General features: G+C 39.7%; 3 protein-coding genes across 6 annotated transcripts; 1 reads left to right on the plus strand and 2 right to left on the minus strand.

Moving 5' to 3' along the window:
- Positions 1-27,568: 27,568 nt before the first annotated feature.
- NDUFA9 (NADH:ubiquinone oxidoreductase subunit A9) lies at positions 27,569-60,410 on the minus strand. Its single transcript, XM_045554547.1, has 11 exons — positions 60,314-60,410; positions 55,648-55,818; positions 55,211-55,308; positions 51,454-51,545; positions 46,858-46,999; positions 43,025-43,127; positions 39,750-39,817; positions 38,457-38,533; positions 32,074-32,169; positions 29,563-29,629; positions 27,569-27,863 (listed from the first exon to the last, which is right to left on the minus strand). Exons 1-11 carry the CDS (start codon positions 60,360-60,362, stop codon positions 27,693-27,695), a joined length of 1,134 nt encoding a protein of 377 aa, XP_045410503.1. The 5' UTR covers positions 60,363-60,410; the 3' UTR covers positions 27,569-27,692.
- A 507-nt stretch (positions 60,411-60,917) lies between these two features.
- On the plus strand, positions 60,918-87,761 carry AKAP3 (A-kinase anchoring protein 3). Of its 3 annotated transcripts, none has more exons than XM_045554550.1 (5): positions 60,918-61,065; positions 66,263-66,367; positions 72,990-73,085; positions 76,917-79,220; positions 87,383-87,761. In XM_045554550.1, exons 3-5 carry the CDS (start codon positions 72,990-72,992, stop codon positions 87,536-87,538), a joined length of 2,556 nt encoding a protein of 851 aa, XP_045410506.1. In that variant the 5' UTR covers positions 60,918-61,065; positions 66,263-66,367; the 3' UTR covers positions 87,539-87,761. The 3 variants fall into 3 exon arrangements, with proteins under 3 accessions (XP_045410506.1, XP_045410505.1, XP_045410504.1); XM_045554549.1 differs by lacking the exon at positions 60,918-61,065 and adding an exon at positions 65,927-66,108; XM_045554548.1 differs by lacking the exons at positions 60,918-61,065; positions 66,263-66,367 and adding an exon at positions 66,593-66,617.
- Positions 87,762-89,471: 1,710 nt separating this feature from the next.
- DYRK4 (dual specificity tyrosine phosphorylation regulated kinase 4) lies at positions 89,472-109,219 on the minus strand. Of its 2 annotated transcripts, none has more exons than XM_045554552.1 (12): positions 109,182-109,219; positions 108,332-108,470; positions 106,603-106,766; positions 104,445-104,581; positions 103,984-104,124; positions 101,999-102,137; positions 99,704-99,785; positions 97,239-97,411; positions 95,496-95,556; positions 93,198-93,327; positions 90,423-90,598; positions 89,472-89,743 (listed from the first exon to the last, which is right to left on the minus strand). In XM_045554552.1, exons 2-12 carry the CDS (start codon positions 108,447-108,449, stop codon positions 89,529-89,531), a joined length of 1,536 nt encoding a protein of 511 aa, XP_045410508.1. In that variant the 5' UTR covers positions 108,450-108,470; positions 109,182-109,219; the 3' UTR covers positions 89,472-89,528. The 2 variants fall into 2 exon arrangements, with proteins under 2 accessions (XP_045410508.1, XP_045410507.1); XM_045554551.1 differs by having other exon boundaries at positions 89,472-89,746.
- Between the last annotated feature and the right edge of the window lie 1,355 nt (positions 109,220-110,574).

The following is a 110,574-nucleotide window of genomic DNA, read 5'->3' on the forward strand; positions in this document are numbered from 1 at the left end:
CCCCTGTCTACAAAACATAAAAACATTAGCTGGATGTGATGGTGCATGCATATGGTGCCAGCTGCTTGGGAGGATTGCTTCAGCCCAGGAGTTCAAGGCTTCAGTGAACTATGATGGTGCCACGGCACTCCAGCCTGGGCAACAGAGTGAGACTCTGTCTTAAAAAAAAAAAAAAAAAAAACCTTCTTTGCAGAGTTGTTACAAGATATGAGATAACCTTTGTAATGTCTGACATATTCAACAGACATTGGATGATATTAAATATTACTGGTATGGTTTTTGTTAAAAAGATTTTGAAGGCCATTATGGCAACATGGAAAATTGTTTATAATAAAATGCTAAGTGAAAAAAGAAAAAAGAAAGGATAGAAAATTGTTTAGGTTACCTGAGCTTCCTAAATGGGGTATTATAGGAGTCATAAACAGGTCACAATGCCACTAACAGCCCAAATTTATTTGACCCTTACCAAGCCTGCTGTTATAAGACTCCATGCATTTCCAAAATCTCCTTATGCATTTGTAAACGTGCCCAGAGGGATCTCAGAAGTATTCCATCCAGGCTGCATGTAGGATCTTAGAGTTTTACTCCTCTAGCATCCCTGAGCCCCTGCCTGGGTGGCCTCTCCACCAAACACTGTAGCCTTCCACAGCCCACCCTGCTTTGCTCTGTGGAATACATAGGCCCCTACTTTTCAGAGGGTGCACTCATCGGCATCTTAGTGTGCCAAAAATTATGAGACCTTCTGTGCCAAAGTTGGAAAAACGTATCCCTACTTTACATAGTCCATACCGTTGGAGTAGGGAGCAGCAAAGCCAATCTGTCTTGTATTCCACGCCTTAGTGTTTGTAGTGAGTACCCACACACATTTCCCCTAGGACACAAACCCAGTGGGCAATGGGAGAAATGTTGAGTCAGAGATAAATCCAAACGACTCCTTCCCCACCCACCAGGAAGCCCTTCTCCCTCGGCTGACGAGGACTTCATATTTGCCCACATTTGTCTGACTCCTTTCCTTAGCATGAGTTCTTCCCCAGGAGGCTCCAAGTCTCAATAGACTCCCAGGTACCCACCCCACCACTCTGCCAGTTGTGCCCAGAGATGACTAAGCCCAAGTAATGAGCCTGGCTTATACACCAGATGGAAACCTCACTCCCACTCCAATGTAAACATTATTACAGCAGTGTTAGAAGAAAACCCAATGCCTATATTCTCCAATAAAAGGAACCAATGTACTTTGAAGAAATGACTGATTCTCAAACTGAGTCAGGGAAAATGCAAGATGAACCCATAGCATCTTGTAGTACCAGAAAGTAAGGAAATGCTCAAAAAGCTGGTGGTGGGGAAGGATGACAGAAGGAAAGAATACTAAAGCAAGAGAACCAAACAGAAATACAATAATAATAAAAAAAAAAAGACTGAAGGAAATATGCTGAAATGGTAACAATGGTTGTTTTGGGGGTAGGAAAACTATAGATGCTTTTCTTTTTCTATTTTTAATTATTCTCTGATGTGGTCCTATCAGCTTTATGTGGGAAATGTTTATAGGTTAATGATATCTGACAGTAGAATCACCAGTCTTGGTGGCCATCTGAAAATGGAGGCATGGGGGGAAGGACAAGGAGGACCCTGAAACCTCCCACTTCAGCAGTTGGGTGCCCTGGTAGTGCCTGTAGCAGAGGGAGAGAGCAAAGGCGAACGACAGATGTTAGGGGAAATAACTAAGTCATCTGGGCTTGTGTTTCTTTAGAAAGGCCTCTGTAAGATCCGGTATATCCAGTGAGTAAATGGAAATTTGAGTCTCAAGCTCTGTGGAGACCTCAAGGGCAAAAAATTTCCTCAGAGGAAATGAATAGCGTTTTTTGAGAGTAGAAGTGTATTGGAACTAGACATAACAATGGAGCATTCAACAAGTATGGAAAATTTTATGTTTATAGTGTCTCAAATCCTACCAGGGAAAAAAATAGTGATTCAACCTCATCTATCTTTTCTCTTCCTTGCCACAAAAGCCTCTAGCTAGACAGAAGATATTTCAGAATGGAGTGTTTTTGTGGATCATAATGCTGATTTTTTTTCAGGGTGAAACTTCTTTCCCCTGCATATTTCATCACTAAAATTTCTGTACATTCTTTGCTTCTTTGGAGATAATATGTTCTCAAGAGATTAAGCTATATTCTTACTAAATCACTTACAAATATTTGTGCAACTTCAGAAGAGTCATTCATTTTATGAGGAATATGGTTGATGATGGTGGCTTTAAAAAAGCTTATTTATAGCTTGTGAGCATGTGTTAAAGGGAAAAAGAAAAGAGGAAATTAACATTTTGTTTGTACCTTCTAAGGGTCAGCCAGTGTTAGACATTTTATATGTGTGATTTCACTGGGCCTTCACAATTGCCCCATGATGCAGGAATTATTACCCTCTTTCATGGGCAAGGAAACTGCGGATCACAGGAAGCTTAAATAATATTCACTCTAGATCAGGCTGTATTTTTTTCCATTTTAGTGTCTTCATCATAATTCTTCATGCTATAGTTTGGGGGGTTAGTGCAGGCAGCCTGCAGGTAGATTTCCTTTTGCTTATATATCTATTTCCTAGTGTCCTTCCTGGCCACCTGGATTGGTTGCCTATATATTCATCATTGTTCTGGACTCTACATATAACACAGATGCAAGTGCTTCGACCCTAGGGTGCTCAGAAAGGAAGAGGAGCATAAGATTGTATGACCCAGGAAGAAACTGTAAGGTAAGAAAGGTGGTTGAGTAAGAAAATTATCAGGTATTACTCAGTTTAAAGATTATCTTTTCCACAATAATTAAGAGGCTTAGACAAATCTCTCCCACCATAGCAACAGAGGAAAAAGAATCATACTGCAGAATTGGAGAGCATCATAATACCCATTGCATTTGCACATAAAGCACAAATATAAGATAAGCCAATGGCATAGTCAATGTAGTTGATAAATCTTTAACTCTGAGAAATGGCAGAGTAACAGAATTCTTTGCAATTAATTAATAAGCCCTGGGTACCTATAAAAGAAGAGAATGGACTCAAGGAAAAAGATTAGCCTGGAAGATAGACTAATATAGGTTGCAGAAAAAGATAACAAAAGAAGAAGAGAATTGGGACTAGAACCAAAATAAGGGTTTTTTTTTGTTTTGTTTATTTAGGTTTTTGTTTGTTTTTGCTTACCACACCTGGTTGTGAGTTTCATCAGTGACCTAACAAGGAAGACTTGCCCACTACCATCAGAACTACTTAAGGATAGATGAAATTTTCACATAGCCCATATTTGTCCATGTAATTCTCTGTCATAAGCCTTTAGACTCAGTTCTTCACGTGTTATCTGATGGATGGTGATTTGAAGCCCTGTCTTACCTACCAGCTGCTACCTTCCAGCCAACAGCTCAGTTTCCATTTCATTTAGGCATTCTAGTGAGACTATAAATAATTCAAGGTGAAACTATCAGTTTGTACAAAAATTGGAAAAAGCACTTAGGAAAAGATACTCTGGAATTTCAGGCAAGTAAAGGCTAGTTTGATAGGTTTGAGAGAAGAATATTACTGCCTTATATTAAATTGACTGAAGAATCAGCTGATGACAGTTTGAAGAAGCACCACAATATTTTTTTAACAATCTGGAATCAACTTCTGCTTCTAGCCACAAAGAAGCAACTGAGACTGCATTTTCCCTCCTGCCCAAAACAACTATAAAACTGAACAAAATATATGAGACAACTGTTTTCAGAAAATAGGCAATGAAAGACCATGATTCCTGCGAGAAAGGAAACATGGGGAGCTCTACGTTTACTCTTCTGTCAGCCTGGGAACAATTTCACAACCGTGGCATAAGATGGTGAACCCCATGCAGAGCAGGACAGACCTACGTAAGCTGAGGAATCAGAGAGCGGAGTTTGGGACTCGGTAAAGCACCCAGAGTTTGCAGCGGAGGGTACCCAAGTTAAAGGGACTATATAGAAGGAAGGGGCCCAGAAGTCCACTGGGAGATTCTCTCTAGATTCTTGGACAAGTGATAAGCTGCACGGGTCAGGGGGAGAAACTGCACAAGATCTACCTACCCTGGGGCAATTGATAGAAAGTTGAGAGCATAACAGGGCACTAGAGGGCACATAGTTCTGTCTGAGTCCTAATGGAAAAATCTTACTGAACACCTGTGTATTCTGCTCAGCCACCAGGAAGACCTCTATTTAGGAGTACAGACTACATCCTAGGGTAAGGGCCACTCTAAACCTACTCCAACAAAGCCTAAAAACAAGTCTCAATGGCATCAAAATGAATTATCAGTATATTAACAGCCAGAAAAAAACTTCAACCGTCTTTAAAAAAAAACAACATAAAACAAATGCATTTAAAGAATTCATCCATAATGTCCAGAATACAATCAAAAATTACTGTACATGTGAAGAGGTGGGAAAATGTGACCCATTAACAAGAAAAGCAGTCAATACAACCTGACCACAGATGTTGTAATTAAAATCTAAGGGCTCTAAAATGGCTGTTATAAAAATGCCCAAGGATCTAACAAAAAGGTGAACATAATGAATAAACAGATGGAGAAATCTCAAGAAAGAACTAGAAACTCTAAAAGAGAACCAAGTAGAAATTTTTGAACTGAAAATTACAGTATCTAAAATTAAAGATTCACTCAACAGACTTAACAGCAGATTGACAACTGCAGACAAAAAAGTCATGAATTTCAAGACATGTTGATGTAAATCACCCAATCCAAAAAGAGAGAGAGAGAGAGAAACTTTTTAAAGATGAACTCAGTGATATTTGGTACGATATCAAGTGATCTAAGTGTAATTGGAGTCACAGGAGAGAAGAGTAAGAAAAAGACAGAAAAAAATCAAAATGAGAGAGAAAATTTTCCAAATTTAGTGAAAAAGATCAGATAAACCTGCAAATACAAGCAGAATATTTTTTTTTCCTTAGCAGAATAAATTTTTTAAAAACACATATAAGCACACCAGAATCAAACTGCTAGAAAAAAACCTTAAAAGGCACTATGGGAACAATAACAAATGGCATCAGTGCCAACCATAATCCTGAAAGACACACTCCTGATGCCATAATCTCAAATGTTGAAATCCTGAAAGATCAAAATCCCTAAAATCTAAAATCTCAAAAATGACAACCCCAAAAGATTAAAATCCCAAATATTGAAACCCTAAAAGCCAAATTCTAGGGAAGGGATTGGTGCATTTTTGGTTGTACACATGATAGTTCCGTCATGTTATGCAAAATTAGTACCCTGTTATTGTCATTATTTGGAAATTAAATGTGGTTTAAGGAGATGCATATGGGTGCAAAGTTGACAAGGAATGGACTTGTAGATAGAGTTTTAGGTATAAACTTGGCTGAATTAAGGAATACCTAGAAACCTGGCAAAACATTATTTTGTATGTACCTGTAAGGGTGTTTCCAGAGGAAATCAGTGTGTGAGTCTGAATGGACTAGGTGGGGAAGATCTGCCTTCAGTGTTGGCCAGCACGATCCAATTGGCTGGGGGCCCAGAGAGAACAAATACAGAAGGCAATTGGCCTCTCCCTGAGAGTTGGGACAGACTTTTCTTCTGCTGCCTTGGACATCAGAACTCCAGGCTTGCTGGCCTTTGGACTCCAGGACTTACATCAGGGCCCGCCCTGAACCTACACTGATATGTGACTATCATTCAGACTCCATAGTTTACACTAGAGTTCACTCCTGGTGTTATACATTCTATGGATTTTGACAAATGTATAGTGGCATGTGTCATACAAAATAGTTTCACTGCCTTAAAAATTCTCTGTGTTCACTCCCCTTAACCTCTGGCAACCACTGATCTTTTTACTGTCTCCATAGTTTTGCCTTTTCCAGAATGTCATGTGTTTGGAATTGTACAGTATGTAGCTTTTTCCAATTAGCTTCTTTTAGTTAGTAATATGCATTTAAGGTTCTATTATGTCTTTTCATTGCTTAATAGCTCATTTCTTTTTAATACTGAATAATATTCCATTGTCTGGATATGCCAGAGTTTATCCAGTCACCTACTGAAGAACATCTTAGTGACTTTTAAGTTTTGGTAATTATAAATAAACCTGCTATGAAAATCCATATGCAGGTTTTTGTGTGGGCATAAGTTTTTAAATTATTTGGGTAAATATCAAGAAGTGTGATTGCTACAGCATATAGTAAAAGTATGTTTAGTTTTGTAAGAAACTGCTAAATTGTCTTACAAAGTGGCTCTACCATTTTGTATTCCCACCAACAATGAATGGGAGTTTCCAACTGTTTCAAATCCTTGTCAGCATTTGATATTGCCAGTGCTTTGGATTTTTGTCATTCTAATAGGTGTGTAGTGGTATCTCGTTGTTTTAATTTGAAATTCTCTAATGCATATGAGCTTGAGCAACTTTTCATATACCTATTAACCATCTGTATATCTTCTTTAGTTAGGTGTCTGTTCAGATATTTTGCCCATTTTTATAAAGTGAATTGTTCATTTTCTTATTGGTGAGTTTTAAGAGTTCTTTGTATGTTTTGGATAACAGTCCTTTATCAGAGAAGTCATTTGCAAATATTTTCTCCTAGTCTATGGCTTATCTTCTCATTGTCTTCAGAGTGTCTTTTATAAAGAAGAAGTTTTTAATTTTAATGAAGTCTATTTTATCAGTTATTTCTTTCATGGATTTTGTCTTCTGTGTTGTATTTAAAAATTCATCATTAAACCCAAGGACATCTAGACTTTCTCCTAGGAGTTTTATAGTTTTCCATTTTACATGTAGGTCTATGATCCATTTTGAGTTAATTTTTGTGAAAGGTGTAAGATCTGTGTCTAGATTTTTTTTTTTTTTTTTTTTTGCATGTGGATGTCTGGTAGGTTGGGCAACATTAGTTAAAAAGACTATCTTTTCCCCATTGTATTACTTTTGCCCCTTGTCAAAGATCAGTTGACTATATTTATGTGGGTCTATTTCTTGCCTCTCTATTCTGTTCCATTGATCTATTTGACAATTTCTTTGCCAAAAACACCCTATATTCATTACTATAGCTTTATAGTAAGTCTTGAAGTTAGGTAGTGTCAGTCCTCCAACTCTGGTCTTCTCCTTAAGGGTGTGTTGGCTATTCTGAGTCTTTTTCCTTTCCATATTAACATTAGAAATAGTTTGTCAATACCCACAAAATAACTTGTTATAATTTTTATTGGGATTGCATTAAATCTATAGATCACATTGGGAAGAATGCACCTATTAACAATATTGAATCTTCTTATCCATGAACATAGAATATCTCTCCATTTATTTGGTTTTTAAATTTGTTTCATCAGAGTTTTATGGTTTTTCTCATGTAGATCTTGTACATATTTTGTTGTATTTATACAAAGTGTATCTTTTTGGGGGTGTGACAATGTAAATGACATTGTGTTTTTAAGTTCAAATTTTAATTGCTCATTGCTGGCATATAGAAAAGTGGTTGACTTTTGTATATTAATCTTGTATCCTGCAAACTTGCTACAATGCTTCTTAGTTCTGGGAGGTTTTTGGTGATTCTTTGAGATTTTCTACCAAGACTGTCATATCATGTTGGGAAATAGGCTAAGAGACATGTAAAGATTTCAGAAGTTTTGCAGGGCTTTGCCTGGAAGGAATCTATGACATGTTAGTTCACAGAATAGAAGCTGCTTCCAACAAGGGAGGCATTGTCAGAGGACATTTGCAAAGCAACGTTTCTTCTTTGCTGTCATCCATCGCCTTGAGCTTTTTTGCAAGGCAGAAGTTCGGTTTGGGTCCTTGGTGCAGAAGCTGATTAAAATGCCTGCCCAGCAGATAACGCGTAGCTGGAACTATCCTAGACTTCAAGGTTACTCCTGCTTCACTCCTGACTACATGTCTCTGTGCTTAGAAGTAGATTAGAAGTAGAGTAGTACACACTCTCAGTGTTCTCATTTTATACATTTTATCTTTAATTTGTATGCTCAGCTAGATCTGTTTCTAACTTAGAGCTTAACATGCTTATCTTAGAAAAATTGTGTAACCGTCTATTCTTGCAGACAGAATTAGGTAAGGTTCTCCTGGAAACCTCAAAAAATGAACTGTACATGTAATTCTGTAACAAAAGACAACTATGTGCTGTAACAATTAATACTGATGTGGGACATCACTCATGGCCTCACAGTTGACAGGAATGCTGGAGAGGACCCCTAACTCCCCCATCATTTAAACTGCACTTTGTCTCCATCTCAATCATTTTTCTGTCTATATTATTTCTTTCTTTATTTCCTATTGGTTCCAAATCCCTTGTGACAATCCTGCCTTGGGACCTGTTTTGCTGGGAGAGTAGCTAACTCCCAGAAATATCATCTGTGAACAGAGATAGTTCTTTTACTTCTTTTATTTTTCTTATTGCTTTACTTCCAGTACAATGTTAAAAAGAAGTAGTGAGATGAGAGAGAGATCCTTTCTTGTTTTTGACCAGAGTGGAAAACCATCTAGTTTCTCACCATTAGGTATGATGTTAGCTGTATGCTTTTGTGTAGATGTTCTCTCTCAAGCTCAAGAAGTTTCCTTCTATTCTAATTTGCTAAGTGTTTTTTATCATTAATGAGTCTTCGATTTTTTCAAGTGCTTTTTTTTGTATCTATTGGTATGATTATGTGAATTTTCTGCTTTAGCTTGTTTATATGATGGATTATATTACTTATTTTCAAATGTTGAGCCAGCCTTATATATCTGGAATAAATTCTACTTGGTTCTGGTATTTAATTCTTTTTATATGTTATTGGCTTTAATATGCTAATATTTTCTTGAGGATTTTTGCATTTATGTTCATGAAAGATATTGGTCTATTCTTATAATGTCTTTGTCTGGCTTATTTATTAGAATAATGCTTACCTCATATAATGAGTTAGAAAGTATTTCTTTGGCTTCTATCTTCTGTAAGGGACTGTACAAAATTGGTATAACTTCTTCCTTAAATGTTTGGTAGAATTCAGTGAATTCTGGGCCTAATGCTTTCTGGTTTGGAAGGATATTATATTAATTATTGATGCAATTTCTTAGATATAGGCCTATTCAGATTGTATATTTTTTCTTGTATGTTCTGGCAGATTGTGTCTTTCAAAAACTTGGTCAATTTTCTCTAGGTTGTCAAATTTGTGGACATAAAGTTGTTCATAGTATTCATTTATTATCCTTTATTTAAAAGGATCTTACATGGGATCTGTAAGGGATATACCCTTTTTCATTTCTGATGTTAGTAATTTGTGCCTTCTCTCTTTTTTTCTTAGAAGACTTGCTAGAGTATTATTGCCTATATTGACCTTTTCAAAAAAAAAAAGCAGCTTTTGGTTTCATTGTTTTTCTCCATTGATTTCTGAGTTTTGATTTCTTTGATTTCTCCTCTTATTTTTATTATTTATTTTCTTCTGCTTACTTAGGACTTAATTTGCTCTTCCTTTTCTAATTTCCTAAGGTGGAAGCTCAGATTACCAATTTTAGATTTCTCTTCTTCTTCAACATATACATTTTACGCTATATATCTTCCTCTAAGCACTGCTTTCATTGCATCTCACAAGTTTTAATAAGAAGCACTTTTAAATTTCTCTTGAAGTTTCTTCTTTGATCTATATGTTGTTTATAAGTGTGTTGTTCAATCTCCAAGTATTTTTTGATTTTGCATATGTCTTTCTATCTTTATTTTATTATAGTCTGAGAGCATTTATTGTATGATTTCTATTCTTTTAAATTTTTTAAAATGTGTTTTATGCCCCAGACTGTGGTCTATCTTTTTTTTCATTCTTTTTTTGTATTTATTTATTTCAGCATATTGTAGGGGCAGAAATGTTTAGGTCACATATATTGCCTTTGCCCCACCCAAGTCTTGAGCATGTCCATCCCCCAGACAGTGTGCACCACATCCATTAGGTGTGTATTTACCCATCCCTTCCTTGCCCCTCCCATCTGCCCGACACCCAGTAAATATTACTACTATATGTGCAATTAAGTGTTGATCAGTTAATACCAATTTGATGGTGAGTACATGTGGAGCTTGTTTTTCCATTCTTGGGACACTTCACTTAGTAGAATGGGCTCCAGCTCTACCCAAGATAATACAAGAGGTGCTAGATCACCATTGTTTTTTGTGGTTGAGTAGAACTCCGTGGTATACATATACCACATTTTGTTAATCCACTCATGTATTGATGGGCACTTGGGTTGTTTCCACATCTTCGCTATTGTGAATTGTGCTGCCATAAACCTTCTAGTGCAGATGTCTTTTTTATAGAATGTCTTTTGTTCCTTTGGGTAGATGCTCAATAATGGGATTGTTGGATCAAATGGTAGTTCTACCTGTAGCTCTTTGAGGTAGCTCCATATTACTTTCCACAGAGGTTGTACTAGTTTGCAGTCCCACAAACAGTGTATGAGTGTTCCTATCTCTCCACATCCATGCCAACATTTGTGGTTTTGAGACTTTTTGATAAAAGCCATTCTCACTGGAGTTAAGTGATATCTTATTGTGGTTTTGATTTGAATTTCCCTGATGATTAGAGATGTTGAGCATTTGTTCATATGTTTCTTGGCCATTAGTCTATCTTCTTTTGAAAAGTTTCTGTTCATGTCCTTTGCTCACTTTTTTATAGGGTTGTTTGATTTTTTCTCACTGATTTTCTTGAGTTCTACATAGATTCTATTTATCAGCCGTTTATTGGATATGTAGCACGTGAATATTTTCTCCCGTTCTGTAGGTTGTCTGTTTGGTCTCGTGATAGTTCCCTTGGCTGTAATAGGCATAGACAGGACTTACCTAAAAATGATACAAGCCATACATGACAAACTCACAGCCAACACCATACCAAACAGGGAAAAACAGAAAGCATTCCCGCCTGGAACTGGAACCAGACAAGGTTGCCCTCTATCACCACTTCTATTCAACTTAATGCAGAAAGTCCTAACAAGAGCAATCAGACAAGAGAAGAAAATCATGGGTATCCAAACAGAAGAGGTCAAACTATCACTCTTTGCTAATGATATGATCTTATATCTAGAAAACCCCAAAGATTCTGCCATGAGACTACTGGAATTGATAAATGAATTTGGTAAAGTCTCAGGATACAAAATCAATACACACAAATCAGAGGCATTTATATATGCCAGTAGCAGTCAGACTGAGAACCAAATCAAAGACTCAGTACCCTTCACAATAGCAAATTAATTCTTTTTTTATATTTTTTTTTATTTTAGCTCATCATGGGGGTACATAAGTTCAGGTTATATACAATGTCCATGTCCTGACCATCCCCCCAAGTCAGAGCCTCAAGCGTGTCCATTCACCAGACAGTGCGCCTGGCACTCACCATGTAGTCATACCTCCATACCCTCCCCCCACCCCCCACCTCCCCAATTCAGCACCCTCAAGCATGACCATTCCCCAGACGGTGCACAACACACTCATCATGTAGGCATACATCCATCCCCCACCCCCACCCCCCCAACTCAGTCTGCTATCTAATTGGTACCCTTCCCCAATGTGCATTTAGGTGATGATCAGGGAAACCAATTTTCTGGTGAGTACATGTGATGCTTGTTTTTCCATTCTTTGGATACATCACTTAATACAATGGGTTCCAACTCTCTCCAGGAGAACCAAAGAGATGTCGTATCACCGTTATTTCTTATAGCTGAGTAATAGTCCATGGTATACATATACCACAGTTTACTAATTCATTCGTGGATTGATGGGCATTTGGGTTGTTTCCACATCTTTGCAATTGTGAATTGTGCTGCTATAAACATTCGGGTACAGGTGTCTTTGTTGTAGAATGACTTTTGTTCTTCTGGGTAGATGCCCAATAATGGGATTGCTGGATCGAATGGTAGGTCTACCTGAATCTGTTTAAGGTATCTCCATAATGCTTTCCACAGGGGTTGCACTAGTTTGCAGTCCCACCAGCAGTGTATGAGTGTTCCTGTCTCTCCTCATCCACGCCAACATGTGTTGTTTTGGGACTTTTTGATAAAGGCCATTCTCACTGAAGTTAAGTGATATCTCATTGTGGTTTTGATTTGCATTTCCCTGATGATTAGGGACGTTGAGCATTTTTTCATATGTTTGATGGCCTTTCTTATATCTTCTTTTGAAAAATTTCTATTCATGTCCTTTGCCCATTTTTTGATAGGGTTGTTTGATTTTTTCTTGCTGATTTTCCTGAGTTCTAAATAGATTCTTGTTATCAGACCTTTATCTGATGTGTAGTATGCAAAAATTTTTTCCCATTCTGTAGGCTGTCTGTTTATTTTTGTGACTGTTTCTTTGGCTGTGCAGAAGCTTTTTAATTTAATCAGGTCCCATTTGTTTATTTTTGTTGTTGCTGTGATGCCTTAGGGGTTTTCTTCATAAATTCTTTGCCTAGACCAATGTCTGTAAGAGTCTTCCTACATTTTCTTCAGGAATTCTAATAGTTTCCTCTCTAAGATTTAGGTCTGTTAGTCACCGTGATTTGATATTTGTGAGAGGTGAAAGCTGTGGGTCCTGTTTTAGTCTTCTGCATGTGGCTATCCAGTTTTCCCAGCACCATTTATTAAATAAGGAATCTTTTCCCCAGAGTATGTTTTTGTCTGCTTTGGCAAAGATTAGATGAATTCAGTAAAGTCTCGGGATACAAAATCAATACACACAAATCAGAGGCATTCATATATGCCAATAACAGTCAAATGGAGAACCTAATTAAGGACTCAATACCCTTCAAAATCGCAACAAAGAAAATAAAATACCTAGGAATATATTTACCTAGGGAGGTAAAGGACCTCTATAGGGAGAACTATGAAACACTGAGGAAGGAAATTGCAGAACATGTAAATAGGTGGAAAACCATACCATGCTCGTGGATTGGAAGAATCAACATTGTTAAAATGACTATTCTGCCCAAAGTTATCTACAAATTCAATGCAATCCCTATTAAATTACCAACATCATTTTTCACAGATATAGAAAGAATAATTCTACGCTTTGTGTGGAACCAGAGAAGACCTCGTTTAGCAAAAGCAATTTTAAGCAACAAAAACAAAATGAGAGGTATTAATTTACCAGACTTCAAACTATACTACAAAGCTGTGATTATTAAAACTGCTTGGTATTGGCACAAATGCAGGGACACAGCCCAAGGGAACAGAACAGAAAATCCAAACATAAGACCATCCTCATATAGCCAGCAAATTAATTCTTAAACAGACGCCTTACAATTCTAAGTTCAGAAATCCTACTCACAGGAACCATGGAGATGCAAATGGTCAGTACCTGGCGCTGCCTGACTTAGGGTGACAAGGAAGTGGGCCAAAGTGTAGCCCGCGATGTCTGTCCAGAAGACATGTTAGCCCTGTGAGGATGGCTTCAGTAACAGAGCATCAAAATACACGCAAGCAAAAACCGACAGAACTAAAGTTAAATAGACAAATCTACTATTGTGGAGAGAGTAACTGGTAAAACAATTAGAATAAAAAGTAAGCACATCAGTTTCCTATTGCTAAGTAGCAAATTACCACAAAGTTGGTGGCTTAAAACAGCAGTTTTGTAGGTGAGGAATTTGGGCAGCCTCAACTGGATTCTCTGCTAAGTGTGTCAGAGTGTCAGCTGGGCTGGGCTTTTATCTATAGTGTGGGGAAGAATTTTGTTACAAGGTCATTCAGGTTGTTGACAGAATTTAGTTCCTTGCAGCCATAGAACTTAGGTCCCCAGTTTTTTGCTAGCTGTTAGCCAGGGCCACTCTCAACTCCTAGAAGCTACCTGCTCCCCTTGCTGTCTGGCCCCCTCCATCGTCAAAGCCAGTGACAGCACAACACATCCTCCTCATGCGGGAAACCTCTCCGCCTTCCTCTGCAGCTCCTAGTCAGAGAAAATTGTTTGCCTTTAAAAGGCTCACATGAATGGAGCAGGTCCACTCAGACAACCTCCTTATCTTAAGATCAACTGATTAGTAATCTTAATTGAACCTGCAAAATCCTTTTTTTGCCACATAACACAATATAATTACGAGAGTAACGTCAGGGGGTAGAGATCATAGGGCCCATCCTAGAATTCTGCCTCCCACAGTAATGATACAGAAGATATGAACAATATAATCACCAGGTGCTGGGCAGGTGGGGGTGAGGGAGGATGGGTATATTCTGCGCGTCTGGCGGATGGACGCGCTTGAAGCTCTGACTCAGGTGGGGCAAAGACAATATATGTAACCTAAACATTTGTACCCCCGTAATATGCTGAAATAACTAACTAACTAAATAAATAATCAACATGGTCTAACTGGCATTCACAGAACACTCACTTACAAAGTTAAGCATAGACCTACACTATGATCCAGCTGTTCACTCCTAGGTATTGATTGGCTCAAGAGAAATGAAAACTAGTCCATAAAAAGACTTTCACATAGTATTCATAATGTATAATTAAAATAGAAGATTCTAATGATACAGTTAAATCATATGTCTTCTCAGAACGAGAAAAATAAAGGTGACTGGAAACTCTGGGGAAAATTTCTTTCCCTGAAGTCACTTAAGAAATGATAGAGAGTGAGAAAGCTGAGAGGCTGCTGAGTAAATGTGAAAGTGACTTCCTGATGTTCTCTTTCTTTTCCTCCTTCCTTGCGACTGAACTCAGCCGCAGATTTGGGACCAGCAGTAGCCCAGGCAGGACTCCAGCTTCATTCAAGGCTGAGAGGGGGTGCAACATCATCAAGGCAGGAAAAGAGGTTGTGAGAAAAGCATTCATGGGTGACGGAGGGCTCCCCACACGTGCGATGGCATGATGGTGGGGGCGGGTGCAGTAGTGGCATGCATGTCTCTGCGTGCTGGAGCAAATGAAGATTGCTGTTTCCATGAAGGCTTGGAGGCAACCTGCGCTGCGCAATTCTTCTGGGGGAGCTATTACTACTGCTGTGAGTTTTCTCGGCCATTTTTATTTTATTTTATTTTATTGATTTTTTTTTAATTTTATATTTTTTAGAGACACCCAGGCTTGAGTGCAATGGCATGATCACAGAGCATGACTGTAACCTGATTGCTGGGCTCAAGTGATCCTCCTACCTCTTGAGTAGCTGGGACTACTGGTGCACGCCACCACATCCAGCTGATTTTTTCATTTTTTGTAGGGACGGGGGGTCTCACTATGCTGCCCAAGCTGGTCTCGAACTCCTGACATCCTGGTTTCAAGTGATCCGCCCAACTGAGCCTCCCAAAGTATTACAGGCATAAGTCACAGTGCCCGGCCTCAGCCATTTTTCATGTTGCCACAATGAGATTACTTTGGGTGGCAAGGAGAGAAATGTGTTCAAAAAGTTATTTAAAGATTCTGTCATGCTTCCAGCTCTCTGAGGATGGAGTCCTATCCCTCCCTCTGGGGCTTTAACATATAAATTTTCTCTCACCTTTTGATGAAGGCAGCAAAGGAACCAAGGTAGGAGACAGCCCATTCTATATATTTGTTAGGTGCGTGTGTATGTGTGCATGATTGGTATCTTTGCTTGATTCCAAATGTCCCTTATTTATTCAGACAAGTATCGGCATGACTTTCAAACTGGTAGAGTGGCCCTGCTAGGGACTCTGTGCTTCATGGCTGAGGTGTGTCCTGGGAAAGAGCCTGACACTCCTCCCCTGTGTTCCTTCTCCCTCCCCAAGGCAACTGGAGATGAAGATCTGGCGCATCCTTCCCTTTCCTGGGCAGTTTGCCACGAGGACACTCTTCTGTCAGTAATGAAGCCTGGCTCTGCCTTTCCAGCGAGCTTGGCTTTTTATCCCTCGTGCCCTGAGCCAGTGGTTTTCCCCACCACCCAGTGAGAAGCTCCAGGGACTCCACACAGATGCCTCTGGAAATGACGGAGAGGTCAGAAGGCGAACACCAAGCTCGCAGAGCTGTCATTCCATACCACTTCCCACTTCCACTGGAGTGTCTTTTCTAATGTTTGAGATATTATTATTATTTTCTAATATGATAGGTGAGAAATATCTCATTGATTTTTAAGTTTGCATTTCTTTGGTTACTAATTAGGTTGATTTTTTTCGTAGGCTTATGAGTCAAATATCTTTCTGCTTTCTGAATATTTCCTCTTGGATTTTCCACCGGTACCTCCAAAGTTAATTCATCTTCTTCCCCTTGTAAGTCTGTTCCCCTTGTAACGGTCCATGCTTTGGTCAATGGTGCCACCAGCCTGCCAGGTTCCCAAGCCAGACACCTTGGAAACATCCTTAATTTTTCACCTTCATCTTCCACATCCAGGTTATCACCAAGATATGTTGATTTAACTTCCTGAATATCTTTCAAACTTATCCACTTCTCTCTGTTCACTTTTCCAAGCTATCATCATGTCTTGCTTGAATGACTTCTCCAGACCCAGCCGGTCTCCCCACCTCCAGTTCTACCCTTCTCTGATTCCTTTTATACGGTACAACCAGCGAGATCTTTCCGAAACTCAAATCCGTTTTGTTTCAAACTCTTCAGTGGCTGCTATTTCCAGCTGGATGAGGTCCAAACCACTTAATATGCTATATGTGTACATGACTGGCCCCTGCTACTTGCACTTCCTCGTAGCACTGTGTCTTTGTTTCCCCTGCCTAGAGCTCCTTCCCCCTTTCTTTCACTGTGCCATGTCAAACTCCCACCCTGCAAAGTCCAACTCAAAACTCAGCCTCCCTGTAATGCTTTGCCTAACTCCCCACTTAGCCAGGGAAGTGCTCCCTGTGTTCCCACGTTGCTTTGCTTGTATCTCTGAAACAGCACTATCTGGCCATATTTTATCTGTTTATATATGTGTCTTCCCCACTAGACTTTCACTCCTTAAAGACAGAGAAAATATCTCCTTCATCTCTGACTTACATAACCTAGCATAGAGTTGGACATAGTAGTGTCTTAATAAATGTTGAATAAAAGAATTAATAAATGAACAAAACAATACAGTGACCTGGTAATTCTCCAAAATGTTTTCTTGAAGAAAATGTGTTCTTCCTTTCTAAACCCAGTTCTATCGATCCATCAAGTGCCAAGGTGGATTTTAGGTATACTTCACTGGATTTTAAAAATACTATAAAGCTACAATAATTAAAATAGAATCCAACTTGGCACAAAATACATTAATGAAACAGAAGAGCTTCAAAACAGACCCAAAAAGTGACATAACTTGGTATATGATAATAGCCAACACATATGTAGCATTGAATCATGTTTCAGGCATGCTTCTAAGTGCTCTACATAATTAATTCATTTAATACTTACAACCTTCATAGGAGTAGACACTATTATAAGCATTTTACAGATGTGCAAACTGAGGCACAGAGAGGTTAAGAATCTTGCCCAAGATCACCAAGCTAGCAGTTATTGAAGTTGAGATTTGAAAGCAGACAGGCTGGTTCCAGAATGCATGCATCTTTTGACACAGATGGTATCACATATTACTGGCTAAGGAAAAGATTATTTAGTAAATAACAGAAAAGGGACAGGAAGTCACAGATTTATACTATCTCCTGAAATAAAATTCAGATGTTTTAGAGTTAAACATTTTTAAAAATAAGAAAATATAAGTATAAACTTGATATTGGAAAAGATAAGAATAATAGAGGAATCCACAAATGAAAATATTCAACAGATTTGACTAAATAATATAAATATTAAAATCAAGTAATCAACTGGAAAAAAAATATTTGCAATATATGTGTGATATATGGTCTTCTTTTGCTTCCTGACTTCTAAAATCCTTAGACTCTCCAAAGTTACATCTTTTTGTACACTAATGATTGATTGATTGGTGGCTGGCAGCCCCTAGTAGCTTCAGGATGGAGCTGGTCACTGGAAAGACCAAGGCTGCATTAGGCGGTTGGGACTTTCAGCTCTACCCTCCTACCTCTGGGCACTGCACAGGGGCTGAAGGTTAAGTGGATAACCAATGGCCAATGATGTAATCAGTCTTGCCTAAGTAATGAAGCTTCCATAAAAACCCAAAAGGACTAGGTTTGGGGAGATTCCAAATAGCTGAATACATGCAGGTTCCTGGAGGGTGGGATGCCCTGAGAGGTACCTGAAAGTCCTGCGCCCCTTCCTCCATACCTTGCCCTATTCATCTCTTCCTCCATATCCATTGTAATATCCTTTATAATAAACCAGTAAATGTGAGTAAGTGTTTCCTTGAGTTCTATGAGCTGCTCTAGCAAATTATTAATAATTTAACCCAAGGCATGGGGGTTGTGGGAACGCTGATTTATACTCGGTCACCCAAAAGCACAGGAAAAACGACCGGGGGCTTGTGATTGCCACTGGATTGATGGGAGGGCAGTCTTGCCAGACTGCGCTCTCAACCTGTGAGGTCTGATGCTATCGCCAGGAGGATGGTGTCAGAATTGACCTGGAGGACACCCAGCTGGTGTGCACTGCATAATTGATTGCTTGCAACACAGAAGTCTTCTATGTTGATTGTCATCGTGTGAGAGCAGAGGAAAAACAATCTGAGTTTTGTCACATTCAGTATGGTATAGAGTTAACAATTTTGCTATATAAAATGTTGTTACATGTCAGTTAAAAAAAGATGGTTATCTCAATAAGGAAATATGCAAATAACCTTCATAAAAGATGTATAATGACCAATAAACGTAAGAAAGATATTTGAATCACTCATGATCAAAGTGACACACAAGAATAAACAATAAATATACTTTATACCCTAATCAAGTAAACAAAGATTTCAAAAAAAGAAATATATTTAACATTAGCAAGGATGGGCTACAATTGGTGGGTATGTACATTATCCAACCTTTCTTGAGGCCAATTTCTCAGTGGTTATCAAGAACCTTAAAGATGTTCACCTCCTTTAGCTCAGTAATTCCCTTTCCCAAGGAAATAATCAGAAGTGTGGGCAAAGAGTACAGAATGTTCTTTCAGAATTACTTACAGTGTTGAGGCCACTTATGAAACAATAACCTTTGTCACACCTTGCTAGACCCTTGTTATAGCCCAGCCGGGTCTCTCGCCCAGCTCCTAGTGAAGGCCAAGGTACTGGGACAGCAGCTGCTGCCACGGAGAAAGAGTTTTAGTTCACAAGGCGCCAGGCGAGGAGATGGGAGTAACTGCTCAAATCCATCCCCCCAGGAATTTGGGGGCTAAGGTTTCCAAAGGCGGTCTGGCAAACAAAGGGCTAGGGAGTTGGGTCTGCTCTCGGCTGGAGATGAACTCACAAGGTTGGGGAGCAGCAATCGCAGTTGGGAGATTCCCTGGGGAGGGTGCTCAAGGCTTGTTGGATCCATCCGCACACATGTCTACGGGTCCAGTTGACGTCAGTGGGGTGCCAGTGAAGAGTCTGAAAAACACCTCAGAGAGCAGTCCTAGGCTTTACAACAGCAATGCTACCTATAGAAGCAGTTGGGGAAGTCACATATCTTGCACCTGTCAGGGAAAATGTGTGTCATTAAGCAGTGAGCAGTTATAGCAGTAATGGAGTTAGGGACAAATGGCTGGTTGACTTCTGGCTATATCTATACTTTTATAGAAATCAGACTTTTATTACTATTTTTACCTTATGGCTTTACATTATTTTAATATAGGTGGTTTCACCCTCATCTCCAAACTGGGCAAATGTAATCTAAAGATTTATGTCGTGGTAACTTACCTGCTTTCCTGGAACAATTTTTATCCAGGAGTGAGGATAACTTTATCTCAACTTATGTTCAGGTCCTGGGGACCTGGTTGCAATACAAATAGTCTTCGGCTTACAAAAGTTCAGCTCATGATTGTTTGTTCAACTTTACCATGGTGTGAAAGTGGTATGTGTTCAGTAGAAACCGTACTGCAAGATCCCATACGACTATGCTGTTTTTCACTTTCAGTACAGTATTCATTAAATTACATAAGATATTCAATACTCTATTATAAAATAGGCTTTGTATTACATAATTTTGCCCAGCTGTATGCTAATGTAAGTGTTCTGAGCACATTTAAGATAAGCAGTCTAAGCTATGATGCTTGGCAGGTTAGGTGTGTGAAATACATTTTCAACTTACTATATTTTTAATTTGTGATGATGGATTTATCAGGAGATAACACCACTATAAGTCAAGAAGCATCTGCATTAAATTTGCCTTTTCCTTCAAGAGCAAAGGAACCAAGTGGCCTCAGGCAGAAAGGACTCAAGGTGGCCATGCCAAGACTCCAGGGCTCTTGAGCATTTCTAGATTAGTCTTCCAGCATCCTCAGCACATCTCCTAATTCTATCCTGTTTCAAGGGCTCTTCTTTCCCCTGGGCCTCAGCACCGATGGCTCCCAAATCTTTACTTCCAGTATTGATGTTAGCCACAAGGCCAACCATGAACTTGGAGACCCCTCCTGTCTGACTCCCCATCATCACACCAGGGTCCACATGCCTGCAACGACCATCATTATCCTTATCAAAGTTGATTCACTTTCTAACTCTTTCATTCTGGTTCTGGACCGGCTCAGGAGTTTTTACTTTATTATAGAGGGACAATTTAGTGTTTTTAAATAAGGGAATAGAAATCCAAGCTTATATTTTAAGGAGAAAACCCTGACAACTGATGAGATTCAAAATGAGCAGAGATCAACATAAAAAGACCAATTAGGAGGTCTTCTTTGGAGTAGTGTCAAGTTCCTAATTATCTTTGAATCCCCAGCACCTAGCACAATGTCTAAGATGTCATTAGAGTTCATTGAATTGAATAGAAAATTCAGCATGCTTGTCTCTCAATAGACGTCCTTATCTTAGTTTAAACATTGCAAGCCTTTAGACAAAGCTTCATTTCTTTAACCACTTACAAATCAAAGAATCTTCAAACCCACCTATAACCTGTAAGCCCCTGCTTCAGGATGTCCTGCCATAAAGGATTTGTTCTGTAAAATTTGGATTTATTCAAAAGACCACACTCAGGGATCTAGAAGGCCAAATGTGGCCCCAAGGCCACAGGTTCCCCACCCTGCATGATCTTACATGTCATTCCTGTCTCCATGAATGTATAAAACCAAACTGTAACCCAGCTACTACAAGCACATTTTCTCAAGACCTCTTGAGGCCATGTGCTCTGGGCCTGTCACACACATTCAGCTCAGAATAAACTTCTTTAAATTATTTTAAAGTTTGGGGTTTTTTCTGTTAACACTGATTTTGAGCCCCACAGGACTGTAACAGAGTAGTCATCCCTCCTCCCATAGATAAAGAAGGGTAAAATTGACAGTGGGGAATATGTAACAGAGGGAATGGCCTGAAAAGGCTAATAAAAATGTTTTCTGTCCCCTTAAAATCTTCTCCCCCTTTTCAAAGACTAAAACCTGCATCCCTGTCTCAGGCCAGTGGTCAGGAGGGGCAGGGGAACATCCTTTGTTCTTTGTGCAATAGGAGATGGCTCAGCAGAACTACCAGGCTGGTGTGGGTAGGGTGGGCTGAGGTCATGAGATTATCTTCTCAGGAGATGGGATGGAATAGCAATTCCCTGAGGCTGAAAACCTTCCTTTAGAAGGTCTATATTTCTCCTTGTGATTAGGATGATGTCATTTTAGATAGGAGTCTCCATCCCCCTCATTTGCCAGCAAATTAATAAATCTCTCTTTCCTTCTCCTCAAACCACTTGTCCTCATTCTTCTGATGCAGCCTTGGGACAAGGGAAGAAGCTTTCAGTAACAGGACCAATATAATACAGGTTTAGTGCTCTGGACTTAGAAGATGTTTTGTCACATACCAGCTGTGCAACTGTAGGTAAATCTATTAATACCTACTCTCCTTATCTGTAAGATGGAGATATTTATCCCTTGGGGTTGCTGTGAGTCTAACTCAAGGTTTTCCCTGACACATTTATATGAGTAAAACAAGTACAGGCAGAGATAGTCGTATCTGTATTTGATACCCCAGGTAGACTCTAGTGCAGTGTTGGGCATGTTTGGTCAGAGGGCAGTAATTTTTTAGATAAATGAATGAATGAATACGTCATGAAATGTATTAAGGAAACTCAAAAGTATGGAGGCTCTGTTTTTTATTCACCCTCTGATCCCATCAGCTTTCCTAGTAATTTATTTATGGTTTTGTTTTTATTTTGATTTACGATCATTAGATTCAGACTCTCCTTGGGAAAGAATCTAAGTATTAGTGTTAAAGAACCTAGTAATCATTAAAAAGAAAATCATTTGGAGAAGATAGTGGGTTATGAAAGCTTCTTTGTAAATCTACCCATCCCCACCCTGTTAAAGGATCTCTCAATCTACCTTTCTTATGATCTCACAGGGCTCAGACTCGGCTGGCCCCAGGCAGAATTGTAAAGCAAGCCCTTTCATTCCTCCTCCACCTCTCACTGCCCCCTGGGAAAACAGCCCTGGGCAGAAAACCTGGGTCTGGTTCCGGCTGCTGCTATGTACTCTTGACACTTGGCACATTAGTGGCCGTCCTACTAATGAAGTGATGGTATCTACTTCACAGGGTTGCAGTGAGCATGAGGAGACATACGAGGGAGCACCGGTCAACTTCAGGTCAGCATACAGGACTCCTTGGATCCGGGTTTCTCATTTTCCTGACCCAACAAGGTGGCCAATGGAACAGATCTGGCACCAGTCAGTTTTCTTGAGCACACGTTCTTTTCATTCAATTAGTCGTCAGTATTTAAAGAAGTTTCACACGTTCACAAAAATTAAATTTTCAGGTCCACTTGAAAAACTGGAAATCTGTTAACACTGACCAGCATCCCCACCTGGAAACAGTCACCTAGAGCGACAGGCACGGGCTGCCTTGTTCACCAGTCACTTTGTTAAAGGCTAATTTTGGAATAAAGGCAAAAATTGTGACTCTCAAACGTATGAAAATGAACACATGTTAAAGATTTTAATTTTTTATAAGGAAATGGTGAGGTATTACAATCAGTTCCAAGGAGAATTCAAAGATCAGGAATATTGAAATAAATGTGCCAATGGAGGCAAAACTGGGGAAGGACGGACAGCTGAACCAGCACTGGACAGAATTTACAAGTCTACAGACAAGAATTACTGCATATTGCTATTAGTTATCTACTGCTTACAGAGTTGTAAAATAGTTCCCATAGAATCAGCCCAGAAGGGTGCCTTTTAGTCCAGAGTCTAGACTCCAGACAATGCATATCTTTCCATTGGAATAAAAATTTTCCTCTATACTTCCATTTCTTAGTGTCCTATTTATGGACTGACTGGCCCCAGAAAGGATTTGTTTTTCCCCACCCAGATGCTATAAAGCTGTCACTTCTCTTGTTTTTATTCAGTTTCTTCAATTATAAAATGTTGAGGTTGGACTAGATAAATTCCCTTATAGCTCCTTAATTCTAATTCTTACTACTGCTTCCATCCAACTGCCCCTCCCCCACCTCCATAAATCATTCAATTTTAATTAAGCCATTCATGTCCTTATCAGTGAGGTGTAGCTACTTTAATCTGTGCTAAGGTGATAGTGGGCAATGTTTTATTAATATGATATTTTATCCACAACATCTATTTCTATAGCTTCTGTTGCCATCTCAAACCATCATCACTTTCCCAAAGGTACCACCAGATTCAGCTTTAAACATCTGCTGACAAGAAGACCCAGACATCTGCCAATGAATACCCTTGCCCCATAAGACTGCCCTTTTCCCTCAATCCTCTGTTACCCCCGGCCCAGTCTTAAAGAGAGGACAACCTCTGTTTGTAAGCTGAGGATGAAGGTTAAAAACAAACCAACAACAACAAAAAAAAAAACCAGAAAAGTGGATGGGCACATGGTCTTCTTAGACCTCAGCTGGGGACAGAGAAGAGACTTATGGCTACATAGGTGGGGTTTTAATTATTACAAAGACTGGGCACTAAAATAAAATCTTAAGCCCCACCAGCTGACTGCATGGACCCTCCTTGGCCAAGGAGACCACAGAAATACCCTAAAGCTGAGCTGCTGGCCATGAAAAGGGAAGTCAGACATGCCACTTCATGTCCCCTTCCCTTCTTGGAGATGTCCTTTGTAACTTTTTAACAGGCCTCAGGCTATGCAAGACAAAGCTTCAACTGTACCTGCAGGTTATCAACTTACTCAACAGATACCTTGAGTCTATGTCTAGTGGCTTGTCTCTGACAGACTTCCTTAACTTAAAACATCCCAAGCCTTTAGACAAAGCTTCATTTCTTTAACCAATTACAAATCAAAGGATCTTTAAACCTACCTGTACTGCCCTGCTTTGAGATGTCCTGCCTTTTCAGGCCAAACCAACATCGACTTCCACGTATTGATTTATGACATGCAATTCCTTTCTCTGAAATGTATAAAACCAAAATACAACCCAAACACTGTGAGACCACTGCTCAAAGCTTCTTGGGCGTGGCTCTCCGGACCATGGTCATGCATATTCTGCTCAGAATAAACCTCTTTAAATTATTTACAGAGTTTGAGTTGTTTTCCATTGAGAATCCTAATTAACAAATTGAGCCTATTATAACTTAAGATTTAATTGCAGAATTGAAATTGTTATTACCTAAACAAGACCAGAATAATTTGGGATCAAATGGAGTTTCCATCTCAGTGTAAGGAGATTCTCCTCACCCAGTTCATTCACTTATCCAACAGGTGCCTGGCACTGTTCTAGGTGCTGGGGATACGACAGTGAATATGACAGACAGAAAGCCTTGCTCTCATGTGCCTTACTTTCTAGTATAAACATTGTAAAGGAAAGTTGAGTGACAAAAAAATAAAAGTTGCACTTTGAGTACATCGACAGTAGGTTTTGTTTAATATGCTTTCATGTTACTATCAGCCCACACTGCCCTGGTGTTTGAGGCCAACCCCTAACTGTCTCCAGCATCACCATCACATCAAGATACTTAAACCTCTTACACCAAATCAGCTGGTGCCTGGACTTTTCAGCCTCCAGAACTGTGAGAAGTAAATTCCTACTACTCAGTTACCCAATCTAAGATATTTTGTTATAGCAACAGGAATGGACGAAGACAGTTGGTAAAGGTCTTCAACCTCTTGAAAACATAAGTATAATGAATATAGTCATTCAAATTCTTATTAATATCTTGTTAAATTGGAGAATAATCTCTGCATTTTGGCATTTAAAGTGTTTGTAATATTTGAGAATTTAGCATTTTATTTTTAAGTTTTATTTTTAATTGAAACAATTGTACACATGTACAATGTGAGGTTTCAATACATGTATACACTCTGTAATTATCAAATCAGGGTAATTAGCATACTTATCACCTCCAACATTTATCATTTCTTTGTGGTAAAACAATGACTGAGGGCTTTATAGGCATTTAGTGGGTGGGAACCAGGAATAGGACACATGGTGTCAAAACATGAAAATGAAGAATTGAAACACATTTCATATGACTTTCAAAACCTATTTATAGTCATCTGAACTTAGAATCTGTTTTACAGATAAAAAGGTTTTTTGGTATGAGTTTAATATATGCTGTCTTTTCTAAGAATGCAAGTACCATATAAATCAAAGGAGGATTATTTTTTGTTTTGTTTTGAACCTTATAAGGCAAGAAGTTTTCGCTCTTTTGGAAGTTGACATCACAAATAGTAATACTGCTCATAGTATACGAGTGGCCAAAACAAGCTACCCTGCATCAGAACAGTCTGCATTTGCTGCCACTGCAGCCACAGTCTTTGTCCATATGGACACAAGTGATCAACCTTCGTTACCCCTTCAGTGCTGTCAAGCTCACATATCCGTAGGTATGTTATCTTACTGCGCATTACTTTCCTTTAAGTTCTTGCTTATATAAGGCAATTATAATATTTTGCTTATATGTATAGATAGGTTATAGTAACTATGACTTTCATATCAGGATAATAAGAAGTGCATTACAAAATATTTGTTATAAAAGGGGGCATTGGGTATGACAGGAAAGAAAAACTATCCTGGTTGGATTACAGTTTTGGAAAAAATAAGTATGTACCATCCTGAGTTATGATACAAGTTAAAGAGCTGAGAAGCAGCATTGCTAGAAAATGTAGACAATTACAATTAGAGAGAAGAAGTAAGACCTGGTGTCCAACAGATTGGTAGGGTGACTATAGCTAACATTACTCTAATGTACATTTCCAAATAGCTAGAAGAGAATAATTTGAATGTTCCTAGCACAAAGAAAGATAAATATTTAAGGTGGTATATATCCCAATTACCAGATTTGATTATATGAATGTATCAAATTATCACATGTACCCTGAAAATATGTACATCTATTATGTATCAATAAAAATTAAAGAATTTTTAAAAAAGAAAATGTAGATATTATGAGAAGACATTGTACATAATATAATTAATATTTTTCAAATAAAATTCATCCATCTGTCTGCCTACGGCTGGCTTATAGCCAGCAGGGGTATCATCCAAAATAACAGGAGGTAGCTTATCTGAAGAAAAAAACGTGCAGTTGGTGTTGTGATCCTTTCCCTAGTACACTGATTCCCAGACACTAGTGTGCATGGGAGTAAACTGACATGTTTAATAAAAATAAAATTACCAAGGTTCTGATTGAGTAGGTCTAGGGTAGGGCTCAGCAACCTGGAGTAGCAACAGGAAGCACACTGAACTCTGAGGCAGCTCTCTGGACAGCAGAGCTGCTCACACTTCAATGTGCACACAAATCTCCCGGAGACCTTGCTAAGATGCAGACCAATTCAGCAGGCCTGGATGGACGGTGCCTGAGGGTCTGCAGCTCTAACAAGTTCCAAGGTGACGCTGATGCTGATCCAGGAACCACACTCTGAGCAACACACTTTGGCCTGTTTGGGACAAAAAGATTCTGAACATGCAGAGAGGGCAGGTAGAGAACTTACCTTCAACATTTATGTATCTTTCTCTGTAAGGATGAGGTGGCCATTACTATAAGTGATTGAACAAGGTTTTTACGAACATTTGCATTCTACAGATCAGGAGGCTGAAATCTGGTGGAACATAGTGACCAACCTTGGGTCATCTAGGATGCTGATGCGTTGGCTTCACCACAAATTATGGGAGTTTTTACTCATACTCTACTGGGGGATTTGCCAACACTGAACCAATTTATCTGGATCTTGGCTGCAATTTTAACAAACAAAAAGTCCTAATTCCTAAGGATTGGCATCAGTGACATAGAGGCTGCGGCATCTCTTTTCCATGGGAGAGAATCTATCTATATTCACATGTCTGGAATAATCTAGATGTGGTCCCAACAGCATGGGGCTGGAGGCCACAGACAGCTCAGATCCAATAAGGGGTTTGAGAATGCATGTCTACAGGTAATGTTTTTATATATATGTAATACTATTTCTACTGTGTATATGAACATTATCAGAATAAATTTTGATGAAGACTAAATCACATATCACTTGGGCTCTTCATAATATTTTTATATTAAAGAGAGGTCCTTGTCTTCCAGAACATATGCTAGAAGTGACCTGACATGAGAAAATTCAAACTCTCCAGTATTTCACAGAATAAATAATAAATAATATATATTGTCATTAAATATGTATATTTAAAGAAAGTTATACTCAAGTTCTAAATGACTAGATTTCTTATTTTATCTTCATAAAAGAAAATGCACAGAATTTAACCTCAGATGTTTTAATACGGGGAAGACCTTATTCACTATATACAGGATTTGCTAAAGAATGCAGGCTGGCCATCAGCCAGGTGACCCAAATGACACCAAAACCAAGTGCTCAGGGGGCACTAGATGTTGACGGTCTTGGCCGGCTTCACATCCTCAATTTCAGAAGACAGCCAGCGGTAAGTGCGATGACGCCGCAGCACCTCAATGGCCTTGAGTTCCAGCGGTGTTGCCTCAATATGAAGGTCTTCTAAGCCGGGCAGCTGAGGCAGTATCATGTCTGTGATGTGAATCTTTGAACAAACAAAGGACCATAGAGAATGCTGAAAACTGGTCAAGAACACAAAGTGCTATCCTAGCAAACATTTAAACATTCCAGCTGGCCTGAGTGCCATTACTGAGACTTAATTTCTTCCAAAGAATATGTGCTGGTAATTTTTGATTCATACAGCTCAATACAGTGGAACACAGAAAGAGGGCTTAAGAAAAAAGAAAGGCAAGATCACCAAATATCAGATCAAGGTCCCTAGAGGTAGCCACAAGCACAAGACATTGGCACTAGATGAGCCATTCCACATACAGATTGACAGAAATAAATCTATAGCAGGGAAGCGCGAGTCATCGCATTTGCCAGGGGAGGCTTAACAGGAGGGTTCAGGAACAAAACCGAGGCTAGAGCAGAGCTAGTCCCTTCCTCAATTCTCTCTTGTGCCTGTTCTCTGAGCACAGGCGTTCTGACTCAGTTTTAACTTTTGAATTAAGGAGATAATGTAACATTTGTTCCTTGCTCATTAAAAAATAAGCCATTAACTTTTTCTGCTCCAGCTATACTCAACCTGGCTGACTAATGCTCACTATAGAGCTAGAAAATCAAACCCATCTTGTTTGTAGGGAAGAATGAACTGCAAGGCTTCCAGAGATCCGGACTATCCAACAGCACGTAAACGGAATCAATTCGCATCTGGAGCAGCATCAATCCCTCATCCTACCCACCTCAAAGCCTGCAATTCTTTTACCAGAGTGCTGTAAGGCAGTCTCAAAACCAAATCCAAAACCCATTCAGTCCCTTGCATCAACGCTTTCTCAGTTATAAATGTAAGAGGGACATCAGTGTAAGATAAATTGAAGTGTCAGGTTTCCTGCCCAATCTTTCATGAACACAGAAGGGACATCATGGAAATGGCCTCAGTTTTCCAGACACAGCCTGTCTGGTGGGAGGATGAAGCTGCCCATTCACATCCATTCCCTAAGGACTATTTTCTCATCTTCTCTACACTTTAGCTTTTAGGTACTATTTAGAGGACAGTTGGCTGTTTCCCATAAATATATGGTCCATAGGTCTTCAATGGTAGAGATGGTATAGTAATTGGTATAGTATTTTTATTTTATTTATTTTTATTTTATTTTGCATCCTTCCCCAGGAGCATGTGCACATGCACACAAGATGTAGTCTGAGAAGTGACTACTGAATTTGGCAGCACGGAGCTCATGGGTGACCTTGGAAAGAGCAGTTTTAGTGGGAAAATGTTAATAAAAGCATGACAAGAGTGGGTTAAAGAAAGAATGAAGTAAGAAACCATGAATAGCAGGTACAGACAGTTCTTCTGAGGAGTTAGGATATGAAGGGAAACAGACACAAATAGGAAAGAAGCTAAAGAGCTACAGGAAGAAGAGAGGGTGGGACCTTGAAAAGAAGGTGATGGGGAGGGCAGCTTTATGCATGTTCATATGTTGCTAGGAATGATGCAGCCGAGACAGAAACACCCATAATGTCAGAGAGAAGGTAACGGAGGAGCCACTCCCTGGAGCAGGACGAGAGTGGGTGAGTTTCAGTGCTGTAGCAGACAGGCTGACCTCAGACAGCAGGAACTTCCAACAGACAAGAGCATGGACATATCCAAGCAAGCAAACAAAAATACATTTAAACTCCTCCATCTCTGCAGCTCTCTGCCCAGCATCTCCCAGGCAGCTGTTTAGCACACGTACACTCACCCGCTCCACTTTATCCCTTGTTGTCCAGGGCTCGAATGGGCTTATTTCAAAGACTCTTGCTACTAATCTGGAAAAAGGAATATATATGGCACATGTGGTAAGTGTCTCTAGGCCCAATATTTAAAGCAGCCTATAAAAACCACAGGAAGAGAGGCTGCTATAGAAGCAGGAATTCACTGATTTTTTTTTTTTTTTTTTTTTTTTGAGAAAATAACCACCATCTTAGCACCATTACCTATGAGGCTTTTTAGTCCCTGTTTCCTTTCAAGCCAACCCAGCTGACTGCTGTAAGTGCTGGCATACCTGTTATTCTCCAAAGAGACAACAGATCTTGAAACTTAAAATGAAATGAAACCAACAAAAAAACAAAGCAAAAAAAAGATCCAACATTCAATAAAGTCTGTGAAATTCAATCTAATTTAAGCCTTGGATATGCAAATATGCTGTTGTTAAGGTTGCAGGGCAAGCTGTGTGGTGCATGCAACAGAAAACTTAATCCCTAAAAGCAGGGGCTCCTGGAAATTAAAAAATCCAAAAGAAGCATAGATCTATAATTCGACTAAGGTGGAGAATGTAAAACCTATCTTGACTACTGCCATCTCTGCACTGCTAATGAGAACTGAGGGGGCTCACACATGTCATCTGAGCTTCGATCTTAAGTATCCTCAAGGCAGTAGGTTTTTCTTTTTCTTTTTCTTTTTTTATAGAGACAGGGTCTCTCTGCATTGCCCACACTGGTCTCTAATTCCTGGGCTCAAGGGATCCTCTCCCTCGGCCTCCCAAGCAGCTGAGACTCCAGGTGTGCGCCACCACAGCTGGGGGCCGCAGGTTTTAAACTAGCATCTGAGGAACCCTAGGAATTCACTGGGGCCCTACAGGGGCCTAGGGATCAGGGGTTGGGAATATATGCTCTGACTATCACCCATCAGTACAACCAGACCAGCTCTGCTTTTATCTGATTTACCCAGTGGGTCTTTATGTAACAACTCAGGGAATACAGGGTTCCACAGCTTTTTAAAAGCTTAAAAAACATCGTCCCAATGGATGGTATAACTAAATGAGAAAGGGAGCTGGCGGGAATTTCTCCTGTAACATACATAGTCTCAGAATCCAGTCAATGGCACAAAAGGGTAATTTATTGGGCTAACATAGCTTAATAAAAACACCCTTTACAAAACTCCAACTCTCTGTGCTCTGGTTCCACACTAACATACTGTTTCTAGTCTCTATTTTAGTGTCCTCAGCATACCATGCCACAGGCATATGCCAACTCCACCTATAACTCAATTTTATGTACAACCGTGGAAGTGCCCCCCTGCAGCCTGGCTTACACATCCTCCATTGCACTGAAGCCACAGTCACAAATGGTCACTTGCAGATATTTTTTGGTAGTTTATATTATTTGATTTTTCCGTAGTACTTCATTCCACAAATATTCACAGAGTGCCTTTTGTGCCAGGCATTGTTCCATAAGCTACAGACACAAGCTAATGAAACAGCAATGTTCCCCTTCTTAAAACATCCATTCCCTCCATTCCTTCCTTAAAACACTCCCTTCCTTTTGGTATCTAGACTTCCAAACTCTCTTCATTTCTGCCTAATCACTCTCAGTCAGCCTCCTTGGTAAGTTTCTCCTACTCCGTGGGTTCTTTAATGGAGGTATTCCTCACGCTTTCATAGCCCTCTTTTCTACTCACTCTACAAACTCTCCCTACTACTTTATAAATCACTGTATTAAAAAAGACAAAGTAAATAGCTTCAGAAATAAAACACTCTCAATAAATATTGACATCACACTATATTCTAATTGGTTGCCTATTTGTCTGATACCCCAATTAGACCATAAGCTTTTTGAGGGTTTACTGTAACATCCTGAGTACCTAGTACATTGCCTAAGACATAGGAGGCAATCAATAAATATTTGTTGAATGAAGGCATCAAAAACAAATGAAGGAGTGAATTGCCATGTTGGTTCATAAATCAGTCTGTGGCACACTGGATGTGAAACCCTCCCTGACCAGACCACTAGGGTGTAACATGGTCAATCTAAGATTTTAAATCCTCAAAGGGAAGAAGCGAATCAAGACGCAGGGAAGGAAGAGAAAGCAACCACAAAGCCAAGTCTGAATTAGCCTCGCTCCTTTCCCCAGCTACATGATCAGACCGATGGAGTGAGTTCCACTTCTGAGTGAGTGATAGGAAACAGAGGAAACCCGACTGTTCCCTTACACAATCTGCCAAACAAGACACTGCTCCAAAATTAAACTCAGTGGTTTTTAGTTGGAGAATCTGAAGAACTGCAAATTTAATCTTCCAACACACATTGTATTCTTAACCTCACTAATCTACTGATGCTCCCCTAGACACTAGGAGCCCCGCTTAGTTAGAGATTCAGAGACTAGACCCTCACAGTAACAGACATAATCCCTATGATACTAAGGGAGGGCATTAGGAACAAGTGTATAGAGTTTACCCTTTTTAGAAGGCACACAAAAGCAGCACCCTACTTACCGATAGGCAAAACGTGGCAAAGGGTATGGGAGGAAGGGCCTGTGAGCCATGGCAAAGACATACTGCACCAGGTCAAACAGGCGGTACCGATTTGGCCTGCAAAAAGAACATACAAAGTTCTTCAATTTATTTGCTCTTCAGAAATTTTCTTTTTTAATAAAACAACATTTTTCCTACAAAAAGGAAACATACATGCACTGTAGTAAACCCAGATTAGCACAAAGAAAAATCACCCATAATTCATTACCAAAGATAAAGTTAATATATTTGATATATATCCTTCTCGTCCCCTTGCACATACATTTTTTGTTTTTATAAGATTACACAACCCAGCCTATGCTGGAATGTCTTTTTCATTTAACATTACATTATGATCATCTTTCCATGTCACAAAATATTTTATTGCATCTTTACTGCACATACTGCATTGTATGCAACCATAATTATTTTATCAATTCCCAGTTTTGAGATTCTTGAGCTATTAAAAATGCTTTTTTATAAAATAATGCTTTAATGAACATTCTCGTAGTTAATATTTACACTTATCCATGATTATATATTTAGAATATATTTCTAGAAGTGAAACTGTGAAAAGTATATTTTGAAATTTTAAAGCCTTTAATTGAACACTTCTAAACTGCCTTCCAAAATGGTTAGACCAATTTACATAAAATATCAGTAAGAATCCCTCTTCCACCAAAAATTAGTCATAAAAAATTTTTTGCCAATCTGCAAGGTAAAAAAGATGCCTCATGTTTTAATTATCATTTCTTTAATATGAGAGGTTAATTTTTCTTCATATACTTTTGGCCATTTACACATTTATCTTTTCTTTACTCCTGAAGACCCTGTCCACAACAATGATTTGTAAGAGTTTTTTATATTTCAGTGATATAGTTGGAAATATCTTTTGTTTGTATTTTGCCTTTTGATGTTATTTATGATGTTTTGTGCATATAAAAGTTTAAGCATTTTACTTAATCAAAACTACCAATTTCTTTCCTTTATGGCTTAGTTTCATATTTAGAAAATCCCTCTACAGTGACATAAATTTCCACAAATTTTGTCTAATGTTTTTAAGATTTTTTAAACCACAAAATAAGTTCCTTCTGTGACATATTTTTATATATAAAGATGTAATTATATTTTTCCCAAGATATAACCCAATTGCTTCCACACCATTTACTGAATCATTTACTGAATCAACCCTTTTCCCTTATATTAAAATGTCACCCTTATCACATATTATATTGTTACACATAATGGGACTCTTTCTAGACTTTCTGTTCTAATCCATTGATCTGAATAGTTCTGTACCAGTATAACCTGGCTTTAATAATTATCACTGCTTATAATGCATTTTAATATCTCTTCACCTATTTTCTTAATCCCTTTGCCTCAGAAAATCTATGATAGCTAAGAGCTGAATGAAGGTTCAATGAGAACCTTATCATCCTGACATATTTTACCAAAAAAAAAAAAAAAACATGAAAATGTCAGCTAGGGGAAATAACATATAAAGGCCTTAAATAGCTGCCTTCAAATTCCAGAAGGATTTGTAGGATCATTACAGGATATATAATACATGTTATGCCAAGAACAACTTGAATTTTTATAACAAACAAAACTGATACCATGGGTAAACTAATTATATGTAATATATTTCCTCTTCAGCTGTTCTAAAGCACTTTGTGTTCCAGTAAGTGTGACCAGAAGACTAGTTTAAGTGTCTTTGCTCATAGAGAAAGGTACTTTGAAGCCTACGTCTTCCCAGCTTAGATTTCATGGTTTGGCATTACAGGCATTCCTCTGCAAACAAATATCCTCAGCTAAACCTGGTCTCCCAGCCCTCTCTCCACTAAACAGCAAAACCCTTACTTGGTTAACCCAAATATGTGCCTTCTCTGGACCCAAACCTCCAAAAAGATATAGTTGTAGAGAAAATACAACTCAGCTAATTGACTTCGCCTTATATTTTGGACTAGTAATTTCAAATGGAACCCTCACTTCTGCTTGGCATTCCTACTATGCTCCCCTAGGAAATGCTCTTTCCTGTTCTCCAAGGGAACACTTCCTATCTTCTCCTCTGTCCTTAAATTTTCCATATATTAATACTTTTCTGGCCCACTCCATCCTGCCTTTTAGCTGATGATACCCTTACATTCCAATGAGCAAAGATAATCCTTTAAATTCCTATAACCAACCTACCTGCATCTGCATATATCCTTGACTTCTCTTCCCTGTTAAAGTTAATGTTCACTTTTTATAGAAGCCAAATTTTCACTTACGCTCTGTAACCAACTCCTCTCAACTGCTGAAGGACTTTGCTCCTTTTTAATCCCCAATCTCCTGAGTCATCAACTGCTATCTTTCCTGGACCATTCTTACCAACTTATTAACAAGACCTACAATCTTCCTAATCCAGAGTGGGACTTCCAATGACAGTATATTTATCTTCCACTACCATCTCTTTGTCCCTTTCCTCTGCTCCCCTTTACAGCAGAACTTCTCCAAAGAGTTGCCTACCTGTTGCCTCCACTTCCTACCCTGACATTCAAATCTCACTGCAATCCTATCTGTCCTTTGTTCCAGTGAGGTCATTATGTTCATTAAGGTTAAACGAATCTCCATGCTGCCACTCACTCAACCTCTTGGAAGCACCCAATATAGTTGCCAACTCCCTGCTTCTAGTTTTCTTTCCAATTCACTGTACTTTCCTTTTTGGTCATTTATTTTATATTATTTTGCATCATTATTACTTATATGTCTCACCACTAATCTATAAGCTCCATAGAAGCAGAATCTTGTCCATGCTATTTATTATTGTGGTATAATTCACATATGTTAAAATTCACCCACTTTAAGTAAGTAATATAATGATTTTTCATATATTTACCAAGTTGTACAATCACCACCATAATCCAGTTTTAGCTTTTCAAAATAAGAAAAAAAAATGGCCAATACATACATGAAAAAATGTTCAACATCACTAAATCATCAGGGAAGTGCAAATTAAAACCACAATGAGATATCATCTTACCCCAGTTAGAATAGCTTTTATTAAAAAGTCAAGAAACAATAGATGCTGGCATGGATGCAGAGAGATAGGAACGCTTATACACTGTTGGTGCAACTGCAAATTAGTACAACCTCTGCGGGAAACAGTATGGAGATTCCTCAAACAACTAAAAGTAGACCTACCATTCGATTCGGCAATACCCCTTTGGGTATTTACCCAAAGGAAAAGAAGACTTTCCATCAAAAAGACACCTGCACTCAAATGTTTATTGTAGCACAATTCACAATTGCAAAGATGTGGAATCAACCCAAGTACCTATCAATTCATAAGTGGATTAATAAAATGTGGTACATGTATACCATGGAGCACTACTCAGCCAGTTTTGGAATAATTATGGTTAATCCCAGTTCTTACCCCAGCCTCAGACAATAACAAATCTACTTAGATTTGCCTTTTATGGATATTTCATATAAATGGAATCATACAATCTATGTGATCTTCTGTGTCTGGCTTCTTTTACCACAATGTTTCTGAGGTTCAGACATGTAAAATATGTCAGTATTTCGTTCCCTTTTATTGCTGAATAGCATTCTACTACACGGGTATGCCATGTTTTATTTCTCCATTCATCAGTTGATTGATATGTGTGATTTTCCCAATTTTTAGCCATATGATAATGCTGCTATGCACATTCATGTGTAAGTCTTTGAGTGGACATGTTCTCATTTCTCCTGGGTAAATACTTAGGAGTGGAATTGCTGGGCCATACGTTAAATCTACGTTTAACTTTTTAACAAGATGGCAAACTGTTTTCTAAAGTGACTCTATAATTTTACACTCCTACCAACGATGTGAATATTCCCATTTCTCTACATCCTTGTTAAATATTTCTTATGTTCTGTCTGTGAAGTGGTATCCCATTATGGTTTTGATATGCATTTCCCCCAGTGACTAATGATATCAAACATCCTTTCATGTGCTTTTTAGCTATTAGTACATCTTCTGTGACGATATGATTATTCAAATCTTTTGTTCATTTTTTTAAATTGGGTTGTCTTCTCATTATTGAATTCCAAGAGTTCTTTGTATATTCTGGATACTAATCCTTTATTAGATGTGTGCTTAACAAATCTTTTTCCCAAGTCGGTGGCCTGTCTTCCATTTTCTTAATAGTGTCTTTTGAAATACAAAAGTTTTTAATTTTGAGGAAGTCTAATTTATCAGTTTTTCCTTTTATGGATTATACTTTTGATGTCATAGCTAAAACTCCTTGCCTAACCCAAGGGCTAGAAAATCTTCTATTTTTCTTTCAAAATTTTTACAGTTTTAACTCTTACATTTAGGTCTATGAATTATTGAATTATTTTTTTCATGTACAGTGTGAAGTAAGAATCTAAGTTCATCTTTCTTCACGTGGATATCCCAAAATCATCTGTTGAAAAGACTATCCTTTCTCACTGAAGCACTTTTGTCAAAAATCAATTGTCTACAAATGTTTATTTCTGGACTATGAATTCTGGTTAATTCATCCATATGTCTATTATTATGTCAGTACCACACTGTCTGGATAATTATAGCTATAGAGTAAGTTTTTAAGTTGGGAAATTTAATTATTTTGGCTAATGTGGGTCTTTTGTATTACCATTTAAATTTAGAATCCATTTGTCAATTTCTGCAAAAAAAGTCTGGTGGGATTTTGATAGAATTGAGTTGAATTTATAGGTTAATTTGAGGGAAATTATCATTTTAATAATACTGACTCTTCTAATCCATGAACCTGATGTCTTATCATTTATTAGGTATTCTTTAATTTCCCTCAGCAATGTTTTATAATTTTTAGTGTACAGTGTACTGGCCTTACGGATCTGTTAAATTTATACCTAAGTATTCTATTTTTATTAATGCTATTGTGAATAAAATTATTTTCTTAATTTTATTTTCAGATTGTTCATTTGATGGTATTCAGAAACTTATTTTTCTATATTGATCTTACATATTTTGATTTTGCCAAATTTGTTCATTAGTTTTCACAGGTGTGTGTGTGTGTCATATCGGTATTTCATGAATGAATGACAGATAGAATGTACCAACATAATATAATTAATAACTACAAAACTAGGAGCAAAATTAAAGTCTTATACTCCTACTTTAGCCTCAAAATATCAGGGAAATAAGCAAAGTTCTTTCCTTAGGCTGAGGAGACAAAAAGAAAAGTACATATGCCTATCTACAATTTCACAAGGAAAAATGCCTACACTGTCATATCTAATATTACTTTTCCCATCACTGTGCCAGACAAGAATGACTTATTGGGGCCTGAAAGAGACAACAGTGGCTGGGCAATTCCACTGAGTAGCAAGCAAGCAATTTCACAAAGCCATTTCTGATCATTATTCCCTGCAATCTAAGTCTATGTACCTCTTAACTGGAGTCTGATATCTTTTGAGATTAGTATTTTACGAAACCTGTGCTGAATCCATTTTTTTGTAAGTAATTTTCCTAGAGTATATAACTGATTGCATGCTAATGTACCAAACTCAGAACTGAAAGAGAGACATATATTTTGCAGCAGCTAGTGACATGGAACACCAACTTTTTGTCATTGACAAAATTTTACTAAATTAAATTAATAGTAATAGTGAAACAATTGAACGATGTTATGAATTCAGAATTCCGGGAATATATACTATGCCTCTTGGCTTAAAGAGAAAAGTGTCATTTTCTGCTACAGGCAAATATTTCTTAGGAATTAGGCTATAACTGAATTATTGAATCAGATCCTATCTTTCATAGAACATCAGGTATCATCAGTTTGTTTCACAGAATGACAGGGTTCTGAAACATTTATTAGGTGAATTTGATAATTCTCAACTTGGCAGATGAACTCTTAGTTTTTGACTTATAGTTAATTCAGCAAAAACAATCCCAAACCTAGGTATGACATGATTTAATAATTTCAGATAAGTCATATAGCTTAACTGTGCCTACTTTTCCTGAAAGCAAATTTTAACAAAGAGCATACAACAAATGATCAGTCTTGCATAGCACTAGTAATTGTACTCTAAAGAAGCCATTTTCAACCTTTGGGGGCATTGCAATACTCTTAACAAAATTAATTTGATTTTGCAACTATATTGACCTTAAATATTATATGTAATCATCTAGGGCAGTGGTTCCCATACTTTGGTGACAGAAGAATCATTTATTAAAGTAGATTCCCAGGTTCCCTCAAATTCTGGTTTAATGTAAGCATTCAGATTCTGATACTATAAAAATGCAACAAATAAATTTGTTAGTGACTAATTCAGAAGTTAATTCCTTCATCTTAATAGCACAATTTTAATATCAAACTCTAGGCACTTACCCAACAAAAGCAAAGGTTTTTCCTTTGGCATCTGGATCTTTAACTGCATTAATAATTCCTTTCGATACATCTACAACCTGTAAGAATCATAACCATATGCTTAAGTAATTGCTGAAAGTAAGTAATTGCAGAGAGAGAGAAGGAGACAGAGAGAAAGATAGGAAGAAAGGCTAGGAGAGAGTGAGAAAGGAAGGAGAAAGAAAAGCAGGTCACATGAATCATGAAAATGTGACAGAATTAAAATAATAGCATCGTCTATTTGCAAAAAGCTTCCTGAGGAACTCGCCTTCTCCAGAGCTCACATAATCCCTGCATTAGAAGGCTCGGCTGAGTATTTTCCCTTGTCTGATGTACTTACCTGCAGGTGGCTCTGGCCTTTTTGATTTGCCTTTGCTCATTGTCTTGCCAATCTCATTTCTTACCACTTCTCCCAACTCTGACACTAAGGCAGCACAAACTGTCAGGCTGAACCACATGGAATTGCTGATATTCTACCATTTCAATTTTATTTCAAACATAGAAATTTTAGATGGTTTTAGACCCTGTGCTTCTCAACCACAGGTGATTTTGGCCCCCAGGGGACATCTGACAACTGTCTGGAGACATTTTTAGTTGTCCTAACTTGGTAGGAGAGGGGAGCAGCAACTGCCATCTAGTGGCTAGAGGACAGGAATGCTCCCAAACATACTACCACAGCCTCCATAACAAAGAATTACCTGGTCCAAAACATCAATAGTACCACTACTGAGAAAGCCTGGTTCAACCTAACTTGGAATCCAACATGCTCGTTGACCTCTAGGCTCCTATACATACTGTTCCCTCTGCATGTAATATTCTTCCTCAACCCCCTTCATCTGACTTACCTTTAAGTCATCTTTAAGGTCTCACCTTAAATGTTATTTCTCCTGGAGGCCCAAGTCTAGATCAGGTTCCCCTCTGATGTAACTACTTAAAACCCTCTATCATAGCACTCGTCACATTGCGCAGTAATTGCTTTACTTATGAGCCTCTGACTGAGAGCAATTTATGACTGTCTAGTTAATATCTGTATTTCCCCAATGACATGTGACATGTGCTGTGTGCCTAGCACATTAAGAGTTCAATAAATTTTTCTTAAATGAATGAACAAGTGAAGACACTGAGAAGGAATGTACCTCTTAGGTAAATTAAGAAGCAAGTTAACAAAAAAGAAAATGACAGAGTTACTAGATTAAGACAAAACTAGAAACTTGATCATCCAAACCTCAACTTATCTAAAGCCCCTTTCGAAGCCCTTTCATCCAGGGTACTTACATATACTGGTTGTTTCACTGTCTTCCAGCCCAGGGAAATAAGAGGTACACCACCAAACCAACGAATGTCTGGCAAAAGAAAGAATGAGAACTGTCCTGAAAAGGCTTCAGCTCCTATAAGACCCACCAATCTCAGGGTTAACATAATCATTTTGTATAATAGAAATACTGTAATGCTAAATGCACAGCCATGCCCAAGACTTGACTCTACCTGTACCCATTCTAAGGAGGAACATAGGAACCAACGGATGAGTGATGCAGCACAGGTAACTTAGAAAAAGACCCTGGTAAAAGTGGGAATTTGGTATATGATGAATACAGTATTACAAATCTGTGGGAAATGGAAATGTTATTTAATACAACATTAATATGTAATATAACATTAATATGTAATTTAATGGTGCTAGAACAATTGTTCTGCTATTTGGAAAAAAAATTCTAAAGACAATGGCTCACTTCTCACTATAAACTAAAACAAATCCCAAACAGATTAAAATGTAAAGGCAAGAAAAAGGTTTTTAAAAGCATTTAAAAGTAGAAATTATTTACAATAGCATCAAAAAGAATAAAATACTTAGAAATAAACTTAAGGTGACAAAAGACTTGCACACTAAAAACTACAAAATATTGCTGAAAGATATTAAAGAAGACATAATTAAACGAAAAGGTATCTCAAGTTCATGAATTAGAAGACTTAATATTGCTAAGATGTTGCTATGATTTGAATGTGTCCCCTCCAAAATTCAAGTGTTGCCAACATGATAGCATTAACCCCCACGAATGGGATTAAGGCCCTTACAAACGAGGCTACACCCAGCATTCAGCCAGCTGGCTTTTCTGCTTTTCTGCCATATGAGGACATAGGATTTGTCCCTTTTGCCCTTCTGCTTTCCATCACATGAGGACAGAGCAAGAAGGCCCTCACTGGATGCTGGCACCTTGAACTTGAACTTCCCAGTCTACAGAACTGTGAGAAATAAATTTCTCTTCTTTATAAATTACCCAGTCTTAGGTATTTTGTTGTAGCACAAAACAGACTAAAACAGATGTCAATATCACCCAAAGCAATCTGCAGATTTAATGCAATTCCTACCAAAATCCCAACAGCAGTTTTTGCAGAAATATAAAAAGATTCATTTTAAAATTCATACGGAATTTAAAGGGACCCCAAACAGCCAAAACAATCATGAAAAAGAAGAAGAAATTTGGCAGTCTCACACGTCCTGATTTCAAAACAAAACCACAATAATCAAAACAACACACTGTGACCAAAACAATGGCATAAAGACACACATATAGACCAATGGAATACAGAGAAATACCCCTGCATATACAGTCGAATGGCACCAAGACCATTCAACGGCAGAAAGTCTGTCTTTTCAACATTGTTGAGAAAACTGAATATCCACATGCAAAAGAACGAAATTGGACCCTTACCTCATGCTATATACACAACCTAACAAAATGGATCAAACACCTAAACCTAAGAGCTAAAACTAAGAAACTCTTAGACAAAAACATAGGAGAAAAGCTTCATGATATTAGGCTTAGCAATGATTTCTTAGATATGATAACAAAAGCATAGGCAACAAAAGTAAAAACAGATAAATTGGACTACATAAAAGTTAAAACTTCTGCACATCAAAGGACACAACAGAGTGAAAAGACAACATACAGAATGAGAGGAAATATTTGCAAATCATATATATGACAAAGGCTTAATATCCAGAATATATAAAGAACTCAATAACAACAAAAAAGCAAACAACTCAATTAAAAATAGGCAAAGGACATGAATAGACATTTCTTCAAATAAGATACACAAGTGGCCAAAAAGCACATGAAAAGATGCTCAACATAACTGCTCATTAGGGAAATGTAAATCAAAACCCCAATCAGACACTACCTAAATGAACAATTTCATCACTCGAAAGTTCTACCTTCCTCTAGAACACACTGCAGTCAAGTTATCTGCCACTTATAATATGGATCACCTTTCCTCCAGTTTCCAATAACATGTTCCTCATTTCCATCTAAGACCTTAGGAAAACTGCCCTTAATGTCCATATTTCTAACATGCACCTCAAAGCTCTTCTAAGCCTCTACCTGTTACATAGTTCCAAAGGCACTTCTACACTTTTAGGTATTCATTACAGCAGCACACCACTTCTCGGTACCAAAATCTGTCTTAGTCTGCTCAAGCTGCCATAACAAAATACCATAGACTGGGTGGCTTAAATAACAAAAATTTATTTTCTCAGTTTCAGAGGCTGCGAAGTCCAAGATCAAGGTGCCAGCCAACATAGTTCCTGGTGAGGGCCCTCTACCTGTCTTGTGTACAGCCTACTTCTTCCTGTTTCCTCACATGGCCTTTGCTTGTGTGTGCACACAGGGAGAGTAAGAGACCTCTCTGTCTTCCTCTTCTTAAAAGGCCACCAATCCTACTGAATTAGGATCCCACCTTTATGACCTTACTTAACTTTAATTACCTCCCAAAAGTCCTATGTCCAAACAAAGTCTTATTAGTGGTTAAGGCTTCAACATATGAATTTGGGAGGGGGACACAATCTAGTGCATAGCAGATGACAAATTTTATATGATGTATATTTTAACACACGTTTTTTAAAAAAGTAGAAATTAATACAAAATGTAACCAGACACAGGCAACAGGAGGAAAAACAAGACAAAAACACCAAAATGAGATAAACAAACATCCAATACAATGGGATCCATGCAGTGGAATATTACTCAGCTATATAAAGAAATGAGCCATCAAGCCATGAAAAGACACGAAGGAACTTTAAATGCATATTGTGAAAAAAGTTGATCTAAAAAAGCTATCTACTATATGATTCAAATTATATGATATTCTAGAAAAGGCAAAACTATAAAGACAGTAAAAAAAAATCAGTGGTTGCGTCTGTGGGCAGGGGAGTAGGGATAAACAGGTAGAACACAGGGAACTTCAGGGCACTGAAACTATTCTGTATGATATTCTAATATCCTGCTAAGATCACAGAGCTAGTTAGGCCAAGATTTAAACTCAAGCCTCTAACTCCCAATTTCATGCTCTTTCCATTAATCTAAATTGCTTCTTATGATACTGAGTAACAAGACCATATTGATTATGAAAATATAACCTTAAGGAAGAAAAAGGCAACTGGAGGAGAAAAAAAATATAACCTTAGTCTGTGGATCAGAGAATACTGCTAGCTTGTCCTCAACTTAACGTTGGTTAGTCAGTATCCTTCTCTTCTACTGAGAAAGAATACATACTTGCAAAGTGATTGAGGAATCTATCTTCTCTTCCAAAGATGTCCGACGGCTTTATGATAGTGGCTTCTGGAAATGCATCTCTCACTTCCTTTTCTCCAACAGCCTAAACAAATAACCACACAAAACTGTTCTGAACTCTGAGATAAGTGAACAAAGCTTCCCTTCTTTCCACTGTCAGGAAACAACCTGTATTTCAAAGGTCATATTTTCCTCCAGATACAGGTAATGGTATGATTCATAAGACTCAGTTACACAGATTTTTTTTTAAAAAATAACACACAAAAATGCCATGCCCCTTATAGCTTTTATTGTTTTTTTCCCCATTTTTATTTTATGGAAGCTTACAGTGATAAAGAAAGGAGAAAAATCAGAGTAGAATTTTTCCACCCTCCGTTTTCCTTTCTATTTACAGATTCTCTGATTTGTGTCAACAATCTAGCAGGCTGCCAGAGAAAGGAGAGCATGGTGGCAGTGGGCTAAAATGAAGTGGCAGCAGAACATATCTATCTAGATGAGGTCAGAGATAGAGTCATTATCCTTTCTAATCTCAATTGCTGTAACATCCTTACTTGTCAGCATCTCCTAACCTCCTAGAAGCCCTCTTGTTCAATGGAAATAGTTCAGTCTTCCTTTCCACTTACACCACCATTGTGGGTGACATCAATGTCCAAGCGGACTTGGACTCTCAGGTTCCTGAGCTTCTCAACTCCAAAGACCTCCTCCTCATTCCACATCTGCCACTGTCAACTCAGTCACACCACAAACCATATCAACAACTGAAGTGCCCTTCCTCTGAGACACTAAAAGAAGACATCCTACTCTCAGATGACAATCTCCTATAACTTCTAGCCTGCTTCTTTGTTCATCTGCTCCTGGGATACCTGTTCCCCAACCTTCTTAGTAACTCTAGTCCACTGATCCTGCTTTCTCCTGCATCAGCTCCTCCTAATTTTCCTGGCCTCTCCTCTGTATTCCAGATTAGATTCAACAGCTCATCTTTACTAATATTGTAAACTACCTTGTCCCTTTTTCCTCTACTCCATCCTCCAAGCAAAATTCTAAACCTGGAAGAGCCCCATTTGCCTCCTTTGAGCCATGCACTCCTACTCCCTTCATCAGCTGGAGGGAAATAGAGAAATAAACATCATAAATTGGTACCACTTTAAATTTCAATTTTAACTGGGCCCTCAACATTTCCCAGAAATAGTCCTTTCTTCCAATTAATTTACTCTCCCATATGACAATTTCAAACATTTTCTATTCTATTCAAATTTCAGATATCCCTTTCTTTTCTCTTCCTTCCAGTAAATGACTTTACCTTCTAATTCAAAGAGAAAATAAATATGAGACAGCAGAGAAAAACCACCTCAAATTCTCACCACTAAATCTACACATACAGGTGCACGAAGCACCATTATCTCCTCCTCCATTACCAGAAGGGAGGAGCAGTGTCACCTCTAATGCTTTGGAGCTCACCTTCTTTCACTTTCTCTTACTCTCTCTCATATCTTCAGTCTCACTCTCTTTACCACATCTTCCCACCGGCACTTGAACAATGTAGAGCCTCCACCTTTAACAGGAAAAAAAATTCCAACTCCACACCCTCCTCTGGCTTCTACCTTCTCTATCTCATCTTTGCCTTGTCAGCCAAACTACTTGAAGATGTACCTACCCTTACTGTTGCCACTGCCTCAGTTCCAACTCACTCTTCACTCACCTGTACTCTGGATTCCACTCCAACTCTTACACTGAAACGATTCTCAGTAAGATCCCTGACAACCTCCATGTCAACAGATCCAAGGTGACTACTGTACAGTTCCCATCTACTTGACATCTCCGTGGCATTCATATGTAAGTACTCCCTCCTTCTTGAGACACTGCCTTCCCTTGGCTTCCATGACATTGTACTTTCCTGGTTTACCACCTATCTCATCATGTCCCCTCCTGCCCACTCTTTTTTTTTGTCTGGTTTTGGTTTTCACAGGTTCCCCCACCTCTACCAGTTCACTACTCACTTGTATTTCTCCGGGCCCAGTCCAAAGCTCTCTTCTCAAGCTATAATTCCTCACTAGGCGGTCTCATCCCCTCCCATTATTTCAATTAACAACAAATGCTGATGACTACCAAATTTCTGTCTCCAACCCAGAAGTCTCTTCTGAGCTCCAGGATCAGAAACCCCATTTACCACTGTTACTTGGATGACTGACACACACCTGAAACACATTTGAAAAGTAAGTCCAAAACTGGATCATCTTCCATACCCTCAAGTAAAATAATGCTCCTCAATCTTTATTGCGCTTGAAATTTCCCAGAGAGTTAAACAATACTAATGCCCAAGGTCCACAACCCAGAGACTCTGTTTTAACTGGTCTGGGACAGCCTAGGCATCAGGATGTTTAAAAGCCCCCTCAGTGATTCTAATGCGCAACTAGGGCTAAGAACCACTGCCCTAAAGCCTAATCCTTCTCAAGTACTTCCCATCTTAATCAAGAGTACCACGATCTACCCAGTGGCTTAAACCAGACGGCTGAACATCTTTGATTCTTCTGTCTCACCATTTGACACCTCCTACCCCCTTCAAAACAATCATGAACTTAGATGAATTTATGAATGCACAGGCAGAGGCAGACACAAGCGGTCTCACTCTCTCTCATTTTCTTTCTCCAACGTGATATGAAATGTGAGGCCTGGATGTGATGTGAGCCAACTCTTTTGACTATGAGAAACAAAGCTACCCAAAGAGAAAGTCAAGAGGTGAGAGAATCAGAATAACAAAGCTGGAGCCCTAATGAGCCCTGGTACCCATCTGTGCCTGAGGTTCCCTACCGCTGTATTTTTAAGAGATACTTGGGCCTATAAACTCCCTATATGTTTCTGTAAATTTACACTGGATTTTCTGATGCTAGTAATTAAATGCTCCCAACTGATAGGTACCGTCTCTCCCCCATTATATGCCCCTATAGAATAGTCTGCTACTTTGTAACACCTGGTGCATTTAGAATTATTTTCCCTAATGGACTACAAACTTAATATGAGATAGGACCACATCTGTTTTATTTACTACTATATCCTGAGTGCCTAACATAGTATGTGACACATGGAAGGTGCTTAATTTGTTCAACAATGAATGCACAGGGTCAAAAAGTTGGAGCTATTGTCAAGGAACTCTGTTGTCCTTAAAAGTATGACTCAAAACAGGCTTTCATATGGCAGAAACCAAATGTTAAGGGCAGTCTCAAACACTGATAGCTCTTCTGAGTCCCTAATAACAAAGACATTTCAGGTCATAGACTGATTCCAAACTAGAATGATCAATCTCTAGGCATGGGGTTTCTGGGAGTACAAGGAGCCTAAGTACTATGTAAATAGCCATTTTCCCTGGCAAATACTTATCCCTGTCATTCTCAGCCTTCACAATACCCCTTTAAGAGTAGCATAAAACCACTATTCTGCAAGGGGTTTGAGGAAGAAAGATGATCCTATAACCATGGTAGGTGATACAGGTATGAGTTCTTTGGTAGGAATCACACTCTACCTTTTATGATGATTTCTATGTAATTCTATTATGCCCCAAAGAAACGTTAAGCAGTAATTATTATGGCCTATCCAACTTTGAAGTCCCTTAGCATAGTTCCCTGCAAACAGAAGGCACTCAACCAAAACATCACAATACAACACAATACACACACACCCCTAGTTCTGGGTATGGAGAATTAGAAAACCTTTTAATTCTGGATATGTTGATAAAAAACTCTTCTCACTTAAATCATTTTTCAGAGGGGCCAAGAAACTCTAGCTCTGTGAACCACTTCCCAAATCAACTTGTTACTTACCTTATTTCTCAAATATCTAGAAGAGCTTTTAATATTAGCATTCAGATGTGAAACATGAATGAATTTTTCAACTCCAGCTTCCTTGGACACTTGAGCAATTGCTTGGGGAATCTTCACAAAAACATCCTCAAAATCAAAGTTTCTGGAAGAAAAAAAAGGGGAATGGTTAAGAGCTCCAGACTCTGGATTTCAAAGTTTTCTGTGCTAAGCTGCTTTTCACAACAGTATTAGAATTTATAAGACTTAATTTTTTTTTTTTTTTTTTTTGAGACAGGGTCTCACTCTGTCACCCAGGCTGGAGTACAGTGGCGCAATCACAGTTCACTGTGACCTTCAACTCCTGAGCTCAAGCAATCCTCCCACCTCAGCCTCCCAAGCAGCTACAACTATAGGCTCATGCCACCATGCCCAGCTAATTTTTTTAATTTTTTGTAGAGATGCGGCTTCACTATGTTTGCCCAGGCTGGTCTCGAACTTCTGGCCTCAAGCAATCCTCCTGTCTTGGCCTCCCAAAGTGCTGGGATTATAGGTATCAGCCACCATGCCCAGACATAACACCTAAACTTTTAAACAGCAATGATTTAACTTAAAGCCAAAATTAACTTTTAAAACACTGTCATTACTCTACATAAGACTTACTCTAAGTTGTAAATCCAGGATATATAATATTGTATATTCCCAAGGATTCCTGAGGCTGAGGCCCTTTAAAAAAAACCTGTCTATACTGGTTGGTGGGGAGGAGGGAGGTATTGGGGGCTAGAGGGAGAATAACTTCTTAACCCTTGGGCTTTGTTTCCCTGAGAGGAAACAAAAGAAACTAAAAATGTCAGTAACCATTTTGTTTTTTAATTTCAAAATACTAAGGGCTACAAGTGTTTTTGTTACATGGATGAACTGTATAATGGGGAAGTTAGAGCTTTTATTGTGTCCATCACCAGAACAGTGTACACTGGACCTAAGTTTTTTTCCCTCACCCTACTTCTACCCTCCACCATTCTTGGTTTCCAATGTCATTTACATGATTTTATGACCACATGTATCCATCATTTAGCTCCCACTTATTAGTTGGAACGTGTTTGTTTTTCCATTCTTGAGATACTTCACTTAGAATAATGGTCTCCAGTTGCTGGAATAATACACATCCATGTTGCTGCAAATGACATTATGCATTACTTTTTATGGCTGAATACTACTCCATGGCATATATACACACACAGTTTCTTTATCTATCCATCAATTGATAGGCACTTAGGTGGATTCCATATCTTTGCAATTGTGAATTGCACTACAATAAACATTTGAGTACAGCTGTCTTTCTGATATAACGACTTCTTTTCTTTTGGGTGGATACCCAGTAGTTAGATTGCTGGATCGAATGGTAGGTCTATTTTAAGTTCTTTGAGGAATCTGCACACTGTTTTCCACAGACGTTTTACTAATTTACGGGCCTATCAACAATGTATAAGTGTTCCTTTTTCACCACATCCATGCCAACATCTGTTGTTTTTTGACTTTTTAATAATGGTCATTCTGATAGGGGTAAGGTGGTATCTCATTGTGGTTTTAATTTGCATTTCCCTTATAACTAGTGATGTTGAACATTTTTCAGGTTTGTTGGTCATTTGTATATCTTCTTTTGAAAAAATTGTTCATGTCTTTTGCCCACTTTTTAATGGAGTTATTTGGGTTTTTTGCTGATTTTTTGAGTTCTTTGTAGATTTTGGATATTAGCCCTTTGTTGGATGTATAGTTGGTGAATATTTTCTCCCATTCTGTGGGTTGTCTATTTATTCTGTTGATTACTTCTCTTGCTGTGCAGAAACATTTAATTTTAAGGCCCATTTACTTATTTTTGTTGTTGCTGTATTTGCCTTTGGGGGTTTTAGTCACAAATTCTTTGCCTAGGCTGATGCCTACAAGAGTTTTTCCTACAGTTTCTTCCAGAATTTTTTGGGTTTCTGGCCTTACATTTAAGTCTTTTATCCATCTCGAATTAATTTTTATATATGGCAAGAGAGATCCTGTTTTATTCTTCTGCATATGGCTATCCAATTTTCCCAGAACCATTTATTGAATGGAGTGTCCTTTCCCCAGTGTATGTTTTTATCTGCTTTGTCAAAAATCAGTTGGTCACAGCTATATGGTTTTATTTCTGGGTTCTCTATTCTGTTCTATTGGTCTCTGTCTCTACTTTTACACCAGTACCATGCTGTTTATTTGAAGTCAGGTAAGGTGATGCTTCCAGATTTGTTCTTTTTGTTTCAGATTGTTTCGGTTATTTGTGCTCTTTTTTGGTTCCATATGAACTTTAAGATTATATATTCTAGATCTGTGAAAAATGACATTAGTATTTAGATGGGAATTGCATGGAATTTGTAAATCACTTTGGGCAGTATGGACATTTTAACAATGTTGATTCTTACAATCCTTGAGCACAGGATGTTTTCCATTTGTTTAATGTCATTTACGATTTCTTGCATCCATGTTTTGTAATCTCCTTTTAGAGATCTTTCACTTCCTTGGCTAAATATATTCCTAGGTATTTTATTTTCTTTGCAGGTATTATAAATGGCATTGTGCTCTTGATTTGACTCTCAGCTTGACTGTTACCACTATAATAATCAGAAATGCTACTGGTTTGTGTACATTGATTTTATAACCTGAGACTTAGCTAAATTTATTTATCAATTCTAAGAATCTTTTGGTAAAGTCTTTGGGGTTTTCTAGATACAAGATCATATTGCTGGCAAACGGGGACAGTTTCACCTCCTTTTTACCAATTTGGACATCCTCTGTTTCTTTCTTTTGCCTGACTGCTCTGCCTAGGACTTCCAGTATTATGTTGAATAAAAGTGGAGGCAGCAGGCACCCTTGTCTTGTTCCAGTTCTTAGGGGGAATGCTTTCAACTCCCCCCTGCCCCCGCCCCCTGGTTCAGCATGATGTTGGCAGTGGGTTTGTTGTCTATGGCTTTTATAATTTTGAGATATGTTCCTTCTATGCCTAGTTTGTTGAGGGTTTTTATCATGAAGATGTGCTGAATTTTATCAAATACTTTTTCTGCATCTATTGAGATGATCTTATGGTCTTTGTTTTTATTAATATTTCTGTTTATGTGATAAATCACATTTCTTGATTTGCACATAATGAACCATCCTTGCATCCCTAGGATGAAACCCACTTGATCATGGTAGGTTATCTTTTTGATGTGCTATTGAATTTGGTTTGTTAGTATTTGTTGAAGATTTCTGCATCTATGTTCATAAACGATATTACTCTACAGTTTTCCTTTTTGTTGTGTTCTTTGCTGGCTTTGGTCTCAAGGTGATACTTGTGTCATAGAATGAGTTAGGGAGGGTTCCCACCTTCTTAATGTTATGGAACAGTTTCAGTAGAATGGGTGCCAGTTCTCTCTAAGTCTGGCAGAATTCAGCTGTGAATCCATCTGGGCTGGGGATTTATTTTTTTGTTGGGAGAGTTTTTATTTCTGTTTCAATCTTGTTACTCATTATTAGTCTGTTCAGGATTTCTATTTCTTCCTGATTCAAGTTTGGGAGGTTGTGTGTTTCCAAGAATGTATCCATTTCCTCTGGGTTTTTTAGTTTTTGTGTGGAGAGGTTTTCGTAGTAGTCATAGATGATATTTTATATTTCTGTGGTATCAGTTGCAATGTCTCCTTTTTCCTTTCTGATTGAGCTTATTTTAGACCTTTCTCTTATATTTCTAGTTAATCTATCAATTTTGTTTATCTTTTCAAAGAACCAACTTTTTGTTTCATTGATCCTTTGTATTTCTTTTTTCCTTCCTTTTTTGGTTTCCATTTCATTTAGTTCTCCTCTGAGCTTTGTTATTTCTTTCCTTCTGCTAGCCTTGGGTTTGGTTTGTTCTTCTTTTTCTAGTTCCTGAGGTCAGTCACTAATTTAACTCAAGAACATTAACTAAATGCTTATTCTGTACAATGTACTGTGATTAGTCATTACAGAGGATATAAAGGTGAATAAGACTCTCCAAATCACCAAAGAACTTATAGGATATTTGATGAGAAAGACACATATAAATAAATCTAAGTCAAACTTTAATAAATGCTGAAAAAAAGATGTATAAACAAAGTGTTGTAGAACTATAGGATTATAACATTTTTTGTTGATAACACACAAAAGGGCTAAAAAGAACTGTTGAAATCAGTACTTATGCCATCTTCAACTAACAATTTGGAGAAGAGATCTAGAACATTGTTCACACAAGAAAAACCAATGTTCAGCTTACTGAACAGGAAAAATGTTACTTCCTAAACCTGTCCCAGAAAGACAGATCCAAGCACAGTTCCAACACCAGTCATTTTGTTAAGGTGGTAACACCAGCCATGCTAATACATCACACTGCTGACTCACGCCAGACTTATTGTCGAATAAATCTCCCAAGGGGTGTCACTGGGTATGTACTGATTGTTGTAGTATGATAGTGATTGTATGGAGTCAACCCTTATCGACTAATTGAAAATTTCACTATGATGCCTGGCATATAGAATGTGCCCAATAAAGGTCTATTGAGACCTAAGAAAGACTTATATAAAGAAGAAATGAGAGTCAAAGACTTACTTGGTTTCCCAGTCTCGTCCAACAAGATTGATGACCACATTGCTGTGCTCCACTGCTCGTCGGATAGAATCTTTATCTCTCCCATTCCATTCCTATAATAGCAGTAGTCAAGCAGATGAAAACACAGGGGTGCACCTCAGTGTTTAACATTTCTGTACCCCACCACCCCAAGGCAGTTTTAAAATGGGCCATCTGTTGTAGTCATAATATGATATCTTTTCATACAGACTCCATTTATAACAGAAATGATTCTGAGGTCTCAAATTCCCTGCTGATGCTCTGACTCTTCTGGAAACAAATAGGTCAAAGTATACTTTACTCAGGTAATCAAATGACAGAACTAGAAAACAGGCTGTTCATTTTTAATGGGGGATATGTCTTTGTCTACCCAACTATCCCCCACCGAGTTTGTAAAGGAATCCTGCAATCAAGTCTCCTTTCCTGAAATACAGCCAAAGAACCGCAGACCACTTAGAAGGTAAAGAGGCTTTCCCTTTTTGACAGCAACCTCTAATAGGCTGAAGATAGGAAGAGTGTCTTTTTAAAAGCTAGCATTAAATTAGGGGCATTCAAGACTATTTTCTTATTTAACTCTTTTCTCTCTAATAATCCCAGATCTAGTAATTTCTACATTTTTAATTTTTAATTTTTTTTAATCGCTGTCTACAAAGAAGTAATTTCTACTTTAAAGACATGAAAACAAGGGTCAGAGAAAAGTGAATCACCTAAAACTTCAGGGCAAGCCAATGGCAGGTTTTGGTGTAGAAGTATAATTTTAGGCAGTCTACAAATCATTTAGGACTTAAATTAGATTGATAAATTTATCCAAAATAATGACTAGATATTAAGAACCCCTAGACAAAGGTACAAAGTTTTCTGTGTTAAAATAAAAATTTTGTAAGCATTTCAATGGAAGATAGTAAGTAAGAAGAATTTCCTAGGGCCAAATACTAAGTGCATGTGTAAAAGTCAGTGTAATGGGAGGGAAAGGGAATGAGAAGGGAAAAGAGAAAGAAAGCGGGGAAGAGAAGGAGGAAGAGAGAGAGAGAGAGAGAATGAATGCAAATATGCACATGCCTATGCAATTTAGAAAAGAGGGAAAGGACTACAAAATCAGATTCAAGAACAAAACAACGAAGCCCCAGCAGGAAGAATCAATTAGAACTGATGATGGAGAGTGGGGTACAATAGACAGTATAAAATAGTAGCTTTGGAGTCAAACAGACAGGAATGCAAATACCAGTCTGCCATGCACTAACTTGGTACAAATTACCTCTCTACGCCTCATATAAAATTAGAAAATACAGCCTACCTCCCTCCTGGGGGTGATGTGACAATTTAGGGAAATATACACAAAATCTACAATGAGTGATGGCTCTACACATAGAGATCAAAAAGGCTTTTTCAGAAAAGGTGCCAAGGATAGGAGAGGAAGAATCCAAGATGATTCAGAGTAGAAGAGCTTGAAGCATAACTGTATGAATGGCCCAAGAGCCCTGGAGGGAAATCAAAAGGAAATTCAGCTCTCAAAGATAAGGCCTAGGGGGAACAATAAGTGTGATAAACCAGTGGCCATTCAGACAGCAGTTTCAAAGACTAAAGTGGGGAAATCAGCACCCCACACTGAAAACGGCCCATCCTTCTCAAAAATAAACACATAAATGTACATTAAACATGTAAGACTGTGAGTTCCCTGTGGCTTTGCTCATCAAAACATGCTCAGGGGCCGGGCGCAGTGGCTCACGCCTATAATCCTAGCACTCTGGGAGGCCGAGGCGGGTGGATTGCTCGAGGTCAGGAGTTCGAGACCAGCAAGAGCGAGACCTCGTCTCTACTAAAAATAGAAAGAAATTATCTGGCCAACTAAAATATATATAGAAAAAAAATTAGCCGGGCATGGTGGCACATGCCTGTAGTCCCAGCTACTCGGGAGGCTGAGGCAGTAGGATCACTTAAGCCCAGGAGTTTGAGGTTGCTGTGAGCTAGGCTGACGCCACGGCACTCACTCTAGCCTGGGCAACATAGTGAGACTCTGTCTCAAAAAAAAAAAAACATGCTCAGAGCTCAGCTCAGCGCCAGATACTCAGTAAATAAAGCTCTACAGAAAGAATGCAAAAACTGGCAAATGGCTCAATTCCCATGGTTCTACATTTGCAAGTTGGTGAAAGTTTTCACAAATCACTTTTGAAATACTTTAATTTTGAGGCATTGACAAGGTGACCAATAAACTTAAGTCACAAAGAACTAGGAAAAAGCCAAGCTCCTATAACTGTAATACCAAGAAGATATTTGATAATAATATTTCAGAACAGAAAAACATTTTAGAAACAAGAAATTTCCAAATATAAGCATTATACTTGGCTTGTGAACATTTAACAAAGAACAAATGAAAATGCCATTCAAAAAAAGTCAACACCTACTCAGGAGGCTGAGTGGGAAGGATCACTTGAGCCCAGAAGTTTGAGACCAGCCTGGGCAACATAGTAAAATTCTGCCTCAAATAAAAAAAAAAAAAAAAAGTTGAAATTTAAAGGGATTACAAATAATCTATGGGCATATAATGCCAGAGATACTAAGGATGTTTGCCAAACATTTTTTAAAAGGGAAAGTATATAAATGGAAGAGCTCAGTTCCATAGGATGATAAAAGTAGAAAGTTAGCTATAAGAACAGTAGATCTAAGCATCAAGCCTCCGAAAGTGCAATCAGTAGGTTACATGCAAGCATTTTGGGCAGCACAACTCTCTGTGGAAAGGAATTGTCCTGGCCTCTAATAAACCAGTATGGCTCTCCAATCACTTTGACAACCAAAAGAGCCCCACACATAATCACTCCCTTAAATACATTCCCAACCCCTTTCCCCATGCCTTGCCCCACTGGCAACTATCTCTAAAGAAAGAACGTGTAGATTAAAGAATGATAAAGGAGAAAGCTCTTAGAAAGGACTGTTGTAAGTTAAATGCTAAACAAACCAAGTTATAAAACACTCTATTTGTGATTTTTTTTGTCTATAAAAATGCTATCCAATAAAAACATGAGGCACATATGTAATTCTGAATTTTCTACTTTTTGAATATTACACTTTCTGAATTTTCTACGAGCCACATTTAAAAAAGAAGAAACAAGTGAAATTCATTTTAAAATAATATACTTTATTTAACCTAATATATCCAAAATATTATTTCACTATGTAGTAAATATAAGCAATTATTAATGATATATTGTGTATTATTTTCTTCATAGTAAGTCTTTGCAATCTGGTATGCATTTCACACTTACAGCGCATCTCGATTCAGACTAGCCACAATTCAAGGGCTCACTAGCCACATGTGGCTAGTGACTACCATACTGCACAGCATAGGTCTAGAGCAGGGGTTGGCAAACTATATATAGCCATAGGCCAATCTGGCCTGCAGCCTAATTTTGTAAATAAAGTTTTACTGGAACCCAGTCATGCCCATTTGTTTACATTTTGTCTATGGCTGCTTCCAGGCAACAAGGGCAGAGCTAAGTAATTAAGACAAAGATTCTATGACCTGCAAAGCCTAAAATATTTACTATCTGGCCCTCTACAGGAAAAGTTTGCATGCCAAAACATGAGACACAGGGACCTAGCTGAAAGAATGCCCTGTGGATGGAGGATGCCTGTGGTGCAGTTTGGGATCAAATTGCTACTTCTTATATTTCTTCTTACTCCTAAAAATGACCTTAGTAATTTACATTTGTCAACTGCAATAATCAGTCATAAAGGCTCTTACTAGAAAGATAAGCTGGCCCAGGTCACCCATGGGACGAAGGTGCATGGTGTCATATGTATCACACCGATAGGGGATGATCACCTGTGACCCCATACGTCCTAAAAGAAAATGGATTAAAACAAGGATCAACATCAACATAATATGTATAGATATTTGATAAATATTTAAATCTAGTATGATATGTGAATTGATACTATATTTAGCAAAAAGCATATTTTACCATGCTAAAGTTACCATAACTTTTTCAGAGTCCCTTACTCCCATCTTAATGTCCTATAGAGGAAGCAAAGGTATGTTCTTAATGCCATAGCAGGTAAAAATTACATAAATCCAAGATAGGAGTAATTCGTAATAGTGTTAAAATGAAGAGAAACAGCTTTTAGCTTAGCAGGAGAGCAAGCCAAAGGAGCACAATGAACTTAAAGAACTTTACTTACCAAGGTGGTTGACAACATACCGACCCAGGAATCCTGTTGCTCCAAACACAGTGGCCACAATCCCACTGACTGAGGAACGCCCACCTTTCCCATGAGGGATAACGGCATGATGAAGCTGGCGACGGGGTGGGCCATGAAACACGGACGTGGCTACTGCAGCAATGGCAGAACCTTAAACAAAAACCCAGAACATAAAAGTGGCAAATGTTAACATAAAAGTAACTGTGAATACAAATGCTTCTTTCCCTAGAAACTTGTAACATAATTTTGTAACCAGTACTTTAGTAATTTAAGTACCAACAGCAACAATAAACACAAACTACTGCAAAATAGAATCCATAGGACATGAAGAAACATATAAAAATTAGAAAGTAAATTCCCTACCTTATAGGATATAACTTACCTAGGAAGATAAATCACATTAAGAAAAAAATATAAGGCAGTTACAAATTATGATAGTATAAGCCTGTATGGTGAAAGGAACTGAGAATACAAAATAAGTGAGCAATAAGTCACATGATCATGAAGGATTCCTAGATAAAGTGTTTTGAGAAAGGTTTTAAAGAGGAATAACAGAAGGAATAGAATTCCATGAGAAACATGTAACAATGCAGAGGTAGGAATGAATATTCCCAGTACAGGGCAACAGCAAAAGACTTACTTGAAACAGATTCTGAAATTGATGACTAATAGAAAATAAAGTTGATGAAATGGGTTGGAGGCAGAGGACTGTTAGTTCAGAACATTAAAAAAAAAAAAGAGAGTGCAGTTCAGACTTATTATTAAAAAACTGAAAAACATCAAAAATGATGATACAAGGAGTGAAGTACTTAAGAAAAGATTTTCTTTTAGAAAGGTTAATGGCAAGTGATTTGTCAAATCTCCCACCATTTCTTTTTCATAGACTCAGTTTCTGGGTACTAGAAAGAACCCTCAGTGTCTGTGCATCAATGCTTATATCTTCTCTATAGTATGTGCACAGGAGACCATCTGGCCTTAGCCTGAACACCTGTGGGACTGGAAAACTCACTATTTCGTGTAGCAGGCCACTCTGATTTGGGCCATTCTGACAGCTAGAAAGAAGGTTCCACCACTAGGGGAATTAGTGATCGCTTCCCAGAAGTCCAAGTTCTTCCCTATCCAAAGTATAGAATTGGAGAAATAGCCTAGCTCACTGAATGGTGATCACAGTCACAGAGATTAAAAGCAAATATCACAAACCAGACACATAATAAAAATAAAATAATAACATCTTATTTTTAAAATAAATATTAGCCTTTTTTTCTTCAGAATATTATGGGGATACAAACATTTTGGTTACATGAATTACTGTTGTACAGTTTCAGCCAAAGTTATAAGTGTGTCCATAATCCAGATAGTGTGCATTGTACCCATTAGATGTGAATTTATCCATCCCCACCTCTCCCCTCCCATCTGCTTGATTTTCGTTGAATTTTACTACTATATATACCTAGGAAGGTACATATGGTACATGAAGGTACATGAATTATCAACATAAGTGTTGATAATTTAGTAGCTATTTAATGGTGAGTACATGCGGTGTTTGTTTTTCCATTCTTGCGATACTTCACTTAGGAGGATGGTCTCCAGTTCCATCCAGGTTATTATAAAAGGTATTAGCCATTTTTTATGGCTGAATAATACTCCATGGTATATCACATTTTATTAACCCACTCATGTATTGATGGACATTTGGGTTGTTTCCACATCTTTGTGATTGTGAATTGTGCAGCTATAAACATTCAAGTGCCAAAAAAAAAGTCATATCAACAGCTAAATTTACAGAGCTCTTACCAGGTGTTGGGCATTGTTCTAAGTACTTAATAGGTACTATCTTATTTAATGATATCTTTGTAACCACTTTACAAATGAAGAACTAAAGCTCAGAGAGGTTAGTGACTTGCCCAAAGAGCCAGTAAGAGGTCAAAAAGCAGCCCAGTAAGGTAGGAGAAAAAACAAAGAAATGGTATCCAGACACCAAATAAAGTGTTTTGAGGAGAAAAGAGTTAGTGCCATCAAATGCTGTTGAAAAGTGAAGTAGGAAGAGGACAGAGGACCTAGAACCTGGACGATGTTGGTTGCAGATGGCCTTACCAAGAGCTATTTTATTGGATTAGTGGGACTGCAAGCCAGATTGGGGCAGGTAAAAGAAAAACTGTGGTGAGGAAGTAGTAGGAGGAGCATAGATAATCCTTTTGAGGAGGATACGACATTAAGAGGCAAAGAGAAATCGAACTAGAGGAACACGAGGACAGGGAGGGGCTTTTGAAATGAAGAATAATTGTCAGATCTGGGAATGTTTAACCTGGAGAAAAGAGTACTTAGTGGGGATATAACTGCTATACTTAAATGTAGAAGAGATATTAGACTTGTTCTTTGTCATTCCTGAGGAACATAAGGATAAAAACTAAATAAGTGTTATTATTACAGAAAATGTTTTTTACAAGTTCTAATATAATATTTTCATATCCTATTGGGTCCTCTTACAGAACCCCCTTTGGAGACCACTGGTCTAAACTCTGCTTGGCTTTTAAAGGCCTCCATTATCTGATCCCATCAGATACATTCAACCTCCTCCTTCTCTCCTACTATCCCTGATATATAGTTAGTCATTTCACTGCCTCCTGAGTACCTCATGACTCCATTCTCACTCCCCTTGTCTCTGCCAGTGGAAAATGCCTAACCTTTCCAACTTTCCACATGGTAACAACCCTAAGGAGATCAGTGGGAGTGCTACAATTCTCCATTGCCCTTCCAATCTTCCCTCACTATCTCAAATGACACTAATCTTTCCCTTTTCTGATTTCCTATGATACTTAATAGTCTTGCCACACTTAACTATATAGAATTGTTTCACAAAGTTCTGTTCTATGGTGTTTCGATTATGTTACACACTAGACTTACCTCTCCAGAGCTTACTCAAAAGCTTACTTTGCCAGACAATAAAGCAGACTGGTTAAGAGCACAAACTAGACCGGGCGCGGTGGCTCACACCTGCAATCCTAGCACTCTGGGAGGCCGAGGCAGGACGATGCTTTGAGCTCAGGAGTTCGAGACCAGCCTCAACAAGAGTGAGATCCCGTCTCTACTAAAATAGAAAGTAGCCAGACAACTAAAAATATAAAAAATTGGTCAGGCATGATGGCAACAGGCCTGTAGCCCCAGCTACTTGGGAGGCTGAGGCAGGAGGATCACTTGAGCCCAGGAGTTTGAGGTTGCTGTGAGCTAGGCTGATGCCACCACACTCTAGCCCAGGCAACAGAGTAAGACTCTGTCTCAAAAAAAAAAAAAAAAAAAAAAGTGCACAAACTATGGTGTCAGTTAAAGAAAAATAAGTTAAAGGAGACAGTTGATGAAAATATCTAGAACTGTGGTTAACAGAGAACAAGTACTCAGGAAATAGCAGTTAATAGTATTCACAATCTAATTATGTCACACCAATTTAACAGTTTAACAAGAAACAGAGAATTTCTTTGCAAAGAAGTCATGGCTACAAAACCATCCACTATAAATGATGTGCAACACCAGCTTCCCAGTGGTATGTAGGGAGTTGTACACAAGACGAAAAACAAAAAAGGATCCCCTAAACACTACTAATTCTTGCCTCAAGCTGAACATCAGAACTACCTATGGTGCTTTTAAAAACTTAAGGTACAAAGAGCTAATCTCAAAAATTCTGATCCTATGGCTCTACAACGGTAAGTTCACACTTCGTTTTTTTAAAAAAAGCTCTAACAATGATTCTGACATGAGTCAATATCGAAAACAAAAGATATTCTGTAATGACTAAAATACACTATAGAAAAATACAACTTTTAGGACATGTTTGTGGAGGAGTAGAGGTGAAAGAATAATGAAGTGTAACTGTATTCCTAATTTCTTTGTTTTTCTACCCTCTAATTTTGGGTAGAGCAGCAAATGTGTGTTTTTGATTTGAGGACTGAGACTAGATCGATCAGAATAGAAGGGAAAATGAATAACGCTAACAAATTCTAAGATACCCTTCACTCTTCATTTTCCTTTCCACTAAGCTCCTCTTTTCTCCACAAACATCCCTCTTGCCCCCATATTCCAGCGCCTCAACTCAACACATTCTACAACTGTAGAGGCACTTTTGGTTAAAAAGGTGCTTTTATAAATATTACTTCATTTAATCTTCTCAGAGACTTCCTGACATCGAGGTGTTATCATTACCATTGTGTCATGACGAGTCTGAAGCTGAGACCCCTTAAAGGTTTGCACAAAGTCATAAAGTCAATCCATGAAAAACCTTCTCGCCACTATCCTTTTTTCCTCTCTTTCAGACTTCTCTCTCCGCCCCATACAAATATTTTTCATAACCGCAAACCTTTACAACCATATGAGAACTCTTATTCTCTCGATCTTTTACGTGTTCCCCACTTTCTCCTCTTTGCTTCCCTCTGCTCAAGTTCTACAGTTCCCTTCCAAAGTGAGCAATTTAACATGTGAGCCGGGGAGACAGAAAGGCAAAGAACGGAAAAACTTGACAAAGGCAGCTCCGACCCTAGAAAAACCAGGATGCCTAGGGAGTCGGGGTGACCGCTGCGGCATGACGCTGCTCCCAAAACCCTAGATGCCCGTCTCGGAATCCCGCTCAGGGGCCGCTGTTCCCGCTGACACTTACGTGACATTGGCAGGGCCCGAACAATCCGAGGGTGAACGGCGGCCGCCATCTTCTCCCACAATCCCCCACGGCCGGCGCGCCGGCCGACTACGGCAACCAAGCTGGGTCAAAAGTTGTCTCCCACGCTGTGTGCGCAGGCGCTAACCCGGAAAGGAAGGGACGGGTTGGAGTTTGGGGTAGCGTTGGTAAAGGGAGTTGGGAGAAGAGACGAGGAGACGGGAAAGGAGAGAAAGCGAAGGAGAGGAGGAGGAAAGGAAACGGAAAGAATTTTGGGGTCGGAATCTCAGATCTGGAATGGGTCGTAAAGATAATCTCATATTGCCGAGAATGTGAAATGCGAGTTAACCAGTGAGGGACGACTCAGACATAGAAAATGGCAGAGCCCGACGTAGAGGAGCTCAGCTTTCCTCACTCTCATTCTCTGTTCCCGGAAAACGTCAGTCAGAGCAGCCTGGTGAGGCTGGGGACGGAGGAGGCGTGGCCCCTGCGCTCTGGGTGTCCAGGGCCCGGGGGAGACGGGGCGTAAAAGAAGGGTGGGGCGGGGACAAGGAGGGGACAAGTGGGGAAGAGAAATAGAAATGAGGATGTGCCCCAAATAGATAAATGCGCGTCGAGCCTGCCAGGCGCATTCTCTCCTCCGGACCTTTGCGCTTGCGGTTGGCTTTTCCTGGAATGCCACTCAGTTGTCAAGTCTCTGCTCATAGGAAGGAAACCTCTTCGGAGAAGATTCTCTGACCATCCTATCCAAGGGGGTGATTATTCCACCTATCCTGCTTTTTGTTTTTAATTTACTTATGGAAGCACTTACCGTCTAATATATGAATCCAGGCGTTCTTAACCAGGAGTGCAATTCATGAGTGGGCTTCAGGAAATCTGTGAACCTCTGTAAAATTTAGTGGCCATGTGTGCCATCTCAACATTTGTCTAAGGAGAAACTGCAGATGGCTCTCTCTAGAGCAATGTTTTGTAATTTGTTTTTTCTTTTAACTATAGACCCCTTTGAGAATCTGACTTGTTCTACAAAGAGCCATCTGGAGCCTAAGGAAACTCCAGAAAGTTTAGTCTAAGCACTTGAATTTTAAAATACCTTATTCTGGGCAACCTTTCAAGATTCTTGAATAAGAGACAGCAATCAGTGATCCTGCGAAACATACTTTGGGCTTATCAGAAAACCACCGAGTTTGGGCGGTCTTTCTAGATTTAGTAATCCTTTCAGTGCTTTGTTTTCTCACGAAGAAAGAGTATGTGTTGCTGGGATAAACAAAAGGGCTGTAGTGAATAGGGGTTGCTTATTACTAGGCTTGTAAGATTGGCTGTTCCCACTCTATCCTACCCTTACTGTTCACTGAAGTGTCACCTACCAAATTGAATTGAAGAGGAAAGAAACCCTTGAATTTTATCAGAGAAGCTTAGTAACCCTACACTGTCATATTTCTTTGCCTCATCCTGTGTTCACTTGGAACTTACAATTTGCTAATACTTGATTCTAGGGTCATCCTGATTCTTTTAAACTGACAGTCCTCCAGTAATCATCAGCAACCTCCTAACCCCTGTATAACAGTGCCAATTATATTATTTAACACCTCTAAGTCGAACACTGCCACATAGTCTCAATTCTAGTTTCGAGGTGTTGTTGAAAGAGCACTGATTTTAACATTCAGAATATTGGATCTCGCTCCCAGTTCCACTAGTTATTAGTTGTGAACTGGGCAAGCTTCTACACCTAACAGGGAAAATAATACCTGCCCTGTCACCTCAACAGGTTATTGTGAGGATCAGGTGACATAATGGATATGAGGACACTTTGTCTACTGCAAGGTGCTATATGCAGGTACATGCAATCCTATTCAAATACCCACTGAAGTATTAAAATCATAGAATGTTAGAGCTGGAAGGGATCCTAACAGATCAACAAGCCTAATTTCTTTGCTTTAAAAATGAGGAAACAGACCTAATATAAAAGGTCATCAACAGATAAATAACTTTGTTGAAGAAAGCCTGTAATAAACCAGTCACTTTTGAATCTATTACAATTTTAATCTTTATCTTGTCGGCTTTGATGGAAGTTATTTTTGCTTCCTGGAAACTATATATTAGTCCTATATGTCATCATTAAATACAGAGTACCTAAGGCAACATTTCCCAAGAAAATGTACTAATAAATAAAGTCCTCCTCTAACCTAGAAGGACTCACCAACCAAATGCCTCTTAGTCTGATTTATCCCAGTAAAGTTTCTCAGGTCAGGCATTGCAAAGGATGGATTAGTGCTACTGTATCTTTGACCATCTAAGACAAATTATAACCCAGAGATGGTCAGTTTAGGCAAAATATCCCAAAAGTAATTTTTTTTACAAGAGATAAGATGCTTATAAATGAGAGCCCAGGTTGGATCCCACAAAATGAAGTGATTTCATAGGCTTTGCATAAAAAATTTAGTAGGCACTCAATTCTTTTATTTTTTATTCTCTGTAGTCATCTGGATTTGTTAATACATAATACTTACTCTGCTGTTTTAAGTGGAATCCATTGGCAAAATTTCCTCCTCATATATTCCCTCACCTAAATTAAACACTCAGAAGAGAGAATTAATCAGGAGGAAGCAAGCCTAGTTCCTCCAAACTAAACCCCAGAGCCTCAGAGTGTATCTTCACTCTTCCTCTTGTCTTTTTGACTACTCAATTTCTGATAGCCTCACCACTGTTGCTATAGAGACAGTGATATCATCAGTTGTGATTCTGATGTCACTCTCCAGTCCCAACAGAGGGAGGTGCATGGAAGGCTGGGGGAGGAAACAAGATCTTAAGCTGAGCAAGAACATCCCAGCATCTTCATTGACTTTAAAAGTATATTCTGGAGTCTTCTCCAGTGCTACAGAGGTAGGAAATCCCACTGGACTGATAAAACAGCCCATTTCTGATCCTCTGTGGTTAGAAGGGAGACTTCAGTGACAAGTGATGGGCAACTTTCTCTATTCAACCCAGCCTTGTTCTTCTGCCCAGCCAATTTTAATTTTACCTGAGTCCTCTGGAAATAAATGGGCCTTTCTTTCAGCAGTATTAATACCCAACCTACCACCTTTGCTGCTGAAGTTTTCTTTTTGTTACTGATTTGACCAGATGACCTTGGCCATGCTTTTGGGGATGTGAGGGGTCTTACTTCCTGCTTCCCGATTTGATAGAGTGGAGCATGACTATCTACTGACTTTTTCTCTTTATTGCAAAAGTTCTTTTCTTTCCAGTGCTCCAAGAACAAAACAGAACTGGAATAGCTCTGAGTCCAATTCCTACCCACTTTCATCCTCTCACTGTTATTTCTGAAGGCTTTGTTAGACAACAGAGAACTGGGGAAGGGCAGGATATTTATATATATGGGAGGACATGTAGAGAAAGTATCTGTTCTCAGTCTAGAGAAAGAACCTGTTAGTAAGGGAAAGTGTAAATAAAGGAGATTCACAGGAAAACTTAACAAAGAATGGTCCACTGAGAGAAAAGTACACAGATACACAGACACACACACACATACATAAACTTCTCATCTTTATTTAAATAAAATCAGTTGAATTTCTGATTTGAGCAACAACCAAATTTATTGAGTTTCTACAATGTACCAGACATCGAAAAGAAGGGAGAAAAAGAATGGGTATATTAAATGTATTCTTCTCTTTTAAAACTAGTAATAAAACCTGGTTGAATAAACCCCCAAACTTGGTCAAGTATGTAGTAACCCTGCAAGAGCTTTATTTGTGCTTTCTGGAATTTGAGTTTCTCCATGAGCTTAGGAACCTTGAGTAAACAGGAACCTCCTGCTTCAAATGGATCCAGGAGAAAACTATCTTGAGATGGAGCTGTGGTCTAGAATACAGCGCCCATAACCAAGCTCCTGTGTGGCATTTTGGCGTTCAGATTTACACTCCTTCTCAACCTGGGGTAATTGTCACTTGAGCATTTTTGAGGACCATTTTAGTCCAGTCCCCTTCTTGGCCACAGGATCCCTCTATTGACCACAGGAAAATTTCACAACTTCCAGGATATTAAACTACGGAGCCGGAATAGATAAGGAAATATATCCATTGGTTCTAATATTTCCTTTCTGGGCCTCAGTTTCCTAGTCTGTAAGATGAGAGTATTAGAATAATTTTTTTTTTGAGACAGAGGCTTGCTCTGTCGCCCTGGATAGAGTGCCATGGCATCATTATAGCTTCCTGCAACCTCAAACTCCTACGCTCAAGCGATCCTCCTGCCTCAGCCTATCCAGTAGCTGCTACTACAGGCGCACACCAATGCGTGGCTAATTTTTCTATTTTTATTTTTTAGTAGAGACGTGGTCTTTCTCTTGCTCAGGCTGGTCTCCAACTCCTGAGCTCAAGCGATCCTCCTGCCTCAGCCTCCCAGATTATAGTCATGAGCCACCATGCCCAGCCAGAATAAATGGTTTCTAAGGCCCATTTATCTTTATGTTTTGTATGTAGTCAGCTTTCTTTCATTATCAAAATTAATACATAACACAAAGCATCATTTTGTCTTTTATTTTCCACCCTAACTCCTGGATATTATTCACCCACTTTTGAACTTATAGTAAATAAATTTATGAATCCATCCATTGACTTTATCAAACTCTTTATATTCCTTCTTTTCCATTTCATTATGGACAATGTAGACATTGACTGAGTAGTCTGAATATCATTATCATCAAAAAGTATTTAAATACCTCTTTGTATATGCTATCTTCCAGGACAATTTAGGAAGCTGTAAAAGTCTAAAACCAGCTTCACGGATGCAAATAAACACACAGAGGGCATAGAAAATAGAGTGAAAACATTAGAATTTATGTAAGGGAAGTGTTTGCTGGATATATTTCAGTAGTATGTACACTTTCTGTTTGTGAAAAGAGCACAGAAGCACTTTTGAGGTGTTGATTTATTTTTATTATTGGAATAGGTCTGTTAGAAAGTCACTGGATAAGTCTCTGGGGTGAACTTATACCCCAAAGGAGTGAAGCTTCAGGAAGGCCTGAATATGTGGCTTACCACCGTAGCAAATTTGGACAAGCGATTTCTTTTTTGTTCTAAGATTCTCCAGTTTGAGAAAGAAAGAAAAAAAAAATTAACTCTCTGTATATTCATTCTTTCAGCACATAATTTTTGAGCACCAAGTTTAAGATACTAGCTTAAAGGTGTGTAAGAAAATGCCCTGTCCCCAAGAAACCATCTAATAAAGGAGATTAAATATATGCAAGCAATTAAAATATTAGATAGGATATAAAGGTTGTACAAAATACAATGGAAACTTTGATGAGGGAGCAATCACATTCATTTAGGAACTTAGAAAATATTTCAGGTAACTTTTGATCTGAGCTATGAAGTATAGGTGGGATTTAGAGATAGATTTATTGAAGGGCTGGGTAGATATTCAAGAGGAGAGTACAATGCTCTAATGTCTTCTATTGAAATATCTTAGTAGAGATAGTAAATGGAAGTTAATTGATCTGGTAGACATTGTCTGTGAACTCCCTATATAACATGAGGATGTGTGTTTCTCTCAAGTATTCTAAGGAATGCTTATAAAGTGTTTGAAGTTTCATGAATTCAGAGAATTCTCCATTCCAGCTATTTATCTTTCAACTTCCTATTCAAACAAGTTTGAGGTTAGGCTAAAAACTTTTCAGTGTCCTCATTGTTAAATAAGCCCATATACATATGATTTGAAAGTGGAGAATAACAATAGTCATTTAAGAAATTATTGGCCAGAAAGTGGAGACTTTATTGTCATCTGGGAACCATCAGAATGCACCAAGGGTAAGACATGAACTCCCTCTGTGAAATTTGGATGTCATTTTATGCTCACTTGTGTGTGCATGTGAAAAAAAAAGTCAAAATTATTATTTGGCAATAAGAGCAATAAGGTTCATTTGTAAAATGAGTCATTTGTATTTGTGTCTTTCTGTTGCAGATTCCTTGTATTACATGGCAGGAGGGGTGGATAAACTTAGGGATAGTGAAGACAACAAATTAATCAAGAGCTTTCCTCATATCTCAGAACCTGCCCTCAGTAAGAGTAAGTGATCACATAATTTCCTTACTTTTTGTACTTAATTTCAGCCTTTCTGATTGTGATATATAGCTTAAATAAGGCAAAGATCCTGTTGATTTTGTCTTTTTCTATTAGAAGCAACTCCTTAGGATGAAATATAAACTGGAGACACATTTCTAGCTCTTGCTTGCACTGTCGACAATCTAGGACAACCTGCTTCTAAGTCTTCCAAGTCTCCGGCCAAGTAACAGTACCGTTCATTTTTTTCTTCATGGTAATGATGCAAAAATAAGAATATTTATATATAATAGTGAGCTGCTGAGGCCAATACAGGGTTTAACCTCGTATACATTAACAGCTTCCTTGTTCAAGTCACAAAACATAAATAAAATACCAAAGAAGATTAGGAAATCTGTCTCAAAGAAAAGTTTTAAAGAAAAGAGTAAATAATTATCTTTCTGAAACTGGCCAGTCTTTCTCAGAGAGGGTCTCTGCAGATAAGCTCTGGCCCAGGAATTGTCAGTTCTGGATGTACATTAGAATCAACCAGTTTTTAAGCAATTTAATGCCTAAGTTTCCCCAAACCAAAGTCACTGAAGTAAGATTATTCTGGGGGTAGTAAGTCAAATTCAGTATCTTTACACAGTTCTCTAGGTGATTCTAAGGTCTAATTAGGGTGGAGAACCCATTAGTTACCCAAGAAATCTGTTACCTGTTTTCCTAGCTCAGTAATCTGAGTCAGTGATTTGGGTATGAAAATGGGAACAAATCCTTGTGGGAGCAAAGAACAAGTAGCTCTTTTTTTTCTTTTTTCTTTCTTTCTTTCTTTTTTTTTTTTTTGTTTGTTTTGTTTTGTTTTTGACAGAGTCTTGCTCTGTTGCCTGGGCTAGAGTGTGGTGGCGTCAGCCTAGCTCACAGCAACCTCAAATTCCTGGACTCAAGCGATCCTCCTGCCTCAGCCTCCTGAGTAGCTGGGTAGCTGGGACTACAGGTGCTCACCACCCCACCCAGCTAATTTTTTCTATTTTTAATAAATATGGGATCATGCTTTTGCTCAGGCAGGTTTCAAACTCCTGAGCTCAAGCAATCCTCCTGCCTCGGCCTCCAAGAGTGCTAGGATTACAGGCATGTGCCACCGCGCCCAGCCAAAACAAGTAGCTCTTGAAAGATCTTTTATTTTCTTTTTAATAATTACCCATAATATTCTGTATGAAAAAATAACACATCCACTTATATATAAGTTTAAATCGTGTGTTTAATCTGTCTTTGATTTGTGTTGGTTTTATTTTGAGGGAGGATGTCTACTCCCATCACAGCCCAAAGTCCTTCAAAACAAATATTTCCAATTAACCAGATGTTTATCCCCTAATAATGCTCTACTTATTTCAAGCCGTTCTTTATAAAACATAATTTCACTATTTAAAAAATTAGAATAAGCTATTGGGCATTATTACAACGGAATTATAAACTATTTTGTTGGAATCAAAATACAGAGATTTACACCTGTGTCATGAAGATATTCAGGACATCAGGGAGGAAAAAATGGCCATCTTATTCCACTTTGCTTACTGAGAAGTATAAGTCTGAGCAAAGTTTGTAATGAAAGAATGGAAACTTCAGTGTGAAAGCCTGGAAATGGAAGTTTGGCATGGAAAAAAGGGCAAAAGGAATCTTCTCATAGCTTTAGATTATCGAGGGGTAACTCTAAGTCATCATGATTCTTGGCCATGTTTTCAAAGACTACCAGGGAAGATGCAATGTTGTAGAAAGTGTAGGAGACTGAGGCCAAAGGTGTATATGGAGTAGGTACTATGGTGCTAATTTGTGACCATGAAAGTAGCAGGTATAAGCAATTTGTTTAAGAGAAATGGCTACAAATGGAATAAGAGAGAGGAATCAGCTAGAGGGAAGCTTGGGGTGGAAGAAGACAACTAAAATGGAAGACCAGGTAGATGGTGGTGCCATTTCTGAAATTAGGAAACAGAGCCAAGTGTCGGGATGGCTGTGAAAGAATCCACATCAGCAAGGATATCACTGCATCTGTGGACAAAGGCCCACTGGATGGTGCACATGACATCTCTGTTCTTCCAGCATTCAGAAATTTGGCTAACCATGGAGACTGAGAATTCCTCTGGAATCCTTGGCAAGTTGGAGGAGGGATTGGTCTTAGGGAAGAGCTACCAGACTTACTGCTAGTATGAGTAAGTTAGTGCCTAGAAATTAATTAAAAATAAAGCATCTATTTAATAGGGATTGCACTGAATCTGTAGATCACTTTGGGTAGTATAGACAATTTAACAATGTTGATTCTTCCGATCCATGAGCATGGTATGGTTTTCCACCTGTTTACGTGCTCTACGATTTCCTTCCTCAGTGTTTCATAGTTCTCCCTGTAGAGGTCTTTTACCTCCTTAGTTAAATGTATTCCTAGGTACTTTATTTTCTTTGTTGCTATCGTGAAGGGTATTGAGTCTGATTTGGTTTTCAGTTTGACTGTTATTGGCATGTATGAATGCCTCTGATTTGTGTGTATTGATTTTGTATCCTGAGACTCTACTGAATTCATTTATCAGTTCCAGGAGTCTCTTGGTTGAATCCTTGGGTTTTTCTAGATATAATATTATATCATCAGCAAAGAGTGAGAGTTTGATCTTTTCTGTCCCCATTTGGACACCCTTGATTCTGCTCTCTTGCCTGATTGCTCTCGCAAGAACTTCCAGCACTATGTTGAATAGCAGTGGGGACAGTGGGCAACCCTGTCTGGTTCCTGTTCTAAGTGGGAAGGCTTTCAGTTTTTCCCCATTCAGTATGATGTTGGCTGTGGGTTTGTCATATATGGCTTGTATCATTTTTAGGTAGGCCCCATCTATGCCTATTTTGTGAAGCATTCTTATCATAAAAGGGTGTTGAATTTTGTCAAATGCTTTTTCTGCATCTATTGAGAGGATCATATGGTCTTTGTTTTTGCTTCTATTTATGTGGTGTATTACATTGATAGATTTGCATATGTTGCACCATCCCTGCATCTCTGGGATGAAGCCCACTTGGTTGTGATGGATTATTTTCTTGATAAGCACCTGGATTTGATTTGCTAGGATTTTATTGAGAATTTTTGCATCTATATTCATGAGGGATATTGGTCTGTAGTTTTCTATTTTTGTTGCATCCTTTCCTGGTTTTGGTGTTAGGGTTATGTTGGCTTCATAAAATGTGTTGAGGAGGATTCTGTATTTCTCAATGTTGTGGAATAACTTTTGCAGGATAGGCACCAGTTCTTTGTAGATGTGGTAAAATTCGGGTGTGAAGCCGTTTGTGGTCCTGGGCTTTTCTTTTTGGGGAGGTTTTTTATTGCTATTTCGATTTCAGTTCTTGATATTGGTCTGTTCAGGAATTCTATTTCTTTCTGGTTGAGCCTAGGGAGGTGGTGTGTTTCTAAAAATTTGTCCCTTTCCTCCATTTCCAATTTGTGTGCATAAAGGTTTTTGTAGAATTCATAGATGATATCTTGTATCTCTGTGACATCAGTTGTAATTTCTCCTTTCATGTTTCTGATAAAGGTTATTAGAGATTTTTCTTTTCTGGTCTTAGTTAGTCTAGCCAAAGGCATGTCAATTTTGTTTATCTTTTCAAAGAACCAACTTTTTGTTTTATTAACCTCCCATATAGTTTTCCTGTTGTCCACTTCATTTAGTTCTTATTTGATCTTATTAATTTCACTCCTTCTGCTGGGTTTGGGATTGGTCTGTTCTTCTTTCTCCAGCTCTTTGAGTCTATTCATTAGGTTGTCTATTTGTAAATTTTCTGTCTTTTTGATATAGACATTTATGGAAATAAACTTTCCTCTCAGCACTGCTTTAGTTTTGTCCCACAGATTTTGATAACTTGTGTCTCCTTTGTCATTTAGTTCAAAGAATCTTTTGATTTCCATCTTGATTTCCTCATTTATGAAATGATCATTCAGGAGAAGGTTGTTTAGCTTCCACGACTTTGAGTAGAAATGAGAATTTCTGTTAGGATTGATTTCTACTTTTATTCCACTGTGATCTGAGAAGATGCATGGTATAATTTCTATTTTTTTTAATTTTTTAAGACATGCTTTGTGTCCTAGGATATGGTCAATCTTAGAGAATGTCCCATGAGCTGATGAGAAGAATGTATATTCAGTGGAGTTTGGATATAATGTCCTGTAAATGTCAGTCAGGCCCATTTGTTCTAGCATTCTGTTTAAGTCCATTATTTCTTTGTTTATTTTCTGTTTGGAGGATCTGTCCTGTGCTGTCAGTGGGGTGTTGAAGTCTCCGGCTATTATGGTGTTGCTGTTTATCATTTGGTTTAGTTCAAGTAGGTTTAATAATTTTACGCTTTGTATGGAAACAGAGAAGACCCCATTTAGCAAAAACAATTTTAAGCAATAAGAACAAAATGGGAGGTATTAATTTACCAGACTTCAAACTATACTACAAGACTGTGGTTATTAAAACAGCTTGGTATTGGCACAAGAACAGTGGAACAGAATCGAGAATCTAGATATAAAACCATCCTCATATAGCCATCTAATCTTTGACAAAGCAGACAAAAACATACTCTGGGGAAAAGAATCCTTATTCAACAAATGGTGCTGGGAAAACTGGATATTCACATGTAGGAGACTGAAACAGGACCCACACCTTTCACCTCTCACAAAAATCAAATCACGGTGGATAACAGACTTAAACCTTAGGAGTAAAACTATTAGAATTCTAGAAGAAAATGTGGGAAAGACTCTTGTAGACATTGGCCTAGGCAAAGAATTTATGAAGAAGACCCCTAAGGCAATCACAGCAACAACAAAAATAAATAAATGGGACCTGATTAAATTAAAAAGCTTCTGCCCAGCCAAAGAAACTGTCACAAGAGTAAATAGACGACCTACAGAATGCGAAAAAATTTTTGCATGCTACACATCCGATAAAGGACTGATAACTAGAATCTATTTAGAACTCAGGAAAATCAGCAAGAAAAAATCAAACAACCCTATCAAAAAGTGGGCAAAGGACATGAACAGAAATTTTTCAAAAGAAGACAGAAGAATGGCCAACAAACATATGAAAAAATGCTCAACGTCCCTAATCATCAGGGAAATGCAAATCAAAACCACAATGAGATATCACTTAACTCAAGTGAGAATGGCCTTTATCAAAAAGTCCCATAACAACAAATGTTGGCATGGATGCGGAGAGACAGGAACACTCATACACTGCTGGTGGGACTGCAAACTAGTGCAATCTCTGTGGAAACCAATATGGAGATACCTTAAACAGATATAAGTAGACCTACCATTTGATCCAGCAATCTCATTATTGGGCATCTACCCAAAAGAACAAAAGACATTCTATGACAAAGATACCTGCACCCGAATGTTTATAGCAGCACAATTCACAATTGAGAAGATGTGGAAACAACCTAAGTGTCCATCAATACATGAATGGATTAATAAAATGTGGTATATGTGTACCATGGAGTACACATATAAGAAACAATGGTGATATAGCACCTCTTGTATTTTCCTGGAAAGAGCTGGAACCCATTCTACTAAGTGAAGTATCCCAAGAATGGAAAAATAAGCACCACATGTACTCTTCGTCAAATTGCTTTCACTGATCATTACCTAAGAGCACATTTAGGAATAACATTGATCGGGTGTCGGGCAGATGTGGGTAGGAGAGGGGATGGGTGTATATATACATAAGGAGTGCGATGCACACTGTCTAGAGGATGGACACCTTTGAAGCTCTGACTCAGGGGGGTGGAGGGGCAAGGGAAATATACGTAACGTTAACTTTTGTACTCCCACAATATGCTGAAATAAGAATTAAAAAATAAATAACTAAAAACACTAAAAATAAAAATAAATAAATAAAGCATCTATTACTTAAAAAATAAGTCAGTGGAGCAAGAACAGGCAAGGGGGAAGTAAATTAATTCTATTTTGATCACATTGAGTTTTGAGTGTCTACTGAAAATCCAAGCAGGAGAGGGTTGTCAAGCAAGGACACAGGGCTGCCCAGGTTCGTGCATTTAACAAAGATGTGTTAAGCACCTGTAGCATATACCAGGTACTAGCCTCATTACTGGAGATAGAAATATGGGGGGGGTTGTATTTTTTAAATTGATATGTCATAGTCGTACATATTTTGGCAATACATGTTATATTTTGATACATGCATATAAGGTGATCAAATCAGGATAATTGGGATATCCATCATCTCAAACATTTATCTTTTCTTTGTTTTGGAAACATTATAATTCTCTCCTGGCTATATTGAAATGTATAATAAATTGTTGTTAACTAAAATTCCCCTACTGTGCTATCAAATACTAGAACTTATTCCTTCTCTCTAACTTTATTTTAGTACCCACTAACCAACTTCTCCTTACTGCCCCCCAAATGTGTTTAAGAACTCTTCCTGCAGCTCAATGCTGAGGGTGAAGAGATCCCGAGCTGAGTGGGTCTGAAGTAGCTCTTGAGGCAGGTCTCTGTTGAAAGCATTGCTCCTATTTCCCACACCACAGCCATTCACTTTGTTTCTCCTTGCTTTCATGTCATCTGCCCTTTTAATGACCCTTTCTTTCTCATCAATAAGTAACTTCTCATTGCTACTTCCAGATGTCGGATAGAGTTGACTGGTTACAAAGCCAAAATGGAGTATGCAAAGTTGATGTCTATTCTCCCAGAGACAGCCAGCAGCAGGACTGGAGAACGGTAAGCGTCATCCTGTGTTAAACCCTAGGTTAGGAATATGTGGGGTGCCATGAATGCCTTATTCTCTCCATCACCATCACACACCTCTTACTTTAGAAGGTGGGATTCTGGGGGTGTGGCGGAATGAGCTCCTACAGAACAGAAAGTTCCCATCTGTAGTTTTTTGGAAAGAAATGCCTGTCATATGATTTAGTAGAATGAATATGTTATAGCTAATGAAAATATATATATTACAGCTTGAAGATTTTAATTTTCAAACAGGGCTTGGAGATAAATGTCTCCAATGCTCATAGAAAATATTTTCTGAAATGTAGGATTCCTTGAAATTCTCAGAACTATAAACGCTCATCTAAGTAACATTGTCATTCTGCCTTCATCATTCAACAACAGTCATTAAATACTTACTTAGTATCAGGCATTGTATCAGTCAGGGTCCAGTCAGAGGATAGAAACCACACCAGTAATTTAATATTAAAAATTGTTTATGAGTAAAAGTTAGTTAACTACTAAAAGGCCTAAAAGAGGACACTAGGAGTTCCAAGAATAACAAATGCAGAAAGCAGCTACAACCCCAGGCAGAGAGAGAGTGGGCAAGGAAGAAACTAAGAACTCACAAGAGGTCCCTCTCCCTCAACCAAGGCTGCTTCAGATCTCTTTGAAGAGACTGCGGCTGCCACAGGAGACCTGCCAGGGTACCGGTGGGCCAGCAGGGAGCCCTTTCCTCCTGCCGTGACCATGCAGTGCCCCTCCTGTGTCCTCTGTTAGCAACACCAACTGCCAGAGAAGAAGTGTTTAAAGGATCCAGCTCTGGTGTCACAAAGCAAGGCAAGAAATGATGGATTTGACGTGAGAGGCAGCATGTTAATAACCGGCAGAGACACTGTGTGAGGTGTCAGAGTCAGAGATACAAAAATAAAGTAGACAGAATTCTCTCCCTTTAAGAATCTTATAATTTAATGGTATCACTATTATAATCCTTATCCTTAATATTAACATTTATCAAACACCTATTTGCATGTCATGTTGTATGACCCATCATCTTCTATTTGTCCAAAATCTGTTTGGTCTATCTATAGCCTAAAAGAGAAAACACTAACAAATCTACACAAGACATTTAAGATATATAGATAATAAATATTCAATTACTGTAAAGTAAGGGCCAGCCAAAACTGCTTCTACTATGTCTTTTATTTATCTCTACTCTTTCATTTAGAAAAGCAAAAGGCAGATCCGTTTTAATGTTATATCAAATGAACAAAAATTCCTGGATTTTTTCATTAAGTTAGTAATACTCTGAGACATACAAAAAAAGAATGAAACAAACAATTTCTACCCTTGTGCACTTTATCTTTCATTTGGGAAAATAAAAAAAATATGAAAATATTAAAATAATGTAAAAGCACTAAAGAACTGTTGAACACTAATGAAAGAAGTTCATGATTATATGCCAAATGGATTTTCTAGACAGTAATAGGTGTTTAAAGAATGGGTCATTTAAAAATGAGAAACGGTCAGAGAATATTTTATAAGGTATGTTTAATTGAGTTAGAGGGGGAGAAGAGAAGTAGGACAGGGAGGTACATAGTTGACTTAAAACTAAGCTGCTGAAGCAAAATATGGATAAACAAGATTTAGACCTCTTAACCCTTTTTATATTCTCCTTCATGGACATGAAAATTAGCCCTGGCCTTAAGAAAGACTCAGAGATAATCTGGCATCCTCCTTCCCTAGCTGCTCAGGGTAGTATGTTTAAGAAGAAGGTTATAAGAGGGCAATGGGTTTTGAAGAGACGGCTCATTATAAACTGTATTGATAGAAAAGGAAACGTAGGTACTTCTATTAAGCCATTAAAGGGATTTCCACACGGTCAGGCAAAACCAAATTTCCAGTCATTGCTGCCACCAATGATTATTGCCCATAAATGAACCAAAGTGAAAACTAAAAACAAAATTAGTAGAAAGGAAAATTAAGACTAGAAAAACACAATGTCTGAAAAGTTTTACTGCCACTGTGGGACCAAGAAAAGACACATCTGATGAACCTGTCATGATCCGTTTACTACTATAAATATTAGGTGAACCTATTGGGCATCCTAGAGGAAGATCAAAACCACTAAAAGGTGATTTCCAGAGAAGGGTAAAATAAGACTCTCATACATATATAAAAAAAGGAACACATGTTAAAGATTTCATTGAACTCATTAACAATGAGCTGGTGAGTCTCAAAATATACAGATCAGAAATATTGAAGCAACTGTGCATATGGAGCCAAAGCTGACCTTCTCCAGAGAGGGAGTCATTTGAGCCTCCCCTTACACGTGTGTGGACAAGAATTACATTGTTTTCTGTCAGTTATCTACAGTTCATGGAGCTATAGGGTATGCCACAGACAATGTGTAGTTTTCCACACAAAATGTTCCCTGTAGTAGCCATTATTCAAACTAGGAGAAACCATCTGGGAGGATTTTTAAATAAGCACTATGGCCCTAACTCCAACATGGTAACAAGCAGCTTGCACCAGTCTTGCAGAGGACTAGTACAACTGCTTTCCTCTTCTTTCCAAGTCGTTAAAACACAGTAGGAGCAGGGTACTCTAGGGGTAAAGATCACTGGTTTTAGAATCAAAACTGGATTTGAATACTAGCCGTGAGATGTACGAGCTGTGAGATGCTAGCCAAATTATTTAACTTCTCTAAGCCTCTGTTTTCTTACCCATGAAACTGGAAGAGTGTTAATAAAAACCTACCTTACAGGGTGAGTCTAAGGATTAAACGAAATAATGTGAGTAAAGCATTTATCATAATGCCTGGCATACATTACAAGTATTTAATAAATAGTAGCTAGTAAGTATTTGACACTTTGGTAATAAAAATACCATATTATTCTCTAAATATGGGCAATATTTGTGGTCATTCCCAGATAGGTAGATGAACTCCAATACATCAATCCTTGACATTTTATAGTAAATAGGATACTTCTACATGCATTATTTTATTTTATCCTATGTTCAAATGAAGAGTTTTTTCCACATATAGATTTTCCAGTATATAAACATAATGAGTTTGTACATGTGCTTCTCATATTAGTGTCCATCAAAGAATCTGTATTCAAACAAAACTAATGAATTGCCCATAGACGTCAACTCCTCAATTATAAATCAGATTGTTGACTTAAGTGATGGCAACTAGACCATTGGAAGCCATTTAACATATCAAGATTGTGCTCGTGTAGCCTGGCAAAGTGATTAAGGCACAATTTTCCTTGAATTTTCTCATTTTTAGAAAACTATGCTTGTACTAAGAGACCTAAAAAAAAAACAAGTAAGCCACAGAAAATAGCAATTAATATCAATACAAGAAAAAAATCTACTGATTCATTTCAAATTCTAACTCTTCTGTGTAGCTGATGACTATCAGATCTTAAGGATATATGTTGTTAGAAGCAATATAATGTAGTAACTGAGAACCTGGACTCTGGGGTTAGACTGCTGGGGTTAGAATTCCTGCTCCCCCAATGATTAGCTATATTACTTCAAATGAGTAACTAACTTAAACTCTCAGTTCTTCAATTTCTTCCTCCATACAATGAAGATAATAAGAGAGCTAACATTTAGGCTTATGATGAGAATAATATTAAAAGAGATAATTTTCTTAAAATACTTAGAACAGTGCCTGATACATAGTAAGCACTCAGTTAATGTTGGTTACTTTTATTGCAAAGATGGAGCAAGCTTGAGAGGGGTGACAATATTTGTAACTGACCTTTGAGGTTGTCCTGAATATCCCATATCTTTACTTTGTTACATTCAGATGAATCCTTGTCTATTTTTAAGGAGGCCCCAGTGGATCCTGTCCGAGTGCTCAGCTGGCTCCGTAGAGACCTGGAGAAAAGTACAGCACGGTTCCAAGATCTTAGGTTCAAGCCTGGAGAATCATCACTTGGTGGGGAAATGATCAACTCTGGAGACTCACACAAAGGTTTCTGTGTAGACTATTACAACACCACCAATAAGGGCAGTCCAGGGAGATTCCATTTTGAGATGACTCACAAAGAGAACCCTTCTCAGGGCCCCAGGGTCCCAACTGGTAATGGGAGTTCCATAGATGAAGTTTCCTTCTATGCTAACCGCCTCACGAATCTAGTCATAGCCATGGCCCGCAAGGAGGTCAATGAGAAGATTGGTGGCTCTGAAAACAAATGTGTCCATCAGTCGTTGTACGTGGGGGATGAACCCCCACCTACCAAAAGCCTGAGTAAGGTAGCAGCAGAGCTGGTGAATGAGACTGTGTCTGCATGTTCCAATAGTGCTGCTTCAGACAAGGTTCCTGACTCTGGAGACAGAGCCTCAGGATCAAATGTGAAATACAAGACCACTTTGAAGATGAAGAAGAGCACCAAGGAACACAACAGTCCCGATGACAAGCCTTCTTCTAGGAAGTCTTTCTTCTATAAGGAAGTGTTTGAATCTCGTAATGCAGGTGATGCCAGAGAGGGTAGAAAGTTATTAAGTAGAGAGAGAAAGATGTTCCAAGGGCAGGAAAGGCCTGATGACTTCACAGCTTCCATTAGTGAAGGGATCGTGACCTATGCTAATAGTGTGGTGTCTGATATGATGGGCTCCATCATGAAGACGCTGAGGATCCAGGTGAAAGACATAACCATCGCCACCATCCTGCTGAAGAAGGTCCTGCTCAAGCACACGAAAGAGGTGGTCTCAGATCTCATTGACTCCTTCATGAAGAACCTCCACAATGTCACAGGGACCCTCATGACTGACACAGACTTTGTCTCGGCTGTGAAAAGAAGTTTGTTCTCTCACGGAAGCCAAAAGGCCACAGATATCATGGATGCCATGCTGGGTAAGCTATACAATGTCATGCTTTCCAAGAAAGCCCCTGAGATTGTCAGGAAAAGCAAGGACAAGTCTGAGAATTATTCTGTTGTCTCCATGAAAGGAATGGGTGACCCTAAACACCGAAATATGAACTTTGCAATGAAATCTGAAGCTAAACTGAGAGAAAAAATGTATTCTCCTGTACCCAAACCAGAGAAGCCGAAGACTTGTGCTGAAACTCTGGGTGAACACATTATCAAAGAGGGACTATGCATGTGGCATAAAAATCAACAGAAAGAATGCAAATCTCCAGGTTTCCAGCGTGCAACATCTGAAGCTCCCCACGAACCATGTAAGCCTGCACCCGACTTTCCCTTTGACTATCTTCAAGATCCTTGCAACTTCAGCCCCCCTGTGTGTTACCCAGAGACACCTGAGAATTTCATGTATGATTCAGACTCCTGGGCCAAGGACCTGATCGTGTCTGCCCTACTTCTGATTCAATATCACCTGGCCCAGGGAGGAAGAATGGATGCACAGAGCTTCCTCAAAGCTGCTGCCACCACCAACTTTGCTGCCACCAAGCTCCCTATAGTTCCTGATGAGTCCTGCCTTAGGTCCACTCATGTGGTATGTGACAAAGAACAATCAGAAAAGAAGGATATTATGAGTGTTATCTTCAATTTTATCCGGAACTTACTTGGTGAGACCATTTTCAAGAGTGACCGTAACTGTGAACCCAATGTTCCAGAACACCCAGTTAAGGAAGCAAGCAACCCGTGTGAAAGACCTGCAACCCCTTGTCCCACCAAACTATGTGAAGGGGATGAGGCTGGTGGTAACTTTTCCGGGCTGACTAAGCTGGTTGTCAACCAGCAAGATGGCCAAATGAGTGAGAAAATGGTGGATCACCTAGTGGACTCAGTGATGAAGCTGTGTCTCATCATTGCCAAGTCCTGTGACTCTCCCTTGGCAGAGCTGGGAGATGACAAGTGTGGAGATGCCAGCAGACCAACGTCAGCCTTTGCAGACAATCTATATGAATGTTTACCAGTCAAGGGCACAGGGACAGCGGAAGCTCTCCTGCAGAATGCCTACCAAGCTATCCACAATGAACTGAAAGGTATATCAGGACAGCCCTCTGAAGGGTGTGCAGCACCCAAGATGATTGTCAACAATTACAACCTAACGGATACAGTTCAGAACAAGCAACTCCAAGCTGTCCTTCAATGGGTGGCCGCCTCTGAGCTCAATGTCCCTATTTTGTACTTTGCTGGTGATGATGAAGGGATCCAGGAAAAGGTAAGGAAGAAAAGTCAGAGGAATTTGGAAAGCTTTACTAAGGGTTAATTAGGATTTTAGTTCTATTTTCTTTCTGAATGGTAATATAGCCACAGGAAAGGTAAATGAGAATGGTAGGATTTGAAGACCATGCCTCTCAACGGAGATAATGGATAAAGTAAAATTAGATTTTGCCCAATAAGAGGCATATCAAAGGCGAAAAAAAGAATAAATTATATTTTTTCTTTGTTTCCTGCATTTAGTGGAAGGAGTGCACAGATGAGGAACCTCTAAAACACTTAGTGAAAGAATCAGATTCAGGTCTGGGCCTTAGGCTGAGTTTTGAATAGGACAGCATTGCGCAGAGAGTGAACTGAAGCTGCTAAAAAGTATCCCTGAGATGTGTGGGGGAGGGGCAGAGGCTTTGGCTTTATGACCTTTTCAAACCTGCCATTACTCTCTTAGCTGGTTATCTAGGTGGCATTGGGGATTTGAAATGATTCAATAAATAATATCTCCCTCTTCCTCACACGTTAATCAATTGAGAACTAAGACTAAAGCATAAAGCAGATGGAGAATCAACTTATCACTGTTATTACTGTTAAAGGTAAGTGTGCCTTCTGAGTCCTTGCTTCTCCAGCTTTGGGACTCCCCACTGGAGGGAAAGTTAGTCTGGAGAGCGTGCACACTTGTCCAAGTTGCTCCTTCATACTAAAGTGTGGGAATCCAAACAGAGAGACGATCCCCACAACTAACACACTCTCTCTCTCTCTCACCTTTTCACTGTGAAAAACTCAATCAAGAGCTGTTATCAATTAATTAGTAAGGGGTGGCACAAAAGGCTGGGATTATTTTAAAAAATTGATCATCATAGAAACCAGAAGATGCAGAGAAAGAAGCTGTCTCTGCTTAATAAGTAGTATTAGCAACGCTTGTAACTGGGTAACTGGGTTAATCTGGTGACTGGGAAGACACAGGATTATAGAGCATCCAGATTAGGCTTTACCACACCTAAACAAGAAACTGTATGATCTTTCACTTTAGTCTTAGCAAGACTTTTAGTCTTAGCAAGACTATGCTTGCTACTCAAAGTGTAGTCTGTGGACCAACAGCATTAGGCATCACCAGGGAGCTTGTTAGAAGTAGAGAAACTCAGGCTTCCCTCTAGACCCACTGACTCAGAATCTTCATTTTAGCAAAATACCCAGGTGATTTGTGTGCACATTCAAGTTTGGGCTAGAGGACAGAACATGAAGTTCCAGTACTAGATATATCCCTAAGGGTCATTGGCAAGCTCTGTGTCCTTCCAGGATTTCCAATATGGGTACAGAGCAATTAGCAAAGGGGAGGCTATATTCTGAAAAAAAAAAAAAAAAAAAGATTAGTGAAAAAAATCTAAAAATAAGCATAGTCTTCATGTGTACAAAGTGTGATAAAGCCTTCTGCTCTATAGCCATCTTGTAAGTCAAACCCATCATACATAACATACAAAATACATTCTGGTTTTAGATTATTTTGAATTGGAACATATTTATGTAAAGTGGGACAATGGATTTGCAGCCCCCCCTTTCTACACACACACACACACACACACACACACACACACACACACACACTTTGTCCACTCTAAAGATAAAGATGCTTATCTATTTTATTAAGGTAAAAGAGTAGAAGGAATGGGCAGCAGCACATTCAGACTTCAACTAATGACACTCTGGGAGGCTGAGGCGGGCAGATCGTTTGAGCTCAGGAGTGCGAGACCAGTCTGTGCAAGAGCAAGACCCCGTCTCCACAAAAAAAAAAAAAAATAGAAGGAAATTAGCTGGACAACTAAAAATATGTAGAAAAAATTAGCCGAGCATGGTGGCGCATGCCTGTAGTACAGAGACTTGGGAGGCTGAGGCAGGAGCATCACTTGAGCCCAGGAGTTTGAGGTTGCTGTGAGCTACGATGACACCACTGCACTCTACCCAGGGTGATGGAGTGAGACCCTCTCATAAAAAAAAAAAAACTACTAATGAGTAGATTTGCACTAAACATTAGTATATTTTTAAGAATACTTGGATGACATATACCAAAAAACTGCCTAAAAATGACTTTTTTTGGGAAGAGATTAATGTATACAAATATTCTCATACTGATGCAGGTGATTGAAGCTGGTGTCACTGGGATGCCTGTGAGCCCAAGTCCTTTAAATAAATTTGTATTTAATTTTAAATAAATAGATAATATATGTGCATAGTTCAAAATCTAAAAGTACAAAAGGATGCACAGTAGAAATTAAGTATTTTTTTCCTCATTTGTATGCTTCATCCCATTGCTCTCCCTGGAGAAAAAAAAATTCAGATCAATTTCTTGTTTATCCTTCCAGAAATACATATACATACACAAATAAATACTTATATGTGCATGTCTTTTTTTTTAAAGTTCACAAATTATTATAAATATATATCCTCTTCTGCAACAGTATAGAGATTCCACATTCTTTTTCGTGTCCTCATATTACTTTATAGTATAAAGGTTTTGTAAGTTAACCACTCCCCAATGTATGGACATTTCACTTGCCAATATTTAGCTACTATAAGCAATGCTGTACTATAGATCCTTGAAGATACATAATTTTGCACAGGTTCAAATGTATCCGTATGCCAAATACCTAGGAAAGGAACTTCAAGGTCACTGAAAATATGTATTTGATATATATTCCTAAATCGTCTTCCATAGAGCTTGTACAATTTACAGACCTATTAAAACAACATAAAAGGCCTGTTTCACCACACTTTAACCAACAGTGAGTGCCAAACTTTTGATCTTTACCAGATGTTGCCTTACTTTATATTTGTCTTATTAGGAATGAGGGTGAGTATCTTTTTATATGTTTAAGAGCCATTTGAATTTCCTTTTTTGTGGATAAATTGTTCATAACCTCTGCCCATCTTTCTATCATGTTGTAGGTCTTTTTCTTATTGATCTATAAGAGTTTTCTGTATTACAAGGAATCATCCTTTGTGATATTAAATACATATGGTTCCTTTGCTATTGGTCTTTTGATTGGTGTTTTTTTGTTTTAGTTTGGTTTTGCTATACGGAATTTAGTCATATCTGAAACATTTTTCTTTCATTTTTATTGGGTTTTGTGTCATAGTTTTGGAAACATTCTCCACTTTATGATATTAACAAAACTTTCGCATGTTGTCTTCTAGTACAGTCATGCATCACTTAGCAGTGGGAATGTGTTTTGAGGAATGCATCATTAGGTGATTTCATCACTGTGCAAACATCATAGAGTGCATTGACACAAACCTAGGTGGTATCCCCTGCTGCTCCTAGCCTACAAACTTGCACAATATGTTAATGTACTAAATACTTAGACAATTGTAACCCAATAGTATGTACTTGTGTATCTAAGCATAAATAAGGTACAGTAAAAATACTATCTAAAAGGTAAAAAAAAAAAAAATGGTGCTACTTGCAGGCCTGGAAGTTGCTGTGGGTGAGGCAGTGAGTGGTGAGAGAATGTGAAGGTCTAGGACATTACTGTACACTACTGTAGACTTTATAAACACCAAACACTTTTTGGCTACACCAAATTTATTAAAAAATATTTTTCTTTTTTCAATAATAAATTAGCTTATCATAACATTTTTACTTTATAAACTTTTAAATTTTTTTAACTTTTTGACTCCTTTGTAATAACACTTAGCTTACAACACAAACACATTGTACAGCTATACAAAAATATTTTGTCTTTATATTCTCTATGAGCTTTTAATTTTTTTTTACTTTAAACATTTTTGTTAAAAGTTAAGACACAAACACACACATTAGCCTAGGCATATATAGGACCAGGATCATCAATATCACTGTCTTCCACCACCACATCTTGTCTCACTGAAAAGTCTTCATGGGCAACAACACCCATGGAGCTGTCATCTCCTATGATAACAATGCCTTCTTCTGGATACCTCCTGAAGGACCTGCCTGGGGCTGTTTTACCGTTAACTTTTTTTTATATAGGTAGAGGAGTACACTCTAAAATAGTGATAGTAAGTATAGTATATGTAGTAAATGGATAAATCACTAACATAATCATTTACTATCATTATCAAGTATTATGTACTGCACATAATTGTATATGCTAAAATTTTATATGACTGGCAGTGCAGTAGGTTTGTTTACACCAGCATTGCCACAAACACGTGGATAATATGTTGCACTACAACATTATGATGGCTACAGTGTCACTAGGTGATAGAAATTTTTCAGCTCCATTGTAATCTTATGGGACCACTGTTCTTATAGGTGGTCTGTTGTTGACCAAAAGGTCATGTGGCACATGACTGTACTTTTATGATTTTTAAAATATAGTTAAGACCTTGATCTATTTTGAATTCATTTTTATGTAAGGTATGAGGCAGAAATGCAATCTATTCTTTTTTTTTCAAATTGCTGCCTGTCTTTGGTTCCTTTTCGGAACTTTCTACTCTGTTCCATTGAATTATCCATCTATTCTTGGACCAATAGCATAGTGTCTTCATTATTATAATTCTATAATATTTTTGAATACCTGATAGGACTATAGACTTCTTATTTCTCTATCTCAGAATTTTCTAGGCTATTCTTAGTTGTTTACATTTCCCAGTTTTCATCCCCACCCATGTGCAACCATTAACCTGCTTTCTATCATTGTAGATTTGCCTTTCTCTGACTTTTTATATAATGGAGCCATAAAATATGTAGTCTCTTACATATTTTGCCTACCTGGCTCCTAACACTTAATGTTTTTGAAGTTCATCCATGTTGTAGCATGTATCAGTAGTTTATTCTTTTTTATTGCTGAATAGTATGTCATTATATGGATATACTATTTTTGTTTTTCCATGCATCAGTTAATGGACATTTGGATTGTATTCATTTTCTGCTATTATGAGTGATACTGCTGTGAACATTCACATACAAGTCTTTGTGTGGATGTATGTTTTTATTTATCTTTGGTGGATAATAAGGAGTAGAATTGCTATGTCTTATAATAAGTACAATGTATAATTTCTTAAGAAACTGTCAAATTGTTTTCTAAAGTGACTGTACCATTTTATGTTCCCACCAGCAATTTATATGGGTTTCAGTTTCTCGACATCCTGTCAACATTATTCTTTCATTTATTATGGTGTTATCTAATTGTGGGTTTAATTTGACTTACAGACATGAAAATGACCAAGGATATTGAACATATTTTTATGTGCTCATTAGCCGTTCATATGTATTCTTTGGTGAGATATCTATGGAAATCTTTTACCCATATTTTGATTGGGTTGTTTTCCTCTTGCTTAGAATTGTAAGAGTTCTTTATATATCTGGATATAAGTCCTTAATCTAATAACATATGATTTGCAAATATTTTCTCTCAGTCTATGGCTTGTCTTTTTATTCAGTGGAGTCTTTTGAAGAGCAAAAGTTTTTAATAATTATTTTTTGCTTTTATCACTTGTGCTTTTGATATCAAATCGAATAATTTTTGCCTACCCAGTGGTTCTCAACTGGGGGCAACTTTTTCCCCTAGGGGACATTTGGCAATGTCTGGAGATATATTTGACTGTTACAGCACAGGTTGTTACTGGAGTCTAGTGGGTAGAGGCCAAAGATACTGCTAAACATCCTACAATTGACAGGAGCAGCCCCACAGCAAAGAATTATCTGGCCCATAAGGTCAATAATGCTGAGATTTAGAAACTCCAACCTATCCCAAGGTCATGAAGATTTTCTCCTTGTTTTCTTCTAAATGGTTGGTAATTTTAGCTCTAGGTCCATGATCTGCTTTGAATTTTTGTGTATGATGTGAGCCAGGGGTCCACTTTATTATTTTCATGTGGTATCTCAGTACCATTTGTTGAAAAGACCAGTGGGTATCTGGCCTCTCTGAATCATTCATCCGCTTTATAAAAAAAGAATCAATTGACCATAAATGTTAGATTCATGTCTTTTTTTGATTAGTGTTTTCATGGTACTTCTTTTTCATTTTTAATTTTACTTTTAACCAACTTATATTATTATATTTGAAGTGATTTTTTTGTAGGCAGCATACAGTTGAGTCATATTTTTTGTCCATTGTGACAATTTGTGTGTTTAGACTATTTACATTTAGCCTAATTTGTTGATATGTTTGGATTTAAGTCTACTATTTTATTTTTTGTTTCTGTTTCTTCTCTGTTTTTCTTCCTGTTTTCCGTTTGCTATCTTCTTTTGTGTTGTTTGAACATTTTTTAGAATTCCATTTTTAATTTATCTATTTTATTTTTTATTATATCTCTGTGTAGTTTGGGGTTTTTTTTTTTAGTGGTTTATCTTGGGATTACCATATACATACTTAACTTTTCAGAGTCTATGTAGAAGCAACAGTTTACCACTTAAACTGGAATACAGAAATATTACTGCCATATAAGTTCCTTTACCATTCCCCCTTTATATTCTAGTTGTCTTATGTATTTACTCTACATACATTGAAAAAACCCTGAGACAGTTTTACTTTTGCTTTCAGCCATAAAATATATTTTAAAGAATGGAAAAGGATAGTCTACTATTTATACTGAGAGTTTTGCTGTTTCTGTTGGTTTTCTTTCATTCTTGATGTTCCCAGTTTCCTCCTGATATCATTGTCCTTATCTGTGAAAAAGTTCCTTTAGCAATTCTTCTAGAACACATTTGCTGGCAATGAATTCTCTTAGTTTTGTTTAATCTGAGAATGTCTTTATTTGACCTTCATTCCTGAGTTATATTTCTACTGGATATAGAATTCTGATTTGGCAGGTTTTTTTTTCTGTTAGCATTTTAAAAATGTGCCACTTCCTTCTGGCCTCTATGATTTCTGATGAGAAATCTGCTGTCATTTGAATTGTAGTTCCCCTATAAATAATACACTGGTTTTCTCTGGCAACTTTCAAGATGTTTTATATTCTTTAGTTTTTAGCAATTTCATTATGGTAGGTCTTGGAGTGAATTTCTTTGGGTTTGTTTTAGGTACAGTAAGCTTTTTTTATTTTAGCTTCTTAAATCTATAGGTTTATATCTTTTGACAAATAAGAGAAGCTTTTATCCATTATTTCTTCAAATTTTTTTTTCTACATCACCCTGTTTCTCTTTTCCTTTGGGATTCTAATGATGTAAATGTTAAACCTTTTGGTATTGCCTACAGGTCCCTGAGCTATTAATGGAAAAAAAAGATTTTTCCAATCTTTTTTGAAAGAGGTTTAATCAATCTCTTATGTTGTTCGGCATGGGTAATTCCTGTTGATCATCCTTCAAGTTTGCTGACTTTCTCATCTCCATTCTGCTAGTTAGCCCACCCAGTAAGTTTTATTTTAGATTTTATATGTAAATTTAGTTCTAAAGTTTCCATTTGATTCTTATTTCTATTTCTTTGCTGATACTTTCTTTCCACTTGTCTCAAGAGTATCCATATGTACTTCAGTTTTCTGAAATATTCATTTCTCCCTCTGCAAAAGCTCCTGATATTTGGCCTGTTCATTTGGACTTTGACTCATAAAAAGTCAGGAGCAGAATGCACAAAATAGAAATCTGGTTACTTGAGTTAATTTGTTGCCTTTAGGATTCCAGATGAATGACAATGTACTGTGTTCATATTAGAATGGTTGCTTGAATAATTTTTCTCATTTTATACTTGGTAAGAAAACTAAACAGACTTCAGATACTCAGAGGGAATTTTGGATCTGCTAATTACTGGCAGTGTGATTCTGAGAAGTCTCTTCACCTCTCTGGGCAATATTTTCATGAGGGTTAAATTGATCTCTGACATTCTAGGGTTCTCTGGTGTATGCAGCATGGAAAGCAGCATCCACATTTGTCCACTGGATGTTTTCTTTCTTGCCCTTTTTGGTCTTAGAACAGTGGAGACGGTTTTATGATGTTAGGGTGAGCTTAGAATCTTAGAATTCTTAGAGAGCAAGATCATGGACAGGTGGATGTTAATATCTCTTGTTTAAATTAAGGGTGATATCACCAACTTTCTTCGGCCTAACAGGCCAGCAGACTTTAAGTTAAGTGTTGTCAACACGTGATTTGGATCCCTTCTGCTGCAGTTTCCCAAAGTCTGCCTGCCCTCTTTGTCCTAGCCTTGGCCGTCATGGGATGCTCTCTCCCTCCACTACTGTTTTCTTTCCTTTTCACAGCTACTTCAGCTCTCAGCCGCTGCTGTGGACAAAGGACGCAGCGTGGGTGAGGTTCTGCAATCCGTGCTGCGGTATGAGAAGGAGCGACAGCTAGATGAGGCGGTGGGAAATGTCACACGGCTGCAGCTGCTGGATTGGCTGATGGTGAACCTGTGATCGGCGCCCACTCACTACTTTGCCCTCTTCCAGCAGTGAGCCCGGCCCTTAACCCCTCCCTTATTTCTCACTTCCACAGCGCCCCCTCCACATCCTCACAGAGCCCTAACATTACCTCCATACCACTCACATCAAAGACATGCCATCTTATGCTAGTCACTGGATTTTGCAGATTTTCCTGTCCATGCGAGCAAGGACATAAAATTAAAAAATTACAATTAAAGTGCTCCAGGTGTTTGATTTCCTTAGAATCCAATGAGACAATGAGGTAAAGAAATCTCAGGAATGAAAGAATATTAATAATCACTGCCAAAGGTCACTCAGCCTGTTCTCTGTGTCTCCCTGTCTGTGCCACAATTTGCAGCTCCCTCATTTAAACTATTCACTTAAAATAAGCCTTTATCAAGAATTCATGTCAGCCTTTATAACCAAGAAAATCAGAAAATAATTTCTAATATCCAATCAAAATATGTTAGTTATGATGTTGAAGAATTGGCTTCTTGTCCTGTCTCTATAGAGCTACGGAACAACTGTCCACCTCCAACCTTACCCATGGTTGAATATCATGTCAAAAAGTTCCCAAGACCTGAGTTCTACTGCCATTTCTGTGGCTTTCTGGCTATGCCAGACCAGTGCTCTAACCACTGAGCTATGGAGCCCACCCACTTTCTGGCTATAGATCATGGGACAAGTTATCTCTTAGGACACTGCTTTGACTTACTGTGCACATCACCCATTTAATATTTTCTGTTCTTATCCTGACCTTTCTGTGGAATTTTATATTCTTGACCCTTTTTTCCTTTCAGAAACTCTCTCTTCTTTTGGCTTCTATTTTTCTTCCTATTTCTCTAGGTCTCTTGGGGATCTACTCAACTCTTTCCACTCCTCCTGTATTTATCTTTCCTAGGACTTTCCCTTGACTCCCTGCTACTCTCACTCTGTATCATCTTCCCTGGGTGAGCTTATCCAAACCTATGGCTTCAGTTACCTGGCATCTCCCTTTATGAAATGCTAGGCTGCAATTAAAATGAAAACTATGACGCCAAGTATATTCTCTGCTGTTTATGATGTTATGGTCTTAAGTTTCATGTAAAATTCTATCTGCCCTATGATTTACAACCATATAGAAATTGTATATTTATGTAGATAAGGACTAGAAAGGGAAATAAACAAGAGGACATGATTAGATTTGGGGTGTGGTAGATGAGTGACTAGATCCTGCTTGTTTACCCAACTTCCCTTCCTTTGGGGAACCCTCCACTCCCTGCTCTAGTCTAGAAAGGCAGCAGCCCCAGTGTTTCCCCACCAGCACAGTGTGGGCTTGTGTGGCCCAGGCTGGCCAATCAGAGGATCCCAGTCTCTCAGACACAGTGACTGGCTCAAGCACAGTCATTTCTGAGACTGTCCTGCCAGCAAGGAAGACTGCATCTTTTGACTGGATGTTGGTGGCCATCCTAGCTTCTGGGCAGAGCCTGTCGTCAGAATGAAGTTAACCATAGACAGAAGCAAGGCTGGTAGAGGAAGAGGGAGTCTGAGCCCTGTGATCTTGTTTACATTGCTAGATCCTGCTCTGCCTGAAATTGCATCTACCTTTTCTGATTCCCCAATTATATAAGCCAATAAATGTCTTGTTTAAACTCGTTTGAACTCAGCTTCTACCATTTTCAAACAAGAATCCTGACTGACATAGGTTGACAGTCATGGGCAAGAAGAAAATTTTTTTCTTTTATTTAGAGTTCCATTAATGATATTATAACATTGAGAATTTAAGCCCCCGCCCTGACACACACACACACAAACACATAAGGAGTGAATTTAGGTGCAGGCCATCCTGCCGCATTGCTCATAAGAGGAATCACGCCAAAGGCCCATGTAAATAGAATTTTGTTTTCTTAAAACAAACTTTTATGTATTAAAAAACAACAGTCTGAAGTATTGTACAATATAAGTGCTGTCTCTGATACCAATCACTGGTGGAAAGGAGCAGAGATCACACAATAGGTGGCAGAATGTTTGTGTTCTTGGGGGAGGAGTTCTTGCTTTGTTCTGTGGAGGTGACGGACACCTCTAGCCCAACTGCCTGTGCCTTCCCAGGTGCTTCTGCTAGAGGAGGCAGCTGGACAGAGCCCTGCTTGTCCCCTGAATTCTGAACATGCTCAGTGGTGCCGTCTTTTATTCTGTCTGTAGTATCTTTGGCGAGCTCATCTGCTGAAGGAGAGAGAAGACAGAAGGAACAAGCATTCGAATGTGAATTATATTCTAACTGTCCTTTAGGCTGTAAGTCACTTTGCGGAAATCATGGTTGTAATGATCTAAAACCAGCTCCTTTGTTAAGCACATTTCTATGTGCCAGGTATTATTCTAAGTACTGTACATTTAGTAATTCATTTGATCCTTTCAACAACCCTGGGGAATAGGTATTATTCTCATAAGTGAGATACAAAGAGGTTAAGTAAAGTGCCCAAGGGCCACAACCTGACATATGATAGAGCCAGGATTTAATCCCAGGTAACCTATCCCAGTGACCATGTACTTAACCACTAGACATATTGCCAAAAAAATTACACGATGCTATAATCTGTCATTGATAAAAATTCGAAAGGTAATTATAAGGCATAAAGGGGTGGACCCAGTGAAAGAAAAGGGAAGGGAGAAAAAGGGAATTGAATATAGAGAACAATGGAAAATCCTAATGATAAGGGTCAAGAAAGAGGAGTCCAGCTAAAGCCAAGTTTCCTGAAGGAGGAAAATCCCCAAGGTAAGAAATGGCAGGCTAGCAGTGATGTAGCCAAGGCTGAGGTCAAAGAAGTTGACATGCCAATCCTCCAGAGATGCCTGGCTCCCCAGACTATGGGAACAGGATTGGCTATTTGAGGGGCTGTACCTTTTTTGCTCGAGTGATGAGACCCTCGAACTTTGTCCTTCCTTGTCTCAGAGAGGTAACAGAAACTGGATTTCCTCAGAGTCTGGGGCCTGGGATGTGGTTTGAGGTTCCGTGGCTCATGAATCCAAGCATGCTTGAGGGCCTGGTCAGGGGTCATTCGAAGAGAAGGTTCCCATCTGCACACCAATGAAAAGCCCAGCACCAATTACTGTTTTACTTCCTTTCTAAATATTAAAACACTCAAATTTTTTTACTTAAGCTATATGTCAAAGAACAGAGATTATGACATCTAATTTAAAAGTACCTGGAAACAACCACTGGAAATAATCTTTTTAGAAAATTTGTATAATATGCCAGGGGAATATATTAAAATCCAAGTCTTCCAGAATTCCTAGAAATTCCCTTATAAGAAATGTTATAAAAAATCTTAACCAATGGGATTTAGGATTTGGTAAGTTAAGAAGGTTAAAAACAAAGAGACGCTTAATTTCAATTTCCAAACTACAGAATTTGGACCTCCAAATTTATCACAAAGAAAATTATGGAATTTTTGAATATTGAGCTTTATAAGGGGACTTGGATATAATCCAGAAAAACTTCACATGTATAACAATACATTTGACAGAACTTCCAACATGGAATCACCCTGCCATTCTCAAATAATTTTGGTGACAAGGCATTAACTCACAGAACCACCTATTCCAATTTTGGAAAAACTCCAATTTTTTAAAAGTTCTTCATTTTTATGGAGCTAAAATTGGTTTGCCTCCCCAGTAACTTTTACCTAGGTCCTAATTCTACTCATTAGCATTATACAAAATAAAATAGCTAGTCCTTCTTTTATGTTACAGTCCTTCAACCACCTGAAAACACGTACATCACTACCAACTTGGTCACATGGTACGGTTTTCACCATCTGACCACTTTCCAAGATAGGAAATTTCAGCTGTTGTCTAACCGATGTCCACCACGCTTAGAATAGTTTATAACTGCAGGGAGACAGTATTAACGTTCTAGACTCATCAAAATTATAAAAAACTCTACCTCCTACACAGCTTAGACACAGGGATTTCCATTTGCACCTACTGAATTTGACTCAAAATTTTTAGTCTCTCATTTTAAAAATTTGCTGTTAGCAACGTATGGATAAGGTAACAGTCCCCATCAGCTGTTAACCTGCCTCTTGCAAGTTATGAGCAATCAGTCCTTTACACTAAAGAAGAAAATACTGTCTTCCTTGGTGCTGAGCTGTGTTCCAGATGGGTGGGGTTTCTGGATAGTGCGCCTCCATCTCAAGGGTCAATCTCTGTCATTTGTTGAGGCACATTCATTCTATAGCCTCAGCAAGAGGCCGGGGTGGGACAGGAGTAAAGATGAGCTACAGAATCCTCCTGTATGTCAATTATTCAGATTAATAAATAGCATGCCCCCCCAAGATGGGAATCCCTTCAGGAGTACCTGATGGTTCACCCTCTGAGCTAGTATCTAAATCCCGGACTGCACAAATGCCCGAAGAGCATTTTGCTAAAACTGATCCAGCCCACTGGAAGAATGAGAGAATATAAAGATATGGTCTTCTAAAAATACTACACAATTATAGGACCGTTAGAGCTAGAAGGGACCTTAGAAATACCCCCTTTTTCTAGAAAAGTATGCTGAGGCCCAGAGAGAAACAATGGCTTGCCAAATATCATAGAGGTAATCTACTTGCCACTCAGTGGAGACAGACTTGCAAAATCTCTTTAAAAGTTGTAAAGTAGTAGGCCGGGCACGGTGGCTCACGCCTGTAATCCTAGCACTCTGGGAGGCCGAGGCGGGTGGATCGCTCGAGGTCAGGTGTTCGAGACCAGCCTGAGCAACAGCGAGACCCCCGTCTCTACTAAAAATAGAAATAAATTATCTGGCCAACTAAAAATATATATACAAAAAATTAGCCAGGCATGGTGGCACATGTCTGTAGTCCCAGCTACTCGGGAGGCTGAGGCAGTAGGATCGCTTGAGCCCAGGAGTTTGAGGTTGCTGTGAGCTAGGCTGACGCCACGGCACTCACTCTAGCCCGGGCAACAGAGTGAGACTCTGTCTCAAAAAAAAAAAAAAAAGTTGTAAAGTAGTAATAACAGCTAATATTTTCTTAACACCTTCTAAACTGGGCACTGGGCTGGGTGCTTTATGTGCCAGTTTCCTTTTTTTTTTTTTTTTTTACTATGATTTAAGTGCAGACCTAATTTCTAAGACTTGAAATATGCATAAAGATTGTAAAAGGTTGTACATGGTAAATGGTTGACAGCTCACCTTTCCCCTAACTCCCTAATACAAGAGGATTTGGGCACCAAATCCTAGGGGGCTGGGGAGGGGCCCTAAACCAATTTACACTGGGCGTGTATGCAAAACATTAAACAGACACACGCCGAAGAGGGTGGCTTCAGTTCACAGAAGCAGAAGACATCAAGCACTAGCCTGCAATCTCACTGCCAGGCAGTTTGAGGCCAAGAAGGCAACAAACTCTCCCCACACACTGTGTAATCCGGGGCAAGTCACTTAATCTCTTTGAGCGCCAGCCTTCATATCTGCAAAACGGAGCGAATCATCTGCCCAAGAAGCATCTAATGAGACAACAGATGTGAAAGCAATGTGTAGACTTTAAAGCTTTTTCACTAGCATTTATTACTGTTATCTTTATAACTATCTCCCAGCCTTAGCTTTCCACCAGCAAATGTGTGAAAATATAGTATTTAAAAAAGAAACCCAGAGGCAAAGATACCCCAACAAACTCACACCAAACACCTTCTGACGAAGTCCAGGAAGCTGGTATCATAGGTTTTCAGCACAATTGTGAGATCCTTGGAATCCGGGTATCTTTTTTTCCCCCTGTTGTTGGTTATATTTTTAGGAAAACCTTTGGAATCTTTAGAGACACAACATTCTGTATTTAGTTCCGGGTGTAAATAATCATTGGTCACATCACATCACTCAATTATGCTGCTTCTTGGAGTGGTCTTTGCAGCTCTTTTGCTCTGTCTTACACACCAGCCCCGTCCCACCAACCTCAAACACACAAGCACAGTCACAGTCTCAGTCTGAGATAAGCACATGTTGATTATCCAGTGAATACAATTAACTTTAAAAACAATTTTTCCAACTATTCAATATGTTCTGAACCTCCTTCCCACCACCTCCTCCCCAGCTCAAACAAATAGTTCAAATGGTTTAATACTAACCAAGGTAAAATAATAATGATAACGATAATAATAATAATAAAATAAATCTGAAGTGACAAAAACACTCAGTTCTGAACAAAAAGCATATCATTCATTCTTGGATTATCTATGCCCTTGCTCCTTCCCCACTGGTCAAATAAAGTGAAATTTGAGATATCCATGGGGTACAACAAGAAAGCCATTTTAGGAGAATGTTTTCAGGGATCATGTACAGGCCACACATGCAAATTACCCTTATTACTTCTTTAGAGTTGCACCAAAATTTTGTTCATAATTGAAATGTTCAAACTTAGTTGGTTGCTTAAGACATAGCTTGGAATGGCTTTCTTCAGCCATTTCTGCTGATTAAATCCTTCATCCAATGTATGATTTGTCATCCCTGAGACAAAGTCCTGAAGACAGCTCCTCAGGTTTCCCAAGGATGCTTTTGGAAAAGCCTAGCACTGATGGTAGAAATCAGGTACGCCATGAAAGGGACATGCACATATTTGGTTCCTTCCTGCCAAGATGCTCTCTGTTCCCTTCCTCCTAGTCCTGCCTCAATGCTATCTCATGAATTCAGTGTTGTAGGCTCAAGATAAGACTCTTCCCACAATGTCTGTGTCAAGCAGGAGGGAATATCAATATCCCCACTTTTCCTCCCCTCAATCCTTCAAAATCCAAAAGGCTAGATTGTAAGTGGTGGGTGGGAAAAATATATTTGGGGTCCAAAGACCAGTTCCACTGCTCCATGTATAAGTGAAACTGGGGAGCCAGCGTACCCTCAGACTGCTCTGGAAGGAAGGTGAATGTGTAGGCGCTGTCCTAACGCAGCCAGGACACTGCCCTGCTCAGACGCAAGGTCTTCAAAGATCCAGCCATGATTACAAGGTAACGTTTATGAGGTTTAGCCACTGGATGAATGGCATGGGATCAACTAATCAGAATGGATGACAGTCTGGGCACTGAAGTAGGATCATGGAAGCCTTCTGCTTGCTAGGCCTCCAACTTTTAGTATTTTGGATCACGGGGAGTCCAGGGAGTCCTGGGAGAGGGCCACTGGGCCTGCGGATGTAGCAGGGCTCAGGGCCATGGCTTTTTACCAAATGGCACAGAAGTACACGACATTTGAACCTCTATATGGCTGAACCCTGCACAGTGTATAGTGTGCATAGCATGATTTTCCTGCACAGTGTATATAGTGTGAGAGGGCAAGTTGCTTGGGGAGGTGGGGAGAACTTCTAGGCAAGTGTATAGTCACAATGTTTTGTTTGTTTTTTGAGACAGAGTTTCACTCTGTTGCCCAGGCTAGAGTGCCATGGTGTCAGCCTCACTCACAGCAACCTCAAACTCCTGGGCTCAAGCAATCCTCCTGCCTCAGCCTCCCGAGTAGCTGGGACTACAGGCATGCGGCACCATATCCAGCTAATTTTTCTATTTTTAGTAGAGATGGGGTCTCGCTCTTGCTCAGGCTGGTCTCGAACTCCTGAGCTCAAGCGATCCTCCTGCACCGGCCTCCCAGAGTACTAGGATTACAGGCGTGAGCCACCACGCTCGGCCAAGTCACAATCTTTTGAGGTGTCGATATTTGCTGAGAGATCTTCCAGCAACCTGGTCCTTCTCCTGCCCTTGTACATTCTTACTGCCAAGGCCCCGTTCCCAGGTAGACTCCCCCACCCCATCTCCATCATGCTACCTGGTTCAACTTCTCATGACCTGTTTACTTTTCTGAAAGAAGCTCCTAATCACAGCTTGCCCTTTCATATGGGGTCACGGGGAAAGCACTAAATGAGGTTTAGGATACGGAAGTGTCTTCAAGGCCTGTGATACCTCATTAGACACAGTCAAGAAGAGAGAGTTAGGCCTGAGGACTTACCGAAGAACATCTGTCTCCTGGAGGCCATCTGAATGAAGCCGGCTGGCGGCAGGCCCAGCACCTTTAAGTACAATTTAGTTGGCTCACTTGTTGTGGGGTCATACATTCAAAGACTATTAGAGCTACAGGGCACTTTGGTCACACTTTGCCCACTACAGATAATGTCCTGAAGATACTAAGTGATAACATCAAGTTAGTGGCAGAGCAGACGTGGAGCCTGGGTCTTTCAACTCCTAACCCAGGTTTCCTAAGAACTGACACTGGCCATATTATTCCAAACAGGCATTAGCACGTATTAGAAGTAGGCCACCCTTGATAGCAGCCAGACATCATTGTCAGAGCTGTCAGAGCACATAAGCTAGTGTACGTGCCACCATGTCTGAATTAAGGAATGACATATCCCAGCATTGAGCTCTGGGAAGGGAGGAGAACAAAAGGAGAAGAAAATCATCCGATAAGGATCAGACCATTATAAGACAAAGTACCTTCTTGAAAAGAAAAATGGAGCACAAACTTGTTCACCTTCCCCTACTGAAACATTCAGGGGTGCAGAGTGATAGAGAAATAACAGCCTGGGCCATTTACCCCCGCTGCCGGGCTCCCGGCCAGAGTCCAGACGTGACCTGCCCTCCTGCTCCTCCGCCCCACTGACACCGAGGTCAAGAGGAAGCGGAGTCAGTTCTGGGGCGGTAGGAAATGAATTCCACCCCTTGGCCCCCTTTTCCTTAATGCTGGAAGCAGGAATGGTTCAGAGATGCTTCGTAAAACCATCCACTGTCAACCCTAGAAGCCATCCACTCCGATGCCCTCACTTTGCAGCCTAGAGCGGGGAACTGACTTGCCAAAAAGAGCCAGGGCTGGACCCCAGGTTTGCTGACTCCCCGGCCAGTGTTCACTCCAGCGTGGGTACTATTTATGGCAGTGTTTACCTAAATTGTCTTAATATTTAATCATTTGTTTCAGCCATGAAATGAAATTATCTATATTTAATAATTCTCAAGGGGATGTGTGTCTCACTACCTGTAACTTTGAGACAATCTGGAAAGTAAAAATTTGGCACACACACACAGATAGGTCTTTTTTTCACTGGGAAAATCCTAAAATGTGAAATTTCCAACTTTTTAGGGTTATTTTCCCCTGTTTTGTCTCATTTAGCTCCAAAATAAGATTCCTTTAAGTGAAAGAATAATAAAATAATGAATAATCCTATGCTGCATCTTGGTAAAGACTTGTTATGGGAGATGGAGTTCCCAGAAACATAAGATAGTAAATGATTAGTGACTGAATAATACGTATTTTTTATAAATCAGATAATTTCCAATTCTTTGTTTTCAACAACATTGTAATCAGGTTGTCAGCTGATAGGCTGGGAAAAATAATTTTTGATTACAGACCTCCATTTGATTCTTACATAGAACACAGAAGGAATCACCAAATTAATGACATCACTAGAACAAGGTTTCTCCTTGAGCTCACATCTCCATTCCAACCGACTAGGACAGCACTGCTCCTGAGCCCGTGCGTTCTACCAAGAAGCAATATTTACCTATAAGTACACGCATTGATTGGAAAAAAGGAAAACCCAGCTCTATTCATTTTTCTAAGAGCTGTACGCCCCATAAAACTTCACATTTTATTCTTGATAATTATCAAAATGTGTGCACTAGTTATATTTTAATGATAACTCATCAGAAAAAAACTGTTTTTACACATGGAGCTTATTTTAACAGCCCCTCCCCTCACCTCCATGATGCAGGCCAGCTGCTCCACCTCGTTCTCCCCAGGGAAGAGAGGGGAGCCCGTGTACAGCTCCGCCATGATGCAGCCCAGGCTCCACATGTCAATCGCCATGTTGTAGGGGTGGCCCAGAATCACCTCTGGGGATCGGTAGAACCGGCTTTGGATATAGGTGTATACTGTGGGGCAAAGAGAGAGACACTCACATGGGAAAACCTCCTCCTCTCCAGAACACTCTTCTCCGGGGTACCTCTGCAGTTCATGGTGGCCAATAATTTAGATGGCCCCCACCCCTAATGCTATGGGCTTTGCAAGGAGAGGGAAGTGCCCCTGGCCAGCACTTATGAATCGTTACAAATCCTCACAGCAAGTTGATTGTAATGGAGGTGTTATCGTGCCACTTTACTGACAAGGAATTCCAAACCAGGTATTGTTCTAGGGAAGTGAATTTAAGTCAGCCAAATTTAAAACAAAGAAACAAAACATCAGACTAAGTTTTCAAACTATCAGATTAATTTGGGGCAGACATTTGAGAGTATTGAGATTTGACAACGGAGGAAGCATATCAGAATTGGAAAGGAAGCACGCAAAATTCAAAAATCAAAAATGTATACTCAGGCCAGGCATGGTGGCTCATACCTGTAATCCCAGCACACTGGGAGGCCAAGATAGAGTTTGAGACCAGCATGAACAAGAGCAAGAACCCGTCTCTACAAAATTTGAAAAATTAGCCGGGATGGTGGTGTGTGCCTGTAGTCCCACCTACTCCAGAGGCTGTGGCAGGAGAATTGCTTAAACCCAGGAGTTTGAGGTTGCAGTGAGTTCTGATGACACCACTGCACTCTAGCCAGGGTGATAGAGCAAGACTATGTCTCAAAAATAAAATAAAATTGGTTATTTTAAGGACACAATAATTCTGTGATTTAAAACAAAATAAAGATGTAATAAAAATAACTTTTATACTTTATCTGCTTCCCAAATGGATTTGAGGTACTTCGCAAAACACAGGGTGTCTGAGAACATGAATTTAGTGGTATTTACCTAGTGCTTAACACGTGCCAGGCGCCCTTCCAAGTGCTTTATACAGACGAGCTCTTGCAACCCTTACAACAGTCCTATGCAGCAAGTAATATCATTGCCTTCACTTTAAATATGAGGAACTAAGGCATACAGAGTGGTTAAATAAATTGTCAAGGTCACTCAGCTATAGGTGACAGAGCTAGGATTGGAAACCAGGCAGTCCAATTCTAGTATCCACACTCCACACTGCCTCACAGTCAAAATGAAGATAACAGGAAAGTCACCAAGTATGCAAAAGGGGAAATATTAATAACCGTCAAAAAACAAGGATAAAATCATTGCAAATTCAGTTCTGAGCATCCTGGCAGCCAAGATAAATGGTAACTAACAGGCTATCCAGCTTTCAATATCTTAGAAGCATAAACACACAGGATCTCTGCAGGAAGCATTGTTTTCTAGCTGGAACTTTTTATAGGATGCATACATAGAAGATATAAAGGACATCTGTTCTCAGAAGTGGTTCTGCAGAGTATTTGGAAACATCCACCTGGTAGTCTTTTCCTCAGCCTCAGGAGACTTCTTCTGACACCTCCTGCCACCATAAAGGCTGGTCCCAAAGTCCCTCTTTTTTGTGCCCTGAACATAGCCTGTGTGTATCTCCAATCATTGCATCCATTGTATTATGTATTATTTTTTTAAAAAATGTTTTAGAGGCAGGGTCTTGCTTTGTCACCCAGGCCGGACTACGGGCATGCACCGTCACGCCCAGCTTGCGTTATCTTTTTCTCTTTCTGCCTCTTGCATTAGACCTAAGCAACTTGAGGACAGGAAATGTTGTTTTGTTCCTGGTACCCGGGAGAGCAGCTGGCACATAATAGCTACTCAATAAATGTTTGTTGAATGGTACATGTTCTCTGTGTCACACCTGACAGAAGCCAAAGGAACAGACTATCAAATCAGGTTCAGTACAGGCTGTGCAAAGTGTACTCCAGAGCGACTTTATGGACTCTAGCTTGAAAACAAGTATAAAAACCTAGCCATCTAAGGCAGTGAATTCCAGACTTTAGAATGGCTCTGTTTTCCAAAGCGCAGACCCCTAGCTACTCCCCAGAAATCTGGACTCAGCACATTTGGGGTGAGGCCCTGGAAACTACCATTTTTCAGAGCCCCAAAGTGATTCCGACGCACATCTGGTTAGTTTTGGGACCCAGTGATCTTGGGTAATTCAATGTCTACAGAGCATGAGAGCTTCAAAGGGCCCTTATGGTATTTGAACCCAACTTTCTCGTTTTATAGATGAGGAAACTTAGGCTCAGAGAAGTGAAGCACCTTGTTCAAAATCACACTGGCAATTGTGCCGGCTTGAGCCCAGGCTAGAACCCAAGTGACCTCATGTGTGAAGGAAGAGAAATGCAACAGGAAACTCAGACAAAGAACTGGCAGGGGCCTACCTTTCTGGTGTTCATAACAACTTGATCCAAAGTCAATGACTTTAACAGAGACTTGGCCCTTTTGGTGTATCACTATATTTTCCTAGAGAGAAGAAAAGACATCCATCAAGCTGTAATAGTGCTGCCCCAGGCTTGCAGCTTACCTAAATGCTCCCCATCCTTCAGGGCCCAATTCAAGCACATCTACCTGCAAAGGCCTCCTTCCACATCTTCCCCAAAATCTCACTCCCCTCCCCTTCCTGTACTTCCCATTTGACTTGTGGTCTGCACCTCTTATTTGGACCCAGTTTTCACTGCTTTGCAGAGTTTCTTTTGAATGTGTTTTGTCTCTTTCTCTATATTGATTGTATGATTCCTGAAGATTACAAGTTTCTTTTTATCCTCTTTGGCACCTGGTTCTAGGCCTTGCTTGCATAAGGCCTTAGAAATGTCATTGACTGTATCTGTTTGACATTTCCATTAAATGCCCCCACTAACATAATGCTGTGACAGTAGACCAGAAAAAACTTTCAAAGGCAATGATTTGATTGGGGTTTGTGATTCTTATGCTGACTGTGGGGAAAATGTGAACCAGGTATTTCAATAGAGTCAGCGATAAGAAGACAGAGTTTCTGGGCTCTCCTCTTAGCATGAGAGTGCACTGGCTAAGGCTGAAGATTCAAGTCCCAATCATGTTTTCCTGGATCTCTGTATCAGATAAAGTAATTATGTGATTGCTTACTGAGTACCCTGACACGGTAGATACGGCATAGCAGGCCTGGTCGGAAGCCCCTGGCACCACAAAGTAAGAATTTAGCCCAGAGTCCCTTTTCTAAAGAACGCTGTCTTAACTGGAGGAGGATAATCAGGAAAAGCCTTAAAAGAGCAAGAATCTTCAGTGTGTCTCTAGCACAATGGAAAGGCTCCTTAACTAGAAGGGCTGGCCTTCCCGTTTTACTGGCAGAAATGGCACGCTAGAAGGAATGGCTGCAACAGGAAACCATAGCTCACTGATACTAACCATTTAGTGCATGAGAATAATTCCCTGATTCTTGACTCCACACTCACAAAACACTCTCCTGGCTGTGTGCACACGTCCCTCCAGGGGTGCACATATTCCAGGCTACTTGATCTATTAATATTTCTTGGAGGAAACTTGTTACCTGATACTTTGACTATCGGGTGTCTTGTGAATTTCCTTGGTAAAAGCCAGTCCCCTAAGCCCAAAGACCATGGCCGTTGTGACCCATAAGAGCTGCAAAGCTGAGGGTTAGGAACTTGGATATAGAGAATAAATGAATGCACCACTGTCCTCATGAGGTTCCACCGGTCTGCTTTGAGAGAACATCTCTAGCTTGACAATCTTTAATTATAAATCTGCAATTCATTCAATGAGTTACAGTCTTCAAAAAAAAATTTCTTTTTAGCCATTTTTGGGGACAGGGAGACTGAAGTGAGGAAAAGTTCAGGGATATTTATATAACTCTGAGGGTCAGGTTGCTTTTGGAACCAGCTCCGTATACTTTGCCCCTAGCTATCTCTCTGTATGACTTCCTCACAGTTGCAATCATTAAGTCATTTAACAAGCGTTTACTTACAGCCTACCATTACTATTACCAGGCACCATGTCAGGTCCTGGGGACAAAACAGTGAAAAGACATGGTGCCTGACCTTGGGAGAGCTTGCAGTCCCGTGCAGCATATGGATAAAAGATCGATTCCTACACAAGCCATCAGCACAGTAACAGAGCTTAGAAAGAATACCAGCAGGACATGTACGAAGCTCCCATCCATGTGGGGTAGAGAAAGTGGCCTGAGGTTCGCAGTACCCTAGGACCAACTCAGAGTAGAGTGGACCCAGTGAGGCTTCAGCAGAGTAGGGCAGCCCATCTGTCTGCGTGGCACACGTCACTGCAGGGCGCACGAGGGAGAACTCAGGGTCTCTGAGTAGAGCTCCTAAGGGCTACAGGTGACCACTGATTTTCCCACTGAGAAAGGGCAAAAAAGGTAAACCCAGAATCCCAGGACTTCTTGCTGTACCTCTTGATATTCAAGACATCACCCCTCCCCCGCCAAGCCCTCCCTAGGAAAGCCCTCAGACCTTCCTGCTCCTGTCTGGCTCAGTCACACCAGATCTCTCTTCATTTCCTCAATATTCATGGCTTCGTTCTGTCTTTCTGCATCTCACTGGCTCACACAACCTACAAACAGCACCGCGGGGCTTCCACCCTGCAAGCGCTGGCTGCCCCAGCGACCTCTAGGGAATGAATGCAACAGGACAAAGAGTTTCCACAGGTGGGACAGAGGTTGTACTCACGGGCTTGAGATCACAGTGAATGATTTTCTCTACATAAAGCATTTGCAAGCACTTCAAAACAGAGAGGGTGAAACGCCGAACTATGGAAAGACTGAAGCCTTGAAAGCTGTTATTCTTCATCAACTCGTACAAGTTGATTCTGGGAAAGAGAGGGGAAAAAGTGATGCGTATCGTTGCAAAAAATTTCATGGTGACTTTCAATCTGTAAACAATCCTGTGCCGTGTGGTTTCCCTCTCCTAGTGGGCAAGCCTCAGGCCAGGAGGCGGGGCTTTCACATCCTACAAATCCAGCTTCCCCGCTCAGTTACGGTGGGCCCAGGTTGAAGTTTAACTGCGCTGGCCTCTTGGATATCCCCTCATTTCTTATGTGACAAGGCCACTGAAGCACTCTGTTACACGTGTGGGTTAAGAGGTTGTACCAAACCTCTGTAATATTCATAGTTCTTCAAGCCCTTGGGAGGGATCCAGGAAGGCCGCTACTCACTCCAGCAGCCACTCCTTCCTAGTGAGGCTGTCTAAGGCCCCCAGGCTCCTGAGCAGTAAGGGAGCGAGAGCGTGGGCATGCGGGGCTGAGCAAGACAGACAGCCTCTCCTCCACCCAAGTGAGGTGGCCGCTTGGTCCCATCGGACTGTTGCCAGATAAACCTAAATTCTCCAAGGTGGCAGAAGCCTGCAATATTATAGAGAAGCCTGCCATATTATATGAAATCCACTGATTTACAAATGTTGGAAATTAATACATTTCAAAAAGAAACATTTATTTGTGAGCTGCCAGTTGTGACCTCGGTGCAAACTGAGAGATGGGGAGAGAGGGGAGAGAGCGTGACCCAGAAGTGACTCTGCATCAACTCCTTGCTGGTTTCTCCTAACCTCCCATTTCTGAGGTCATCTAACTCTGGCAGTGTTTGGAAAGCCATTCATTCTTGTGGGGTACAAAATGGGGATAGATGTGACACTTGACTCTGGCTCCATCCCAACTCGTGTCCATGGGCAACTCCCCACCTCTCTGGGCTTTGCATTGTCCCTCCACATCTCTGCCCCTCTCTACCTCCCAGAGCTCTTTTAAGGACAATGGCATCCTAACTGTACACTGTGACTCATGGCCAAGAAAGTGCAGCCTGGGTTGTGTGCTTTGCTGCAGAGAAGACGGTTTGCCTCTGCACATTGGGGGCTAGAACGCATTTTGTGATCACCAGTGATGATGGTGAGAGTGTCAGCTTTCCTTCTGAGCCAAGTTCAGCCGGTTCCTAGAATCTCCCCATCAGCGCTGGTGTCATGGGAGTGCCAAGCTACCAGCTTGCTGACTCCAATAACACCGGACCTCTCAGAGTTCACTCTGATTATCCCCTTTGCTAAATGCATTCTGGGTTTCTAGTTTTGTTTAAATTGCATCAGATGATCTCAGAGAGAAAATAATCAAATTAGCATGCACTTCCGATTAGCTTGCCTTTTCAGCTCCCATCTTTAGCCAGCTGATGCCAATCTATTTAAGTCAGGTTCTGCTCTCATGCCAAATATATCTGCTCTTGTCCTTATCTGCTCAAAATCAAAGCTCTCTCCCCACTCTGTTCAGCCAGCTGCCCGTTTTTTGGATTCCAACCTCTGCACCATAGGGTTGGGAAGCCAATGAGTGGGGAACCTAGTAGCAGAGGACAGTCTTTTCTCCATATTTCAGTTTAGCTCTTGAGGGGAGAGGCCTTGTTTTGGTCATGTCACCAGGCTCAGCACCCAGCAGCGCATCATGGTGTGCACGGTGTCACCGTACGCTGGCAAGTGATAGGCCCACCAAAGGAGGCAGGAGATGGGCCGCTTTTTTCCCAGCCTCCTTGCTCCTGGGCTTTCCAGATGACTGAGTGGCTGTTGTGTCCACTCTAGTCATTAAATATTCACAACCAGAAAAAATCTAGTGTTCTGACCTCAAAGGTTCTCTTCTACCACTTAAGCAACTTTTTAAAAGAAAAATGAGTTAAGAAAAAGCAGCTGACCCCAGGAGTTCGAAGGTGATGCAGAGGTGGTTGCGGAAGTAGAAGAAGTCCTTCATGTGCACCACGTTGTAGGCATTGTCTTTGTCCTTCCGTCTGAGAGCTTCCAGGATCTTCAGCTCCACCAGGGCCTGGTGGTGAAACCTGAGGAGATTGGTGAGTTGCCGGGGCGGGAGGGGGATACGGGGACAGAACACGGTGTCATGTCATGTTATGCCACGACATTCAGCCCTCCCCATGCTCCAACAAGACTGTCTAGGGTGGCAGCAAGCACTAAAAACTCTAAAAACACCACATTCTCGCCTCCTCTTTGCCCCTTCATGGAATCAGAGAGGGAGGGAGAGAAAGAGGAGGAGGAAGAGGAAGATCAGAGGGAGAGGTGGATTCGGGAAGGGCTGGCACTCCGAAAGGGCCAGAGTCATTCTGTCCTTCCTCTATGGCCTATGCCACCCGCCAAGCCACACCTCTTCTTGTTCCTGATGATTTTCAGGGCCACCAACTCGTTGTTTTTGTGATCCAAGCACTTGGCCACCTGTCCAAAGGACCCTTTCCCGATCATCTCCAGGACTTCGTAGCGGTAGGCAATGTGGTCGTGCAGGACCTGCAGAGGCCAGGCCAGGGTGAGCAGCAGAGCTGCAGGCTGGAGGGCTTCCCTGACACTGGGGCCCCTGGGGCCCCACCTCATCTCACGGCTACTGCAATGGCTAGGTTGTCACCTGGCTCCCAGGCAACCCGTGTGGTACCAGGGAAAGTCCCACAGGCTTGATCCATGTCAAGCAGGGCAAAGATTGGATGGTCATTGGGAACATGGGTTCTAGTCTCAGTCCTCTGGTTTTCTGCATGTCTTAAGACCTGTAAAGTAAGAGGGTTGTACAAAGTGGCCCTGAAAGTCCCTTCCAGTCTGGACATTTCATGACTCTTGAAGTTGAGCAGCAGCTCCAGTTTGAGGAAAGTTCCATTTCTGACCCATGATGTGTCTGCATCAATCAGAGAAGGCTTTACGTCTGCTCCACCTCTTCCTGGCCAGATTTGGTTCTCCCCTGGACTTACACAGGTTAATCCTATCCTGGAGTGAGGAGTACAGAACTTGGGCCTTTCTTGAATAGGAAGAGAAATATTTTCCAAGACCGAGAATCACCATGTCTCTCCCGTGCTGGAAACTAGGGAGCAGGTGTTTACTCAAAGCCACAGAATATTTTCAGTTAAAAAGACATCAGCTGGGTGGCTTCAGACAAGCCACTCATCCACTCTTAGCTGCAGGGCCCACATCTGTAAACTGAAGTTTCTGGATAAAATGATACGTAAGGTCCCCAAGCTCTGTGAATCTGATTTCTGGAGTCACAGTCATGATTTTGGGAGAGGTGAAGAGGAGTGCACTGGAATGCCATAGGGACGAGATTACAAGCGTATGGAGGCACACATCATCCATCTCTCCCCACGGAAAACATAGCTCTCCAAGATTTGACACTGAGAAACTGAGTTCCAGTGCTGACACCCCTAGGGAATTTCCCAGAGACTCTGGGTTCAGGTTGGGGGGGGAGGTCTGGTTGAACTGGAGGTTACATTTGTGTTGGGGATTCTTCACCAAGGACTGATTAATCCCCTATAACTTTGTGTATGTGCAGGTTGCCTTTTCTGGGATGAGGACCCACAGCTTTTATCAGACTCCTGAGGGGATCATTGACCTAAAAAGATCGGGAACCAGGGCTCTAGACAGAGGTGTGTGACAGAAACTAAATCCTTGCTTCTCAAAGTGTGCTCCAAGAACCAGCCGCACAGGCATCACCTGGAAGCTCTTCAGAAATGCACAATCTCATGCCCCACCCCAGACCTGCCCGGTAAGAATCTGCATTTAAGCAAGATCCCCAAATGATTCTTATGCATAGCAAAACTTGAGAAACACAGCCCTAAATACTGTTAAGAAAATCTATTTCTTCTACAAAGACTCCTCTTGTCTCCTAAAACCAAGCTTCGACAAAATCTCCAGAAGAGGACACTCCCAACAGCCCGCAGCCTAGAGAACTAAGCACTACACCTCCAGGCACCCTCAGAAGTGGGAACCACTGCCGGCATTTCCCTTCAGCCTGGGCAGAGGCACCACCCCAGGGAAGCCCAGGGGTACAGCCAGAAGAGGAGTTGTGGGGATCAATTTTTGAAAAACAGAGTGACATTAAGCACTATGCACCAGGGACTGCAGTGACAAAAACGTTTTTGTCTGTGGGAGAAATGACATCTACTATGAAACAGAAAAGCATCCGTGTATGGGAGTGTAATGAGATAAAAAAGGAAATTCTGAGGAGATGGCATCTGATTTCTGTCTGGCGTTTTCCAGTGGGCTGTGCAGGGGAGGTGGCTATGGGGGTCACCCAGGATGCAAACCTGTTACCCCAAAGACTCTTGGGGAAAATCAGCCTTCCATCAGCAGAGTATTTTACATACTAAGTTGCACGTTTCCCCATTTATAAACATGGTATTTCTTTGGTTTAGCACCTACTAGAATTTGCCAGGACATCTAGTCCCCGACATATCAGCACCAAACTCAATAAAACACCCTGCTTTTTCCCTTTTGACTTTCTTTTGTCCCCGGTCCCCCTGAGGTCCTGGTGCCCCTTTCCCCATCACCTGCATATAGGAGCCATGTTCATCATCAAAACATGTCTTGTTGAACTTCTCAGTAGCCACGTTGAGCTTCTGGGCTTCAAGCCCCAGGAACCATACCTCTGCGTAGCCCAGGATTTCGCTTTGCTCGTAAGCAGACAGCTGTTTCTTAAAACACCTGAGGGCCTCTGTGTGGAAAACACTAGGGTTGTCAGGTAAGTTGGGGCACAGATGATGGCACCCGTCTGGCCCCTGGCCAGTCAGCCTGCCCCTCGGCTCACAGTGTGAATCTCCCAAGGTGGAAATGTGGTCAGGTCTTGTACTGACTTCAACAAACCAAGAGGAAAACACAAAGGCAGGGAAGGGGAGTATTTAGTCACCAGAGACTTGTGGATTAGCGCAATGTGGGTAAAAATTCTAGAAGTTAAGGTGGCATTTCCCCAAGTTGATGTGGAATTATTAGGCTCTACAACTAGTCTATCTTGAGAGGCTTTGAAAACTATAATGTCCTCAGGGGCCACAGAGGCAACATAAATGCAACTTAGAAGGCTCAGGGTATTCCCACGTCCATCTGCGGCTGGGCCAGCGAGTGCCCCAGACTAGAGCAGGGACCGCGTATCAGCACCTCTCTACTCCACACTGGCCAGTGGAGAGTCGCTTCGGGGGTCTGGTTTGGTCAGGCGGTGAAATTCACACTTTAATAGATAACTGGAACATTCTCAGAGAAGAGAAACCAGGATTAGGGCGGGGGGCATGCTGTTATTTGACAAACTGCTAAAGAGTTGGAGAAGGAACTGTGAGGAGGGAAAAATAACACTTCTGGGGGACAAGACCTTTGTCTTCATACATGTGAAAGGCAGCCATGTGTGCGCTAAATAGGGCATGTTCCTTGCCCGGAGGACATAACGAAGGTCTAAGACAGCAGGGAGGCAGGTATCCACTCTGGAAAGGTAGAATTAGCTCCCAACTGAAACTACCTCCTTGCGAGTAGTTCCTGAGATTGCCTGAGAAGGACAACCAACTTCAACTTCACAGCGGCGGTAGAAGGAGCTCCAAGCATCGGACGGTGTTGGCACACAGTAGGTGCTCAGTCAATCTGGGCTCTCTTCCATTGAACCCTAACAGGTTATGAGTCTTTGAACCCTGTGAGGAGTCTGGCTCCTGGTCAAAACCCTATCTGTGACTTTTCAGGCCCAGCCAAAGGCTTCACCTGGCAGGGCCCGTGGGGTGTGCAGCCCATGCAGTGCAGCCTCTGAAGGAGCAGCAGCCAAGGACTGAGCCCCTGCAGCCACGCTCTCATACACCCCTGCGTTGCTAGCCCAGCCCCCAGCCCCAGGCCTGCCTCAGCCTCCTCCACTCTGCTCTGAGTAGCACTCAGTACTTTTCCATTCCTAGCTCTTCCCCCCTCACTTTTGTCCCCCTGGCCCCTGGGCCCATAAAATGAACAGGAGCCTTTAGTTTGGGCTCTCGAGGCAGGGAGACAAGTCCTTCCATGCTAATACATCCACACGGGCCTAGTGCCATGCTGTGGGGGAAAATGGAAAGGTGCTGAGCTGGTGCTTCCCCTGTTTAGCCTCTTGCTTATCTGATCTCAGGAAGAGATTAAAGGCGTCACTTCTACTTTCATTTTGGCTCATTGCCTTAATCGACTGCTTGGGCACCTGGCAGCTTAGCCCTCTCCAGCTCCGCTCGGCTCTGGATGCCCTGACCGTCCTAACTACCCCACACACCCTGCTCCTGCCCACAGGCGTACCTGCCGCTGTCAGAGGCACCTTGTGCCTCCTCGGTGGCTTCTCCTCTGACTTGGGGTGCCGGACTTTAATGCTAGAGTGGAGAGGCATTTCTGAAACCTTGAGCTCGGAGGATGGCATCCGACTGTGAGTTTGAGTCTCCTGTCCGGAAAAAGAGGTTTGCAATAAAGAGCCACTTAGGCTTCTCCTGGCCATCATAAACCATTTATCTGGCCAAGGACACCCACATCCAGCCAGGCTCGTTTTCTACCTCTCTAGGGAGAAAACAGTAACTAAGAGACAGAAGGTTTTCTCAGTCTTTCTCCCAAAGGAAGTATCTGTCTGACTCACATCAATCCCCAAGAGACCCATGCAAGCACAGTAAGCAGTTGACAAGCCCAGTGACATCTCACTGTAGGAAGAGACAGGAACAGTTTTTACTGCTCCCCTTGAAAGGGCCAGATCACAACTAAAGTGACTTGCACAAAGGCATATAAACTTAACTGTGTGTTCAACACTCTTTAACTTGGCACTTTCCCACATGTTATCTCATCTGGTTCTTACACAGAAAAAGTAGGTGACATGGGAAGAAAACAATATTTCGTATAGTTCCACCATTTATACACCAGAACTTCATTTTTCCTTTCCTCAATGAATCCTCAGGACAACTGTATGGAGAGCCCATTTTGTAGATAAGAGAAGGTCAATGACTTATTTGCTTAAGTTTATATTTCTTATAAAAAGTGAGATCAGGAATAGAACTCCACACTTAAGCTGACACTGTGCATTTCCCCACCACCCTGGGCCTTTTTAAACTTGGTTTTGGACTAAAACCAGGCATGCTCAAGGGCATGTCCACTGCCCTGTGCTCACCTGATACAGCAGAGGTGGCTTCAGCAGGATTTTTTGGCTAATGCCTGGGAAGTTGACCATATTCTTCTTCCCCTTAGTGTCCACAAAGGGGAGTGACGTAATGCTGGTGTTCGTGTTCTACAGAGGGATAAGCTGGGTAAGTTACAGAAGGCTCAGGCAAGAAAATGTCTTTGGGATCATTCCTTCTAGCCTCTTTCCCACAACATGGTTGAGCCTAACCCAAATCTGGACCTAAACCTATTCTTAAGTTCCTGGAAAGAAAAGCAGATTTCAGGGTAGCAGAGTAATCAAGCACATGGGCTCTGGGTTTGAATCCTGCTCCACCACTTACTAGCGGGAGACCTTCGGCAGGTCACACTGACTCCCTAAGCCTCAACTATTTCATCACTACCATGGGGACAACAATGGGACCTACCTCATAAGGCTTTTGTGAGGTAAATGAGTCAATCAATGTGTCATATTCCATATGTGCTAGCCATCATTATCATCATTCCAATATCTTACCACCCTAACACAGGGACTTTCTGCTATGTGGTGCAAACCTTCCTTGGTGCCACGTAAGCTCCCATTTCCTCTATGGCTACGTTATTGACTTGACCTACTTACTTGGATCCTGCCCTCTGCATTCACTGATTGATTGGGACAGAGGTAATCTGACTATCAGTAAATAGCAACATTTAAAACTGTGTGGAGTCGAAGTGTAGTGATGTGGATAGAGTGCTCTGATCACGTTATGCTGAGTTGACCGAAAATGCCTGTTAAAAACTACCCTGGCCATCCACCTGCCCTCGTTCTCTAGGCTAGAGAAAGGGCATTAACCAGTACTTCCTACCTTATGCAAGAATCTGGTCATTCTGGGGTTCATGGTATTGGAAGGTGGCTTCTGGACCTGAATCAAAGGCTTACTCTCAACCTGGATCAAGTGTCAGAGAATTGGAATAGTGCTTGTCATGGCTTCATCCCAAGCTACCTGGAAATTCATTTTGTTTCATTACAATAAACAAGATACACTCCAAGGTGGCTCTCCTGATCCCTAAGTTAGAACAGCTAACAGAAGCTCCAATATACACTCAATGAATGTATGAATGGACGGCCACCCAAACAAATGATCTTTCCAGAAGTGTTAATCCTGGACTGACTTGTCCTATGGTTTTCACACTTTTAAAAAAAATCAATATAACCCTTTATTCAAACAAAATATTAACTAAAATCCCTGGATACAAGAAGGGATAAAAGCTGAGCTGCTCTCATTCTTTAGAAAAGAAATGCCTATAGCCTTGCCTGGAACTCTTTTTCCCTCAATGTGACTCCAAAGGTGCCACAGTGGAACTAGCAGAACACCAGTGACCTGATCAGAAGAGACGTCATATCCAGAAAGCGGTGGGGAAGAGAA

Source organism: Lemur catta, chromosome 6 (genome assembly GCF_020740605.2).
Source record: "Lemur catta isolate mLemCat1 chromosome 6, mLemCat1.pri, whole genome shotgun sequence".
Lineage (NCBI taxonomy): Eukaryota > Metazoa > Chordata > Mammalia > Primates > Lemuridae > Lemur > Lemur catta.

Bases quoted from the DNA above. Each gene is read 5' to 3' on its own strand.
- AKAP3 (XM_045554548.1), top strand. The intron at 73,086-76,916 runs GTAAGCGTCATC...TCTATTTTTAAG, and splicing joins AGCAGCAGGACTGGAGAACG to GAGGCCCCAGTGGATCCTGT. The intron at 79,221-87,382 runs GTAAGGAAGAAA...TCCTTTTCACAG, and splicing joins ATGAAGGGATCCAGGAAAAG to CTACTTCAGCTCTCAGCCGC.
- NDUFA9 (XM_045554547.1), bottom strand. From the start codon at position 60,362: ATGGCGGCCGCCGTTCACCCTCGGATTGTTCGGGCCCTGCCAATGTCA. The intron at 32,170-38,456 runs GTAAGTGCCTAG...TTCTTTTTGCAG, and splicing joins AAAACCTTTGCTTTTGTTGG to GCCAAATCGGTACCGCCTGT. The intron at 27,864-29,562 runs GTGAGTGTACGT...GTTTGTTCAAAG, and splicing joins CAAGGGATAAAGTGGAGCGG to ATTCACATCACAGACATGAT.
- DYRK4 (XM_045554551.1), bottom strand. From the start codon at position 108,449: ATGCCATCCTCCGAGCTCAAGGTTTCAGAAATGCCTCTCCACTCTAGC. The intron at 104,125-104,444 runs GTGTGGCTTGGC...CAATCTCCTCAG, and splicing joins ATCATCAGGAACAAGAAGAG to GTTTCACCACCAGGCCCTGG. The intron at 102,138-103,983 runs GTCAGCTGCTTT...TCTCTTTCCCAG, and splicing joins ATCACCTTCGAACTCCTGGG to AATCAACTTGTACGAGTTGA.